This window comes from Engystomops pustulosus, chromosome 7 (assembly GCF_040894005.1).
Source record: "Engystomops pustulosus chromosome 7, aEngPut4.maternal, whole genome shotgun sequence".
Lineage (NCBI taxonomy): Eukaryota > Metazoa > Chordata > Amphibia > Anura > Leptodactylidae > Engystomops > Engystomops pustulosus.
The window spans coordinates 170,777,331-170,879,578 of record NC_092417.1 but is presented as its reverse complement, the minus strand read 5'-3'; the positions used below and the strand labels follow the sequence as shown (position 1 = coordinate 170,879,578).

At 45.6% G+C, this 102,248-nt stretch overlaps 2 protein-coding genes across 9 annotated transcripts; both read right to left on the bottom strand.

Moving 5' to 3' along the window:
• Positions 1 to 29,440: 29,440 nt before the first annotated feature.
• On the bottom strand, positions 29,441 to 32,182 carry LOC140070274 (P2Y purinoceptor 1-like). Its single transcript, XM_072116626.1, has 2 exons — positions 32,162 to 32,182; positions 29,441 to 30,421 (listed from the first exon to the last, which is right to left on the bottom strand). The coding sequence occupies exons 1-2, from the start codon at positions 32,180 to 32,182 to the stop codon at positions 29,441 to 29,443; spliced, it is 1,002 nt and encodes a 333-aa protein (XP_071972727.1).
• A 5,466-nt stretch (positions 32,183 to 37,648) lies between these two features.
• Positions 37,649 to 98,569, bottom strand: ANO5 (anoctamin 5). Of its 8 annotated transcripts, none has more exons than XM_072118938.1 (23): positions 98,393 to 98,569; positions 79,747 to 79,791; positions 77,867 to 77,937; positions 74,584 to 74,631; positions 68,153 to 68,194; positions 65,434 to 65,550; positions 62,789 to 62,857; positions 61,896 to 62,180; positions 60,652 to 60,765; positions 59,668 to 59,783; positions 59,409 to 59,543; positions 58,064 to 58,169; positions 57,925 to 57,985; positions 57,536 to 57,687; positions 52,760 to 52,840; positions 47,609 to 47,831; positions 46,396 to 46,565; positions 46,131 to 46,228; positions 45,371 to 45,501; positions 41,726 to 41,931; positions 41,458 to 41,639; positions 40,926 to 41,031; positions 37,649 to 39,665 (listed from the first exon to the last, which is right to left on the bottom strand). In XM_072118938.1, exons 1-23 carry the CDS (start codon positions 98,451 to 98,453, stop codon positions 39,441 to 39,443), a joined length of 2,844 nt encoding a protein of 947 aa, XP_071975039.1. In that variant the 5' UTR covers positions 98,454 to 98,569; the 3' UTR covers positions 37,649 to 39,440. The 8 variants fall into 8 exon arrangements, with proteins under 8 accessions (XP_071975039.1, XP_071975042.1, XP_071975040.1 ...); XM_072118939.1 differs by lacking the exon at positions 52,760 to 52,840 and adding an exon at positions 52,179 to 52,253 and having other exon boundaries at positions 37,650 to 39,665; XM_072118941.1 differs by lacking the exon at positions 79,747 to 79,791.
• Between the last annotated feature and the right edge of the window lie 3,679 nt (positions 98,570 to 102,248).

Here is a 102,248-nt window from a genome sequence, read left to right as displayed (position 1 = left end):
TTTAATAATTTAAGGGGGAATATCACTTTTTGCTTATTTTTTAAAATTTATTTTATTAATTTATTATTTTTTAAATCTTTGGCGCATCTTATCAAAAGTCCTTGGAGTTGACCTCCAGCTACAAGACACAAAACTAGAAGGGGTTTCCATTAAAAAGAATTCAGATTCATAGATGGACATTTGTATTCGCTGTCACTCACCAGTTCCAGGCAGTCACAGAAATGTCTTTTGTTGTACAATGCTGCCCCCTGGTGGACAAGTGACAATATAACATGGGGTAAATTATAGCAACTACTGATGAATTGTATCGGATGTTACAGATTTCTGATTCCTTATTCGTAAATATAAAATTACAAAAAACAAAATTCAAACATTAGGAATGAAAATCCGGAAAATAAATTCCAATATAACACTGCTGATTCATAGTATTCCAAAGAGGTCAAGGGGTTCAAATACTGGTGGTGGGCTCCTGTTTTTGGAAAGAGATAAACAAGAAGGCAAATCTGTTGCAGATAGAGCAGTGGGGAGGAGGATTGGAGTTGTCGCTGACTTCTACTGCCCCGAAAACCATAGATCCGGAAGCCACCGAGAGGTTCCTAGCAGGTATCACTAACCCCCTTGATCCTGCAGGCCACGGCAATGGATGCCCCCTTTGGCGGTGGACAAGCTGCTCTCTGCCGCTAAATCCTTTAGACCCGGCAGGACTCCGGGCAGTGATGGTTTTCCCAGCAGAGCTCTATGTAGCCCTGGGGGACCTCATCTGCCCGGACCTGCTGGAGCTCTTTGGGGAGATGTTGGTGGAGGGCAGGATGCCGCCATCACTGATAATGTTCGGGGATTGGAATCTTGCTTTTTCCTCTTCCCTTCACCATCCAGCAAGACTTCATCAAAGTTTTGGGGGTTTGGTTTGGGAAAGACGGAGCAGCCACAAAGTCTTGGCAAGAACGCTTGGCCAAGATGAACCAACGGATTGTGGGTCCTCAGACAGCTTATCCTCACGGGGAGAGCACTGGACCTGCGTTACGAGGTGCAGCCTGTGCTACACTACACGGCAGAGGCATGACCGCCCACGGCCAAAGTCAGCCATTACCAGGACCGTATTCAAGTTTGTTTGGGGTTCAAAGATGGACAGAGTTCAAAGGTCAGTCATGTACAAGGAGCCTCACAAGGGGGTAAGGGCATCCCAGACATCCCCACTCTGCTATGGATTTCTTTTGTTTGTGACTGCGTCCGCAGAACTCTGACAACAGCAAGAGACTCTGCCGGAAAGTCCATGTCCCACTTCTTCCGTCCTCCTCTGTGGCCGGGGCTTGGTTGGGACGAGTAGAACAGCTCCTTCCCTTACAACTAGGATCCTCCCTGGTACTATGCCAGGGCAATGGAATTTGTGAGGGATCAACATCTGGAGGGACTGAAGCCGGATTTGTGGAAGCCCAAGACTATCCACAAACTCATCAGAGCCAAGGATATTGTGGAGTGTTCCGGGGTGGACCTCCAGCACCATGGACACCGCGTGGTCCAACATGACGTGTGAAACGCTTAACAACTGGCACAAGGATCTGTCATGAATGGCCATCCAGGGGGCCTCCCCACCCGGTCATTTATGGCAGCCCGGTGTCCCATTGCTGAGGAGACATCATTGCACTTGTTCTGGGAATGTCCCTTTGCTCGGGGCCTGTTGAGAGCCCTGGATCACGAACTCTTTCTTTCTGTGCCCAGGAACACCATGACGTGCCACACTGCACCTTATAGTCTGTTCCAAGGCAGCACCACTTATCCTGTACTGATCCTGAGTTACATCCTGTATTATACACCAGAGCTGCACTCACTATTCTGCTGCTGGTGCAGTCACTGTGTACATACATGACATTACTTATCCTGTACTGATCCTGAGTTACATCCTGTATTATACCCCAGAGCTGCACTCACTATTCTGCTGCTGGTGCAGTCACTGTGTACATACATGACATTACTTATCCTGTATTATACACCAGAGCTGCACTCACTATTCTGCTGCTGGTGCAGTCACTGTGTACATACATGACATTACTTATCCTGTACTGATCCTGAGTTACATCCTGTATTATACCCCAGAGCTGCACTCACTATTCTGCTGCTGGTGTAGTCACTGTGTACATACATGACATTACTTATCCTGTACTGATCCTGAGTTACATCCTGTATTATACTCCAGGGCTGCACTCACTATTCTGCTGCTGGTGCAGTCACTGTGTACATACATGACATTACTTATCCTGTACTGATCCTGAGTCACATCCTGTATTATACTCCAGAGCTGCGCTCACTATTCTGCTGCTGGTGCAGTCACTGTGTACATACATGACATTACTTATCCTGTACTGATCCTGAGTTACATCCTGTATTATACACCAGAGCTGCACTCACTATTCTGCTGCTGGTGCAGTCACTGTGTACATATATGACATTACTTATCCTGTACTGATCCTGAGTTACATCCTGTATTATACTCCAGAGCTGCACTCACTATTCTGCTGCTGGTGCAGTCACTGTGTACATACATGACATTACTTATCCTGTACTGATCCTGAGTTACATCCTGTATTATACACCAGAGCTGCACTCACTATTCTGCTGCTGGTGCAGTCACTGTGTACATATATGACATTACTTATCCTGTACTGATCCTGAGTTACATCCTGTATTATACTCCAGAGCTGCACTCACTATTCTGCTGCTGGTGCAGTCACTGTGTACATACATGACATTACTTATCCTGTACTGATCCTGAGTTACATCCTGTATTATACTCCAGAGCTGCACTCACTATTCTGCTGCTGGTGCAGTCACTGTGTACATACATGACATTACTTATCCTGTACTGATCCTGAGTTACATCCTGTATTATACACCAGAGCTGCACTCACTATTCTGCTGCTGGTGCAGTCACTGTGTACATACATGACATTACTTATCCTGTACTGATCCTGAGTTACATCCTGTATTATACACCAGAGCTGCACTCACTATTCTGCTGCTGGTGCAGTCACTGTGTACATATATGACATTACTTATCCTGTACTGATCCTGAGTTACATCCTGTATTATACTCCAGAGCTGCACTCACTATTCTGCTGCTGGTGCAGTCACTGTGTACATACATGACATTACTTATCCTGTACTGATCCTGAGTTACATCCTGTATTATACTCCAGAGCTGCACTCACTATTCTGCTGCTGGTGCAGTCACTGTGTACATATATGACATTACTTATCCTGTACTGATCCTGAGTTACATCCTGTATTATACTCCAGAGCTGCACTCACTATTCTGCTGCTGGTGCAGTCACTGTGTACATACATGACATTACTTATCCTGTACTGATCCTGAGTTACATCCTGTATTATACTCCAGAGCTGCACTCACTATTCTGCTGCTGGTGCAGTCACTGTGTACATACATGACATTACTTATCCTGTACTGATCCCGAGTTACATCCTGTATTATACACCAGAGCTGCACTCACTATTCTGCTGCTGGTGCAGTCACTGTGTACATACATGACATTACTTATCCTGTACTGATCCTGAGTTACATCCTGTATTATACACCAGAGCTGCACTCACTATTCTGCTGCTGGTGCAGTCACTGTGTACATATATGACATTACTTATCCTGTACTGATCCTGAGTTACATCCTGTATTATACTCCAGAGCTGCACTCACTATTCTGCTGCTGGTGCAGTCACTGTGTACATACATGACATTACTTATCCTGTACTGATCCTGAGTTACATCCTGTATTATACACCAGAGCTGCACTCACTATTCTGCTGCTGGTGCAGTCACTGTGTACATATATGACATTACTTATCCTGTACTAATCCTGAGTTACATCCTGTATTATACTCCAGAGCTGCACTCACTATTCTGCTGCTGGTGCAGTCACTGTGTACATACATGACATTACTTATCCTGTACTGATCCTGAGTTACATCCTGTATTATACTCCAGAGCTGCACTCACTATTCTGCTGCTGGTGCAGTCACTGTGTACATACATGACATTACTTATCCTGTACTGATCCTGAGTTACATCCTGTATTATACTCCAGAGATGCACTCACTATTCTGCTGCTGGTGCAGTCACTGTGTACATACATGACATTAATTATCCTGTACTGATCCTGAGTTACATCCTGTATTATACCCAGAGCTGCACTCACTATTCTGCTGCTGGTGCAGTCACTGTGTACATACATGACATTACTTATCCTTTACTGATCCTGAGTTACATCCTGTATTATACCCAGAGCTGCACTCACTATTCTGCTGCTGGTGCAGTCACTGTGTACATACATGACATTACTTATCCTGTACTGATCCTGAGTTACTTCCAGTATTATACCCCAGAACTGCACTCACTATTCTGCTGCTGGTGCAGTCACTGTGTACATACATGACATTACTTATCCTGTACTGATCCTGAGTTACATCCTGTATTATACACCAGAGCTGCACTCACTATTCTACTGCTGGTGCAGTCACTGTGTACATACATGACATTACTTATCCTGTACTGATCCTGAGTTACATCCTGTATTATACACCAGAGCTCCACTCACTATTCTGCTGCTGGTGCAGTCACTGTGTACATACATGACATTACTTATCCTGTACTGATCCTGAGTTACATCCTGTATTACACCCCAGAGCTGCACTCACTATTCTGCTGCTGGTGCAGTCACTGTGTACATACATGACATTACTTATCCTGTACTGATCCTGAGTTACATCCTGTATTATACTGCAGAGCTGCACTCACTATTCTGCTGCTGGTGCAGTCACAGTGTACATACATGACATTACTTATCCTGTACTAATCCTGAGTTACATCCTGTATTGTACTACAGAGCTGCACTCACTATTCTGCTGCTGGTGCAGTCACTGTGTACATACATGACATTACTTATCCTGTACTGATCCTAAGTCAAAACCTGTATTATACCCCAGAGCTGCACTCACCATTCTGCTGCTGATGCAGTCACTGTGTACATACATGACATTACTTATCCTGTACTGATCCTGAGTTACATCCTGCATTATACTCCAGTGCTGCACTCACTATTCTGCTGCTGGTGCAGTCACTGTGTACATACATGACATTACTTACCCTGTACTGATCCTGAGTTACATCCTGTATTATACTCCAGAGCTGCACTCACTATTCTGCTGCTGGTGCAGTCACTATGTACATACATGACATCAATTATCCTGTACTAAACCTGAGTTACATCCTGTATTATACTCCAGAGCTGCACTCACTATTCTGCTGCTGGTGCAGTCACTGTGTACATACATGACATTACTTATCCTGTACTGATCCTGAGTTACATCCTGTATTATAGCCCAGAGCTGCACTCACTATTCTGCTGCTGGTGCACTCACTGTGTACATACATGACATTACTTATCCATTACTGATCCTGAGTTACATCCTGTATTATACTCCAGAGCTGCACTCACTATTCTGCTGCTGGTGCAACCACTGTGTACTTACATGACATTACTTATCCTGTACTGATCCTGAGTTACATCCTGTATTATATACCAGAACTGCACTCACTATTCTGCTGCTGGTGCAGTCACTGTGTACATACATGACATTACTCATCCTGTACTGATCCTGAGTTACATCCTGTATTATACTCCAGAGCTGCACTCACTATTCTGCTGCTGGTGCAGTCACTGTGCACATACATGACATTACTTATCCTGTACTAATCCTGAGTTACATCCTGTATTATACTCCAGAGCTGCACTCACTATTCTGCTGCTGGTGCAGTCACTGTGTACATAGATGACATTACTTATCCTGTACTGATCCTGAGTTACATCCTGTATTATACCCCAGAGCTGCACTCACTATTCTGCTGCTGGTGCAGTCACTGTGTACATACATGACATTACTTATCCTGTACTGATCCTGAGTTACATCCTGTATTATACCCCAGAGCTGCACTCACTATTCTGCTGCTGGTGCAGTCACTGTGTACATACATGACATTACTTATCCTGTACTAATCCTGAGTTACATCCTGTATTATACTCCAGAGCTGCACTCACTATTCTGCTGCTGGTGCAGTCACTGTGTACATACATGACATTACTTATCCTGTACTGATCCTGAGTTTCTTCCTGTATTATACGCCAGAGCTGTTTTCACTATTCTGCTGCTGGTGCAGTCACTGTGTACATACATGACATTACTTATCCTGTACTGATCCTGAGTAACATCCTGCATTATACTCCAGAGCTGCACTCACTATTCTGCTGCTGGAGGAGTCACTGTGTACATACATGACATTACTTATCCTGTACTGATCCTGAGTTACATCCTGTATTATACCCCAGAGCTGCACTCGATATTCTGCTGCTGGTGCAGTCACTGTGTACATACATGACATTACTTATCCTGTACTGATCCTGAGCTACATCCATTATACACCAGAGCTGCACTCACTATTCTGCTGCTGGTGCAGTCACTGTGTACATACATGACATTACTTATCCTGTACTGAGTTACATCCTGTATTATACTCCAGAGCTGCACTCACTATTCTGCTGCTGGTGCAGTCACTGTGTACATACATGACATTACTTATCCTGTACTGATCCTGAGTTACATCCTGTATTATACTCCAGAGCTGCACTCACTACTCTGCTGCTGGAGGAGTCACTGTGTACATACATGACATTACTTATCCTGTACTGATCCTGAGTTACATCCTGTATTATACCCCAGAGCTGCACTCACTATTCTGCTGCTGGTGCAGTCACTGTGTACATACATGACATTACTTATCCTGTACTGATCCTGAGTTACATCCTGTATTATACTGCAGAGCTACACTCACTATTCTGGTGCAGTCACTGTGTACATACATGACATTACTTATCCTGTACTGATCCTGAGTTACATCCATTATACACCAGAGCTGCACTCACTATTCTGCTGCTGGTGCAGTCACTGTGTACATACATGACATTACTTATCCTGTACTGATCCTGAGTTACATCCTGTATTATACTCCAGAGCTGCACTCACTATTCTGCTGCTGGTGCAGTCACTGTGTACATACATGACATTACTTATCCTGTACTGATCCTGAGTTACATCTTGTATTATACTCCAGAGCTGCACTCACTACTCTGCTGCTGGAGGAGTCACTGTGTACATACATGACATTACTTATCCTGTACTGATCCTGAGTTACATCCTGTATTATACCCCAGAGCTGCACTCACTATTCTGCTGCTGGTGCAGTCACTGTGTACATACATGACATTACTTATCCTGTACTGATCCTGAGTTACATCCTGTATTATACTGCAGAGCTACACTCACTATTCTGGTGCAGTCACTGTGTACATACATGACATTACTTATCCTGTACTGATCCTGAGTTACATCCTGTATTATACACCAGAGCTGCACTCACTATTCTACTGCTGGTGCAGTCACTGTGTACATACATGACATTACTTATCCTGTACTGATCCTGAGTTACATCCTGTATTATACACCAGAGCTCCACTCACTATTCTGCTGCTGGTGCAGTCACTGTGTACATACATGACATTACTTATCCTGTACTGATCCTGAGTTACATCCTGTATTACACCCTAGAGCTGCACTCACTATTCTGCTGCTGGTGCAGTCACTGTGTACATACATGACATTACTTATCCTGTACTGATCCTGAGTTACATCCTGTATTATACTCCAGAGCTGCACTCACTACTCTGCTGCTGGAGGAGTCACTGTGTACATACATGACATTACTTATCCTGTACTGATCCTGAGTTACATCCTGTATTATACCCCAGAGCTGCACTCACTATTCTGCTGCTGGTGCAGTCACTGTGTACATACATGACATTACTTATCCTGTACTGATCCTGAGTTACATCCTGTATTATACTGCAGAGCTACACTCACTATTCTGGTGCAGTCACTGTGTACATACATGACATTACTTATCCTGTACTGATCCTGAGTTACATCCATTATACACCAGAGCTGCACTCACTATTCTGCTGCTGGTGCAGTCACTGTGTACATACATGACATTACTTATCCTGTACTGATCCTGAGTTACATCCTGTATTATACTCCAGAGCTGCACTCACTATTCTGCTGCTGGTGCAGTCACTGTGTACATACATGACATTACTTATCCTGTACTGATCCTGAGTTACATCTTGTATTATACTCCAGAGCTGCACTCACTACTCTGCTGCTGGAGGAGTCACTGTGTACATACATGACATTACTTATCCTGTACTGATCCTGAGTTACATCCTGTATTATACCCCAGAGCTGCACTCACTATTCTGCTGCTGGTGCAGTCACTGTGTACATACATGACATTACTTATCCTGTACTGATCCTGAGTTACATCCTGTATTATACTGCAGAGCTACACTCACTATTCTGGTGCAGTCACTGTGTACATACATGACATTACTTATCCTGTACTGATCCTGAGTTACATCCTGTATTATACACCAGAGCTGCACTCACTATTCTACTGCTGGTGCAGTCACTGTGTACATACATGACATTACTTATCCTGTACTGATCCTGAGTTACATCCTGTATTATACACCAGAGCTCCACTCACTATTCTGCTGCTGGTGCAGTCACTGTGTACATACATGACATTACTTATCCTGTACTGATCCTGAGTTACATCCTGTATTACACCCTAGAGCTGCACTCACTATTCTGCTGCTGGTGCAGTCACTGTGTACATACATGACATTACTTATCCTGTACTGATCCTGAGTTACATCCTGTATTATACTGCAGAGCTGCACTCACTATTCTGCTGCTGGTGCAGTCACAGTGTACATACATGACATTACTTATCCTGTACTAATCCTGAGTTACATCCTGTATTGTACTACAGAGCTGCACTCACTATTCTGCTGCTGGTGCAGTCACTGTGTACATACATGACATTACTTATCCTGTACTGATCCTAAGTCAAAACCTGTATTATACCCCAGAGCTGCACTCACCATTCTGCTGCTGATGCAGTCACTGTGTACATACATGACATTACTTATCCTGTACTGATCCTGAGTTACATCCTGCATTATACTCCAGTGCTGCACTCACTATTCTGCTGCTGGTGCAGTCACTGTGTACATACATGACATTACTTACCCTGTACTGATCCTGAGTTACATCCTGTATTATACTCCAGAGCTGCACTCACTATTCTGCTGCTGGTGCAGTCACTATGTACATACATGACATCAATTATCCTGTACTAAACCTGAGTTACATCCTGTATTATACTCCAGAGCTGCACTCACTATTCTGCTGCTGGTGCAGTCACTGTGTACATACATGACATTACTTATCCTGTACTGATCCTGAGTTACATCCTGTATTATACCCCAGAGCTGCACTCACTATTCTGCTGCTGGTGCACTCACTGTGTACATACATGACATTACTTATCCATTACTGATCCTGAGTTACATCCTGTATTATACTCCAGAGCTGCACTCACTATTCTGCTGCTGGTGCAACCACTGTGTACTTACATGACATTACTTATCCTGTACTGATCCTGAGTTACATCCCGTATTATATACCAGAACTGCACTCACTATTCTGCTGCTGGTGCAGTCACTGTGTACATACATGACATTACTCATCCTGTACTGATCCTGAGTTACATCCTGTATTATACTCCAGAGCTGCACTCACTATTCTGCTGCTGGTGCAGTCACTGTGCACATACATGACATTACTTATCCTGTACTAATCCTGAGTTACATCCTGTATTATACTCCAGAGCTGCACTCACTATTCTGCTGCTGGTGCAGTCACTGTGTACATAGATGACATTACTTATCCTGTACTGATCCTGAGTTACATCCTGTATTATACCCCAGAGCTGCACTCACTATTCTGCTGCTGGTGCAGTCACTGTGTACATACATGACATTACTTATCCTGTACTGATCCTGAGTTACATCCTGTATTATACCCCAGAGCTGCACTCACTATTCTGCTGCTGGTGCAGTCACTGTGTACATACATGACATTACTTATCCTGTACTAATCCTGAGTTACATCCTGTATTATACTCCAGAGCTGCACTCACTATTCTGCTGCTGGTGCAGTCACTGTGTACATACATGACATTACTTATCCTGTACTGATCCTGAGTTTCTTCCTGTATTATACGCCAGAGCTGTTTTCACTATTCTGCTGCTGGTGCAGTCACTGTGTACATACATGACATTACTTATCCTGTACTGATCCTGAGTTACATCCTGTATTATACTCCAGAGCTGCACTCACTATTCTGCTGCTGGTGCAGTCACTGTGTACATACATGACATTACTTATCCATTACTGATCCTGAGTAACATCCTGCATTATACTCCAGAGCTGCACTCACTATTCTGCTGCTGGAGGAGTCACTGTGTACATACATGACATTACTTATCCTGTACTGATCCTGAGTTACATCCTGTATTATACCCCAGAGCTGCACTCACTATTCTGCTGCTGGTGCAGTCACTGTGTACATACATGACATTACTTATCCTGTACTGATCCTGAGCTACATCCATTATACACCAGAGCTGCACTCACTATTCTGCTGCTGGTGCAGTCACTGTGTACATACATGACATTACTTATCCTGTACTGAGTTACATCCTGTATTATACTCCAGAGCTGCACTCACTATTCTGCTGCTGGTGCAGTCACTGTGTACATACATGACATTACTTATCCTGTACTGATCCTGAGTTACATCCTGTATTATACTCCAGAGCTGCACTCACTACTCTGCTGCTGGAGGAGTCACTGTGTACATACATGACATTACTTATCCTGTACTGATCCTGAGTTACATCCTGTATTATACCCCAGAGCTGCACTCACTATTCTGCTGCTGGTGCAGTCACTGTGTACATACATGACATTACTTATCCTGTACTGATCCTGAGTTACATCCTGTATTATACTGCAGAGCTACACTCACTATTCTGGTGCAGTCACTGTGTACATACATGACATTACTTATCCTGTACTGATCCTGAGTTACATCCATTATACACCAGAGCTGCACTCACTATTCTGCTGCTGGTGCAGTCACTGTGTACATACATGACATTACTTATCCTGTACTGATCCTGAGTTACATCCTGTATTATACTCCAGAGCTGCACTCACTATTCTGCTGCTGGTGCAGTCACTGTGTACATACATGACATTACTTATCCTGTACTGATCCTGAGTTACATCTTGTATTATACTCCAGAGCTGCACTCACTATTCTGCTGCTGGTGCAGTCACTGTGTACATACATGACATTACTTATCCTGTACTGATCCTGAGTTACATCCTGTATTATACCCCAGAGCTGCACTCACTATTCTGCTGCTGGTGCAGTCACTGTGTACATACATGACATTACTTATCCTGTACTGATCCTGAGTTACATCCTGTATTATACTGCAGAGCTGCACTCACTATTCTGGTGCAGTCACTGTGTACATACATGACATTACTTATCCTGTACTGATCCTGAGTTACATCCATTATACACCAGAGCTGCACTCACTATTCTGCTGCTGGTGCAGTCACTGTGTACATACATGACATTACTTATCCTGTACTGATCCTGAGTTACATCCTGTATTATACTCCAGAGCTGCACTCACTATTCTGCTGCTGGTGCAGTCACTGTGTACATACATGACATTACTTATCCTGTACTGATCCTGGGTTACATCCTGTATTATACCCAGAGCTGCACTCACTATTCTGCTGCTGGTGCAGTCACTGTGTACATACATGACATTACTTATCCTGTACTGATCCTGAGTTACATCCTGTATTATACCCCAGAGCTGCACTCACTATTCTGCTGCTGGTGCAGTCACTGTGTACATACATGACATTACTTATCCTGTACTGATCCTGGGTTACATCCTGTATTATACCCCACAGCTGCACTCACTATTCTGCTGCTGGTGCAGTCACTGTGTACATACATGACATTACTTATCCTGTACTGATCCTGAGTTACTTCCTGTATTATACGCCAGAGCTGTTCTCACTATTCTGCTGCTGGTGCAGTCACTGTGTACATACATGACATTACTTATCCTGTACTGATCCTGAGTCAAAACCTGTATTATACCCCAGAGCTGCACTCACCATTCTGCTGCTGATGCAGTCACTGTGTACATACATGACATTACTTATCCTGTACTGATCCTGACTTACATCCTGTATTATACCCCAGAGCTCCACTCACTATTCTGCTGCTGGTGCAGTCACTGTGTACATACATGACATTACTTATCCTGTACTGATCCTGAGTTACATCCTGTATTATACTCCAGAGCTGCACTCACTACTCTGCTGCTGGAGGAGTCACTGTGTACATACATGACATTACTTATCCTGTACTGATCCTGAGTTACATCCTGTATTATACCCCAGAGCTGCACTCACTATTCTGCTGCTGGTGCAGTCACTGTGTACATACATGACATTACTTATCCTGTACTGATCCTGAGTTACATCCTGTATTATACTGCAGAGCTACACTCACTATTCTGGTGCAGTCACTGTGTACATACATGACATTACTTATCCTGTACTGATCCTGAGTTACATCCATTATACACCAGAGCTGCACTCACTATTCTGCTGCTGGTGCAGTCACTGTGTACATACATGACATTACTTATCCTGTACTGATCCTGAGTTACATCCTGTATTATACTCCAGAGCTGCACTCACTATTCTGCTGCTGGTGCAGTCACTGTGTACATACATGACATTACTTATCCTGTACTGATCCTGAGTTACATCTTGTATTATACTCCAGAGCTGCACTCACTACTCTGCTGCTGGAGGAGTCACTGTGTACATACATGACATTACTTATCCTGTACTGATCCTGAGTTACATCCTGTATTATACCCCAGAGCTGCACTCACTATTCTGCTGCTGGTGCAGTCACTGTGTACATACATGACATTACTTATCCTGTACTGATCCTGAGTTACATCCTGTATTATACTGCAGAGCTGCACTCACTATTCTGGTGCAGTCACTGTGTACATACATGACATTACTTATCCTGTACTGATCCTGAGTTACATCCATTATACACCAGAGCTGCACTCACTATTCTGCTGCTGGTGCAGTCACTGTGTACATACATGACATTACTTATCCTGTACTGATCCTGAGTTACATCCTGTATTATACTCCAGAGCTGCACTCACTATTCTGCTGCTGGTGCAGTCACTGTGTACATACATGACATTACTTATCCTGTACTGATCCTGGGTTACATCCTGTATTATACCCAGAGCTGCACTCACTATTCTGCTGCTGGTGCAGTCACTGTGTACATACATGACATTACTTATCCTGTACTGATCCTGAGTTACATCCTGTATTATACTCCAGAGCTGCACTCACTATTCTGCTGCTGGTGTAGTCACTGTGTACATACATGACATTACTTATCCTGTACTGATCCTGAGTTACATCCTGTATTATACCCCAGAGCTGCACTCACTATTCTGCTGCTGGTGCAGTCACTGTGTACATACATGACATTACTTATCCTGTACTGATCCTGAGTTACATCCTGTATTATACCTCAGAGCTGCACTCACTATTCTGCTGCTGGTGCAGTCACTGTGTAGTTACATGACATTACTTATCCTGTACTGATCCTGAGTTACATCCTGTATTATATACCAGAACTGCACTCACTATTCTGCTGCTGGTGCAGTCACTGTGTACATAAATGACATTACTCAACCTGTACTGATCCTGAGTTACATCCTGTATTATACTCCAGAGCTGCACTCACTATTCTGCTGCTGGTGCAGTCACTGTGCACATACATGACATTACTTATCCTGTACTAATCCTGAGTTACATCCTGTATTATACTCCAGAGCTGCACTCACTATTCTGCTGCTGGTGCAGTCACTGTGTACATACATGACATTACTTATCCTGTACTGATCCTGAGTTACATCCTGCATTATACCCCAGAGCTGCACTCACTATTCTGCTGCTGGTGCAGTCACTGTGTACATACATGACATTACTTATCCTGTACTGATCCTGAGTTACATCCTGTATTATACCCCAGAGCTGCACTCACTATTCTGCTGCTGGTGCAGTCACTGTGTACATACATGACATTACTTATCCTGTACTGATCCTGGGTTACATCCTGTATTATACCCCACAGCTGCACTCACTATTCTGCTGCTGGTGCAGTCACTGTGTACATACATGACATTACTTATCCTGTACTGATCCTGAGTTACTTCCTGTATTATACGCCAGAGCTGTTCTCACTATTCTGCTGCTGGTGCAGTCACTGTGTACATACATGACATTACTTATCCTGTACTGATCCTGAGTCAAAACCTGTATTATACCCCAGAGCTGCACTCACCATTCTGCTGCTGATGCAGTCACTGTGTACATACATGACATTACTTATCCTGTACTGATCCTGACTTACATCCTGTATTATACCCCAGAGCTGCACTCACTATTCTGCTGCTGGTGCAGTCACTGTGTACATACATGACATTACTTATCCTGTACTGATCCTGAGCTACATCCATTATACACCAGAGCTGCACTCACTATTCTGCTGCTGGTGCAGTCACTGTGTACATACATGACATTACTTATCCTGTACTGATCCTGAGTTACATCCTGTATTATACTCCAGAGCTGCACTCACTATTATGCTGCTGGTGCAGTCACTGTGTACATACATCACATTACTTATCCTGTACTGATCCTGAGTTACATCCTGTATTATACTCCAGAGCTGCACTCACTACTCTGCTGCTGGAGGAGTCACTGTGTACATACATGACATTACTTATCCTGTACTGATCCTGAGTTACATCCTGTATTATACCCCAGAGCTGCACTCACTATTCTGCTGCTGGTGCAGTCACTGTGTACATACATGACATTACTTATCCTGTACTGATCCTGAGTTACATCCTGTATTATACTGCAGAGCTACACTCACTATTCTGGTGCAGTCACTGTGTACATACATGACATTACTTATCCTGTACTCATCCTGAGTTACATCCATTATACACCAGAGCTGCACTCACTATTCTGCTGCTGGTGCAGTCACTGTGTACATACATGACATTACTTATCCTGTACTGATCCTGAGTTACATCCTGTATTATACTCCAGAGCTGCACTCACTATTCTGCTGCTGGTGCAGTCACTGTGTACATACATGACATTACTTATCCTGTACTGATCCTGAGTTACTTCCTGTATTATACCCCAGAGCTGCACTTACTATTCTGCTGCTGGTGCAGTCACTGTGTACATACATGACATTACTTATCCTGTACTGATCCTGAGTTACTTCCTGTATTATACCCCAGAGCTGCACTCACTATTCTGCTGCTGGTGCAGTCACTGTGTACATACATGACATTACTTATCCTGTACTGATCCCGAGTTACATCCTGTATTATACTCCAGAGCTGCACTCACTATTCTGCTGCTGGTGCAGTCACTGTGTACATACATGACATTACTTATCTATTACTGATCCTGAGTTACATCCTGCATTATACTCCAGAGCTGCACTCACTATTCTGCTGCTGGAGGAGTCACTGTGTACATACATGACATTACTTATCCTGTACAGATCCTGAGTTACATCCTGTATTATACCCCAGAGCTGCACTCACTATTCTGCTGCTGGTGCAGTCACTGTGTACATACATGACATTACTTATCCTGTACTGATCCTGAGCTACATCCATTATACACCAGAGCTGCACTCACTATTCTGCTGCTGGTGCAGTCACTGTGTACATACATGACATTACTTATCCTGTACTGATCCTGAGTTACATCCTGTATTATACTCCAGAGCTGCACTCACTACTCTGCTGCTGGAGGAGTCACTGTGTACATACATGACATTACTTATCCTGTACTGATCCTGAGTTACATCCTGTATTATACCCCACAGCTGCACTCACTATTCTGCTGCTGGTGCAGTCACTGTGTACATACATGACATTACTTATCCTGTACTGATCCTGAGTTACATCCTGTATTATACTGCAGAGCTACACTCACTATTCTGGTGCAGTCACTGTGTACATACATGACATTACTTATCCTGTACTGATCCTGAGTTACATCCATTATACACCAGAGCTGCACTCACTATTCTGCTGCTGGTGCAGTCACTGTGTACATACATGACATTACTTATCCTGTACTGATCCTGAGTTACATCCTGTATTATACTCCAGAGCTGCACTCACTATTCTGCTGCTGGTGCAGTCACTGTGTACATACATGACATTACTTATCCTGTACTGATCCTGAGTTACATCCTGTATTATACCCAGAGCTGCACTCACTATTCTGCTGCTGGTGCAGTCACTGTGTACATACATCACATTACTTATCCTGTACTGATCCTGAGTTACATCCTGTATTATACTCCAGAGCTGCACTCACTATTCTGCTGCTGGTGTAGTCACTGTGTACATACATGACATTACTTATCCTGTACTGATCCTGAGTTACATCCTGTATTATACCCCAGAGCTGCACTCACTATTCTGCTGCTGGTGCAGTCACTGTGTACATACATGACATTACTTATCCTGTACTGATCCTGAGTTACATCCTGTATTATACCCCAGAGCTGCACTCACTATTCTGCTGCTGGTGCAGTCACTGCGTACATACATGACATTACTTATCCTGTACTGATCCTGAGTTACATCCTGTATTATACCCCAGAGCTGCACTCACTATTCTGCTGCTGGTGCAGTCACTGTGTACATACATGACATTACTTATCCTGTACTGATCCTGAGTTACATCCTGTATTATACCCCAGAGCTGCACTCACTATTCTGCTGCTGGTGCAGTCACTGTGTACATACATGACATTACTTATCCTGTACTGATCCTGAGTTACATCCTGTATTATACTCCAGAGCTGAACTCACTACTCTGCTGCTGGAGGAGTCACTGTGTACATACATGACATTACTTATCCTGTACTGATCCTGACTTACATCCTGTATTATACCCCAGAGCTGCACTCACTATTCTGCTGCTGGTGCAGTCACTGTGTACATACATGACATTACTTATCCTGCACTGATCCTGAGTTACATCCTGTATTATACTGCAGAGCTACACTCACTATTCTGGTGCAGTCACTGTGTACATACATGACATTACTTATCCTGTACTGATCCTGAGTTACATCCTGTATTATACTCCAGAGCTCTACTCACTATTCTGCTGCTGGTGCAGTCACTGTGTACATACATGACATTACTTATCCTGTACTGATCCTGAGTTACATCCTGTATTATACTCCAGAGCTGCACTCACTATTCTGCTGCTGGAGGAGTCACTGTGTACATACATGACATTACTTATCCTGTACTGATCCTGAGTTACATCCTGTATTATACTCCAGAGCTGCACTCACTTCTCTGCTGCTGGAGGAGTCACTGTGTACATACATGACATTACTTATCCTGTACTGATCCTGAGTTACATCCTGTATTATACCCCAGAGCTGCACTCACTATTCTGCTGCTGGTGCAGTCACTGTGTACATACATGACATTACTTATCCTGTACTGATCCTGAGTTACATCCTGTATTATACCTCAGAGCTGCACTCACTATTCTGCTGCTGGTGCAGTCACTGTGTACTTACATGACATTACTTATCCTGTACTGATCCTGAGTTACATCCTGTATTATACTCCAGAGCTGCACTCACTATTCTGCTGCTGGTGCAGTCACTGTGTACATACATGACATTACTTATCCTGTACTGATCCTGAGTTACTTCCTGTATTATACGCCAGAGCTGTTCTCACTATTCTGCTGCTGGTGCAGTCACTGTGTACATACATGACATTACTTATTCTGTACTTATCCTGAGTCAAAACCTGTATTATACCCCAGAGCTGCACTCACCATTCTGCTGCTGATGCAGTCACTGTGTACATACATGACATAACTTATCCTGTACTGATCCTGAGTTACATCCTGCATTATACTCCAGAGCTGCACTCACTATTCTGCTGCTGGAGGAGTCACTGTGTACATACATGACATTACTTATCCTGTACTGATCCTGACTTACATCCTGTATTATACCCCAGAGCTGCACTCACTATTCTGCTGCTGGTGCAGTCACTGTGTACATACATGACATTACTTATCCTGTACTGATCCTGAGCTACATCCATTATACACCAGAGCTGCACTCACTATTCTGCTGCTGGTGCAGTCACTGTGTACATACATGACATTACTTATCCTGTACTGATCCTGAGTTACATCCTGTATTATACTCCAAAACTGCACTCACTATTCCGCTGCTGGTGCAGTCACTGTGTACATACATGTCATTACTTATCCTGTACTGATCCTGAGTTACATCCTGTATTATACTCCAGAGCTGCACTCACTACTCTGCTGCTGGAGGAGTCACTGTGTACATACATGACATTACTTATCCTGTACTGATCCTGAGTTACATCCTGTATTATACCCCAGAGCTGCACTCACTATTCTGCTGCTGGTGCAGTCACTGTGTACATACATGACATTACTTATCCTGTACTGATCCTGAGTTACATCCTGTATTATACTGCAGAGCTACACTCACTATTCTGGTGCAGTCACTGTGTATATACATGACATTACTTATCCTGTACTGATCCTGAGTTACATCCATTATACACCAGAGCTGCACTCACTATTCTGCTGCTGGTGCAGTCACTGTGTACATACATGACATTACTTATCCTGTACTGATCCTGAGTTACATCCTGTATTATACTCCAGAGCTGCACTCACTATTCTGCTGCTGGTGCAGTCACTGTGTACATACATGACATTACTTATCCTGTACTGATCCTGAGTTACATCGTGTATTATACTCCAGAACTGCACTCACTATTCTGCTGCTGGTGCAGTCACTGTGTACATACATGACATTACTTATCCGGTACTGATCCTGAGTTACATCCTGTATTATACCCCAGAGCTGCACTCACTATTCTGCTGCTGGAGGAGTCACTGTGTACATACATGACATTACTTATCCTGTACTGATCCTGAGTTACATCCTGTATTATACCCCAGAGCTGCACTCACTATTCTGCTGCTGGTGCAGTCACTGTGTACATACATGACATTACTTATCCTGTACTGATCCTGAGTTACATCCTGTATTATACTGCAGAGCTACACTCACTATTCTGGTGCAGTCACTGTGTACATACATGACATTACTTATCCTGTACTGATCCTGAGTTACATCCATTATACACCAGAGCTGCACTCACTATTCTGCTGCTGGTGCAGTCACTGTGTACATACATGACATTACTTATCCTGTACTGATCCTGAGTTACATCCTGTATTATACCCCAGAGCTGCACTCACTATTCTGCTGCTGGTGCAGTCACTGTGTACATACATGACATTACTTATCCTGTACTAATCCTGAGTTACATCCTGTATTATACTCCAGAGCTGCACTCACTATTCTGCTGCTGGTGCAGTCACTGTGTACATACATGACATTACTTATCCTGTACTGATCCTGAGTTACTTCCTGTATTATACGCCAGAGCTGTTCTCACTATTCTGCTGCTGGTGCAGTCACTGTGTACATACATGACATTACTTATCCTGTACTGATCCCGAGTTACATCCTGTATTATACTCCAGAGCTGCACTCACTGTTCTGCTGCTGGTGCAGTCACTGTGTACATACATGACATTACTTATCTATTACTGATCCTGAGTTACATCCTGCATTATACTCCAGAGCTGCACTCACTATTCTGCTGCTGGAGGAGTCACTGTGTACATACATGACATTACTTATCCTGTACTGATCCTGAGTTACATCCTGTATTATACCCCAGAGCTGCACTCACTATTCTGCTGCTGGTGCAGTCACTGTGTACATACATGACATTACTTATCCTGTACTGATCCTGAGCTACATCCATTATACACCAGAGCTGCACTCACTATTCTGCTGCTGGTGCAGTCACTGTGTACATACATGACATTACTTATCCTGTACTGATCCTGAGTTACATCCTGTATTATACTCCAGAGCTGCACTCACTATTCTGCTGCTGGTGCAGTCACTGTGTACATACATGACATTACTTATCCTGTACTGATCCTGAGTTACATCGTGTATTATACTCCAGAACTGCACTCACTACTCTGCTGCTGGAGGAGTCACTGTGTACATACATGACATTACTTATCCTGTACTGATCCTGAGTTACATCCTGTATTATACCCCAGAGCTGCACTCACTATTCTGCTGCTGGTGCAGTCACTGTGTACATACATGACATTACTTATCCTGTACTGATCCTGAGTTACATCCTGTATTATACTGCAGAGCTACACTCACTATTCTGGTGCAGTCACTGTGTACATACATGACATTACTTATCCTGTACTGATCCTGAGTTACATCCATTATACACCAGAGCTGCACTCACTATTCTGCTGCTGGTGCAGTCACTGTGTACATACATGACATTACTTATCCTGTACTGATCCTGAGTTACATCCTGTATTATACCCCAGAGCTGCACTCACTATTCTGCTGCTGGTGCAGTCACTGTGTACATACATGACATTACTTATCCTGTACTAATCCTGAGTTACATCCTGTATTATACTCCAGAGCTGCACTCACTATTCTGCTGCTGGTGCAGTCACTGTGTACATACATGACATTACTTATCCTGTACTGATCCTGAGTTACTTCCTGTATTATACGCCAGAGCTGTTCTCACTATTCTGCTGCTGGTGCAGTCACTGTGTACATACATGACATTACTTATCCTGTACTGATCCCGAGTTACATCCTGTATTATACTCCAGAGCTGCACTCACTGTTCTGCTGCTGGTGCAGTCACTGTGTACATACATGACATTACTTATCTATTACTGATCCTGAGTTACATCCTGCATTATACTCCAGAGCTGCACTCACTATTCTGCTGCTGGAGGAGTCACTGTGTACATACATGACATTACTTATCCTGTACTGATCCTGAGTTACATCCTGTATTATACCCCAGAGCTGCACTCACTATTCTGCTGCTGGTGCAGTCACTGTGTACATACATGACATTACTTATCCTGTACTGATCCTGAGTTACATCCTGTATTATACTGCAGAGCTACACTCACTATTCTGGTGCAGTCACTGTGTACATACATGACATTACTTATCCTGTACTGATCCTGAGCTACATCCATTATACACCAGAGCTGCACTCACTATTCTGCTGCTGGTGCAGTCACTGTGTACATACATGACATTACTTATCCTGTACTGATCCTGAGTTACATCCTGTATTATACTCCAGAGCTGCACTCACTATTCTGCTGCTGGTGCAGTCACTGTGTACATACATGACATTACTTATCCTGTACTGATCCTGAGTTACATCCTGTATTATACTGCAGAGCTACACTCACTATTCTGGTGCAGTCACTGTGTACAAACATGACATTTCTTATCCTGTACTGATCCTGAGTTACATCCATTATAAACCAGAGCTGCACTCACTATTCTGCTGCTGGTGCAGTCACTGTGTACATACATGACATTACTTATCCTGTACTGATCCTGAGTTACATCCTGTATTATACTCCAGAGCTGCACTCACTACTCTGCTGCTGGAGGAGTCACTGTGTACATACATGACATTACTTATCCTGTACTGATCCTGAGTTACATCCTGTATTATACCCCAGAGCTGCACTCACTATTCTGCTGCTGGTGCAGTCACTGTGTACATACATGACATTACTTATCCTGTACTGATCCTGAGTTACATCCTGTATTATACTGCAGAGCTACACTCACTATTCTGGTGCAGTCACTGTGTACATACATGACATTACTTATTCTGTACTGATCCTGAGTTACATCCATTATACACCAGAGCTGCACTCACTATTCTGCTGCTGGTGCAGTCACTGTGTACATACATGACATTACTTATCCTGTACTGATCCTGAGTTACATCCTGTATTATACTCCAGAGCTGCACTCACTATTCTGCTGCTGGTGCAGTCACTGTGTACATACATGACATTACTTATCCTGTACTGATCCTGAGTTACATCCTGTATTATACTGCAGAGCTACACTCACTATTCTGGTGCAGTCACTGTGTACATACATGACATTAATTATCCTGTACTGATCCTGAGTTACATCCATTATACACCAGAGCTGCACTCACTATTCTGCTGCTGGTGCAGTCACTGTGTACATACATGACATTACTTATCCTGTACTGATCCTGAGTTACATCCATTATACACCAGAGCTGCACTCACTATTCTGCTGCTGGTGCAGTCACTGTGTACATACATGACATTACTTATCCTGTACTGATCCTGAGTTACATCCTGTATTATACTCCAGAGCTGCACTCACTATTCTGCTGCTGGTGCAGTCACTGTGTACATACATGACATTACTTATCCTGTACTGATCCTGAGTTACATCCTGTATTATACTCCAGAGCTGCACTCACTACTCTGCTGCTGGAGGAGTCACTGTGTACATACATGACATTACTTATCCTGTACTGATCCTGAGTTACATCCTGTATTATACCCCAGAGCTGCACTCACTATTCTGCTGCTGGTGCAGTCACTGTGTACATACATGACATTACTTATCCTGTACTGATCCTGAGATACATCCTGTATTATACTGCAGAGCTACACTCACTATTCTGGTGCAGTCACTGTGTACATACATGACATTACTTATCCTGTACTGATCCTGAGTTACATCCATTATACACCAGAGCTGCACTCACTATTCTGCTGCTGGTGCAGTCACTGTGTACATACATGACATTACTTATTCTGTACTGATCCTGAGTTACATCCTGTATTATACTCCAGAGCTGCACTCACTATTCTGCTGCTGGTGCAGTCACTGTGTACATACATGACATTACTTATCCTGTACTGATCCTGAGTTACATCCTGTATTATACTCCAGAGCTACACTCACTATTCTGGTGCAGTCATTGTGTACATACATGACATTACTTATCCTGTACTGATCCTGAGTTACATCCATTATACACCAGAGCTGCACTCACTATTCTGCTGCTGGTGCAGTCACTGTGTACATACATGACATTACTTATCCTGTACTGATCCTGAGTTACATCCTGTATTATACTCCAGAGCTGCACTCACTATTCTGCTGCTGGTGCAGTCACTGTGTACATACATGACATTACTTATCCTGTACTGATCCTGAGTTACATCCTGTATTATACTCCAGAGCTGCACTCACTACTCTGCTGCTGGAGGAGTCACTGTGTACATACATGACATTACTTATCCTGTACTGATCCTGAGTTACATCCTGTATTATACCCCATAGCTGCACTCACTATTCTGCTGCTGGTGCAGTCACTGTGTACATACATGACATTACTTATCCTGTACTGATCCTAAGTTACATCCTGTATTATACTGCAGAGCTACACTCACTATTCTGGTGCAGTCACTGTGTATATACATGACATTACTTATCCTGTACTGATCCTGAGTTACATCCATTATACACCAGAGCTGCACTCACTATTCTGCTGCTGGTGCAGTCACTGTGTACATACATGACATTACTTATCCTGTACTGATCCTGAGTTACATCCTGTATTATACTCCAGAGCTGCACTCACTATTCTGCTGCTGGTGCAGTCACTGTGTACATACATGACATTACTTATCCTGTACTGATCCTGAGTTACATCCTGTATTATACCCAGAGCTGCACTCACTATTCTGCTGCTGGTGCAGTCTCTGTGTACATACATGACATTACTTATCCTGTACTGATCCTGAGTTACATCCTGTATTATACTCCAGAGCTGCACTCACTATTCTGCTGCTGGTGTAGTCACTGTGTACATACATGACATTACTTATCCTGTACTGATCCTGAGTTACATCCTGTATTATACCCCAGAGCTGCACTCACTATTCTGCTGGTGCAGTCACTGTGTACATACATGACATTACTTATCCTGTACTGATCCTGAGTTACATCCTGTATTATACCTCAGAGCTGCACTCACTATTCTGCTGCTGGTGCAGTCACTGCGTACATACATGACATTACTTATCCTGTACTGATCCTGAGTTACATCCTGTATTATACCCCAGAGCTGCACTCACTATTCTGCTGCTGGTGCAGTCACTGTGTACATACATGACATTACTTATCCTGTACTGATCCTGAGTTACATCCTGTATTATACCCCAGAGCTGCACTCACTATTCTGCTGCTGGTGCAGTCACTGTGTACATACATGACATTACTTATCCTGTACTGATCCTGAGTTACATCCTGTATTATACCCAGAGCTGCACTCACTATTCTGCTGCTGGTGCAGTCACTGTGTACATACATGACATTACTTATCCTGTACTGATCCTGAGTTACATCCTGTATTACACTCCAGAGCTGCACTCACTATTCTGCTGCTGGTGCAGTCACTGTGTACATACATGACATTACTTATCCTGTACTGATCCTGAGTTACATCCTGTATTATACTACAGAGCTGCACTCACTATTCTGCAGGTGGTGCAGTCACTGTGTACATGCATGCCATTACTTATCCTGTACTGATCCTGAGTTACATCCTGTATTATACTCCAGAGCTGCACTCACTATTCTGCTGCTGGTGCAGTCACTATGTACATACATGACATTACTTATCCTGTACTGATCCTGAGTTACATCCTGTATTATACTCCAGAGCTGCAGTCACTATTCTGCTGGTGCAGTCACTGTGTACATACATGACATTACTTATCCTGTACTGGTCCTGAGTTACATCCTGTATTATACCCCAGAGCTGCACTCACTATTCTGCTGCTGGTGCAGTCACTGTGTACATACATGACATTACTTATCCTGTACTGATCCTGAGTTACATCCTGTATTATACCCAGAGCTGCACTCACTATTCTGCTGCTGGTGCAGTCACTGTGTACATACATGACATTACTTATCCTGTACTGATCCTGAGTTACATCCTGTATTATACTCCAGAGCTGTACTCACTATTCTGCTGCTAGTGCAGTCACTGTGTTCATACATGACATTACTTATCCTGTACTGATCCTGAGTTACATCCTGTATTATACCCCAGAGCTGCACTCACTATTCTGCTGCTGGTGCAGTCACTGTGTACATACATGACATTACTTATCCTGTACTGATCCTGAGTTACATCCTGTATTATACTCCAGAGCTGCACTCACTATTCTGCTGCTGGTGCAGTCACTGTGTACATACATGACATTACTTATCCTGTACTGATCCTGAGTTACATCCTGTATTATACCCCAGAGCTGCACTCACTATTCTGCTGCAGGGGCAGTCACTGTGTACATACATGACATTACTTATCCTGTACTGATCCTGAGTTACATCCTGTATTATACCCCAGAGCTGCACTCACTATTCTGCTGCTGGTGCAGTCACTGTGTACATACATGACATTACTTATCCTGTACTGATCCTGAGTTACATCCTGTATTATACCCCAGAGCTGCACTCACTATTCTGCTGCTGGTGCAGTCACTGTGTACATACATGACATTACTTATCCTGACCCCTTCCTCTTCTAATCTTCATAGCAGCTGGGAATTTCGGAGTCTCCTGGAGGATCCTTGTGTGTGAATGGAAATAAATGAGAGCTAATATTTTCATGGAAAATGCACATCTTTTGGGGACCATTGACTTTTTTATCTTTATTTGTTAGATACAGTATAATTACAATTTCACTACTAAAATGTATCAATCCATCTAAAACAACAAATGAAACTTTTTTGCAAACATTCTCCATTACAAACCTCCTGTCCTTTCGTGTATGCGGCTCCTGTGAAGGGGAATAATAGCAATGGTGTACGTCAGATTGCTTTATAATCAGCCTTTATCAACAACCAATTTTTATTGGTCCAATCTAACTAAAATAATAATTATACAGATAGTTTTGTTTATGCAGATCTTGTTGCACTCCTCCTACACTTGCATTTATAAATTCTACCCGTTTCCATCTACCACTAAGGGGAGCTAGTGCAGTCAGACATTGAAGACAATGGGGGTCATTTACTAAGGGCCCGATTCGCGTTTTCCCGACGTGTTACCTGAACATTTCCAATTTGCGCCGATTTTCCCTGTATTGCCCCGGGATTTTGGCGCACGCGATCGGATTTTGGTGCATCGGTGCCGGCATGCACGCGACGGAAATCGGGGGGCGTGGCCGAGCAAAAACCCGACGGATTCGGAAAAACCGCCGCATTTAAGAAAGAAAAAGTGTCGCGGGACTCGCGCTTACCTTCTCCAGGTATAGGCCGGTGAATTTCAGGGCATTCCAGCGGGCCTCGGAGAACTTCAGCGCAGCAGCGCCACCTGGTGGACGTCGGAGGAGCTGCCTTAGTGAATTGCCGGAAGACCCGGCTGGATCGCGAATGGGCCGGGTAAGTAAATCTGCCCCAATATATATCGTACAGATCCATATATAATGAGCTCCCTCTAGTGGCAACTGCAGCACAAAGCAATTTTGCTACATTAATTTGACAAACTCATCTCTGTATTCCAGTGTAATCCGCAGATCCCGTCTCTTAAAGGGACAGGACCTGCAGAGTTTCCTGGTCTGTCGCTGTTATCACCCCGTTGTCGCGTTACGTAAACAGATCTATAAACCGCGTGACCTTCTGCGCCAGCACAGGTGCCAGGATCTGCGTTTCCCAATTACGGGGAGATAAGACGAATAAACCCGATGTGATTAATTAGTCTCATTAGACGCCGGGAAGCGATAAGTGCGGGAGACACGAGGCCGAGGTTTCCATTAGTCAGAAGGAACACAAAGGGCGAGGACGGGGGAGGCCCGAATGTTCACAGGAGCAAAACTGCACCAAAATGATCACTTTTTACTGTCCAGTCTTGGATATCCAGTCGTCACCTAGCTTTCTCAGGGTCCTGTAGAGCAAATTTGCAGAGTAACATACGGGTATGGTGAGGGGTGGGTCAGACAAAACCATTCAGGACTCTGGGAAAGCTGGGTGGCAAACACAATGGAAAATGTAACTATAGCCACATTGATGAACACACAGCTTTCCCAAGCTCCTGCCTGACAAGCTTGCAGTGACTTGGGAATTAATCGTAGTTTTGGTAGATTTGTCATACAGGTGTCCAGGAAAGCTGAATGTGGTATGGATCAGATGTCACTTAGCTTTCCCAAGCTCCTGTATGGCAGCTTTGTAGGGATATGAGTAATAAATAAAGCTTTTACAAAGTTGCAACATAGGACTGATGGAAAGCTGAATGGTCACCCCCTCACCTCACCCCTTAAGGGAGCCACCAATTAGATCTGTAGTCATCACTCAGCTTTCCCAGGTCCCTTTAATTCATGGACAGTTGTGGATTTTCTTTGCAGGGCCTTTGGAAAGCTGAATGATGCACCCCATTTATTATGTGATCTATGTTAGCTGTCACTCATCTTTCACAAATTTCTGCACCACATGGTTGCAGTGATATGGAGATGTATTATAGTTTTGACAGATTTTCTCTACAGGACTCTAGGAAAGTTGGATGCTGATTCTGGGGAAGGTATAATCCGATGCACTGCATAACTGGTCCCTCAGCTTTCTTATACTCCTGCAAGAGAAGCTGACATGTTTAATTCTGGGAAAGCTGGATGATTACATTTAGATCTGTAGCCTAAAGGGAACCTGACAGCAGGTGGAACCATATAGACTGCAGCCAGTTGATATGCAGTAGCCAGGAGATGTGCAATCAGACCTTTGTATATGCTGTTAGTAGCAGCAGGACTGTGATATATGGACTTATATTCCAGGATTGCAGCTTCTCCAAATGCACTGGAGGCGTGTCCTCACACTGCTGTGCTCTGTGCTCTCTGTAGCCACTGTTAGGTATCATGCCTGGAGAGATGTGAAATGAGACCTTTGTGTATGTTGTTAGTAGCAGCAGGACTTTGAAACATGAAATTATATTCAAGTATTGGAGCTTCTAGAGGTGGTGTCCTAACACTGCTGTGCTCTTAGTCCTCTGCATTCCACTGCCCCACCGCCGCCTGCTGTGAGAAACTACTGTGGTAGAGAGGAGGATCTGTGAAGCAGCTGGATGCACAGAGCACAGAAGTGTATGTGTGTGTATATACAATGTAACAAGATGGAGAGAACACAACAATCTGGGAAGTTACAATGTATCAGAGAGGGGAGGAGCTTCCTGGGGACAGGGAATGTCCTGATCTTGACTTACACCACTTTAATACTCCAGTCATAACCAAAGCTGCTTTCACAATTATTATTTACTCTGCCGTCATAAAAGCGTGCACACTGCTGCCCCCTATTGGTTCACAACCTGTAGACAACAGGCCATTGTAATGATGTCAGTATACAAAGTCACATTATATACATATGGCCAACATCTGTACAGAGGAGCTCTGCTTGTAGGACTTAGGTAATAATTCTGCACACCTGTGGCCACCACTAGGGGGAGCTGAAGATATATCTTGGCTTGTATGACTTGGATAATAATTCTATACATCTGCCTTTAATACTCCAGCTAGGGGGAGCTGAAGATATATCTTGGCTTGTATGACTTGGATAATAGTTCCATACACCTGTGGCCACCACTAGGGGGAGCTGAAGATATATCTTGGCTTGTATGACTTGGATAATAGTTCTATACACCTGCTGCCACCACTAGGGGGAGCTGAAGATATATCTTGGCTTGTATGACTTGGATAATAGTTCTATACACCTGCTGCCACCACTAGGGGGAGCTGAAGGTATATCCTGGCTATATCCCTGATGATTGCTGTTCCCTTGTGGAAGCTCTTTGTGCAGGTTTGGATGTGAGTGGAGTATAAAATCATTACAGATAATTAGAAGGATATACAAGGTTGCAGATTATTTTCTGTAGATTTCAAAGGTGGAGTCAAACTTTAAAGGGGAGGTTAGACTGACAAGTGGGCAGTCCTGGGCCTACTGGTACCTCCTACATGACAGTAAATAGTCCTTATAACATATTGGATGTCTAAACTTCTATCACCAATAGCTTGGGAATGGGAGGAGCTAGAGAATAATGCAAACGGTGCCAGAATCAGCAGAGCGCCCCCTACTACAGGGTGTAAAGGGTGGGGTGGGTAGGGATCTCCTTGAAGCCTACACATATGATACCCCCGAGGTCTCTTCATATGGGACAGACAGCGGTGCTCCTATGGCCCAGTCTCCACCTCTTGCACGGTGGGATTGAATGGGCAATTTTGCAGACCTGTTCTCGGAAGTCTCCCCCGGCCAGGAAACAAAACAAGGGGTTAATACAGGTGTTGAGGCTGCACACCGCCATCTCGATGAAGAAGAAGGCGTCCGCGCGCTCAATGACTTGGGGGCCATAGGGTCCGGAGGCCCTTAGGATGATGCACGTGTTCCTGGAGGCATGGTAGGGCAGATAGAGGAGGCCAAAGATGACCAGGGCTGAGCACATGAGCTTGGTCAGGAGGTTCCTCTTCTTCAGCCGGTGCACCCCCATCCTCCTCAGCTCCCCCACGCTGCTGCAGTAACAGTAACATATGGAGGCGAAGGGCAGGACACAACCTACGGTGGTGGAGAACAGCGAGTACGGAAGAGTCACCTGAGTTTTTTGGGAAAACACGTAGAGGGAGCAGATGGTTTTATTGTTCTGGCAGACCTGGGTCCCGGCCAGGAAGGTGACGGGTAGGCTGCCTATAGACGTGGCTGCCCATATGGACAGGCAGACCACCAGAGCCTGGCGCTTCTTCTGGAGCCGTAGGGATCGGAGAGGATGCACAATGGCCAGGTAGCGATCAATGCTCAGGCACGTGACAAAGTAGATGCTGCAGTAGTAGCAGGCGTGGTAGACCGTCCGCGTCAGCTTGCAGATGGCGTCTCCGAATATCCAATGGAGATGGTTAAAGTGATAGTAGATGAGACACGGAAGACAGAGAATCCACGTGATGTCCGCCAGGACCAGGCTGAAGAGGAAGATGGTGCTCCGGTTCCAGCGCTTGATACGAAACACCAGGATCCACATCACCGACAGGTTCAGGGACAACCCGACCAGAAGAATGAAGAGGAAGGTGATGGGGAAGATGATCCGCTGGATGGTGCCCAGGAAGGTGCCCAACTTCTCACAGAAGTCAGTCTCTACCCGCTAGAAAACAAAAATAATCAATTGATCTGGATGCCAATATACGTGCGACTACAAGGCGCTGGGTAGGAGAGGGCTCAGGTCAGAATCAGTCTCCTTCTCCTGCTAGGTAAGAGGGGGCTCAGGTCAGAATCAGTCTCCTTCTCCTGCTGGGTAGGAGGGGGCTCAGGTCAGAATTGGTCTCCTTCTCCTGCTGGGTAGGAGGGGGCTCAGGTCAGACTCAGTCTCCTTCTCCTGCTGGGTAGGAGGGGGCTCAGGTCAGAATCAGTCTCCTTCTCCTGCTGGGTAGGAGGGGGCTCAGGTCAGAATTGGTCTCCTTCTCCTGCTGGGGGAAGCGTCTAGACAGAAACAGTCTAATTCTGCTGTTGGGGTGGGGGTTCTCTGACCATAATTAGTCTCCTATTCCTGAGACTATTCCTGAGGATCTCAGGCTGGAATCAGTCTCCTTTTCCTGCCGGGGAGTGGCTCTGAATGGAGTCTGTCTTCTTCCTCTACAGATGGCAGGATCTAGACAGTATCAGTCTCCTTCTCTTACTTGGGGGGAGGAGGTCTGGCTAGAATCAGTTTTCTTTTTGGTAGGGGGGGGGGGGGTGGCGGGGGAGGGAGGGGTGGTGGTGCTCTGGACAGCATCGGTCTCCTCCTTCTGGGGAGGAGCTCAGGCTCAGTTTTCTAATGCAGTTGGGTAGGAGGGGCTTAGGCCAGAATCAGTCTCCTTCTCCTGCCAGTGATTGGCTCTGGATGGAGTCAGTCTCCTTCTCCTATTGGGGGCAGATTCTAGACAGAATCAGTCTTTTTCTCTTGCTTGGGAGGGGAGGGGGAGTCTGTGCAGAATCTGGGAGTGTTCTGGTCAGAATCAGTCTCCTTCTCCTGCTGGGGAGGAGGAGCTTAAGCCACAATCAGTCTCCTTCTCCTGTTGTGGGGGAGTGGCAGAATCGGTCTTCGCCTGCATTGGGGGGTTTTATTCAGAATCAGTCTCTCAGAATATATCTACCCTGCTGCCAGCTGATGATAAGCAGGACAGGGAATTAGTTCTATTGTTTGCCCTGCACTAAGCACCTGACTTGGCTGTGAGAAGAGTGACTGAGCATGTGCGTCCTCCAGCACTTTTAGGTGGACATGCACTTTACAATTTGAACACTAGGTGGAGCCATATGTCGTCAGTTAATATTAATGTTTTATTTTGATTAACAGCGAGTAACTGGTAATATTGTTCCCCAAGATCTACACAACGGAAATGGATATTTTATCCATGATCTTCTTTCTTCCTTCTAAAATAAACTTTTACATTTATGCTAATGAGCCTGCAGGGCTACCCTAGCCCCTCTGTGATCTGGCTTTACAGGCTGTAACTATGTCTCCCCCTGATCCCTGCAGAAGGAAGTGTTGAGGAAGCAGAGGGGAGGGTGAGATAGTGTGACATTCTTTAAAGCCAGAACACAGAGGGGCTAGGGTAGCCCCGCAGGCTCATTAACATAATTGTAAAACTTGATTTTAGAAGGAAGGAGACCATGTATAACAAGTGTCCCTGGCTGCACAGTATGAACATATTTGCACCAAATGAGGACTTCCCCTTTAAGCATCTACAAATGTGATATTTTCCACAGATGTAGCAGAGCTGGATTAGTCATTTAACCATTTCCTAAACTGGGATTAGACCTTCTTTACCAGAACAAGGTGTAGTAAGTGACAGCCTCGGCTCTGCTACATCTCAGCGTCCCCCTGGTGTGGGGGTCTTTGTCTCACCTGCTGGGAGAGTCGCTCCATCCTCGCCGCCTCCTGTGTATCTGACAAGTGTTTGTTCCTGCAGGACGTCTACTAAGGTAACGGCTGGAGAGTCAGCAATGTCCGGCTGCAGAGCATCGCACCCCAGAGTGACGAGCGCAGATCATCTGATAGGTAGGTACAGCAGAGCCGGGGTGACATGGGAACAAGTCTGCACCATATTCAGGACCTCTGCTTAATGTCAGTGAATAGAAATGGTCAAGTATACGTCTTGCAGCTGAGGGTTTGTTACAGTCGCATGCAGTCTATACTCTCCCATGTTAGTTTAATAGTCTATTGTCCAGGTTGATACATATTACAAGAGCTGATACATTGTAGCAAATTGTCACAACTGAACCCTATATGACCAGCTAATTGAAAATGACACAGTCCAGACACAATTGTAACAAACCCACAGCAGTGAGGAGTCTATAACCTTTTGACTTGCACCTGATGTACGAACAATAGATAAATAACATGTCACAGCTGTGGGTTTGTTACAGTTTAATCTACATTAGTCTGCACAATCCAGTGTTACAACGTACCACTGTAACAAACCCACAGCTGTCAAACGATTCTTTGATCATTTTTGCACAGATCCAATACATCCCACAGCTGAAGGATTGCTACAATTGCATCCAGTCCAGACAATCCCCTGCAATACAAATCTTACCCCTCAGGTCATGATGGTTTGCTACACTGTATCAGTGCAGGTAATTATGCATCAGCATGGAGTAAGAGGACTGTGTAAACTGGGGAAAACTGAAACAAACCCTCAGTTGTGTGAGTAATTTAGTGTACAGATCTTATACATCCCACAGCTGAAGGATCGCTACAATTGCATGTAGTCCAGACAATGCCCAGCAATACAAATTTCTCTTTTCTTGATCATTTGTTACAATGTATCAATGCAGGTGGTTTCCTCACAGAGGACAATGTAGATTAGATACAATTGTAACAGATCCTCAGCTGTGCCAGTAGTGATAATTCAGGGATCATTCTTGGATGCAATTGACCCAAAAATCTGTTACATTTGTATCTAGACACTCAAATTATTGGGCCAGTAGGGTTGTACTTGAGAAAAATTCCAGTTTATCACTCACACAGCTGATGGTCTGCTACAATTGTATCTAGTCTACATTGTTCTTTGTAAGGAATCCTCCTGCACTGATACATTGTAGCAAACTGGACTGGAAACAATTGGAGCAATCTTTACAGCTATGGAATGTATTGGATCTGTACATTCAATAATTACTCACACAGCTGAGGGTTTGTTACAGTTATATCCAGTCTGCTCGGTGTATGTATCCAATACATTCCCACAGCTGTAGAATCGCTACAATTGTATCCAGGCCAGACAAACCCCTTGCAATACAAATCTCTACCTTTTCCTGATCGTTTGCTACAGTGTATCAGTGCAGGAGGTTTAAATACAGGGGACAATGTAGATTAGATACAACTGTAACAGATCCTCAGCTGTGCAAGTAATAATTCAGGGATTATTCTTGGATACAACCAGACTGTGACCCAAGAATCTGAGGATTTGTTACATTTGTATCTGGTCACAGCGTCACTGGGGTTGTACTTGAGAATTAAATTATTATTATTCCTCGCACAGCTGAGGATCTGGTACAATTCTATCTAGTATAGAAACCACCTGCACTGATACATATTAGAAAATATTCAGGAACAGGGAGAGATTTGTACTGCTGGGGATTGTCTGTAATGGATACAACTGTAACGACCCTTCAGCAGTGGAATGTATTGGATCAGTACACTGAATTATTGCTCACACAGCTGTGCAGAGAGTTTGTTACATTGTGTCAGCGCAGTAAAGGGTTTAGAGCGTTTCTAGAGGGCAGTCAGTGATGTCTGGCTGTATAACTTTGTGCAGAGAGTTTGTTACATTGTGTCAGTGCAGTAAAGGGTTTAGAGCATTTCCATAGGGCTCTCAGTGAGGTCTGGCTGTATAACTTCGTTACAGTGTGTCAGTAGCACATTGTATACACTGTATCTGCCAATGTGGGGGGTGATACCACTATTAACCCCTTGTCTCCCCTTACCCTGCAGCATTGTGTGATCCCATGTGTCGCCCCCTGGTGGTCAGTGCACCGCGGTGCGCCCATCTCTTGCATCGCCCCGAATAATCTCACAAAACACAGAAAACCTTCTTTTTAAAAGTTGAAGTTTATTTTTTTACTTCCATACAAGATCAAGCAGCGTGAAACACAATATAAAACCGAGGCCGGCACCGATGCGACCGCGAAATGTACTAAAAGAACCGGTAAAAAGGCGGAATTTACAAATTATTCACAGGTCAAAGTTCAAAACGTAGAAATACAGAACAACAACATCGGTAAAAATAAGAGATAATAATGTCACAGGGGAGGATCCTTCATATTATCTGTGACCGCGGAAAAGGGGGAGGCGGCCACAGAGGCTACAGGGGGAGGAGTCTATCAGAAGGGGGCGGCAACATATATTATAGTGTTTGATAAGGGAATCTTTGGGTTACAACTCATGGACCATAATGCATTGCACGTCCTGGCTGAGGAGCACAGCAATGTCATACAGAGCAGATACAGCAGTGTTATCAGTTTTCCAAGACAACAGCAGCACAGAGGATTTTCAGCAGTCCCCTGACATTCAGATTTCTACTACTCGCTGTCACCACTAGGTGGAGATATTACGGCAGCGCTATGTGATTTCTGCACTCAGGATGCCCCCTAGTGGTACAACAGAGAATGTCAGTGTCTCCGGATGATGCTGCAAATCCTCTGTGCTGCTGATCCTGATAAGGAGGGCGACAAGTAGCAAAATAGAAATGTCTCTCATGTTATTCTGTGTATGTGCAACTCGGGCGGCCCTGGACACGTTACCTTAAGTTATGTTTAGTCTCCGTTATCGGCTTCTGGGAAAGCTGGGTGAAAACTAGGAGTAGGGTAGTCACCCAGCTATTCCTGTCCCCCAGGGTGACACTTGGAGTGTAAGGACATAAATAAAAGGCAACAATTAAAGCTGTGTAATCACACATTTGTGTATGACGTTAGTAGCAGCAGGACTGTGATACATGGATTCCTATTCCAGGATTGTGTCCTCACACTGCTGTGCTCTGTGCTCTCTGCAGCCAGTGTTATGTATAATCCCTGGAGAAATGTGTAATCAGACCTTTGCGTATGTCGTTGGTATGGTAACAGCAGGACTATGAAATATGGATTTATATTCCAGGATTGTGTCCTCACACTGCTGTGCTCTATGCAGCCAGTGCAATGTAATGTCCCTTGGCATATGGGTATATCTCTGTATGTGTTAGTAGTAGCAGCAGGACTGTGAAATATAGATTTATATTCCAGGATTGTATCACTGGAGCTGTATCCTCACACTGCTGTGCTCTTATTTCTCTGCACCAAGCTTCTCCACAGCTCCTCCTTTCTGTAGCATCTGTAGCATTCTTCTGGCTGAGAAGTGCAGAGGGCACTGGGTATGTAGCAGTTCAGAACAGAGACCTAAGAGCACTGCAGTGTGAGGACACACCCCATTGGATGAACTATAATTCCACAAGGGGGAGGGGTTATCTGATCACGGGAGCAATGCACTATCCAATAAAGGCACTTTAGGAGTTCAACATGTGACAAGATACAACATGAGAGGGAGGAACATGCGATACATCTGCTGTATTTCCACGTGCCGCCACATGGGGGAGCTACAGGCAGCATGCATGGATTATGCAAGATCTCTGAATACATGGAGTAAATACTGAACAGGCTGCACTTTACAGGGCCCCATTGTATACAAGGTATACCAAATGGTATATAAGGGGGAGGGGGTCCTCGCTGGAACCAGCCAGATTGGAAACTACAGCAAAGAGGGGGTTAACATCCAGCTGGAAAGAGACATTTTGGGGATTGGATTTATCAGCTAAATCTGTCAGGGCATGCGGCCATCTTTGTGTAGCCCCTTTCTACACTATACGGAAGCAGCCGTGTACAAGGAGTCCCTACAGCACAAAACCAGAAGCCATTATCCTGTAGTCCACACAACACCAAGCTGAGGCGGCCATAGATCTGTGGCCCTAGGGTGCACCAAGCTGAGGCGGCCATAGATCTGTGGCCCTAGGGTGCACCAAGCTGAGGCAGCCATAGATCTGTGGCCCTAGGGTGCACCAAGCTGAGGTGACCATAGATCTGTGGCCCTAGGGTGCACCAAGCTGAGGCAGCCATAGATCTGTGGCCCTAGGGTGCACCAAGCTGAGGCGGCCATGGATCTGTGGCCCTAGGGTGCACCAAGCTGAGGCGGCCATAGATCTGTGGCCCTAGGGTGCACCAAGCTGAGGCGGCCATAGATCTGTAGCCCTAGGGTGCACCAAGCTGAGGCGGCCATAGATCTGTGGCCCTAGGGTGCACCAAGCTGAGGCGGCCATAGATCTGTGGCCCTAGGGTGCACCAAGCTGAGGCGGCCATAGATCTGTGGCCCTAGGGTGCACCAAGCTGAGGCGGCCATAGATCTGTGGCCCTAAGGTGCACCAAGCTGAGGCGGCCATAGATCTGTGGCCCTAGGGTGCACCAAGCTGAGGCGGCCATAGATCTGTGGCCCTAGGGTGCACCAAGCTGAGGCGGCCATAGATCTGTGGCCCTAGGGTGCACCAAGCTGAGGCGGCCATAGATCTGTGGCCCTAGGGTGCACCAAGCTGAGGCGGCCATACATCTGTGGCCCTAGGGTGCACCAAGCTGAGGCGGCCATAGATCTGTGGCCCTAGGGTGCACCAAGCTGAGGCGGCCATAGATCTGTGGCCCTAGGGTGCACCAAGCTGAGGCGGCCATAGATCTGTGGCCCTAGGGTGCACCAAGCTGAGGCGGCCATAGATCTGTGGCCCTAGGGTGCACCAAGCTGAGGCGGCCATAGATCTGTGGCCCTAGGGTGCACCAAGCTGAGGCGGCCATAGATCTGTGGCCCTAGGGTGCACCAAGCTGAGGCGGCCATAGATCTGTGGCCCTAGGGTGCACCAAGCTGAGGCGGCCATAGATCTGTGGCCCTAGGGTGCACCAAGCTGAGGCGGCCATAGATCTGTGGCCCTAGGGTGCACCAAGCTGAGGCGGCCATAGATCTGTGGCCCTAGGGTGCACCAAGCTGAGGCGGCCATAGATCTGTGGCCCTAGGGTGCACCAAGCTGAGGCGGCCATAGATCTGTGGCCCTAGGGTGCACCAAGCTGAGGCGGCCATAGATCTGTGGCCCTAGGGTGCACCAAGCTGAGGCGGCCATAGATCTGTGGCCCTAGGGTGCACCAAGCTGAGGTGGCCATAGATCTGTGGCCCTAGGGTGCACCAAGCTGAGGTGGCCATAGATCTGTGGCCCTAGGGTGCACCAAGCTGAGGCGGCCATAGATCTGTGGCCCTAGGGTGCACCAAGCTGAGGTGGCCATAGATCTGTGGCCCTAGGGTGCACCAAGCTGAGGCGGCCATAGATCTGTGGCCCTAGGGTGCACCAAGCTGAGGTGGCCATAGATCTGTGGCCCTAGGGTGCACCAAGCTGAGGTGGCCATAGATCTGTGGCCCTAGGGTGCACCAAGCTGAGGTGGCCATAGATCTGTGGCCCTAGGGTGCACCAAGCCACCAAACCACTAACCCAAGGCAGCCATTTTTGCGTAGCCCTTTGCCACCTTTGCTCAGTGTCTAAGGTTATAGATCTACCATAATTGCCCTTGAGCAGTTCTCTACTACAAAAATTTAAGGGGCCCTGGATCTCGCCCCTTTGTGCGGCACCTCTTATACACTATATTCACACCGATATGCCAGATCCTGGCGTTATGTGTTCTCACTGTAAACCGCGTCCGTGAATCCTGGTCTGTGTCCGTTTTTCGATGGAGCACGGACAAGATTGTGTGAACACGCCCTTAAATATCTGCACAAGTTACGTAGAGACGTCAGCGTACGGAAACGGATGACCGCAAACAAGGCACATAACACATAGTGGTGATGACATAAACGTACAAAGAAAATTTCAAATAATAATAAGAAAAACCTTTGAAAAAATGTACAAAAAAAGGGCGACATTAAATGGACACACAGCGGCGCGGTCAGATTTCTTCATGATAAGGAAGGAATATAAGGTAAAGCTCTTCCCAGAGGTAGGACGGGGTTAAAGCACCGAGTCCCATAGTAGGACGCCGGGGTCCGTACACAGGCGACCGCACCATAAGAGGGGTTAATGGCGCCACGTGCCGCACTGGAGGGGGTGGGCGGGGCTAGTAATTTACTAGGTGAAAACCTACAGCAAATAATCCCTGAAAAAAATCACAACTCGAGTTCATCATAGGATTGAAAAAGCACAAAAATTTTGATATGCAGTTTTTAAATGTGCTGCGTATAAATAATAAAACAATTATAAATTACTGATATGTTGTAGATAGTAAAAAGCTCGGAGAAGGCGCCACCCTTCTACACAGGTTGTGTGTGGTACTGCAGCTCAGCCCCATAGACTACAGTATCACTGGGCTGCAATACCAGACACGGCCAGAAGGTAAAAGTGATGCTGTTTCTCCAACTCTAGGAGACACTGCTCGATGGTCTGATATATACAAATCACAGTGACCCCTACAGTATACAAGAGAAACTGCAATTAAAAAAAAAATTGCATTCCCATAACTGATATTGCACTTAGGACGAAGAGACGTTATCATCAGTAAATAAAAAAATAAATTCTGAAATCCTGTAATACTCATATTGGCCACTAGATGCCAGCACAAACAGATAACCAAAACACGGTGGACGGCATGACGCTTTACAGCGCGCAGTAAAACCAAATGCAATCATTTCATTATTCCGAGAAGGTGAAGGATTGATGGGAAATTTCATTGCTCTTTTAAACAGAGCTAAAAAAAAAATTATAAAAAAAATATGGTAAACACGTGAAGATGGCGTCCTGCAGCAGAGCAAAAGGTTTATGGGTAAAATAGGAGCATTGTCCATGAACGGCTTCTGAATATCAGGCAAAAAAAAAAAAAGTAGATTAAAAATTTAAAAAAAAAAATGTATAAAAACAAAACAAAAAAAAATCTGTTACAATGAGGACTTGCAGTGCGATATGACGGCAGGTCTATGGGGGGGGGGGGGGTCCATGCTTTCATCCTGGAAGCATGTGTAGTGGGTGGAGCTTGCAGAGGAGCTCCGCGCCCCCTCCTGCCCGATACGCCATCGCATATGATACGGAGAAGGTGGCTTTTTATTATGGCTTGAGCGTGCAGAGAGTGTCCAGCAGGGGGCGCTACATGTAGGCGGAGAGCTGCACCTTCCCTTCCGTGGCCTGGACTTGCTTGGCCACCTCGGCGCAGTGCTCCTTGCCCGCCAGCTTCTGCTGCAGCTTGGTCAGCTCGTACTCGTGGAGGATCCGCTGGGTCAGGTACTTCTCACGTTTGATTCTGGCCTTCACCTCGGACGGGACGTCTGGGATCAGCCACGCCACGAAGAACTTGACCACAAACACCACGTGCTGCGAGAGGGGAAGAGAGAGGTCAGTACTGAGTATTAATCCAGAAGCTTATAGACCAGACCCAGTGTCACCAGAACCAACACTTGCCATGGCTTCCTTCAAACAGAAACTAAGCCCCTCCTACATCTATACATTGGGGTAAGACCCCATTCACACAGATGCACACACAAACCATATGAGAGCTGCACGTCCCAAGACTGTGAAACCTGGGGCAGGTCCAGTCCTGGAAAAATGGTCGTCATGTACTTCGAGTCCATCCTGATAAACCAGGGACATTACCCATAGATCCGGGCACGGGGACTCTGGTATCTTCTTATATGTGTTATCCCTGGCCTCCTTCCTTCTAATATCAACTTTAAAAATTAAGCTAATGAGCCAGAAGCGCTCTGGGGGTTGTCAGCAGAGCCCCTCAGAGGTGTAGCTTCAAAGGCTGTTACAATGTCTCACCCTTCCTCTGCCTCATGTAATCTCACACCGTAAAAGGGGGATAGTGCTTCTGCACAGTGTAACAGTCTGTGAAGCTATAGAACACAGGGGCTCTAGTAACACCACCCTGAGCCCTTCAGGCCTATTAGCATAATTTTAAAAAAGTTGATGTTATAAGGAAGGAGGCCATGGATAACACATATAAGAAGATACCACAGTCCCGGTGCCTGGATCTATGAGTAATGTCCCTGGTTTATCAGGAATCAGGATGGATTGTGATTTAAAAGGGGGTTGTACAATGTTTGCCAGTAACAATCTTAGTGGTGAGAATCCAAATGCTGGGACCCCCAGCAATCTGGAGAATGAGGGGGGTCCCATTCTGACTACTGGTTGGAGCGGCAGGACTAACCTGTGTCCTGCTCCATTCAACTCTATGGGAGAGTCAGACACTTGATACAACCCCTTTAATACCCCCATGTGCATGGGGCCTAACAGAGAAGGGGGCGGAGCTCAGCTATAGGACCCACAAATCTGCCCCCCTGCCATGACAGGGTGGGATGAAGGGGTCGGACATGTGACCCCCTATCTTAACCAAAGAGGAAGTTGCCGTTCTAATAACTGAGGGTTCCGTCTGGAACATTTGTGTTCTATAGAACCTGAACGTCTCCTTTGTGGAGTCAAAAAATTCTCCTTTTTTTTTTAGGGTTCCACTAAAAATCAGGCATTTTCAGAAAAATACAACACAACAAATGTCTCGTAGATGACAGCGCGATCACGTATCACACAAATCTGATGTTCTGAGATTCTGTATAAATACTAGTGCCCCCGTGGTACCTCCATGATGATGATGAAGGCCATCTTTGCGGCCAGGATGTGCCAGTACTGCATGGTGTGGTGATACCTCTTGTGGTGGTCCGGAGGGTAACGATAATCTCTGTATCTGTAGAGAGATCCAATAATTGGTTAAAAATCGATGCTACAACCTGCCATGTAACCAGCAGGGGGCGCTGATCTAAGAGGGAGACCATTTCATTCACAACCCCTTAGATGCTGCGGTCACTATGGAACACGACATCTGTGGGGTTAACAATTAAGGATTAGAGTTCCTAGGATTCTGGGTGCTCTGGCAGAGCACTTGGGTCTCCCTCTGTAAGTGGCACAGCAATATCAATAAACTTTATTGACTTGAACACTGTTCTCCGGCTGTCAGTTTGATGTGGACCCGGGTGGCGCCTTGTGGTCCCACTGCCTATAAAACCGCAGGACTGTGTAAATCTCTGCTGAACACAAGGCATACACCCGTAACCCTGAAAGAGTAAGGACCACCCGCCCCCCGGACGTGAACAGAAATAAACCCGCTACATACCTGCACAACGTGACGTTCATTTCGTTCGTCTCCGGGGTGCTGAGATCGCTAAAATCGGAGATGTCAAACACGGAGAGGCTGCTGTTAATATATCCCGACATGGGAGACGCCTCGTTCTCAGAGTAGGCGTAATAATAGACCAAACGCGGGATCATGTCAGAGGTGAACGCCACGATGAAAGCCTAAAGGAGGGAAAGAGTCAGAGACCAGGAACATACATCCCCCATCAGAGGGAGAGGAGGAAGCACCGGAGGGACACAGCACTCACATTGGTGACAACCGATAATACCGCCATGCCGTTCAGGATCTCCTGCCAGACCCCGATGCTGTGAGCCTTCGCCGCAAATGGCCGCCGAAACTGAGTCGTCAATTTCCAAGCGTCAACGCGGATCTCCAGGATGTTGTTCAAGAGGGCGAGAAGCGGAGCCAGAGGGAAGGAGGCGACAAACAGGGTAATAAACCCAAACTGCACAACTAGAGGCAAGACAGAACCATGTGTCATAGGGGGCAGTATTATAGTAGTTATATCCCTGTACATAGGGGGCAGTATTATAGTAGTTATATTCCTGTACATAGGGGGCAGTATTATAGTAGTTATATTCTTGTACATAGGGGCTGTATTATAGTAGTTATATTCTTGTACATAGGGGGCAGTATTATAGTAGTTATATTCTTGTACATAGGGAGCAGTATTATAGTAGTTATATTCTTGTACATAGGGGCAGTATTATAGTAGTTATATTCTTGTACATAGGGGGCAGTATTATAGTAGTTATATTCTTGTACATAGGGGGCAGTATTATAGTAGTTATATTCCTGTACATAGGGGGCAGTATTATAGTAGTTATATTCTTGTACATAGGGGGCAGTATTATAGTAGTTATATTCTTGTACATAGGGGGCAGTATTATAGTAGTTATATTCTTGTACATAGGGGGCAGTATTATAGTAGTTATATTCTTGTACATAGGGGGCAGTATTATAGTAGTTATATTCCTGTACATAGGGGGGCAGTATTATAGTAGTTATATTCTTGTACATAGGGGGCAGTATAATAGTAGTTATATTCTTGTACATAGGGGGGCAGTATAATAGTAGTTATATTCTTGTACATAGGGGGGCAGTATTATAGTAGTTATATTCTTGTACATAGGGGGCAGTATAATAGTAGTTATATTCTTGTACATAGGGGGCAGTATTATAGTAGTTATATTCTTGTACATAGGGGGCAGTATAATAGTAGTTATATTCTTGTACATAGGGGCAGTATTATAGTAGTTATACTCTTGTACATAGGGGGCAGTATTATAGTAGTTATATTCCTGTACATAGGGGCAGTATTATAGTAGTTATATTCTTGTACATAGGGGGCAGTATTATAGTAGTTATATTCCTGTACATAGGGGGTAGTATTATAGTAGTTATACTCTTGTACATAGGGGGCAGTATTATAGTAGTTATATTCCTGTACATAGGGGGCAGTATTATAGTAGTTATATTCTTGTACATAGGGGGCAGTATTATAGTAGTTATATCCCTGTACATAGGGGGTAGTATTATAGTAGTTATACTCTTGTACATAGGGGGCAGTATTATAGTATTTATATTCTTGTACATAGGGGGCAGTATTATATTAGTTATATTCTTGTACATAGGGGGCAGTATTATAGTAGTTATATTCTTGTACATAGGGGGCAGTATTATAGTAGTTATACTCTTGTACATAGGGGGCAGTATTATAGTAGTTATATCCCTGTACATAGGGGGCAGTATTATAGTAGTTATATACTTGTACATAGGGGACAGTATTATAGTAGTTATATTCTTGTACATAGGGGGGCAGTATTATAGTATTTATATTCTTGTACATAGGGGGCAGTATTATAGTAGTTATACTCTTGTACATAGGGGGCAGTATTCTTGTACATAGGGGGCAGTATTATAGTAGTTATATTCTTGTACATAGGGGCAGTATTATAGTAGTTATACTCTTGTACATAGGGGGCAGTATTATAGTAGTTATATTCCTGTACATAGGGGCAGTATTATAGTAGTTATATTCCTGTACATAGGGGGCAGTATTATAGTAGTTATATCCCTGTACATAGGGGGCAGTATTATAGTAGTTATATTCTTGTACATAGGGGGCAGTATTATAGTAGTTATATTCTTGTACATAGGGGGCAGTATTATAGTAGTTATATTCTTGTACATAGGGGGCAGTATTATAGTAGTTATATTCTTGTACATAGGGGGCAGTATTATAGCAGTTATATCCCTGTACATAGGGGGCAGTATTATAGCAGTTATATCCCTGTACATAGGGGGCAGTATTATAGCAGTTATATTCTTGTACATAGGGGGCAGTATTATAGTAGTTATATTCCTGTACATAGGGGGCAGTATTATAGTAGTTATATTCCTGTACATAGGGGGCAGTATTATAGTAGTTATATTCCTGTACATAGGGGGCAGTATTATAGTAGTTATATTCTTGTCCATAGGGGGCAGTATTATAGTAGTTATATTCTTGTACATAGGGGGCAGTATTATAGTAGTTATATTCTTGTACATAGGGGGCAGTATTATAGTAGTTATATTCTTGTACATAGGGGACAGTATTATAGTATTTATATTCTTGTACATAGGGGGCAGTATTATAGTAGTCATATTCCTGTACATAGGGGCAGTATTATAGTAGTTATATTCTTGTACATAGGGGGCAGTATTATAGTAGTTATATTCTTGTACATAGGGGCAGTATTATAGTAGTTATATTCTTGTACATAGGGGGCAGTATTATAGTAGTTATATTCTTGTACATAGGGGGCAGTATTATAGTAGTTATATTCTTGTACATAGGGGGCAGTATTATAGTAGTTATATTCCTGTACATAGGGGGCAGTATTATAGTAGTTATATTCTTGTACATAGGGGGCAGTATTATAGTAGTTATATTCCTGTACATAGGGGGCAGTATTATAGTAGTTATATTCTTGTACATAGGGGGCAGTATTATAGTAGTTATATTCTTGTACATAGGGGCAGTATAATAGTAGTTATATTCTTGTACATAGGGGGCAGTATTATAGTAGTTATATTCTTGTACATAGGGGGCAGTATTATAGTAGTTATATTCTTGTACATAGGGGGCAGTATTATAGTAGTTATATTCTTGTACATGGGGGGCAGTATTATAGTAGTTATATTCTTGTATATATGGGGCAGTATTATAGTAGTTATATTCTTGTACATAGGGGGCAGTATTATAGTAGTTATATTCCTGTACATAGGAGGCAGTATTATAGTAGTTATATTACTGTACATAGGGGGCAGTATTATAGTAGTTATATTCTTGTACATAGGGGGCAGTATTATAGTAGTTATATTCCTGTACATAGGGGGCAGTATTATAGTAGTTATATTCCTGTACATAGGAGGCAGTATTATAGTAGTTGCATTCCTGTACATAGGGGGCAGTATTATAGTAGTTATATTCTTGTACATAGGGGGCAGTATTATAGTAGTTATATTCTTGTACATAGGGGGCAGTATTATAGTAGTTATATTCCTGTACATATGGGGCAGTATTATAGTAGTTATATTCTTGTACATAGGGGACAGTATTATAGTAGTTATATTCTTGTACATAGGGGGCAGTATTATAGTAGTTATATTCTTGTACATAGGGCAGTATTATAGTAGTTATATTCTTGTACATAGGGGACAGTATTATAGTAGTTATATTCTTGTACATAGGGGGCAGTATTATAGTAGTTATATTCTTGTACATAGGGGGCAGTATTATAGTAGTTATATTCCTGTACATAGGGGGCAGTATTATAGTAGTTATATTCTTGTACATAGGGGGCAGTATTATAATTATATTCAGTTTGCTGCACGGTTCTCTTACCCATTTCAAGATATTCGTAGAAGAGTCCCAGTTGTCCAAAGATCTGCAGGTCATAGTCCTGCTCCCATCGGCTGTACAGGTTCTCTGGACTGTTTCGGGCTCTTCTACTTCTCCACCAGTTCCAGACAAAGCTGTAAGATACAGAAATGTTAAGTGTAGAGAAAATTCCCTTAAAAAATAGAGACAAATAACAATATCCTGTCATATCTTTATACTGGGCATCTGCTAATCCAGATACATTGTAACATACGTAGAATCTAAAAAACTCTGCAAAGATTTTTGGACAAACAACTGATAATGAAGAATATACATTAGTTTAGCACCAATTACCAGACAACCAATGTTCCCGGATTTGAATGATTAGTCTAGGATCTGAGTCGTTCCCATTCTACCGAGCACAGTGCCTTACATTGTACAGTGGCCGTGCCTGGTACTGACACACCGGCCACATGATGGATCTACTTGACGTCAATGGACTGTTACAGAACGGGCGCTTAGTGGGACACTGTGGCTGCATTGGGTGTCCGGCCCCTTCCGATCTCATATTAACCCTATAAGAACCAGACCACTCATTTTTCGTGGGTGTCAGTGGTGGGTGTTTCCTACCTAATGCAGCCAACACCAATCATGTATGAGGAGAGCTCTTCATACATCCTTAACGCCATTATGATGTCCGTTATGTACGTTAAGGGGTTAATCACCTACCCTACAGATAGGAAACCAATATACAAATCCTGGACATGCAAAATAATGTACTTACGGGACCAAGGCCTCCTGTATATTGCCCCAGATTTGCTTGCCGGCCATCACTATGGTGAGCTGGGTCGTGAGTTCTATCAGACATCCGGCCGGGTCGCACTATAAAACGGCAACAGAACTTTGTGAGGGCTCAACTACATAACTACAGACACCCCCCGCCACTACCCCTAGAAGGACAATTGACATTATAGTCAATAACAAAAAAATTCATGGTCATCCCCTTTAAGAACAGAATGGTTAATGGCGGCGCTGGTCATGTGACTCACCTCCTCGTTACGCCAACTATTGAACATGTAGGTGTAATCGCCCGGGAAGCCGACAAACTTCCCCTTGAAGAAAGCCACGTAGAAGCAGGAGGAGTAGTAGTTGACGAACTGGAAGAGGAACATCTTCATGGTGAGGCGGTTCTCGTACTCCAGGTGAGTCCTGGGGATCTCTGCGTACGGGGGAAAGAAGACGCCGCCGGGTTATAGGCCGAGAACTTCCAATATACAAAGATACATTGAACGGAACCGTTTAAGAATGGACCGGATCAGTTGTATCTGGTTATATGTGACGACTAGAGAACAACAAACCAACGACCTCTGCGCCAAGGTTTAGGATCCCAAATCTACTTTTATATAGGGAACCCGTCACTAGGTTTTACCCCTTTTACCCCACTAAACTACTACCCCCCCCCCTCGTGTAGGGGATCTAATGTCCTTTCTAAAATTCCCTCTTTTATGTGAAATCTCATCTATAAAAAGAAATCTTCTCCAAAGTCATGTAACAACGAGAAGAGTCATATTTTACCGGAGACGAGTCACTTATAGAGGCTGGAGGGGGTGAATCACTATAGACGCCCCTCCCCCCCCCCACATCTTTGGTTTTGTAATACCTAGTAACAAGGTGCTGGTGTCATATTAAAGATAAAAATCTCATCTTTCAGATTGTGGTAGCATGATCTAAAGAACGGAAAGATACGAGCAGGGAGTTGGAAATGTGAGCTACAGACAAAGACCCAGTGTCTGCCTGTATTTTTGTAGATCACAGAACCACAAGACTGGTGCCATCTGAAAGAGAAGACTCTTATCTTTAATAAGACACGGGCAACATTTTTAGGTATTATAAAACCATAGAAAGGGGTGTCAGAAGCCAGCAGCCCCTAAACTTGACTCATTTAAGGGAAAAAAGTGACTCTTTTCTGCTCATTGCGACTTCATGGGAAGATAGGCAAATAAGATTTCACATAAAAAGAGAAATTTTAGAAAGGGCATTTCACCCCCGACCTGAGGCAGCTGAGGGTATAAGGGGGGTAAAGACCGGGTGACAGAGACCCTTTTAAAAAGGGGCTGTCTGTCTGTCTGCAGTTTTTCGCAGAGTAATGTGACCGTAGCAGAGAGAGTCCATGTTCATGTCACAGATTGTAACAGTGATGTGTGAATGGTTGTCAGCGGAAGATGTAATGTACCATGGACATGTGAGATGCATTCTCCTTACCCATGTCAGTGATCCAGATAGCCACCCGCTCGTACAGGAAGTTCAGGATCATGATGACGATGAAGTTCAGGCAGGAGGCAGTCACCGAGGTGGCCAGCTGAGGTGTGAGCAGCCCGCTGATGGGCTCCAGCGTGTGGTTGTTCTCCATGATGCTGGCGAACGCCGCGTACACCGCCAACCGATAGACGATGATGGCGATCATGCTGGCTATGATGAGAGAGATCTACAGAGGACACAGGATACAAGGCTTAGAGGATTGGTCCATGATCAGAAAAACATAGCGCCACACCTGGTCACAGGTTGTGCGCGGTACTGCAGCCAGCTTATTGAATGGACCCCAGACCACACTGCAGTCATAGTGCAAAGGACTCACCTCTACAGACCCTGCACTTCTGTCTCACCCTGTATTATAATAATAATCTGTAGTTATATAGCACCATCACATTCCATAGCGCTGTACAGATTCTATATATTTATACTATATTTCTACTGTTACCGAAGAGGGATCCTTAGGAAAGTTCATCCGCGCCAGGGAGAAGGGAGCGCTGGGAGTCCGGACTCCAACAGTCGGCTTTATTAAAGCCTCTTTCACTGCCACGTGTTGTTTAGTGGCTCGGCTTGGTATTGCAGCTCGATCGGGACTAGGCCATAACCGAATGACGAGACATCACCGCCAGTAAGAGGAGGCAGTAGTGCTGCCCCGAGGGGATGCTGACCCTTGAAGTAGCCGATTACTGGAGGAAGTCGGACCCCTGCTCCACCCTGTTATAGGACACGTCCCGTGTGGCTGGATAGAGCAGATGTAATGTGGGTGGGCTATGGACTATGTTACTTATCACTAATTACTCTGAAGGGATCAATGACCCGAAAACACCGACCAAGTGCCAGGACGGGTGCAGGCTGGGGAATGGGGGTGGGGGAACGAGTGGGTGACAAGAATAAGCAATTGGAAATTGGTAGAGGGTCCGACTGCTGGATTACAATCACTACATCCGCTCCCCCCTTTAAATGGTCACAAATGGCGAAGCATGTGTCCTGGCGCTGCATTCATAGTATGGGAGTGGCACAAATTGCTGGGCACGGCGCTCAGCTATCTCCGGCACTCTCATAGACAGTGAATAGGAGTGCCTGGGCTACCTGAGCAAAGTGTCCTGCAATATCCTACACTCACATTGTACCGAATGGGGCGGAAGGACACACGCTGGACCCGTTTTCTGGATTACTGGGTGTCCGAGCAGTTGGACCTCCTACCAATCACATGGTTATATCTTGTGGTTAGGGCATAACCTAAATAGTTTGTGCATCCCATTTCATAGTAATTTCCAGATAATCTATTAAACCAGTGGTCCCCAACCACCAGACCACAGGCCAAAACCATGCCGTGGCACACCAAGCCGCGGGCCGCAGCTAAAGAAAAACAAATGTCCGTTACTTACCTTTCCCCGCTCCTTTGAAGAAGCTCCACTCCTGCTCAGGTAGCGGCAGATGCAATGATGTCATCACCTCGCATACCGCTGCTACACCGAGAGGGGAAGAGCAGCTGCTTCAGGGGAGCAGGGAACGGCGAGAAACGGAGCATAAAGCCCATCAGGGGGCATCATAAGTGGGGACGGCTAGAGATAAGGGAGGGGGGTTATAATGCCCCATTTCTGTAGCTCCCTGCTTATAATGATCCATTTTCAATAGCTCTCTCCATATAAGGGAAGGCCACAGGAAAGGGGCCATTATAAGTGGGGCTGTAACAGGAAAGAACCTATTATAAGGGGGGCTGAAGGAAGGGAAGAATTATATGGGGGACTGCAGGAACGGGGGCATTACAAGGAAGTGGGAAACATCATATGGCTTGTCATTAGGTGCAGGGTTAGGGTGGGGAATATCCCCATATCTTCCAGGGAGGATTTGTAGGGGGTAGGGGAGCGCACTCCTGCTGATCTCTGTAAGAAAAATTTGGTGTCCAGTTGGTCCCGGGAAACAAAAAAGTTGGGGACCACTGCCTTACAACCCACTCACACATCGGAGGATTTAGGTTTCCCCAATGAAATGGGCAGCGGATCCCATCCAAATCAACAATGTCTAATGTTCTCTCTTGTATAAGATCACACATGACAGGAGAGGTGGTGGTCTGGAGTCACAAGGATTATCATAGGTGTAATACAACAGAGGTCATGGAAGGTAAGAATAGGAAGGAGATGGATTGATAGATACAATAGATACAACAGATAGATAGAGACACAACAGATAGATAGAGACACAACAGATAGATAGAGACACAACAGATAGATAGAGACACAACAGATAGATAGAGACACAACAGATAGATAGAGACACAACAGATAGATAGAGACACAACAGATAGATAGAGACACAACAGATAGATAGAGACACAACAGATAGATAGAGACACAATAGATAGATAGAGACACAATAGATAGATAGAGACACAATAGATAGATAGAGACACAATAGATAGATAGAGACACAATAGATAGATAGAGACACAATAGATAGATAGAGACACAATAGATAGATAGAGACACAATAGATAGATAGAGACACAATAGATAGATAGAGACACAATAGATAGATAGAGACACAATAGATAGATAGAGACACAATAGATAGATAGAGACACAATAGATAGATAGAGACACAATAGATAGAGACACAATAGATAGATACAATAGATAGATACAATGGATAGATAGATAGATAGATACAATAGATAGATACAATAGATAGATAGATAGATACAATAGATAGATACAATAGATAGATAGATACAATAGATAGATGGATAGATACAATAGATAGATAGATACAATAGATGATAAATATGAGATAGATAGATAGATAGATAGATAGATGTAGGGGCAAGGTGAAGAGTGATAGTTAGATACTTTGTTTCATATCAATTTGCTCCTTAATTTCTTATGGAATATGATTATAGATTGTATTATGCCGGCCGTACACAATAGATGAATATGGAGGTTGTGGGTTTGGGTGTGTGTGTGTGTGTGTGTGTGGGGGTGGGGGTGGGGGGGGTTGTTATCCTCCTAATCCCTTGTTCTGGGCCATGTATGTGTTAGGCTGCGCCTTGGTGAGGAGACATGCACACTCTGCACATGTACAGGATCAGGAGAAACATCTTATGTGTACGACCGGCCTGACTGTTATGTGGTTATCATACAAGCTCACCCCAATTCATGGTCAGATCATCACCCCACAGACACCGGGATGTTTTGGGACCCAGGAGAAAGCATCTGGCAGCTCACCCTGGTGTAAGGTCTGAACTTACCTGATGATGTTGGTTATAGCTTCCTGCCAGCAGATGGCGCTATGTGGTGGCTCTTTTACCTGCTGTAGGGGCAATATTTGGGCAGAATAACTGGGACTGTACTAATAAATCTGATTTCTCACCTCCCACCAAGTTGAAAACCGAAAAACAAAACAAAAAAACACAAACTTTGCACCTGAAACGGATTTATCATGCCAGGTGTAAAAATAAAGATCAATTCCCCCCATATTTTTCATATATTTCCATAATGAGTACAGGCCGTCCCCGGGTTACGTACAAGATAGGGTCTGTAGGTTTGTTCTTAAGTTGAATTTGTATGTAAGCCGGAACTGTATATTTTATAATTGTAACCCCCAGACAGAACTTTTTTGGTCTCTGTGACAATTGGATTTTAAAAAAGTTGGATTGTCATAAGAACCAGGATTGATAATAAACCGTAATTGCAGACGCCTTTGGTAACTGTTACAGCTGATTATTGAAGCCTTAGGATAAAGTACAATAATTTAACAATATCCAGAGGTCCGTGTGTAACTAGGGGTCGTCTGTAAGTCGGGTGTTCTTAAGTAGGGGACTGCCTGTATACTAGTTATAGATACCCCACAGTGACTACTACAAGCCGGCACCATCTCCTCTTTTAAAAGAAATCTCCCATCAAAATCCATCAAGATAAACCAGGGACACAACTCATAGATCCAGGCACCGGGACTGTGGTATCTGCTTATATGTGTTATCCATGGCCTCCTTCCTTCTAAAATCAACTTTTAAAATGATTCTAAAGAACCTACGGGGCTCTGATAGGTATTACCAGAGCCCCTCTTTGCTGTAGCTTCACAGGCTGTTACACTGCTCAGGAGAACTCCCCCAGTCTCCAGGTTGATTGGAGACACAGAGGTGCTCTGGTAACGCCTGCAGGAACCCTTCGGGCTTTTAAAGTTGATTTTTAGAAGAAAGAAGTTTTCTCTGCACGGCGCCCCCTTGTCCATCTGGCTGTGCAAGGAATTGCAGCTATCTGAAAGAAAGAGCAGAATGCCAAATCCCCTGAGCTTCTAATATAGGACGTATAAGGACCTGGATCATGGACAACCCCTATGGATCTGACGCATTTAACCCGGGTCCCGAAAACATCCCTGCGGTTATCAACTTTTATTCATTTAGGACACAGAGAAGCGAGAAGAAGCAGACAGGGGTCCGCCGAAGGAAGGAAGAGACAATGAAGGATATAAATCACACCACAGACGGATGTTAAGAAAGTATTAGAGATCCAAAGATGCTCACCCAGAACAGCACCGTGGCTCCCGAGAAGCAGAACCGGGCCGCCTTACTAGTAATGGGCAAGTAAGGCTCCATCTCCTGAAACAGCAAAGCAAGCAAGGCCACGATTCACCATGGAGTAAAGACGCTCACACCCAAAATAAGGAGGAGATAAGAAGGAGGCAAATCAGAGCGGAGAGACCATCCTGCTCCTGGAGCGCGAGCGGCTCCGCTATACCAGGGATGCTAGGAGAACTAACGCCCCCCCCTCCCCAAACAGTAACATTTCTAGCACCAGATTATGTCTATAAAACATAGAATGTTCTGACCCATAAATGTTGCAAATGGAGAAGTAAACTGCAGCATCTGCTATAAAAGTATCGCTGCAGTGCTGTACCCAAATGCAGCCAGCAGGGGTCACTATAGCACCAACACCCATAGATTTAGGATCTTATGCTTATTCTATCCCTGGAACAAGATGGTTTCGGCCGCCCGTCTCTGCACCCCCACATCACCAGGCAGAACACCAGTCCGTTTTTGTAGCTGTGGTTAATGTTGGTTAGTTTCGGTACGGAGAGGCGGAGGTCCCGGTGTCGCCCCCTTACCCAGAACACAACGGACATCCAGCACAGGAACAGTTTCCCCAGGATGTTTACCGGACTGCGCTTTAGAACCAGTTCCATTTCCTACAAATGTAGAAAGGCTGAATGTGTAACAAACCAGAACACGGCATGAGAGACGGACCACCGGACACGGGAGAAAAAAAATACAGCAAGAGAGGGGCAGCCATCTTGGTGTGGGGACTCCTTAAAGGCAACTGCTCAGCAGATTTTATCCCAATAAACTACTCATTTTGTGAAATCTCAGCCATTCAAAAGAAAAAATCTCCTATAAAGTCATGTGACAATGAACAGTTCGCATTTTATGTCTTTATCTGCATGCACCTCCGGTTCTGTACATCACAGAACCACAGTCCTGATGTGACCTGAAAGATGAGATTCCCATCTTTACTATGACACCAGCACCATGTTTCTAGGCTCTACAGAACAGAAGAAAGGGCCATCTGAAGGAACAGTCACCCTGCAGCCTCTAAATATGACTCTTCTCTGCTCAGCGTCACATGACTTTGATGGAAGAATTTTTGTTTATAGGTAAACGGGGAAGATTTCACATAAATGACATTTCATCCCCTACGCAAGGGGGCTGGGAGTTTAAAGGTGTAAAATCTGGTGACAGGTTCCCTTTAAGCAAGCAATTACTTCCATCACAGGGAAAGTTGGGTGACAACCAGTACGGCTCATCATCCAGCTTTCTCAGACTCTTATATCTTCCCTTATATGCTATCTGTGCCTAGGAAAGCTGGGTAAAGAAGAATATCCTTACCCTTACTACTCAAATATGACGAATAAGAAGAATGAACATGGCCGACGCCATAGGTACCACGCAGCTTGTCACCCAACTTTCCCGTAAGCCGGTTGTGCAGTAATATCGCCCCTCAGGATTCTGGGCAAGATGGGTGACAATCTATTGGGATTGTAATGGAGGTCACTTTCCTTAGGCACATAACAACTGAGGACTAAGGATGGCTGCCCCCGTCATGTCAACAAGGACAGATACTAAATGGTTAATACGGTTATAATATGTGTGCAATTAAAATAGATTCCGGCCTTCGGTTACATTTCAATAAAACTGCGGATAAAAAGAAATAATGTTATTTACCAAACATCCCATAATATCATGAGAGGCAAAAATCCATAGGAACAAATAGGAGGAGGAGCCTATACCCATAATGCAGTGTCCCCCCTCAGTGATAGAGGAGACTATACCCATAATGCAGTGTCCCCCCTCAGTGATAGAGGAGACTATACCCATAATGCAGTGCTCCCCTCAGTGATAGAGGAGACTATACCCATAATGCAGTGCTCCCCCCAGTGATAGAGGAGACTATACCCATAATGCAGTGTCCCCCCTCAGTGATAGAGGAGGCTATACCCATAATGCAGTGTCCCCCCTCAGTGATAGAGGAGACTATACCCATAATGCAGTGCTCCCCTCAGTGATAGTGGAGACTATACCCATAATGCAGTGCTCCCCTCAGTGATAGAGGAGGCTATACCCATAATGCAGTGCTCCCCTCAGTGATAGAGGAGACTATACCCATAATGCAGTGCTCCCCTCAGTGATAGAGGAGGCTATACCCATAATGCAGTGTCCCCCCTCAGTGATAGAGGAGACTATACCCATAATGCAGTGCTCCCCTCAGTGATAGAGGAGGCTATACCCATAATGCAGTGTCCCCCCTCAGTGATAGAGGAGACTATACCCATAATGCAGTGTCCCCCCTCAGTGATAGAGGAGACTATACCCATAATGCAGTGTCCCCCCTCAGTGATAGAGGAGACTATACCCATAATGCAGTGTCCCCCCTCAGTGATAGAGGAGACTATACCCATAATGCAGTGTCCCCCCTCAGTGATAGAGGAGACTATACCCATAATGCAGTGCTCCCCTCAGTGATAGAGGAGACTATACCCATAATGCAGTGTCCCCCCTCAGTGATAGAGGAGGCTATACCCATAATGCAGTGCTCCCCTCAGTGATAGAGGAGACTATACCCATAATGCAGTGCTCCCCTCAGTGATAGAGGAGACTATACCCATAATGCAGTGTACCCCTCAGTGATAGAGGAGGCTATACCCATAATGCAGTGTCCCCCCTCAGTGATAGAGGAGACTATACCCATAATGCAGTGTCCCCCCTCAGTGATAGAGGAGGCTATACCCATAATGCAGTGTCCCCCCTCAGTGATAGAGGAGGCTATACCCATAATGCAGTGCTCCCCTCAGTGATAGAGGAGACTATACCCATAATGCAGTGCTACCCTCAGTGATAGAGGAGACTATACCCATAATGCAGTGTCCCCCCTCAGTGATAGAGGAGGCTATACCCATAATGCAGTGTCCCCCCTCAGTGATAGAGGAGACTATACCCATAATGCAGTGCTCCCCTCAGTGATAGAGGAGGCTATACCCATAATGCAGTGTCCCCCCTCAGTGATAGAGGAGACTATACCCATAATGCAGTGTCCCCCCTCAGTGATAGAGGAGACTATACCCATAATGCAGTGCTCCCCTCAGTGATAGAGGAGACTATACCCATAATGCAGTGTGTCCTCAGTGATAGAGGAGACTATACCCATAATGCAGTGCATCCATAGTGATAGAGGAGACTATACCCATAATGCAGTGTCCTCAGTGATAGAAGAGACTATACCCATAATGCAGTGCTCCCCCCAGTGATAGAGGAGGCCATACCCATAATGCAGTGTCCCCCCTCAGTGATAGAGGAGACTATACCCATTAATGCAGTGTCCCCCCTCAGTGATAGAGGAGGCTATACCCATAATGCAGTGCTCCCCTCAGTGATAGAGGAGGCTATACCCATAATGCAGTGTCCCCCCTCAGTGATAGAGGAGACTATACCCATAATGCAGTGTCCCCCCTCAGTGATAGAGGAGACTATACCCATAATGCAGTGCTCCCCTCAGTGATAGAGGAGGCTATACCCATAATGCAGTGTCCCCCCTCAGTGATAGAGGAGACTATACCCATAATGCAGTGCTCCCCTCAGTGATAGAGGAGACTATACCCATAATGCAGTGTCCCCCCTCAGTGATAGAGGAGACTATACCCATAATGCAGTGTCCCCCCTCAGTGATAGAGGAGACTATACCCATAATGCAGTGCTCCCCTCAGTGATAGAGGAGACTATACCCATAATGCAGTGTGTCCTCAGTGATAGAGGAGACTATACCCATAATACAGTGTCCCCCCTCAGTGATAGAGGAGACTATACCCATAATGCAGTGCGTCCATAGTGATAGAGGAGACTATACCCATAATGCAGTGTCCTCAGTGATAGAAGAGACTATACCCATAATGCAGTGCTCCCCCCTCAGTGATAGAGGAGACTATACCCATAATGCAGTGCTCCCCTCAGTGATAGAGGAGGCTATACCCATAATGCAGTGTCCCCCCTCAGTGATAGAGGAGACTATACCCATAATGCAGTGCTCCCCTCAGTGATAGAGGAGGCTATACCCATAATGCAGTGTCCCCCCTCAGTGATAGAGGAGACTATACCCATAATGCAGTGTCCCCCCTCAGTGATAGAGGAGACTATACCCATAATGCAGTGCTCCCCTCAGTGATAGAGGAGACTATACCCATAATGCAGTGTCCCCCCTCAGTGATAGAGGAGACTATACCCATAATGCAGTGCTCCCCTCAGTGATAGAGGAGGCTATACCCATAATGCAGTGTCCCCCCTCAGTGATAGAGGAGACTATACCCATAATGCAGTGTCCCCCCTCAGTGATAGAGGAGACTATACCCATAATGCAGTGCTCCCCTCAGTGATAGAGGAGACTATACCCATAATGCAGTGTGTCCTCAGTGATAGAGGAGACTATACCCATAATACAGTGTCCCCCCTCAGTGATAGAGGAGACTATACCCATAATGCAGTGCGTCCATAGTGATAGAGGAGACTATACCCATAATGCAGTGTCCTCAGTGATAGAAGAGACTATACCCATAATGCAGTGCTCCCCCCAGTGATAGAGGAGGCTATACCCATAATGCAGTGCTCCCCTCAGTGATAGAGGAGGCCATACCCATAATGCAGTGTCCCCCCTCAGTGATAGAGGAGACTATACCCATTAATGCAGTGTCCCCCTCAGTGATAGAGGAGGCTATACCCATAATGCAGTGCTCCCCTCAGTGATAGAGGAGGCTATACCCATAATGCACTAATACTGATTCATCTGGCCTGATGTTCCGTATGCCGTATTCCCAGTATTCCAGGAATTCTTCTAGTAACTGCCTATCCTTAGGATCGGTGATGTCAATCAGATGGGCAGGGGGTCTGACAAGGGGCGCACCCTCCCATCAGACTAGTACTGTGGTCTGTTCACCAGGCAGGGCGCCATACACTGGCTGTGCGCGTTACTGCAGCTCCAAAGCACCTACTTGAATGTGACTGAACGAACTTCACACAAGCGCCCGATGACGGTGATCCCTATTGCTCACCGATATTAAGGATAGACGATCCATTGAAGAAGCTCACTGAATACATGGAGATCGGGCCAGTAAGACCTATTGCCACAAGCAAGTTTTTGTATCCAACTTGCAAACTCACCGGAACGTCCAGCCCAAACACTCAACAATCGAAACAGAACCGGCAAGCTGAGTCCAGTTACAGTCGCTGAGCGTACGGGCTGGACGTTCCGCCAAGCACACGATGCGACTTGGACGCATCAAACTCGCTGGTGGACAATAGGCCTAACACATACATGATGCAGAGAAGACCTGGATCTTTACCTGGGTCACCGGGTTCTTCTTTTTATGGGTGCACTTGGCCTCATATTCGGGCCTCAGCTGAAGCTGCTGCTGTTCTTCCTCAAAGTCGACCAAGTCCCACTCGTACTCGAGCCGCGCCTGCCGCCGCTTCCAGAACTCCAGGAACAACGTCACTGCAAGGAGAGCGGGTCAGTCTCTCTACCGCAGCCGGGAACTCACAGCAAATGCTTTATAGTAACCTATATTACATGTAACCACTGACCATACACATTATCTGAGTGCAAGCTCTTCAGTCAACAGGTCTTCTGTGGTTACAATATTATAGATTATTCACCATTCTGCTTTCCCAGACTCCTGAATGGCACATTTGTAACTCCAGACAGATGTTATGTGGACATCCAGACACTTACCCCATATTCCCATGAAGATGGCAAAGAACAGGGTGGCCACGTTATCAAACAGGTGTGAATACTGCGGAGAGGAGAGAAGAGGGTGAGCACAGGGAGTCACATAGTGCACCCCATGTGCGGGGGAGGGGGAGAGACTTACCTGAGACGGCTCACAGGTGGAGTTTAACCTCCAGAAATTGCAGCGCTTGTCACACAGGGGGCACATGATGATCTGTCCGCCAATGTCATTATCACAGATCTCTTTACTATAGGAACAAAACAACATAATGATCATCACATATGGAGAGATGCAAAAATCTAAAGCTTTGGGGTCAGATTAACAAAACTTTAGAGGGGCTAAAAAATATGGATCATATTATAGAGGTCATTGATATTAGATCAGTGTGTGCGGGGGGGGGGGGGGAGGGATCACCACTAATCAGTGGTTTCTATGTATAGTGTCACACATTTTATAGTGGCTGTGCTCGGTATTGCAGCTCGTCCCTATTGACTTTAGTGAAACAAAGGTGAAGACTGGGAAGTGGAGCTGCAGGTGTTAGTAGGGAACTAGGTAGAAGTCTTCCATCTTTCCATTAAAAACACATGTACCTCTAAAATGCTAATTTTGCAGTGATTCACTTACACTACTGTAACTCCCTACTAATCATCTTCCACTGACTAAACTCTCTCCTCTACAATCCATTCCTAGTGCAGCAGCCAGGCTCGTCTTTCAGACCAAACGCTACATGGATGCCTCCAGTCTGTGCCACTCACTGCACTGGCTGCCTGTCTCCTTCAGAATTCAGTTTAAAATAATCACCCTCATCCACAAAGCTCTGCACAATGCTGCAAAAATTGTTATTATTATTAAGTAAGTTCACCTGCACATGATGTATGACCAGCAGAGGGCATGGTGTATAGGGACCTTTACTGCTTTTAGAACATCCATTATTTAGATACCCATAGGCTGACAAGCATTTGGTCCCAATCCTAACACACACACAGCTGCAGGGCTGTTACAGTGTATTACAACCATCTATTGCAATACACCCAGCACTTGTAGCCTCAGATTGTGAACAATGAATGCTTACTATTTCTAAACAGCAAAGATCTGAGAATGGAACCTGAGTGTTGCACAATACATTAAGGACATTTTCATAAACTTTTTTAAGGTGCTTTCGGTAAATGAGACGCTATGAGGGGTTGTTCACACACGTCAGGGTTGTTTGCACTCCTCCGATTCATCCGAATGGGGCTGTGGGTGACCACTGCTGCAGATCATGCGGGGAATGGATTGTTAGTTGTAACATTCCGCTACACGTGACTGAACCCAAACTCAAGGTTCTGTTCCCTGATAGAGGGTTCTGTACACTCCGACTTTCAGAAGGGACCCGCCCCTTTAAGAGTCCTATGTGATTTGATAAGGATATGGACAGTAGTTGTTTGGTTTATGAATAAAAACCCGATCTCCCCAGAACCAATCCTCCGGGTCTCTGTAATCTTACCTACTGATGCTCTCATCCATTGTTATCCATCCGTACAGGAAGCAAAAGAAACCAACAATAGCAGCAAAAAATAACATTTCCGTGTAGAAGCCGAGCCAAGCAAAGTAGATGCCGATCTTCTCCCCGTAATATTTCCTGGAGGTACAAATAAACCACGGTCAGGGGGAAGCGTTAAAGTTTGGTCACATCTTATAAAGCCGAGGCTTATCCACCTGACACTTCCAAACGTGGACGAATCCGGCCGTTCTCCAGCACTTACCTGATCAGATCGAGCGGCTGCTCCTTGTAAAACTTCCCAAACCGGGCCCAGTGCTTGTACAACGTGTAGCGCTCGCTCTCACACTTCCCATCCATAGATAACTTCCAGTACTGACACTGTGGAGGAGAAACGGGTCAGTTTATGGCCACATTGAGAGCACGTTTTATAAGTGTAAACGCACACTTGCAAGGGTATTGAAGGGTAATGAAGGGGGTACCAGAGCCCCTCTGTGTGGCAGTTTCACAGGCTGTTACACCGTCTTCCCCTCCCATCACACCACCCCCCCGTCTCATGTGATTTCACACAGGGGAAAGTGCTCCTGTACAGTGTAACAGTCTGTGAAGCTACTGCACAGAGGGGCTCTGGTAACAGCACCCAGAGCCCTTCTGACTCATCAGCATAATTATAAAAGGTGATTTTAGAAGGGAGGAGGCCACGAATAACAAATATAAGAAGATACCAAAGTCCCGGTACCTGGATCTGTAAGTAATGTCCCTGGTTTATCATGATGGATTTTTATGGGAGATTTCCTCTAAGGACTTAAAGGGGTTGTCCACTTTCAGCAAATATTTGATATGGTTTGTGTAAGGAAAAGTTATACAATTTTCCTATATACTTTCTGTATCAATTCCTCACCGTTTTCTAGATCTCGGCTTGCTGTTCTGCTATGGACAGAAATCTGTGAAATTGTATAACTTTTCCTTACACAAACCATATCAAATATTTGCTGAAAGTGGACGACCCCTTTAAGGACTCATGAATTGAACATTGTGCAGGGGACTCAGACTTCTACCTGCCTGCAGGACTACTACCCCACACAGTCCTCAGGTTTCCTGCACAGGGCAGTAGTCCTTCGAAGACCCTCCCTGCACAGGGTCAGATCCATGAAAAGCGACGGTCACGTGGTCCGTATTTGCACAATATTCCGCCTGGAGGACGGCGCCGGATCCTACATATACAGTTCATTTCTAGCTCATCACTTACATCGTGGAGCGGGAAGGCGGATGTGTACGTCCCGTTGCTCAACAGCCTCTTCACGCCAAACTTTCTCTTCTCTTCCCCGACTCCGTAGGGGCAGCGGGAGAGGATGTAATAGACCTGAAATGGGAAAAAAAAAATCAATCAATAATAATGAATTATAAAGTGGAGGAGATGTGTATACAGGAGACTGACACTTAGCTGGGATTTAAAGGCACCGTCCACATAAAGCTGCAGGGGCTCCATCAGTGGCATGTGCTATAGGAGGTTCAGAAACTTTCCTGTGCTAATGGGCTCCCAAGAGTAAATGTAGGTCCCAGCAATCAGAAAAATTAGTGCGTGTAACAAGACGTTCCAAATTACTCTGGGACTTGTCCTCACACTGCTGTGCTCTTAGTTCTCCGAATTGGGCTGCACTACAACCCTCCTCCTCAGAGTAAAGTCTTTAGCCGTGTCTGCTACAATCATACAGCAGTCACTCAGAGCACAGGGGTAAGCTGTGGAGTCGTTTAGTTCACAGAACTTAGAGCGCAGCAGTGTGAGGACAACCCCCTCTGTTTACGCAGAGAAGTTACAATCCTGGAAGATAGACACATTTTTACAGTCCGTCTGCTACTAACAACACGCGCAAAGATGGGATCTGTCTCCGGCGAGATGTGTAATAAAAACAACGGCTGCAGAGAGCACAGAAGTGTGAGGTGTCCAGTTTTATCCTGGAATAGAAATCCATATTTCACAGCCCTGCTGCCACTCTCATATACAAATGTATGATTATACATCTCTCCACGGAGAATACCTAACACTGACTGCAGAAAGCACAGAGCACAGCAGTGTGAGGACACTCCCACAATGCACTGTGATAGGCTAAAATCCTGGAATAGATATCCATATATCACAGTCCTGCTGCTACTAGCAACATACACAGCCATATGATTACACATCTCTCCAGAGACAATACGTAAGACAGGCTGCAGAGAAAACAGAGCACAGCAGTGTAAGGACACGACCACTGTGCTACAATCCTGGAACGTAAATCCATATTTCACAGTCCTGCTGCTAATAACAGCATACAAAAAGGTCGGATTACACATCCCACCAGGGATGCTGACACATTCCCTTTAATAGTCAAGGACATTCCTACCCAGAACTGGTGTCAGTGTTATACAGTAACATTTTTGGGTCACTAATGGACCTGGCTGGGGGGTTGAAGGGTGGAGATGGATAGACCATGCCTGGGAGACTAGACTTACTATCCTGTTCCTGGTGGCCGGGGAGAAGAACTTGCTCTGGTCTTCTATCTTGAACAGCTCCTGCTTCTGCTTGTTGAAGGGAGCGGTGAAATAATCGTCTTCTGGGTTCATGACGTTATACGGAAGTTTGAAGATCCGAATCAACCAGTGGAGAGGATTGTCCGCCTTCGCTTCCATATCATTGGACCTTATGGGCATCTTCAGATTCAGCACCTCGGCGTAGGTGCACAGGACCTCCCAGGGAGCGTGGATCTTCAAAAAGTAGATTTTTCCACTTTCAGATTCCTGGAATAGAAATATGGATATTCAGAATTACGGATCACTGGAGGCAGAAGTGTGGGAAGAACTCGATCCAAGAGGTGTTGGTAGGACTATGGTAATGGAATTGTAGAATATCTCATGGTTCTGGGATCCCACATCTAGCTCCTCCAAATTAATGGTTCTTATAGGAAATCAACCATCGGAATCCATCCTGATAAACCAGGGACATTACTCATAGATCCGGGCACCGGGACTGTGGGAATCTTCTTATACATGTTATTCATGGCCATTCCTTCTAAAAATCAACTTTTAAAACTATGCTAATGAGCCAGAAGGGCTCTGCAGGGGTGCCCATCCAAACTCCAGCTTCATTGGCTGTTATACTGTCTTCCCCTTTCTGCTCCTTCAGCACTCTTCCCCCTTACTCTGCTTGATGTAATCTCACACAGTGGGAGAGGGAAGTGCTCCTGCACAGTGTAACAGCCTGTGAAGCTACAGTAAAGAGGGGCTTTGGTCATGCTCCCCCCACCCAAAGCCCTTCTGGCTTATTAGCATAATTTCAAAAGTTGAAGTTAGAAGGAAGGAAGCCATTGTGACCTCCCCGGGACACCATATCTTTGGCTTCCACTCACCTTCTTGTCTTCGGTTTCCAGCTCCAGTCCCGCTTTCTGCAGGTTCATTTCAAATTCTCGTCTTCTGTCCTGGAAAGAAACAAATTGTAAATCTTAAAGGGGTTGTCTGGGACCTGTCTGGCCTGCAATCTGAATGTCCATAACACGTGAGCGGCGCAGTAGGGACGTCCAAGCAATAGAGAGAGTACAGACAATCTATGCTGAGGCTCCGCATAGTAACTAATTGTCATGTTTCCTGTGTGGTGCAATGTATAGAGCGCCACCTTGTGGTTACTGTTGGAAGGGAAAATTCAGAGGCTACATAATCTGATGACTAATCAGTCTGGTCCTGCCAGGATTTATTAGAATCAATAGGTATAAACCCAGTGTACACAGACCCCGCAGGTCACGCTGCCACTATAGGTCACGTAGATAAGGACACAACTGCGGAGCAGCCAATCTGGGGACCCAGCACTGGCCACAGGAAGGTCCCACCCTGCTGCACCCTGATAACCTACTGCCGCAGGAAACCAACATCAGTCACCAGACAGCGACATGTAAACAGGTCATAAATAATACCGCCATATCTCACACTGCCACAGAAAATGAATGGGCAGTACATGACTGACCTGCTGCTCCTGTTCTCACCATTTGTGGGGGTCTTGGTGTAGGGACCCTCACTGATCAGAAGGTTATCCTCTATGCTATCTGTGGTGGTCTCTGTGTACCCTCACTGATCAAAAGGTTATCCTCTATGCTGTCTGTGCGGGTCTCCGTGTACCCTCACTGACCAGAAGGTTATCCTCTATGCTATCTGTGGGGTCTCGGTGTAGGGCCCCTCACTGACCAGAAGGTTATCCTCTATGCTATCTGTGGGGTCTCGGTGTAGGGCTCCTCACTGATCAGAAGGTTATCCTCTATGCTATCTGTGGGGTCTCGGTGTAGGGCCCCTCACTGATCAGAAGGTTATCCTCTATGCTATCTGTGGGGGTCTTGTGTACCCTCACTGATCAGGAGGTTATCCTCTATGCCATCTGTGGGGGTCTCTGTATTTAGACCCTCACTGATCAGAAGGTTATCCTCTATGCTATCTGTGGGGTCTCCGTGTACCCTCACTGACCAGAAGGTTATCCTCTATGCTATCTGTGGGGTCTCGGTGTAGGGCCCCTCACTGACCAGAAGGTTATCCTCTATGCTATCTGTGGGGTCTCGGTGTAGGGCTCCTCACTGATCAGAAGGTTATCCTCTATGCTATCTGTGGGGTCTCGGTGTAGGGCCCCTCACTGATCAGAAGGTTATCCTCTATGCTATCTGTGGGGGTCTTGTGTACCCTCACTGATCAGGAGGTTATCCTCTATGCCATCTGTGGGGGTCTCTGTATTTAGACCCTCACTGATCAGAAGGTTATCCTCTATGCTATCTGTGGGGGTCTCGGTGTACTCTCACAGATCCTCTATGCTGTGGATAAAGAATCCTGTTTAATTGGAGTACACTTCTTTTAACATAGACATTTGATACAAATCGTCATCTCTGAGTATACAGCGTCTATGCAGACCTATATGTCACCTTGGTAACAGACTACATACAAATACGATGTAGTCTGGTTACGCTGTTGACTCAGGTGTCATTGCTCCTTTTTCTCCACCAGATCTTAGTGATGATTCAATGTAAACCTTGTACTCGAATCTGAACTCTTGGCTGTCGCAGCGGCTCCTGGCGTCCGTCCCAGTAAAAGCTGATTCACTTATAAACTTTGCTACGATTACATAAACACACAGTCACACTACAGAGTCACACTACTCAAAAATAAACCCGAGGATACAATGTATCCAACGCAGAACACAGGAGACGGTTCCCTGTAGCCCGAGGCTTAGATACAATCCTAATCGTGAGGTTGTCAGAGCTTCTTTATAAGGCAGGCGCCCGTGTATCCCTCAGGAGAGGAGAATAGGAAACGCTTAGTTCTGCTCTATGGAGCGGATTAGGAAAACAGCGCCACACTTGTCAATGGGTCTGGTCAGGTATTGCAGGTCAACTCGATTAGAGCAAACTAAACTGAGGAGAGGAGAGCGGGCGCTGCTGCGGCGGCGGCGGAGGAGAAGAGCGGGCGCTGCTGCGGCGGCGGAGGAGGAGAAGAGTGGGCGCTGCTGCGGCGGCGGAGGAGGAGAAGAGCGGGCGCTGCTGCGGCGGCAGAGGAGGAGAAGAGCGGGCGCTGCGGCGGCGGCGGAGAGCGGGCGCTGCGGCGGAGGAGGAGAGCGGGCGCTGTGGCGGAGAGCGGGCGCTGCGGTAGCGGAGGAGGAGAGCGGGCGCTGCTGCGGCGGCGGCGGAGGAGAGCGGGCGCTGCGGTGCAGGAGACCATAAAGTGAATGGATCATACAGATCACTCACAGTCGGGCCCTGTAGGCACATTGATCCTGGGAGCCGCCCTGCTCTGCCGTTACGCAGTGTGGCACCCGGCCAAGGCCGAGCACTAAGTGACTGTGATGGATGGAGTGAAATCAGAGCCGATCAGGGATTGTGTATTAGTATCAGGAATGTCCTAGACTAGAATATAAAACCTATAAAGACCAGAAAGCTGCACCCCAAGAGGGTAACTCTCACCCTGTGTGTCCACGATCTCATTGGGCGAGGACCTAAACTACAAGACACGTGTGCTTTTTACTTACGGATTTCTTGCGGTCCACTTCTTTGTTCGGGTCGTCGACGTAAGACAGGACAAAGTCGATTCTCCGGATGCCATCGCAGAAGAAGACGGAATCTTTACTCTGGAGATTCTTATCTATCTGTGGACATAAAAGGGACGGTTACAGGATGGAAGGAGAGGGGGGGGGGTACAGCGGGAGATCTTCACTCAGGGAACTGCTATAGCACTGCAAGGGAACAAGAAAGGGTTAAAAGCTACTGTATACAGAGGTGCATGCAAAACCCAGCACGACATACACACTAAATATATATAGTATAAGCACAAGGAAGGTATATAGGGTAATGGAAGTTTATTTCACTGGTGTAATACTGTGGGGGTCTTAATGGGGAGCACCACAGCTGCAAACTCCATAGATAAAGCCCCTAACCAAAGCACTAAAGAACAAGTGATGAGTATTTTAGTATTAAAATGAGCTCCGAAGCTTGGGAGCGAACCCAGGGCAGATTTACTGTAGGTCAATGGGAGTTGTACACATTTGCATACAGTGAGCTCCCCCTAGTGGTGACTGCAGGCATGTAAATAGGCATGCTTATACTGGATATCTATCACATCTGCAGGATACTAATAAATGCCTGCCCAGGGCTGGGGGGTCTCCAAGCCTCATACTCTCTTTGTACTCTTATTTAGCCGTACATGTGGGACCGCCAACTACAAGAAGAATGAACGTTGAGAAGAAGGGGGGGCCCTTATTAACAAAACGTTCTCTGGTAACAGGTACCTTGTCCAGTACACGACAACCCCCCCCTTCATCTATAGATTATGTGACCTAAAACGCCAAAAATTTTCTTAAAGAAGCTGAATTCCTGATTCCTACAACTATTATAATATGGCATTTCTTAGTTGTGGTGCTGCACTGTCCCTCGTAAAGACTTTTCAGAACAAAAGCACAACCTGGAGGCGTGTTCCGGTGGGAGTGGCTGACTACGACTGCAAGGCCACACCCATCTGACAACAAAAATGGTAAACGCCCACTTGTCAGTTTCTTGTAGGAGGAATAACAGGGAAAAAAAAAAAAAACACAATGTAAAGATTTATAAAAAGATGTTCATAGGGAATTTCATTCATCGGGATCTTCGCTGTAGACGAGTTATGGCTGCGCTGTCATTCATGAATTTTTAATATTCACTGCAGGGACCCGGGATCACCCGTGACATATAATCCCAGTATACACCAGGAGCTGGCGGAGACCCAACACCTCGGGCCGGCACCTCCAGAGAGGTAAATAACGCGCTGCCTGATAAGTTATTAGCGAGGAGCCGCGCCAAAGGAGCAGCCACACGTCATAGAAGAGTCAACATATCCACCCAAAAACCAGTCACCCTGCCCAGGCCTGACCCAAACTTCCCAGCACCGGGGCCAAGTAACTGGTGGAAGCTTTACACCTCAGTCATAGAGGAGACGCGTCCACAATGTAACGTCTGTTCTATTAGAAATGAATGACAGGAGGCTCGTCTGCAGAGTTTCAGATTCACCTCCACTTAAAGGCGGAGATCATGTGATTAGAGTCATGTGATCTGCCTTAAAGGGGGGTTCCCTACTTTGTGATCAGCTTGTAACAAGTAAGGATCATCTAAAGTATCCGTCACCAGGAAGTGTTCACTTACACTGCAGCGCCTCCGCAGGGGAACTGACATATTACACATTGTCCATCAGAAAGTAGATGATATTTTTGCTGCTTTTGGGAGTCACATGCACTTTATGGCGGCACTCAGCACAGCAAATGTGTTTAAAGGGGATGTCCCGGAAAAGTAACTTACATGTAACCCTCTGCCATTGGGTGACCAAATTTATCTCTGTGTGAGGGTCACCTTATTCATAGGGGGGAGATCAATCCTCAGTTTTTCATATTAGTCCCAGCATAGGGACTTTTAGGGAGGAGTTTCCTTTGTGGGACAATCCCTTTAAAGATTCATAACACACATTTCTCACACAGTATAATGCAAAGTTGTCTGAAATGCTTTGAGTTTTATTTCACCGCCGACATATCTCTGCTTGCTGTCAGTCCGGTGCACTGCTGTCCAATGATAAACTGCAGCAGGGCCGTATTTATTTTAACAGCAAGCAGAGATCTTGAAAACGAGGGGCACAGAATTGGGCAGATGAATGTGTAACGAGTGGCATCGTAAAGAGCACTTTACATTATGCATCAATTAAAGGGAGAGTCTGGTAAATTAAATATTTAAAGGGGTTGCCGCCCCTTTAAGTATACTACCTGTACCATATCGCATGCAACAACCAGACCATGCAGGTCAGAGAGTTTAAAGGCCATGTTGTACTCTTCTCTTATGACATGCATTTGTAAACAAGTAAGTGACCCCCGAAATCTAGGGCTGGAATGGAGGTATTCAAGAACATTACCTAAAATACTGTCAGAGTTCTGTTTTTCTGACACAAAGCACCAAATCTCCCGCTTCCCTTCACACAGCCACAATGTTATATGATAAAATACTGGTTTCCTGCAGCCACCACTAGGGGGAGCTCATTGTATACAGATGTATACAGCGACACCACAACTCAATACAGGGAATTTGGTGCTTTGTACCAGCAAAGTAGATGTACATAGAGACCAATCTGATCAGGATCATGGACCCGAACAAACAGAACAAGGTTAGTAGTCGCTGATCACACGTCTAGTCCGCACACTTCATCCACTAACACAAGCAGTAGCTTTATGCCTTTACCCGCAGGCGCCTCTTGAGGAACAGGCCGTGCTTGTGCCATTTCTGTGGAGCAATTAGCAGACATTTCAGAAGTTGCATCTTTTAAGCAACACAACAAAAGATTTTCAACCATACTTTCCAAGGATCCAAGCGGTGGTTATCAAATTTTCATGAGATGGGGGCTCATAGATATGAAATTAAAAAGACATAAATAAAATGGTAAAGTCTTGAGGACTGGTAGACCTGGATACAGCGAGGGGGCAGGAGAAATAACATCTAGTAAAATAGAATATGAAATAAAAAAGTTGTAAAAAAAAATAAAATAAATTAATTATAAAATAATATAATATTATTATATTTAATAATAATTATTATTATACCAGCACGGTTTGTTTTTGTCCCTGGAGAGATGTGTAACGACACCTTTGTGTATATTGTTAGTAGCAGCAGGAAAATATAAAATATGGATATATATTCCAGGATTGTAGCTGAACCAGGTGGGCTGGAGGCGTGTCCTCACACTGCTGTGCTCTCCGCAGACAGCATTAGTGTTTGTCACCGGAGAGATATGTAATCATGCCTTTCTGTAAGTTGTTAGTAGCAGCAGGACTGTGAAATCTGGATTTGTATTCCAGGATTGTAGCCTCTCCAAGTGCACTGGGGGTGTGTCCTCACACTGCTGTGCAAATCCCATCGCTCCCAAGTGATTGGGAAAGCTGAATCTGGCTTCTGCTGGAATCCTACAGCAATCACTTGGAGCGAGGAGACTTGTACAGCTGTTCAGTGCAGAGAGCACAGCAGTGTGAGGACACGTCTCCAGCGCACTTGTAGAAGCTACATTCCTGGAATTTAAATCCATGTTTTGCAGTGCCGCTACTAACAACATGCACAAAGGTCTGATTACACATCTCTCCGGGGACAATACCTAACACTGGCTGCAGAGAGCACAGAGCACAGCAGTGTGAGGACACGGCTCCAGTTCATTTGTAGAAGAGAATCCCGAAATATAAATCCATATATCACAGTTCTGCTGCTACTAACAACATACACAAAGGTCTGATTACACATCTCTCCGGGGACAATACCTGACACTGGCTGCAGAGAGCACAGAGCACAGCAGTGTGAGGACACGGCTCCAGTTCACTTGTAGAAGAGTTAATCCTGAACTATAAATCCTTATGTCACAGTTCTGCTGCTACTAACAACATACACAAAGATCTGATTACACATCTCTCCGGGAACTATACAAAACATTGGCTGCAGTTTTACGTGGTCACAGCCACTGACATAACGCCAGTCTGAACACTCCCTTATTGTTCACCCAGACCCTTCCTGTTTATATCTGTGACCGCTCTGCATTTACAAGCCAGAACTCGCTGAGATATCAGAGACCTGAGCGAGGATTCCAGCATTCCAGGAATAGCGACTCTCAAAATTACTAAGATATGACGTGGCTAAGGGGGTCCGGGGGTCTGGTGCCAGAACAACCAATTGGACATATACATAGTATCCAAGAGGTGTCATCTACTAACTAACTAGTAACTCAACTGTGATGACTAGAGGTGATCACTCCTGCAAAACTACAACTCCCATCATGCCCTGGGCTTTGTAACAGCTGGAGAGACCCTGGTCTGGATCCTGACTCCTACAGCGGCAGAGACAAGTCTCCTAGGGTCACAGATCCTGACTAGGATCCCCCCCTGCCCTGACATCTGTAGAGTTATCCTTCCTGCTGATTCAACCTTAAAACGACCCCATCACCATATTAAACTACTACCCCCCTAAGGTAGAGGATGAAACATCCTTTCTAAAATTCCCTCTTTTAGGTGACATCTCGTGCATTTACCCATTTAAAAAAAAAAATCTCCTTTCCTTCAAAGTTAGGTGACAACGAGCAGAGAAGAGTCATATTTAACTTAAGAGGAGTCAAGTTTAGAGGCTGCAGGGGGAGAGTCACTTTAGAAGCCCCTATCTTCTGTACTATAGTAGCTAGAAACATGATCCTGGTGTCATATTAAAGACAACATTCTCATCTTTCAGATTGCTTTGGGCAGTCAAAGACATAGGTGGGAGTGCGAGCTGCAGATACCATTTACCTACCCGCTGCATCACTGGTGGATGTGAAAGACTAGATTCTTATCTCTAATATGACATCAGCTGCATGTGTGTAGGGGCTGTAGAACAGCAGATGGGGGCATCTGAACTGACAGCCCCCTGATGTCTCCAAGCTTGACTCGCAAAATATGACTCTCTTCTGGAAAAAAAAAAAACTTCTCTAAAGTCATGCGAGTATGAGCTCAAGTAAAAGGATGAGAATTCACATTAAATAGGGAATTCTAGAAAGGACATTTCATCCCCTACCTGAGGTGTAAAAGGGGTAAAATCTGGTGCTTCCCTTTAAGGGGCCCATCAATATTGGATCAGTGAGGGCGCGACTCTTGAGTTCCTGGCATTCAATGAACATAATGGGGCGCTGCCAAGAGTGTGACCTGATACTATACTGATGACTACTGTAAGTTTGAGGACTGTATTAATATCGGTCAATCACAATTTTATCACATAAGTAATTTTCTCCGTCCCAATGTAATAAAAGCTCAAACACCTTTCTGTTTACAATGGAAATACACCAAAAACGTGGCAGATTTCCTCTGCGAAAAATCTCTCATCTGGTCATTGAGGTGGGGTTTATATGAAAGGGGTTTGTCCTAAAGGAAAGAGGTGTGGTTTATGTAGAAAGGGGTGTGGCCAATGAACATGGGTGAGGTTTATGTTGAAAGGGGTGTGGCCAAGTAGATAGATAGAGGTGTGGTTTGCATCAAGGCCAACCAATAGGCGATGCAAACAATAAGCAGCCTATTAATATGCAAATGAGCATTTCTCTAAGCAGACACTTCATGATCCCTCTAGTTCTGTAAACTGACAATGTGCTTGGATTATCAGGGTACAGGGTTTATCTACACTTTCATTTAGCTTCTGAACATTGTACTAGTATCTAACACATAGGGGGTCATTTACTAAGGGCCCGGATTCGCGTTTTCCCAACGTGTTACCCGAATATTTCCGATTTGCGCCGATTTCCCCCGTGATTTTGGCGCACGGGATCGGATTGTGGCGCATCGGCGCCGGCATGCACGTGACGGAAATCGGGGGGCGTGGCCGAACGAAAACCTGACGGATTCGCCGCATTTAAAACAAAAAAAAAAAATCTGTCGTGGAGCTTGCACTTACCTTCACTCAGCCCGAGCCGGTGAACGCCAGCGCGTTCCGATGCTTTTCAGCGCAGCAGCGCCACCTGGTGGACGTCGGAGGAACTACCTTAATAAATCCCGTCCGGACCTGAATCCACCGCAGAGAACGGGCCGCTGGATCGCGAATGGACCGGGTAAGTAAATCTGCCCCATAGAGAATGAGATGAGACAGATGAGAGATGAAGAGATCCATAAGATGGATATAAAACACAATGGGGGTCATTTACTAAGGGTCTGAAACGCGTTTTTCCCGAATTTTTCTGATTTGCAACGAATTGCCCCTGGATTTTGGTGCACGCGATCGGATTGTGGTGCATCGGCGCCGGTTTTCATGCGACAGAAATCGGGGGCGTGGCCATCGGAAAACCAGACGGATCTGGAAAAACCGCAGAATTTTTTTAAAGATTGTGTCGCAAAAATAGCACTCACATACACCAAGATGGGGGAGGTGAACTCCAGCGGACTTCAGCGCAGCAGCGACACCTAGTGGACATCGGGCACGCGACCTTAGTGAATCGCCGGAAGACCCGAATCCTCGTTGGAGAACGCGCCACTGGATCGCGACAGGACTGGGTAAGTAAATCTGCCCCACTGCTACATCTCAGCTAGTAGACACACAGTCAGCTCTGCTAAAACTCCTTCCCCTGCTATAAAGATCTTATCAGTAGCTTACAGATTTAATCTCCTTACACTGCTGCTCGCTGGCAGGAAGTGCCTGTGTCTGAGCTGATGTAATGCAGGAGACAGGGGCTGGAGGGAGAGAGAGACTGCAGCGTGCAGAAAGGAGAAGCTATTCATGAAAGGAATCTACCAGACCTCAAGCCAAACAAATTTACGGTCGGATCCTGTGGCAACCAAAATTGTGTACAGCAGGACTGATAGAGACCGGTTGGAATTATCTCTCTATTAAATGTTGGATTTTTGTTAAAACATTGAATAAGAATGTGTTATTTTGTTATTCCGTGTAAGAATGCTGTCTTTGAGGGAGGAATAGCCCTTTAAGCAAGAACTCCAGGGTTAGATTTAGTAGTGGCCCAATTCCAGGACAATACTATGGTAAGTGCAGCCCATATTGAAACCAACTTCTCATTTGCAGGACACAATTTGGGTCCGTGAAGCCGAGTAGATGACTGAAGGCTGCTACGAGACACGAGGCCCTTGGTTTCCACTGGGAACATAGAATAGTTTGTGAGGAAGAGAGGAGGAGGATGAGAGTTGGAAAAATCCAAACTTCCAGCCTCCTCGTGTCTAAACATTTACCCGGCATCAGTGGAAAACATTACAGAACCTCTTGTGTTCTGGACCCTGCGCAGTCACAGACCCCCCGGGCCTGACACTCCCTTTACTTGACCCTTACGTTCTGCCAAGAGAAACTGCAGACAAGCCGGATCCCCCCTCACCAGAACACGACCCGCTCTGCTCCGTCTGACAATACGGTGACTATTAGTACAGGCTAAATATCACTTCGTAAATGCGGAGGTCCGGTATAATCAGCCGAGCAACCCGTGTGGATGAGGATAGACGATACTATTGAATCAATTACACTGCAGCCTTAAAGGGGAAGTCAGGGAATGGAAGAACACTGCCCCCATTATGTACAGGTTACAAGCGGTATTGCAGCTCTATTCAGGTTAATGGCAGTTATAGTACATATGGTGCACTGTACTTAGTATGGCGCCACTATCTACATAGCACGACACACACTGATACACAGCGGGTGATACTTCATATCCAATCATTAAGCTGCAAAACGTTCGGGTGGAAAAACTTTTTTTTTTTTTTTTAAATTTTACAGATAGAGCAAGCTCTATATTTTTCTTGTGCCAGTCCACCCCCATCAACTGTTCATTGCTTAGTGTAAGTACAGGCCATCAATAGTGATTCATGGAACACCCCTTTAAGCCCTTTATCCCATGTGCAAGATCCTTGTCTGCAGAGATATCTGGATGGACGTTTGCTTCATCTTGGATAAAGTGGATCCTGCAGGAGCGGGAGGGGAGTACAAGTCCTTCCATTACATTACCCATCAAAAATTTTTACCAAAAACAGAGATCCCAGCCTTAAGGAAACAAATAAAGTTTAGTACCAAACAGACAAGTTAGTACATCGATAGCAAACACATGGACGCTACACCACAAACCAGCACGACCCACAATCCTTCACCAGGTGCCGAGAACACATTACAATACCACCTGCCATATAGTGTCATGTAGGGAGTATTAAAGGGGATGAAATTGGGAAGGGGGGGGGGCAAAAATATCCAAAATTACATATTAATAGCACAAAACTGACCAAAAATGTCCAAAGGCAAAGGGGCTCCTCCACTAATCACAGGAAACGGGGTCTTCAGGCCTCCTATGAGAGTAAAGCAGTAACAAAAATGGATCCAGCGGATTCTGAACCCCCTGATCAGTACCGGGCCCATATGTATGACAACCTGGACAGCGCCTTAAGGGAAATGGTCAGTTATAGTGTTAGGTATTTATATTCTAGGATTGGAGCTTCTCCACTGTCCTCACCCTGCTGTGCTCTCTGCAGCCAGTGTTGGGTATAGTCCCGAGAGAGATCTGTGAGCAGTACTGTGATATATAAATTTTTATTCCAGAGTTGTAACTGGACTTTGTGTGGTGTCATGGAAGCCTGTCCTTACACTGCTGCACTCTTAGCTGCACATAAAACCATTAGAATGCTACAGCTTTCACTCAGAGCCAAAGGGATGTGTTGTTTATGAATGAAGAGAACCAAGAGCACAGCAGTGTGAGAACAAATGGAGACGCTATAAATGCATATTTCACAGGCCTGCTGCTACTAACATGCATAAAGGTGTGAGTACACATCTCTCCAGGGACTGGCTGCAGAGAGCACAGCACCGTGAGGACACGTCCCCAGTGAACTGGTAGTAGCAGCAGGACTGTGATATATGCATTTATATTCCAGGATTGTAGCTTCTAACAACATACACAAAGGTCTAATTACACATTTCTCCAGGCACAATACCCAACATTGGCTGTATGGTCACATTCCCTTTAACTGTGGCCATGCTGGTTGTCAATGTCCCCAGGGTCTGAGGTTGGAAATAACATGGATGACAGGTAAGTTGTAGACTCCTATACGGCAGATGAGGATTACAATGTGTTCTCTGCACGGCTAGACACTAGAAGCCGCGCCGTCCACCGCTCCATGCACCGAGCTGCAGCCGCTTACCCTCTGGTGGTTGGTGATGAGGAAGGTACTCTCTGTGCTGCTGAGGCCCTGACAGTGGCATCATGGGAAAAATATACAATGCAGTTAGTAATGGTGAACACAAACAACAAAAGATGCATACGGAATAAAAACAGGTTAGCGGATGAGGAGCTGAGGGTTTGTTACAGTAGCATGCACAAAGCAGAATGGACTCGGCTTCCATGGCTGCACCCCCTGGAGTAAAGCGGTGTCCTGGTCCGCACAGGGGGATCGCAGACCCCTATAGCTCCAGCCTAAAAGCTTAAATATAACAGCTCCGCAATAGACTTTGTGCATCAGTACAATTCTAAGGTCTTCCCTGTCCCCATAATCTGCTACAGTGTATCAGTGCATAGAATCTGCCCAGACCGATACAATTGTAACAAACTTTCAGCTGTGAGATTTTAACATTCTTGTTAAGGAGTTAAACTTTGTTCCTTCAAGTTAGAAAACTGTACATTTCCTTTTGACAATAATTTTGTTAGGATTACATATAATTGGGCTGACCCCTGTCACAATGCCAAATGTACAGAGTTTGGGGAGTTTTAAGCATCCAGTGTATAATTCAAATGTTCTCAATATTAGGCAGGTTTCAGTCCATCAAATGTCATCCATATTTTCCACACTGAGGACTGAACTGGAACTCATGATCATGTATAGACCTACAGCGGGTCAGGTACTTACTGCAGCATAGTCATCTATGATTCCTGCCCCAAGGACTAATCTACCATACTAAACACATGATCATGTATAGTCCTACAGTGGGTCAGGTACTTACTGCAGCATAGTCATCTATCCCTGCCCAAAGGGCTAATCTACCATACTAACCTCATGATCATGTAAACCGCTACATAGGGTCGGGTACTTACTGCAGCATAGCCACTTATGATCCCTACCTGCAGAACTGCTGACCTGTACTGAAAACATGATCAAAGCATGTGACCATAGTCTTATAATATACATCTTATAATGCCTATTTTCTTGCAGCTCCCCCTTTACAATCCCCCCTATCATGTAGCTGCCCCCCATTATAATCCTGTTTCCTGCAGCTGCCCCCTTATTTTGCCTCCTATCATATAGCTGCACCCTACTACTACCCACGTTTCTACCAACCCGTTAAAGCGCTGTCTTTTCTGATGCTCCCTCCTCATAGTGCCACCTTTTTTTGCAAATCCCCTACTAATGTCCTTTGCTGCAGCCTTATACAGAGGGGCTACAGAAAAAGTGTCATTATAAGGAGTGGGCTACAGAAAAGAGGGCAAAACAACCCCATTTCTCTAGCACCCCAGATATACTGGTCCCCTATCCATATCTGCAGCAACCCCCCTCCCCCCTGTATACTACCTCCCCCCACATAAGGACAAAAACCTCCATATACTCACCTTTCCCGGCTCCCATGAAGCTGCAGCACTCCTCTTCTCCACATCACGGCTGCACAAAGCTCTGAAGACGGCAGACGTGATTTGATGACATGATCAAGGCTGCCGGGTTCAGCCCAGAGCACAGCAGCCGCAACGTTACGAAGAGAGAAGGAGCTGTGCTGCTGCTTCTTTGCGAGAGCAGGAAAAGGTAAGTATATGGCTGTAATGTTCTGTGTCCACAGCCCAGCGGGTGAGGAGCGCTGCTGTAAAGGGTCCGGTGAGGTAGTGGACTATAGATATAGAATGCTGGGAGTTCTGGTCCATGCATAGTAGACAGTCCAAGAAATATGGCCGACCTACACCCCAACCCCATCACATGTCTGGGACAGATTTATAGCAGGAGACAAATCTCCCCCAATAAGACGAGAGGTGCCCGCTGCAGGCGTGCTGGGTATAGGGGGTGGATGATTGGGGCAAAATAATGAAAAGTTAATAATTCTCACATGCACAATGCGTTAGGATATAAAAATGGCAAAAAAAAAATGCAAAAGTTCATTAATCCTCACATCACATCATCCTGCAAGCAGTTAGTGTTAGGAAGCTGGGACCCCTGGTCAATGTCAGGGTCAGGGGGGCTGCCAGCTGTTCCTCAGAGTAATGGATAACCTAGAGGTGGGCAGAGGGCTGTATGGAGCTATTTATATGCCGCTTGATAGTCTGAGCTATGTAGAATTATGGGGTGACTGTCAGTGAACAGTGTTCACCGAAGGGCAGCATGGTGGCTCAGTGGTTAGAATTACAGCCTTGCAGCGCTGGAGTCCTGGGATCAAGTTCCATCCAGGGTCAACATCTGCAAAGAGTTTTTATGTTCTCTCCGTGTTTGTGTGGGTTTCCTCTGGGTCCTCCGTTTTCCGGTGCTGGACCCCAACTAATCTGAAGTTCACCCAACCCTAAGAGAAGTGGATCCAGAACCAAATAAATCACGGGGAATCCCTTTCAGTCTACTGCCATCTTTATTAAGGAAAGTAAAACTCAAACCTCTACAACAAATTGTTACCTTGTGTTAGTGTAAAATATTGACCTTAAAAAAAGAAAGAAGCTAATATAGTGTAAAAGTAAGAAAAATAGAAACTGCTCATCGCATAGAGCACGCCATTAACCCTCTCACAGCCGGCTCTACACATATACTGGGCAGGTGGGGAAGCAGAACGTCCCTGATCAAATATCACTGGGGAGGGGGGGTCATAAACTTTTCATAACTCTGTGGTTACAGGACGGAGGCAGCAATTAGAAATCATTGCTTAGCGAATATCAGAAAAGGAACGGCGGCAGCTAAAAGGTTTGGAGGTCGGCCAGAGGCACAGCTCACATAATGTACAGAGCAGACACCGACATCTCCAGCCATTACTGGGAATTATCTGCAGATGTAAGAACGAAGTAAGAGAGATATACATCCAGCTAAGAACATCATCACACATACATCTACAAAATTACATTACTTATCCTGTACTGACCCTGTATTATACTCCAGAGCTGCACTCACTATTCTGCTGCTGGTGCAGTCACTGTGTACATACATGACATTACTTATCCTGTACTGTTCCTGAGTTACATCATGTATTCTACTCTAGAGCTGCACTCACTATTCTGCTGCTGGTGCAGTCACTGTGTACATACATGACATTACTTATCCTGTACTGATCCTGAGTTACATCCTGTATTATACCCCAGAGCTGCACTCACTATTCTGCTGCTGGTGTAGTCACTGTGTACATACATGATATTACTTATCCTGTACTGATCCTGAGTTACATGCTGTATTATACTCCAGAGCTGCACTCACTATTCTGCTGGTGTCTATTACAGCAATGACCTAGTAACACTGTAACACAATGTGTACCCACCTCTGAGTGACTACGGATCTCTGAATCTGCATTGGAGTTGATTTCGTACAGGGGTCCATTGAGATCTTCACCTGCAATAAGACACAGAGCAGAATTAAAGTTTCTGAACAATCCAGGGATGAAGTTCTCTGTCCCTTCGCTTGTGATCTACAGACTGAAGAACAAAAAAAGTGCAAACACTGAATGTAACAAAGATACAAAGAATGATAAACACAATGGGGGAAACTTCCCTGATTACTGGAAGGTAAGAGGACCCTTACTTTTGTGAACCATTCCCTCTTTATCCAAAATGGAAGGGACCCCTCCTCTCCTCAGTTATCTTCCTGGATCTAAACCACGGTCATCCTCTGATCATGTTATTGTGGGTATTCTTCCATCTTTGTGATTTAATGGAAATCTGCCATTTGACTTCATGCATTACGAACAAAACATACCTTGAGATTGCTGTAGCTACACTGATGCAGAAACATATCTTATTTAATTTGATCCAAGTGGTATTGCTGAAAAAAAAAAAACAATTATAAAATGAGGCTTTGTCGCTCCCTTGTTTCGCTCCGCGCTTCTTCTCTTGCACTGCTCCAGAGAATGATGTAATCACTGTGTTGTTCCCGACAGGCAGAAGTAATCAACCTCAGCACCATCCCTCACCTGCTGTGTATAAGTCATCCTGCTCAGTTGATTAGTCCTGTCTGGAAAGTTCAGGAACCCTCGCGTAATGTGTTTATGAATATTATAATTGCTTTTTCAGCAAAAAAAAAAAACTCAAGACAGGAATTAAACAAGATATGTTTCTGCATCAGTATAGCTATAGTAGGTTCAAGGTATGAAATCAAATGGTAGATTTCATTTAACCAAATCAAAGACGAACCCAAACTGCAGAACTTTCCCCACCGGTGTCTCTCTTAAAGGAGTCCAACCCCTTAGTCACCTTCATACGTCTAGATACATTGTGGATATAACTAGTAATAGACAGAACCCCCTTCCTAGCGCACCGGCAGCCATGTTACAATAAAATGGTTACAATAAGAAGTGGCGATTTACTCTTTATAGTGTGGGTACACGGGCTTGGGGATCGGAGTGATTCCGGAGAGCGATGGTACCATCCGAGGATGATATCACAATTGTCCATTATACTTCTCTCCCTGCAGATATCACATGGAGAGCTATCCTGCTGGTCCATACTTTACTATTGGACTGATCCGGCTCTTTAAGAACTCTTCTGATTGAAAATAATGGACAATAACTGTAACAGATGAGAAGATCGAAGACAACGGTCTTAACAGTCTTGTTGCCCCCTGGCAGCCAATCACAGCACAGCTTCCATCTTATAGGAGGTCTGTAAGCTGCACTGTGATTGGTTAGTAGGGGCAATGAGACAGAAACCACACAACCGGTAACTGATTTACTGGACGTCCTCTAAGACAGCACCAGAACTGTATGACCCCGGATCTCTATGGACAGGAGAGGAGAACCCCTCAGTACCTGCCATTATAAGCTCCATATGCTGTGACCTATGCATTTATATAGGTAAAGTCTCTCCTTTTAGATGCCATGGATAGCAAGGACCAGGATATCTAAGTGGTTGCACACAAACATATCCAGTCTATAAAGCAAGGACTGCACATTGGTCATAATTTTTGGACTGTACACACGACTATAGAGGAAATGCCTCCCCATCTTCCATATTTGTAGCCAGGACTTTCTTAAAAGGCCTTAGGCTTTTTCCCCTATCCCTGGAGGTCAGAGGTCACACTCTTCTGGTGCCATCATGGGAAACTTCCAAGTGAAGTAATAAATCTCCCTACACAACACTTCAGACATGACAGAGAAGACACACATGTATGTAATGTACAGACACAGATGACGGGTTAGTACAATACCTGCCGAATCGGGAGTCTTGATCTCGGTAAGCACCGAAATATCGTCTTTAAATAAAAATGGTAAATTGCGGGTGTTAGAGGAGTTAGCAACAAATACAGCAGAAAAGCAAAGCAAAAACATAAGATGCTGGTTATTCACCAAGGATTAGCAACAGAAAGCAATGTAGCGGGCGCCCCTTCCAAGCACTGAGACGACAAGCAGTGGTAGCAGCGGGCCAGAAGGGCAGGGGGGCAGGGGCGGGCCAGCGATAGGAGGGCAGGGGGGCAGGGGCGGGCCAGCGATAGGAGGGCAGGGGGGCAGGGGCGGGCCAGCGATAGGAGGGCAGGGGGGCAGGGGCGGGCCAGCGATAGGAGGGCAGGGGGGCAGCGGCGGGCCAGCGATAGGAGGGCAGGGGGGCAGCGGCGGGCCAGCGATAGGAGGGCAGGGGGGCAGCGGCGGGCCAGCGATAGGAGGGCAGGGGGGCAGCGGCGGGCCAGCGATAAGAGGGCAGGGGGGCAGCGGCGGGCCAGCGGTTGGAGGGCAGGGGGGCAGCGGCGGGCCAGCGGTTGGAGGGCAGGGGGGCAGCGGCGGGCCAGCGGTTGGAGGGCAGGGGGGCAGCGGCGGGCCAGCGGTTGGAGGGCAGGGGGGCAGCGGCGGGCCAGCGGTTGGAGGGCAGGGGGGCAGCGGCGGGCCAGCGGTTGGAGGGCAGGGGGGCAGCGGCGGGCCAGCGGTTGGAGGGCAGGGGGGCAGCGGCGGGCCAGCGGTTGGAGGGCAGGGGGGCAGCGGCGGGCCAGCGGTTGGAGGGCAGGGGGGCAGCGGCGGGCCAGCGGTTGGAGGGCAGGGGGGCAGCGGCGGGCCAGCGGTTGGAGGGCAGGGGGGCAGCGGCGGGCCAGCGATAGGAGGGTAGGGGGGCAGCGGCGGGCCAGCGACAGGAGGGCAGGGGGGCAGCGGCGGGCCAGCAACAGGAGGGCAGGGGGGCAGCGGCGGGCCAGCAACAGGAGGGCAGGGGGGCAGCGGCGGGCCAGCAACAGGAGGGCAGGGGGGCAGCGGCGGGCCAGCAACAGGAGGGCAGGGGGGCAGCGGCGGGCCAGCAACAGGAGGGCAGGGGGGCAGCGGCGGGCCAGCAACAGGAGGGCAGGGGGGCAGCGGCGGGCCAGCAACAGGAGGGCAGGGGGGCAGCGGCGGGCCAGAGATAGGAGGGCAGGGGGGCAGCGGCGGGCCAGAGATAGGAGGGCAGGGGGGCAGCGGCGGGCCAGCGATAGGAGGACATGGGGGCAGCGGCGGGCCAGCAACAGGAGGGCAGGGGGGCAGCGGCGGGCCAGCAACAGGAGGGCAGGGGGGCAGCGGCGGGCCAGAGATAGGAGGACATGGGGGCAGCGGCGGGCCAGCAACAGGAGGGCAGGGGGGCAGCGACGGACCAGCGATAGGAGGGCAGGGGGGCAGCGGCGGACCAGCGATAGGAGGGCAGGGGGGCAGCGGCGGGCCAGCAATAGGAGGGCAGGGGGGCAGCGGCGGGCCAGCAATAGGAGGGCAGGGGGGCAGCGGCGGGCCAGCAATAGGAGGGCAGGGGGGCAGCGGCGGGCCAGCAATAGGAGGGCAGGGGGGCAGCGGCGGGCCAGCAATAGGAGGGCAGGGGGGCAGCGGCGGGCCAGCAATAGGAGGGCAGGGGGGCAGCGACAGGCGCTAGAAAACATAACCATAACCTAACCCTGTTATCATCAGTCAGAAAAAAAAAATATTTTAGAATTGTTCCTTTCAAATAGAAATTCTGCTCATAGCAAAAACATAAATACTGAAGCAACCAATAGTATTGTCCCCATTAGTATAATGAGCCTCGGCCTGCGCCGGGTGTATGTGGGTCACGCTGCGCTCCTTCTGCTCCCGTCTGGATGGATTTACTAGACGAGCGCCGGGGATAAGACGTCTTCATTCGGATCCTGAATTTATTGCCTTAATCAGTGAGACGCAGGAGGAGACAGTGACCCCAATACCAGCGGCTCGCCCACCACAGTCTATTCCTGGAGTCTATCAGCCGCTCAATAACCAGAGCACAGACTTCTGGGAAGGGTCACTTAAACTGCTGTATTTCCAGTCACTCCCGACCTTATGGAGGTCAAGTCTCTTAAAGGAGCAGATCCACATCAGTCCACGGGAGGCTTTTAGTTTTGCTGCTCAGCCCTTAACCCTCTGGACAGATGTGCTGCAGGAGGTTTTGGAAAAAAAGTTGCTTTGATTTTCTTATTCTTAGACATCCCTTATATTAATGCTATACAGGAGAATCACTTAAAGGGGTTGTCCACTCTCAGCAAAGAATTGATATTTTTTGGTTTAATGAAAAGTGATACAATTTCCCAATATACTTTCTGTAACAATTCCTCACAGTCTTCTAGATCTCTGCTTGCCATCATTGTATAGAATACTTCCTGTGGATAAACACCGACCCCTGGTCATGTGATGTCACACAGGTGCACAGCTCGTTATATATCCCTGGTCATGTGATGTCACACAGGTGCATGGCTCGTTATATTCCTGGTCATATGATGTCACACAGGTGCACGGCTCGTTATATATCCCTGGTCATGTGATGTCACACGTGCACGGCTCGTTATATCCCTGGTCATATGATGTCACACAGGTGCACGGCTCCTTATATCCCTGGTCATGTGATGTCACACAGGTGCACGGCTTGTTATATCCCTGGTCATGTGATGTCACACAGGTGCACGGCTCGTTATATCCCTGGTCATGTGATGTCACACAGGTGCACGGATCGTTATATCCCTGGTCATGTGATGTCAAACAGGTGAATGGCTCCTTATATCCCTGGTCATGTGATGTCACACAGGTGCACGGCTCGTTATATATCCCTGGTCATGTGATGTCACACAGGTGCACGGCTCGTTATATATCCCTGGTCATGTGATGTCACACAGGTGCACGGCTCGTTATATATCCCTGGTCATGTGATGTCAAACAGGTGCTCAGCTCGTTATACCTCCGGTCATGTGATATCATCACACAGGTGCACAGCTCATTTTATCACAAAGTAATCAGAGCTGCATAAAATATTGAGCCGTGCACTTGTGTGACATCACATGACCATATTACGGTCCCAATACATGGGAACAGCTACGGCTGATCCCTGGACACCTTGGATGTTCCATTTTGATCTATTGTGTCCATTGATCTTCGAACGATGCCATCCACAGGAGATGACCCCTATCTAGTGTAGTGGGGGCTAACAATCAGTGCGGACCCCTCAGTACTGTAGAGGAGACTCCTCCTGCACAGTAGTGAGATACAGACTACACCCCGCGCTGAGCCTCGCCCCGGTTACTATCTCCGGCACAGTCTATTGAGGGCAATAAAAGTTAATTATGTTATTGCAGCTTATCTAGAGTTTATACAGAGAGACCTCTATGACCCGGGAGAGGCCGCTGCACACACAGCATGGGAGCCCCCGGACCTATAGGTATCACATGGTTTATGGCCCAGTATGTAGGTCACACCAAATGACTGCAAAGGTAACAACTTACCTGATGTACAGAATTCTATATTATAGCTTCCGGGAGAAATCCCATGGGTGCATGGGAGACAAGTCCCTCTACATGCTCTAGGAGGCAGCAGGCATACGGACACGCTCTGTGGTGGTCCGCACTAGATCCCTACAAGTCTACATTAAAGGGGAGCAAGTCAGTGCAAAACTGCAGCCAGTGTTTATACCACTGTGCATGTTCTCATATAATCTAATAGATTATTACTGCAGGTTTGGATCTTCTCCAAGTGCACGAGAAGTGAATCCTCACACTGCTGTGCTCTTGGCTCTCTGCATCAAGTTGCACCATCCCCCCCAGGCCTAATTATTAAGATAGTAGTATTCAAGTAGAAGCATGCAGCTTTGAATTACAGCAAAGACTATGGAACAGCTCAATGCAGAGAGCACAGCAGTGTGAGGACACGCCCCCAGTGCACATGCATAAAATACAATCCTGGAATTTAAATGCATACATCACAGTCCTGCTGCTACTAACACACACAAAGGTCTGATTACACATCTCCCCAGGGACACTACATAACACTGGCTGCACTGTATGATCCAAACTATTGATTCCTGTGTCTAAGGGAAATCACATTTTCTGATGGGCCTCATTCTGGTACTAAGAGTCTGAATTGCTTAAAGTGGACCAACTCCTAGTATATGGGAGCAGCCTGAAAATGTATAGAAGGTGCCATAATCTAAGACTAGTGCAGACGGAGGGAGAAATGTCAGGATCAAACGGTAACATTATATTCCTGACAAAGCAAACTCCTTATCAACAGGATGAATAAGCAACAAAGTATCATCTCCTCCATAACTGATACAAGGACTGAGAAGACCTCAGCACAGCAGGGAGCGCAGGGTGTCCCCGATCACACCTCAAAGTCCATGGACAACTATTGATAGTCCTGTCACACGCAGGATTATTACAGGGAACCAGTGATGTACAATAATGTTATCTGTACTATATACAGCACAAGATAATACGGACTAATCCTTTACCTAGAAGGAACCTCTACATCATCAGTATTATAGTAGTTATATTCCTGTACATAGGGGGCAGTATTATAGTAGTTATATCCTTGTACATAGAGGGCAGTATTATAGTAGTTATATCCCTGTACATAGGGGGCAGTATTATAGTAGTTATATTCCTGTACATAGGGGGCAGTATTATAGTAGTTATATTCTTGTACATAGGGGGCAGTATTATAGTAGTTATATTCCTGTATATAGGGGGCAGTATTATAGTAGTTATATTCCTGTACATAGGGGGCAGTATTATAGTAGTTATATTCTTGTACATAGGGGGCAGTAGTATAGTAGTTATATTCTTGTACATAGGGGGCAGTATTATAGTAGTTATATTCCTGTACATAGGGGGCAGTATTATAGTAGTTATATTCCTGTACATAGGAGGCAGTATTATAGTAGTTATAGTCCTGTACATAGGGGGCAGTATTATAGTAGTTATATTCTTGTACATAGGGGGCAGTATTATAGTAGTTATATTCCTGTACATAGGGGGCAGTATTATAGTAGTTATATTCCTGTACATAGGGGGCAGTATTATAGTAGTTATATTCTTGTACATAGGGGGCAGTATTATAGTAGTTATATTCTTGTACATAGGGGGCAGTATTATAGTAGTTATATTCCTGTACATAGGGGGCAGTATTATAGTAGTTATATTCCTGTACATAGGGGGCAGTATTATAGTAGTTATATTCTTGTACATAGGGGCAGTATTATAGTAGTTATATTCCTGTACATAGGGGACAGTATTATAGTAGTTATATTCTTGTACATAGGGGCAGTATTATAGTAGTTATATTCCTGTACATAGGGGGCAGTATTATAGTAGTTATATTCTTGTACATAGGGGGCAGTATTATAGTAGTTATATTCCTGTACATAGGGGCAGTATTATAGTAGTTATATTCTTGTACATAGGGGGCAGTATTATAGTAGTTATATTCTTGTACATAGGGGGCAGTATTATAGTAGTTATATTCTTGTACATAGGGGGCAGTATTATAGTAGTTATATTCTTGTACATAGGGGGCAGTATTATAGTAGTTATATTCTTGTACATAGGGGGGCAGTATTATAGTAGTTATATTCTTGTACATAGGGGGGCAGTATTATAGTAGTTATATTCTTGTACATAGGGGGCAGTATTATAGTAGTTATATTCTTGTACATAGGGGGCAGTATTATAGTAGTTATATTCCTGTACATAGGGGGCAGTATTATAGTAGTTATATTCCTGTACATAGGGGGCAGTATTATAGTAGTTATATTCCTGTACATAGGGGGCAGTATTATAGGAGTTATATTCCTGTACATAGGGGGCAGTATTATAGGAGTTATATTCCTGTACATAGGGGGCAGTATTATAGGAGTTATATTCTTGTACATAGGGGGCAGTATTATAGGAGTTATATTCCTGTACATAGGGGGCAGTATTATAGTAGTTATATTCCTGTACATAGGGGGCAGTATTATAGTAGTTATATTCCTGTACATAGGGGGCAGTATTATAGTAGTTATATTCCTGTACATAGGGGGCAGTATTATAGTAGTTATATTCTTGTACATAGGGGGCAGTATTATAGTAGTTATATTCTTGTACATAGGGGGCAGTATTATAGTAGTTATATTCTTGTACATAGGGGGCAGTATTATAGTAGTTATATTCTTGTACATAGGGGGCAGTATTATAGTAGTTATATTCCTGTACATAGGGGGCAGTATTATAGTAGTTATATTCCTGTACATAGGGGGCAGTATTATAGTAGTTATATTCCTGTACATAGGGGGCAGTATTATAGTAGTTATATTTTTGTACATAGGGGGCAGTATTATAGTAGTTATATTTTTGTACATAGGGGGCAGTATTATAGTAGTTATATTCCTGTACATAGGGGGCAGTATTATAGTAGTTATATTCTTGTACATAGGGGGCAGTATTATAGTAGTTATATTCTTGTACATAGGGGGCAGTATTATAGTAGTTATATTCTTGTACATAGGGGGCAGTATTATAGTAGTTATATTCTTGTACATAGGGGGCAGTATTATAGTAGTTATATTCTTGTACATAGGGGGCAGTATTATAGTAGTTATATTCTTGTACATAGGGGGCAGTATTATAGTAGTTATATCCCTGTACATAGGGGGCAGTATTATAGTAGTTATATCCCTGTACATAGGGGGCAGTATTATAGTAGTTATATCCCTGTACATAGGGGGCAGTATTATAGTAGTTATATTCTTGTACATAGGGGGCAGTATTATAGTAGTTATATACTTGTACATAGGGGCAGTATTATAGTAGTTATATTCTTGTACATAGGGAGCAGTATTATAGTAGTTATATTCTTGTACATAGGGGGCAGTATTATAGTAGTTATATTCTTGTACATAGGGGGCTGTATTATAGTAGTTATATTCCTGTACATAGGGGCAGTATTATAGTAGTCATATTATTATTAGGAGCCTTTATTAGTTTGGAGGATAACCTTATAACCTGATTGGATGTACCAGTCCTTAGAATCTGCCGAGATTTATTTCACATACTTCAGATTAAAATTATGTATTTATCAGCCATGTCCTTTATTATTGTACAGTTTCGGATAGGGCGCTATGCCCAGGGACGAACCAGACTCCAGAGTGATATGAAAGGACATAAAAGTGGATTATGGGCAGAATAATCTTACATAATCTGCTAATCCAACAAACAGATTTATGTAAAACATTAACTATAACCCTGGGATTTATGGGTTTGTTTGGTAAAGAAGATTACGGTAATATAATAATAATAATAATAATAATCTTTACTTATATAGCGCCCTCATACTCTGCAGCACTGTAAAATCATAGATTATACAACAGGGTCGTATTCTGAGCCAGAAAAATCCAGCTGACAGCAGCCTCATTAATAATAATAATAATTCCTTTATGTATACAGCGCACACAGATTACGCAGCTTTGCACGGAACTTGCCAAAAAAGTCCCTGTCCCCAATGGGGCTCACAATCTAATCAACCTACCGGTATGTTTTGAGTGTGGGAGGAAACCGGAGGACCCGGAGGAAACCCATACAAACTATTTGCAGATGTTGACCCTGGGACTTGCACCCAGGTCCCCAGCGCTGCAAGGCTGTAATGCTAACCACTGAGCCACTACGCTGCCCTTGTCATCATGGGACTACACCTCAGGGGTATTCTATAACCTCCTGCACAGGGTCATACCGGATTAACCCTCTAATAACTCACGTCACGTGTGGGCAGCCCAAAAACAGCACCATTCTTCCTTCAGAATTTCCTGCTCTGGCCCAGTTATCCTGCTGCAGCACAGAGTGTTTAAGGGCACAGCCTGATAAGATGGATTTCTCTACAATGTACGATTCCCCCGGGGATAGACACAAAGGTAACATTGTTGTTGTTGTCTTCCATCTCATAGACGGGAGGTGTGGAACCTAACAATGAGAACAAGTCCCTGAAGAACATGAAATACGGGATCAGGACTCTGCCTGACGGGTTCTACACACACTAAACCGGCCCCCAAATAGTGCGACAACCTGCGCAGTGTGTATACACCGGAGGCCGGGACGTGTCTGCACCTGCAGGATGTTACATGTAGTGATATAGGGAGCGACTAAACAACCTCATCCCCTGCACACAGGATAGGGGGCAACGGTCTAATCATACGGGGTCTGGGACCTGCAGAATGGGGGTATGATGCTGTGTGACAGTGGTGGATATTGTCCCTGGAGAGATGTGTAATCAGACCTTTGTGTAAGTTTGGATTCATATTCCAGGATTGTAGTTTCTAAAAGTGCACTAGGAGTGCGTCCTCACACTGCTGTGCTCTGTGCAGAGATGTTAGGTACTGTCCTGCAGAGATGTGTTATCAGACCTTTGTGTATGTAGCAGAACTGTGAAATATGGATTTATATTCCAGGGTTGTAGTTACTCCAAGTGCACTCCACTAGTGCATTCTCACACTGCTGTTCTCTGTGCTCTTTGCAGAGATGTTAGGTACTGTCCTGGAATGATGTGTAATCAGACCTACTAGGGGTCTGTTCTTATATTGTTATGCCCCTTGTAGTCCATGGGACTTCTGCCTGCTCTGACTGACTGCTGTAGTGCTCAACCTTCTTTCAGAAGGGGGCAGTGACGCAGTTAAGTGCAGAGAGCTAAGAGCACAGCAGTGTGGGAACAGGCAACTAGTCCACTCATATTTTTCACAGCCCTGCAGCCACTCTTATATACTAATGTATGATTACACATCTGTTCAGGGAGAATACCTAACACTGACTGCAGAAAGCACAGAGCACAGCAGTGTGAGGACACACCCACAATGCACTTTGGTAGGCTAAAATCCTGGAATAGATATCCATATATCACAGCTCTGCTGCTACTTACATAAACACTAAGGTCTTATTGCACATCTCCCCAGGGATAAATACCTAAGGGGGTTATGTTCTTGTGATTGTAGGGGTTGTACCGCTAACAATCTGACACTAATCACTGAATCAAACCATTAATGAAACCACCAACATGGCCGATATCACAATACTCTGTGCTGCTGGGAACTCTGATCCCTCCATTATTAAACCCCGAGTCCCGGCTCCCATCATTTATCGTGCGTGGACACCCTCTCCTTTCTCCTGAAACACTCTGTGCTGCTGTCTGCCTCTGATGCATTGTCATTTCTAGGTTACAAATACAACAATGCAAGAACACAAAGTTATTGGTGATGGATACACTGTAGCCGCTGCTGTACGCATTGTACCCTCCCCCTGCTGTACGCATTGTACCCCCCCCCCCTGCTGTACGCATTGTACCCCCCCCCCGCTGTACGCATTGTACCCCCCCCCCCGCTGTACGCATTGTACCCCCCCCCCGCTGTACGCATTGTACCCCCCCCCCTGCTGTACGCATTGTACCCCCCCCCTGCTGTACGCATTGTACCCCCCCCCCTGCTGTACGCATTGTACCCCCCCCCCTGCTGTACGCATTGTACCCCCCCCCCTGCTGTACGCATTGTACCCCCCCCCTGCTGTACGCATTGTACCCTCCCCCTGCTGTACGCATTGTACCCTCCCCCTGCTGTACGCATTGTACCCTCCCCCTGCTGTACGCATTGTACCCTCCCCCTGCTGTACGCATTGTACCCTCCCCCTGCTGTACGCATTGTACCCTCCCCCTGCTGTACGCATTGTACCCTCCCCCTGCTGTACGCATTGTACCCTCCCCCTGCTGTACGCATTGTACCCTCCCCCTGCTGTACGCATTGTACCCTCCCCCTGCTGTACGCATTGTACCCTCCCCCTGCTGTACGCATTGTACCCTCCCCCTGCTGTACGCATTGTACCCCCCCGCTGTATGCATTGTACCCCCCCCGCTGTATACATTGTACCCCCCCGCTGTATACATTGTACCCCCCCCCCGCTGTATACATTGTACCCCCCCCTGCTGTATACATTGTACCCCCCCCTGCTGTATACATTGTACCCCCCCGCTGTATACATTGTACCCCCCCGCTGTATACATTGTACCCCCCCCTGCTGTATACATTGTACCCCCCCCCTGCTGTATACATTGTACCCCCCCCTGCTGTATACATTGTACCCCCCCCTGCTGTATACATTGTACCCCCCCCCTGCTGTATACATTGTACCCCCCCCCCTGCTGTATACATTGTACCCCCCCCTGCTGTATACATTGTACCCCCCCGCTGTATACATTGTACCCCCCCCGCTGTATACATTGTACCCCCCCCCCCCCTGCTGTATACATTGTACCCCCCCCTGCTGTATACATTGTACCCCCCCCTGCTGTATACATTGTACCCCCCCCCTGCTGTATACATTGTACCCCCCCCCTGCTGTATACATTGTATACTCTAACAGGGGGCTATGTAGACAATGGTCGCGTGTCAAATACCCCGGGGCGGTGTAACCAGGGAGAACAGATACAGAGATGTGACCAGATAACACACATAGCGTGTCATATCGTGTGTCGTCTACATGGAGAACATCTTCTAGAAGCCCAAAATATGACAGGATCTCCAGCTACTCAGCACAAGAATTCTGGCAAAGCATCTGACGAGCTTCTTATCCCGACATGATCGACACGAGCAGTGGCAGACGATTCCCCTCTACCTGTTCGAAACACACGCACTCTCAGCTCCATTCTCCCTATGGCACTGTCAGACATAAGAGCCGAGCTTTCAGTAGTGAATGGAGGAGCAGCAGCTTGTGCGGGTATAACAGACCCTGCTCTTGTGATCAGATAGATGTTAGTAGCAGCAGGACTATGAAATATGGACTTATACTCCAGAATTATAGCATTTCCGCATTGGGGGATATGAACTCACACTGCTGTGCTCTTCGCTCTCTGTATTGATCTGCTCCAAAACCCATTCAGACTACGGTAGAGATATGGATCAGTTCAATGCTTATAGTAAAGAACACAGCAGTGTGAGGACAGGCCCCCAGAACACTTGGAGAAGTCACAATCCTGGAATATAAATCTTTTTTTTTAACAGTCCTGCTGCTACCAACACCACACACAAAGGTCTGATTACACATCTCTCCAGGGACAATACATAATAATGGCTGCAGATATCACAAGTGTGAAAACATGCCATCTGAACAAACCTGAAACAAAAATCCATATTTCACAGTCCTGCTGCTACAAACAACACACACAAAGGTTTAATTACACATCTCTCCAGGGACATTACCCAACACTGGCTGCAGTCTACATGGTCACACCTGCTGACAGGTTCCCTTTAAACTTGCCTGACCTGGCTAACTTCCCCCAAGCACCACTTATATATAAAGATATACCAAGTCTCGCCCTATAGGTGGACGAGGATCTTGCCTCCGCATGTAAGGACCGGTCCCTCCCGTACACTATACATTTGCCCGGGATGGTAACCGCGCTCTGGTAACCATGAATAAATAACCCAGACCTGTTCTTACAGGTCACAGGTGACTACACAGCGATCAGCAGCGTGAAGTGTGGGAAACGCTGCTCGGCTCTGCTATATATGGCACGTGAAGCAGGGCGGGGGTTACATTTCATAATGAGTTTAAAAAAAAAAAAAAACAATTTCGAGGGGAGGAATACAAAAAAAAGAAAAACGACATATGTGACGGTGTACAGTTTCCATTGTCCTGGAGACCAGTCACGGATATGTAAAGCCGCAGCAGTGAATACTCTTTGATGTGTCATCAGCTTTACATTGCTTAGTCATAAGCTCAAATAACACATAGTTTGGCGCCCCCTGGTGTATAGAAATGTGCACGACCACCTAATGACCTAAGTGTAGGTGGACGCACATGCTCAGTCACTCTCCTCTTACAGTGCAGGGCAGCCAATGGAAATAGCTTCTGTGTATGGATAACTGCAGGGAGATCAGATTTTCAGCAACCACCAATCAGCTGTTAGTGGGGTCACAACGTTCAGGTCTTGTTGGGGAAGTTCAGCTCTGGTCCAATTTGAGTGAACAGGAAACAAAATGAAGTTCTCCGATGCTGCAGCTGCACCGTGGACGGAGGATTGTGCTTCCAGCTTAGTTCTGTGTGTAGGTAACAGAACCCAGTAGGAGCGGAGATCACTGATCGGAGCAGGGTCTGAGTGTCCGATCGCCTCCGATCAATTACTGGTGACCTTTACTGAGGATTTCCACTATGAGAAGCCAGAAAACTCCTTCATAGGGGTCAGCCGCATAGAACATAATAGGGTTACACAGATTGTACTTCTCCTGGTAAATGTTCTCCCCACTGGCCGGAGGAGCTGCCGACAGCCGCTTTTAGGACCTCCTGTGATGTCACAAGTCCTGCGGCCGGTCAGTGGTCCATACATTCCCTACCAAATGTACGCCCCTCCATGAACACCACTCCTATGTCAGGGATATCTGCATGCCCCCTAACCACTGATGGGGGGGGAGTGATCACAGAGGGGCGTGCACGAGGTAGAGAACGCATGGACCACTGACCCACCCAAAGTCCACAGGAAGCCCCCGAAGCCGCTGCCGATGGGTCACACTACCTGTGGCCCTAAACAGGCAGAAGGGGAAATTCACCAGGAGAAGTTCAATATGGGTAAACGTTCTTATGATACGTGATCAACCCCTGTAAGTGTTACAGCTGTAGAGATCCCAAGGTCATCAAAACTCCCTAATTTTGGGGGGGAAAATGTAACAAAAACAATACTTTTATTCTGATTATTAAAAAAAAAAATTCCTAAAAACAACATCAGAAAATTCAATAATAATTTTTATTATTTTTGATGATTATTATTAACTGTTTAAATTGGGAAGCCAGAAATATTTCCAATGTATATTAGTATTTCCAGAAACTAATAAAGTAAAATCCCTGGTGCTCCCGGGGGAAGGAGGAGGGGGGGGGGGGTGTCACGTCTATTTCTGTAATGTTTATGGGCAGGACATTCCTCCTGGTAGACAGCTGCTGCAGAGGCCGAGGAGCTGCACACGACCCAGGGGGCCAGGGGTAAAAGCTAACATTCCCCCCTCCTTCCTGGGGGGCAGTGGTGATGTGGGGTGCACAGAGTAAGGCATCAGGAATCTATAACCTTTATCTCGGGGTCACACAAGAAGTGAATCATCAGAGCGAGTCATCTAAAAATACTTCATTACACAGCAGATGCATCACTTCCGGAGAAGTACAAGGGGAACGTTTTTTAAAATAATTAACCCTTTAACTGCTTCTAGTACTGAACACGCGTGGGGTCATTGTACGACGCTGGTCTTCTCTTTGTTGTATAGATTTCTATTCCCTTCAGAGGAAGATAATTGTGAGAGAAGGAACAATACGACCAATCCCTGGGAGATTCCAGGGTAAAGAAATCTGTTACACTTCAGTTTTTCTCTTCCCAAATTGTCAGAATGTGTCAGACGAGCGTGTTCATCCTATGAGACACAGAGCGTGTGCTGGGAACATTTCACTCCAAGCAGCAGCTATATATGATGCAAGGAGTCCCTGACCTATCATGTGGTCAGCCTGGTAGCTTCTCAGGGAAGCAGGGACTCCTGGCACCATATATAACTAGGATGCTCCAAGTCTCCTCTGGGACAGTGTTCACTGGGGATAATTTGACTGACACTAGACTAAGTGATTATTCAGATGGTCCTTCCACTGGCCAGATTTAAGAGACTGACCACAATGCAGAGGACAAGACTCTGAGCATCATAGTGATCCATGGAGTCCCTGCCTCCCAGTGGAACAACATCACCAAGCTATAATCATTACATCATAGCCGTGTTCTCCCGCAGGGAAGCAGTGATATGTATGGTGCATGGAGTCCCCGTGACGCATGGAGTCCCCGTGACGCATGGAGTCCCCGTGACGCATGGAGTCACATCCTCGGCAGTGAGGACGGTCTGTGATATACCTACCAGCCTTACAACCGCTAATGTGATCTGGGTGCCATAAAACAAACTAGCAGAAAGATTGGGGGATCAGAGGAGTCTGTATAATATACCTCCATGTTGCATAACATATTGATTATGTAAAGTTCCCTTGTGATTTTAACCTTCTCAATGCTAAGAGGAGGAGGAGGAGGAAGAGGATTTCCACAATTATGTGACCGTGACCTTAGCCCATATCAGGAAAAGGGAAAACCTGCTACATGAATGTCTTACCTACAGTGCATCCCATACAGCAGTGATGGTGAACCTTTTTGAGACCAAGTGCCCAAACTGCAACCCAGACCCACTTATTTATTACAAAGTGCCAACACAGCAATTCTAGGATTAAATTATTAAATTTAATAACAGGCGGCCCAGTTATATCACCAAGTACCCAACGCAGGGACCTTTGGCCGTCACCGCCGCATCTTTGGTACACTGTGTGCGATACAAAGTTGCAATGGCAACAATTCACTCATTTAAAGTTGTTTATTAATTTCAAGCCCATAAACCGCACACCCACTCACCCACTATCAGTCCTTATCAGTATCGTCACACCATATACTGAGCTGTGCCTGGCACACACCATGAGAGGGACTGTATAGACCCTGTCCCATAGATGGGGAGTGTTGTGCCCCATGTATAACTGATGGAAGTGACATATGTGCTCCAATACCCTCACCTATCCGCTGCGGAACTCCTGCCATGTCATATCCACCGGTCACATGACCTGTCCCACTAAAGCGAATGGGGCCCAAGCTGCAACCACAGAACAGCCACTATACAATGGACGGCGCTGTGTTTTGTTAGCAGAAAATGATAAGAGATCAAAAAAAAAAGAGAAATTCTGGAACATTCCTTTAAGGTTTTCACTTCAGTCCTAAGATGTGGATAAAATCCCCTCTTCTGGTATATAAAAAAGCTGCAGATAATCTATAGGCACTGCAAAGACTCAGGGAGTTATACAACTGTTATATATGTATAGAAAATCCTCAAGTCACAGCAATAGGAGCCGTATTCTGTGTAAGACCCTCCATCCGCACCCACAGTTACAGGAGGTGGGCTCCATCCAGACTTCAATTACACAGCAAAAAGTATATAAGCAGGAGGGTTTCCATCACCGCTCCAAACAGAACCCCAAAACTTTGTCTATAACAGAGAAGCCCATAAGCTCAGCTGTACGACTCAGGTGGTGACACATAGTAAGTGCACTGCCCCTTTAAGACGTGATACATTGTATCCAGTACAGATGAAATAATGAACCAACACCAGGACAGAGGCTACAAAGAGATAGAATCCATCACACAGAACCCGCTGCAAGGTCTCTCCCAGGAATAAGGGTTCCTCTCCACAAACCACAAGCTCCGAGGCGCAGACTGGAAACCCAGCCAAGTCCTGTCCATAGAAGAGAAGAAACTGCACAAAGTTTAGAAATTCCCCGGTATGTGGTAACACGTCGCCGCGCTCTTCTTATAAGCTGGGAAAACATTCCGGGGAAGTTGGATGATCAGCAATGAAGATCTTACTGGAGCTAAAGCTTCATATCCATAGTCAGTCATTCAGATACAATTAGGGAACCTCGGGCTCCAAACCTGGTGAGAGGTTCCCATTATCTAGTATATAGTTATATAGGAATGTAGCCTATATTCGGAGGGGATGATGACCGCAGCACTGGGGCCTCCCCGCTCTCACCAGCTGTCAGACAGGAGACAGACTATTCACCGCTGCCGGGTGCATCTACCTGCAGGTGAGTCACACTACAGGTGACAGATGACAACTCTCACTTTCCTCTACTATAGCAGCTGCGGGACAAAGAGGCTCCGTGACACAAGTGACAACGAAACATGGTGACAATATTATAACATAATCTGGGGCTGGACTTGCACTATAGATCCCAAACTTACACTGCACCATTGGACCCCCACAACTTCTACTTCCAAGAGACCACTGACTGTCATATTTCCTCTGTCTCTGCAGAGTTTAGCACAGTATTACCAGTCCATATGTGCCAGATAGAAGGGGTTGTTGCGGGAGATCCTTGAAGTTCCACAGATATGAACTGAGAGAATGAACATCAGTCCTCCATTCATGTGGCACTTGCAGAGGGCTTCATTATTTGGACCCCCTCCAATAAAACACATTTCCCTAATCTGTTAGCAGTGGATACAAGTATATGGCATATGACATGTTGCTAGAATTCACTTCTGTTGAGACACAATCTTTACGGGAAATGCAGCTGCCGAACGGACCCTGAACTAGACCTTAAAGGGTTTGTAAGAAGTTTGCCTCCTAATGGGAACCCCCTGACCACAAGAACAGGACCTCCAGCAATGAGGAGAACAGGGGTTGGGCCGACCATGATAACTGAGCCCCAGCAATGAGGAGATCAGGGGTTCTACTCTCACCAACTGAATGAAGCGGCAGGTCAAGCATGGGTCCTGTCATTCCATTCAATGGGAGTGTCCAAAACTACTAAACATAGTGTCGGGGTATCTCAGGCACGCCTATAGAATGGGGGGGCCTGTGATGCCCCTGTGATGTGCTTACAAAGTACTGAGCCATAGTACTGAATGGAGCAGCAGGACACCCATAAGTGTGAATGGGACTTCTCTGGATTGCTGGGTATCCTATTCTCGTGGTCAGTAGTTGGACCAATCAGATTGTTATCCTCCACCCTGCACATGGGGGGTGACGTGCACAACCCCTTTAGAGGCCAACTTAGATATCTGCCGGTATACCAGGAAACAGTCCGTATGGCAGCTGCATATAGTGGAATGATTGTGTCTGGACTGAGCTGGACTCACAGAATATTGTGATGTACATGTGATCCTGTAGGTTTCAGTGAGTCCCATTCACATAGTATTTGAGTATAGAAAGCGAAGCTGTTTCCAAGGCTTTCCAATCCTTAGGGATGAGTCATGTGACCCTGCGCTCCATAGAAATTCCCCACATCTGTTCAATGACATCAGCAGCCGTAAAGGTTACATCACAGAAAAGGTCAAAGCCTCATAAATCCTATAATTCTGGGCCAATCGCAACCAATTACTAGACACAAAAGAGATCAAACGGTGCTGACGGGTCCCCACTATAACCAGTGATGGGCTGTAATGGAGATTTATACCCATCCACCAATCACTGGTTGTAGAGTCCATGGCAGAGGTCATTGCTGAGGTCACGTCTGTGCTGGGGGCAGGATATAGAATCCATATTCCATTAGAATCAAAGGGGTTTTGTAACAAACATTTATATGGGAGGACGACCCCTTTAATCGCAGGACCGCGGTCTTACTTGAACCCTAAGTCTGCCCCTACAAAATGATAATTGGGCAGACACTACGGCTATAATGATAATGGGCCAGCACCCGCCAGACACTCTGGCTATACTAGACTAATGCTAGCGCTCAGGGTCAGACATACATATCCAATATCAGCAAGTACAACCTCTACAAACAGGGGGCAGAAGAGAATTAGGCTCCTGGTCGGGGAACAGAGGCAGCACCTATACAGTCAGGTTTGTCATCTGGTAGATGTCTGGTCGCTATAGGCCTCAGGCCATGTGATCACGTGACATCGTGTCATAATGGATGTCCCTGTACAGTACAAGGTGCAATAGGCTGCAAGACAATTCCCTAATATACAGGATCAGTGCAATATAACAGAACAGGAAGGGCCTGATGGCAATTGTATGTGGATCTGCAGATACAGCCATGACACATGACATGATGGGTGTAAGGCCGTGTCCATTTATTACAGTAATAGGTACACACTGATGATAGACAGACAGCGATACATTGTATCACACAAGGATCCGCCTCCATTATCCCCTCAGAATGGAAAATACAGCGGCCGCATCTATGTTTACCATCAGCTTTTACTTTCCAATCTTCTCCTCCCTCCTGGAAGATAACAATGGAAAGTAAGAACAGAGGCCTTATACGTGCTATATATACATGACATATGGGGGTATATACTGTATGACATATGTATCCTGTACACATGGATCTAACATGAACACGTATGAATGACATACAAGACTTTATGTAAAGGGCTGTATTATAGCTAGACTTATATGTAGTATATACACCTGACACATGGCTATATAGTAATACAGTGTATATAAAGTATATGTAGCTATGTATATAATGTATATGTGGCTGTGTATATAAAATGTATACGGTGTAATATGGCTATGTAATGTATATGTGGCTGTATACAATGTATATAGAATGTATATGATGTGTATATGATGTATATAGCTATGTATATGATGTATATAATGTGTATATATGATGTATATTATGTATATGATGTGTATATAGCTATGTATATGATGTATATATAGCTATGTATATGATGTATATATAGCTATGTATATGATGTATATATAGCTATGTATATGATGTATATATAGCTATGTATATGATGTATATATAGCTATGTATATGATGTATATATAGCTATGTATATGATGTATATAATGTGTATATATGATGTATATTATGTATATGATGTGTATATAGCTATGTATATGATGTATATATAGCTATGTATATGATGTATATAATGTGTATATATGATGTGTATGATGCCGCCGTGTGATGTCTGCTCAGTGTCTGCTCGCTGTGAGGAGCCAGGAATCCCCGGAGTGTCCAGACATGAGCCCCCGGAGCCCGCACTCACCGTCCCCCGTCCCGCTCATCTCTATGAGGGTCTCCTCCTCCTTCCTGCCGCTGCGGCTCATGGTGCCGGCTGCTCCGGACCCTCACACCCGGGACAGAAGACGACACCCGGGCTGTAACACGGGAGCCCCGCACCGAGCGGCGGATATGAGGCGGAGCCTGCTACACAGCGGCGCCCCGCCCCGCAGCCTCCGGGCTCCACCCCCAGGACCCCGCCTCCTCCTCTGCCATCCTCTACCTGCCGCACTACAACTCCCGGCAGGCCCGGCTGCTGCTCTCATGCTGGGGGTTGTAGTGTCCGCTCAGCAGACCACATCCCAGAACCCATAGCAGCGCATTACATGACAGGACACTGCGGCGCCTCCTGCTCTGTGTCACTTCTACTCTGTCCTACTGCCCATAACAACTAATCATAGTGAACTGATCATTTACAGCCAATCACAATGCAGCTTTCATGTAAACCAATAACAGCGCAGTTATCAATTCTACTACTGCTCTTCGCATCCAATCACTACACGGGTTGCTTTTGTATCCATCTATTGAAAATGAAAGCTGTGTTGTGATTGGTCACTACGGCAACGAAGGCAAACCCTTGGATAAACCCTCACATAGTGAAACTATCTTTGTCTGCAACCAATCAGTGAGCGGCTTTCATTGATGCAGAGCTCTGATATGTTACCATGGGCAACAAATATAGCCATGTTATCTGAGGCCTAGTTTTTCTTTTTAGAAAATTAAAAAAAAAATCTCAATATTATTAGATGCAAATGACCAATTACATCGCTATTGACATATTGTTGTTTTTATCCTCGGCTCCCTCCTTTTTTTTACAGCGTCTCTTTACGTGAGGCCAGCGTGTGCACACGTAGGGTGATGGCACACGTGGCGTTAAGAACGCGTTTTTGGTCCATTTTTAAGCAGTCCGTTAAAAAACGCATGCGCTTTTGACCAGTTTGAATCAAGATAATTGGTCAAACCTGTCAAAAACAGATGCGTTTTTTAAACGGATTGCTTAAAAACGGGCCAAAAACGCGCTCAAAAGGCCACGTGTGCCATCACCCTGAGGGTGCTATCACACAGTGCGTCCTTGGTCCGTTCTTTTTAAACGCATTGAATTGCATGCGTTTTTTACGATCTGAAATCGCATGACTAAAAACGCGTTCAAAACGCCACGTGTGCCACCACCCTGAATCTGTTTTTCTTCAGTTGTGAAAGTGTACGGTGGGTAGAGCTTCTGCCTTGCAGCACTGGGGTCCTGGGTTTGAATCCCACCCAGGTCCACATCTGCAAAGAGTTTGTATGTTCTCTACGTGTTTGTGTGGGTTTCCTCCGGGTCCACTAGTTTCCTCCCACACTCCAAAACATACTGGTAGTTTGATTAGATTGTGAGCCCCATGGTTAAAAAGGATTTAAACCGGCCAAAAACATGGTAAACATGCAAAAACACACGTGTTTCCAGCGTGATTAAAAACAGTCCATGAACTGTCCAAGAACGCACAGTGTTCTCATGTTCTCCGTTATGATCCGCACATGCTTGCCCCCTTTTTGGTTCACATGTGAAGTTTTTCAGATGCAGTTTTCGAAGAGTGGGAGAAAAAAAGAGGAGGAAGAGCTTCCCTGGGGGTGCATTTACCCGTGGCGTTTTGGATGTGTCAAAACGCATGCGTCAGGACGTGTGCGTCAGTACGTATTCTGTTTACACAGCTGGGAACACTTACAGCAATGAAGAAAAACGCCTCCAGAGTAGTCAAACGTATTGTGACTTTTAAAAATGTACGCGTTCTGGCGTACGCATCCTGACGCATGTGTTTTGACGCATTCAAAACACCATGTAAAAACTGCATATGAAAACCTGAACATGAAACCCGAACGCCCCCTCAGAAGGCTGCGGAGAGCAGACTCTCTCGATCGCATATGAGTTTAAACCGAAACGCTTGCGATTGAGAAGAAGCTCCGCATGTTTTGTATATCAACCGTGCAAAACACATGGGGGGTCATTTACTAAGGGTCGCGCACTGCAGTGTTGTTCACGTTCTTCATGGCCTAAAACGGCTTACACAGGTATTTAAGAAGTGTCTGCGCTTGGATTGTGTCGCACTCGACCCTTTTCTGGTGCAGCTGCACTAGCGTCCATGCGACAGAAATTAGGGGACGTGTCGTCGTATTTAACTTTCAAATTGTGTCGCACGCCTTATGTTAAAGAAACACCACACAAGATGGTGAACTTTGTCGGACTAGTGCGGGACACATTCATGATTTTTGGTGCAAAATCTTTCTGGCGGACAATGCACTTTTAGTGAACTCCAGTGACCTTGTAAGTAAATGAGCCCCATGGTCCTTGTTCCTGATTGCAAGCGTTTCAGTGTGAACTCATATGTGATCAGGTCCATTCAAAAAATAATTCAAATGCTACAAGTAAACGCGTCCTACGGCCCCCTGCACGAAAACGTATTTGTCTGTGTGATATCCATTAACTCTTACTGCACATCCCAATGTATTTCTATGCACTCGAGCCGCAAATGAAGCAGGTCCTATTCCTACCCGCGTGTGCAGCCCGGTCACTCTTTCCGTACTGTCTCTGCTCTTGCGCCAATTACAAACAGATCCGTTGTTTGTGTCCCAGTTTTGCACACGTTGTGTGTACAGGTAGTCTAATTGTAACATAAGGAAAATTCAGCAGGGAAGTTTAGTGCTAGCATGAAAAGTTTTTGCATATGGAGGAGGCAGAGCACGTTGTTATCTGTCCTCACCCACCCGCAGGAGAACACTCTAGCAGAGATAAAGAACAAACAGAATGAGCCCTATCAGGGTGACATAACAGATGCGAGCCATGACAAAATTGGGAGTGGCGTTTCTATTAAAAGGTGTGACTGGTTCTATTCAGACCCCAGACCAAACCCTATAAATATGTTCAGAACCGACCCCCAGTCTGTGCGTTGTAGCCTGCACTGACATGGCTATCCTGCCCAGTGCTTGAAAAAGGGGGGACATTTATGGGTGTCTAGTTTTGGGGATTTTTTGTAAGGTTTTTTTTGCTCGATTTATCTTAGTGGTTGATAAATGAGCCCAAAAACTCCTCCCTTCAAAGAGAATTGGAGCAGTCAGGCCACTGTAGTTACAGCCACCAACCACTATAGGAACCTGGAGCCAACTGCTATTGACTCCGTAACCAAACAGCGCACCCTAGTGGGGGATTGCTGTTGGCACCTTTTCTGAAGATAGTAATTGCCCTTTAAGAACTTTACAAAAAAAATTAACTTATATTTAAAGGGGAACTCTGAGCATATATCATCTATGGGTGGCCCATATATGTAGTTGCTTCCCCTCGCAGCTCCGTTAGTGTTTGCCCACGTGTGGCGCTGAGATGCCATGGACTATATTTAGCCGTAAGTTAATGGCAGCCTGCGCCTCGCACTCTGTGATTTACTACATATGGATTCACCACAATACAAGCTCTACATGGGAGCTGATGGGAGTGGTTGTCCTAGATCATACAACTCCGAGCCCAAACCTTCTATTATGCCAATTATGTGAACCCCCAGAGAGCAGAAAGAGTAAAGAGATTACAGATCCGTTACCTAAATTAGGATCCTACATGGGATATTTATACTCTCGGAAAATGTCATCTTATTTTCAAAGAAATAAAAAAGAAAATGCAGTTAACTAGAGACACAACTTTAAAACAAATTAAAGGGGTTGTCCAGTCACAACAAGGTATCCCCTATCCACAGTAGGGACCCCCATGGGACCTTAGAATGGTGGCTGCCGCTCCATCCACTGTCCTGCACTCAGCACCATAGAGATTAATAAATCAGCAATTTAATGTGCAATTGGGATACAATGGACATTTGTTCCTT

Excerpts from the sequence above, each read along its gene's own strand:
- LOC140070274 (XM_072116626.1), bottom strand. The coding sequence starts at position 32,182 with ATGGAGCGACTCTCCCAGCAG. Across the intron at positions 30,422-32,161 it reads TGGAGCGACTCTCCCAGCAG|CGGGTAGAGACTGACTTCTG; the intron begins GTGAGACAAAGA and ends TTTGTTTTCTAG.
- ANO5 (XM_072118938.1), bottom strand. The coding sequence starts at position 98,453 with ATGAGCCGCAGCGGCAGGAAGGAGGAGGAGACCCTCATAGAGATGAGC. Across the intron at positions 52,841-57,535 it reads AGAAGAACCCGGTGACCCAG|GAAATGGAACTGGTTCTAAA; the intron begins GTAAAGATCCAG and ends CTACATTTGTAG. Across the intron at positions 39,666-40,925 it reads CCTTCATCATCATCATGGAG|CACGTGGTGTTTGTGGTCAA; the intron begins GTACCACGGGGG and ends CCCCTCTCGCAG.